The sequence below is a fragment of the Lytechinus variegatus genome, chromosome 13 (genome assembly GCF_018143015.1).
Source record: "Lytechinus variegatus isolate NC3 chromosome 13, Lvar_3.0, whole genome shotgun sequence".
NCBI lineage: Eukaryota > Metazoa > Echinodermata > Echinoidea > Temnopleuroida > Toxopneustidae > Lytechinus > Lytechinus variegatus.
In genome coordinates this window covers 2,035,658-2,153,383 of record NC_054752.1, presented here as the reverse complement: position 1 = coordinate 2,153,383, position 117,726 = coordinate 2,035,658, and the positions used below count along the sequence as shown (strand labels likewise).

At 36.8% G+C, this 117,726-nt stretch overlaps 4 protein-coding genes across 6 annotated transcripts; 2 read left to right on the top strand and 2 right to left on the bottom strand.

Annotated features, from left to right (window-relative positions):
• Nucleotides 1-6,988: 6,988 nt before the first annotated feature.
• LOC121426855 (UDP-glucuronosyltransferase 2B1-like) lies at nt 6,989-21,627 on the bottom strand. 2 transcript variants are annotated; one of them, XM_041623258.1, is made up of 4 exons: nt 20,693-21,627; nt 13,206-13,437; nt 12,585-12,804; nt 6,989-8,031 (listed from the first exon to the last, which is right to left on the bottom strand). In XM_041623258.1, exons 1-4 carry the CDS (start codon nt 21,578-21,580, stop codon nt 7,743-7,745), a joined length of 1,629 nt encoding a protein of 542 aa, XP_041479192.1. In that variant the 5' UTR covers nt 21,581-21,627; the 3' UTR covers nt 6,989-7,742. The 2 variants fall into 2 exon arrangements, with proteins under 2 accessions (XP_041479192.1, XP_041479191.1); XM_041623257.1 differs by lacking the exon at nt 20,693-21,627 and adding an exon at nt 17,178-18,135.
• A 6,902-nt stretch (nt 21,628-28,529) lies between these two features.
• LOC121426563 (UDP-glucuronosyltransferase 2B1-like) lies at nt 28,530-35,475 on the top strand. The gene is made up of 4 exons (XM_041622912.1): nt 28,530-29,601; nt 32,801-33,032; nt 33,637-33,856; nt 35,144-35,475. The coding sequence occupies exons 1-4, from the start codon at nt 28,714-28,716 to the stop codon at nt 35,430-35,432; spliced, it is 1,629 nt and encodes a 542-aa protein (XP_041478846.1). The 5' UTR covers nt 28,530-28,713; the 3' UTR covers nt 35,433-35,475.
• A 7,984-nt stretch (nt 35,476-43,459) lies between these two features.
• On the top strand, nt 43,460-66,753 carry LOC121426840 (indole-3-acetic acid-amido synthetase GH3.17-like). 2 transcript variants are annotated; one of them, XM_041623234.1, is made up of 8 exons: nt 43,460-43,648; nt 45,275-45,942; nt 47,862-48,219; nt 52,631-52,766; nt 61,050-61,223; nt 61,729-61,877; nt 63,749-63,846; nt 66,043-66,753. In XM_041623234.1, exons 1-8 carry the CDS (start codon nt 43,528-43,530, stop codon nt 66,262-66,264), a joined length of 1,926 nt encoding a protein of 641 aa, XP_041479168.1. In that variant the 5' UTR covers nt 43,460-43,527; the 3' UTR covers nt 66,265-66,753. The 2 variants fall into 2 exon arrangements, with proteins under 2 accessions (XP_041479168.1, XP_041479169.1); XM_041623235.1 differs by lacking the exon at nt 43,460-43,648 and adding an exon at nt 44,804-44,856.
• A 3,591-nt stretch (nt 66,754-70,344) lies between these two features.
• LOC121426374 lies at nt 70,345-113,406 on the bottom strand. The gene is made up of 18 exons (XM_041622660.1): nt 113,214-113,406; nt 107,068-107,403; nt 102,479-102,757; nt 101,045-101,338; nt 97,915-97,944; nt 95,724-95,861; nt 93,494-93,796; nt 92,174-92,281; nt 91,029-91,075; nt 83,406-83,573; nt 82,282-82,442; nt 80,291-80,472; nt 77,555-77,784; nt 76,596-76,766; nt 75,363-75,472; nt 73,949-74,211; nt 72,800-72,866; nt 70,345-72,003 (listed from the first exon to the last, which is right to left on the bottom strand). Exons 1-18 carry the CDS (start codon nt 113,278-113,280, stop codon nt 71,418-71,420), a joined length of 3,540 nt encoding a protein of 1,179 aa, XP_041478594.1. The 5' UTR covers nt 113,281-113,406; the 3' UTR covers nt 70,345-71,417.
• Between the last annotated feature and the right edge of the window lie 4,320 nt (nt 113,407-117,726).

Here is a 117,726-nt window from a genome sequence, read left to right as displayed (position 1 = left end):
GCATTACGCGCGCGTCAATGCGAGCAATTACTCTAGTGTCAATATACATCTCTATGGATTTTGTGCAGAGTTTACCCTCGGCCTATAGGCAATATATTTTTTTCCAGGCGGGGGTGAGGCGAAACATTTTTGGAATAAAATTGAAAGCAATATAGAGAGCAAATTTAGCGACCAAGCTTACATTGGGCATTTTATTTTTTTAATATCGAAATTCAAAGGCTATAGCTGGGGAACTGAATCCCGAGCATTCAAGGAATTTCTTCCTACCGGGCAGTGGCGGACCGTGACCCTGAGGAGACAAAGCATTGTTCACAGACAATGCAGTGCCCCCCATGCTTTGTCTCGTCCGGGTCACGGTCCGCTACTGCTACCGGGTACCCATTGACTACACCTGGGTCGAGAGTGGCAAATGTAGATAAACGCCTTGCCAAAGGACGCTAGTGCTGCGGTGGGATTTGAGCCTCGGACCTTGTGGTTCACAGTCCACAAGGACTATAATTATGAATATACATTAAACAAAAAAATTAATAAAGCGTGCGGTCGTTCCAAGAGAAACCTCTGTATTTTATTATTATTATGCATTATGAAAGATTTCTGCCTAAATGAGACAGAAAATCGTGTACAACTCTTGAACGCACACACAGGTCACGGAGTGACCCTGAGTGCAAACAGCTGACTGTGTTACAACTTAGGGGTGATACATTTTCACAATAGGGGTGATCAAACTCACTGGAGGGACTTTAATTCACTTATAACAAAGAAATGTGTACTACAGTACTCCTGTTGAATGTTCTGATGAAAATTATATGAGTTTCATATTCATTTGAACGGGAGGACAAGATTATTGTATATATCGAGTGCATTATGCATAAATCATACTATTGCGCCATTGCGCCTGCCTGGCCGATGGTTCAGGCATGACGATCCTGAGTGACGTCACCGATAGAGACCTCAAATGCCAGGAGAGCCTATTCGACAACTAACTTCATCTAAAAAACACGTAGTGAAGATAACATCCAATGGGGAAATGGCTTTCATTTTCATGAAATATACATTCCATTCTTCAATAAATCTTTCACCCCGTCGTTAACTGCCCATTCATTCTTGAGCAATGGGGGAATGAATACAGAGTGTCTCAAAGTTTGTGTGAATAAAGGTGCCTTTTCCATAGAACTTCTGCCAAAAAGCAATGCGTAAGGGAAAGATTAGCCCCAAAACACGAATAGATGGGATGAATCATGAAAATCAGTGAAATATATGTTTATCTTGTAGTCATTACTAAATACCCCGACTTGATACGATTAATTTCCCCCTCTCCATCAACTTTTAAGAAAAAGGGTGCATATTTTCATAAAAATATCATGTGTTATATCGACGGACGCCCGTGCGTACGAGCAGGAGGAAGTCAAATGTCTCGTATTTTTCATAATGTTTAAAACTTCATATCACAGTGTGCACACACACACACCCACGCACAGACGTATCATCTCTAACCTTCCACTCTCACACATAATTATAAAGAGCTCACTTGCAAAAGAATCAAGGTACATGCGGATAATTCGTTTTTCTGTTTCACTTTTTAATAGGAATTTCAACTTTTCTTTGGTATTATCTTATAGAGCTACTAAAAATCTATACATAGAGACATCAAAATCAAATTTGATGAAAAATGAATATAACCCCTTTTGAATCAAGGTACATGCGGATAATTCGTTTTTTCTGTTTCCGAAACGGAAAAAAGCAAAAACAGAATATTGAGTGAAAACCGTTTCTATATTTCATTGTTAAACAGAAAAACGGTCGGTTTTTGATAATTTGGGTCAGAAATGAAAATATAAAAATAAAAAATATTGAGAAACAAACTGTTTTTTCATTTTACTGTTTTCTTAAAATTGTTTTTCCAGTTTTTTTCCTGCAAATTGAAAAAATAAGTAACTTTTATCAATTCAATTTATCGTTTTGTCATGTGAAAATTAAGAAATTAAATTAAACATTTTAAAATTTTGTTTTGTGTTTCACAAATTGAGAATTAAACATCTTTTCTGAATTCGTTTTTCCGTTTTATGTTTTGGAAATCGAAAATTGAACACGTTTTCTGATTTCGTTTTTCCGTGTTTGCTTATAAAAATTGAAAATTGAACAAGCTCTCTGATTTCGTTTTTCCGTTTTGGCTTTTGTCAATTGGAAATCAGAAAATTGGAGACTGCCCCAACGTTAAAAAAGCGTGGCAGTCTCACGCGGTTCCTTTGAGCGCGCGCTAAGTTACATGTGACTAGCACACAGAGTTAAATACATTAGGTTTATATAACTCTATGCTAGCACACCACCCGGCGCGCGAGCGCGGCGGCTGCCCATCCCTGCCCGGCCGCGCCGGCCCGGCCCCGCTAGCTAACTGTAGGTGCCAGCTATAGTATTGCTATGCATGGCATGGCTAGTGATGAGCGCTCAGCTCAAAGAAACCGCGCCTTTTTAAATGTTGAGGACATTCTTCAATTTTCTGATTTTCAATTGGCAAAAGCAAAAACGGAAAAACGAAATCAGAAAGCGCATTCAATTTTCAATTTGTGAAAGCGAAAACGAAAAAACTAAATCAGAAAATGTGTTCAATTTTCGATTTCCAAAGCATAAAACGGAAAAACGAATTCAGAAAAGGTGTTTAATTCTCAATTTGTGAAACACAAAACAAAATTTTAAAATGTTTAATTTAATTTCTTAATTTTCACATGACAAAACGATAAATTGAATTGATAAAAGTTACTTATTTTTTCAATTTGCAGGAAAAAAACTGGAAAAACAATTTTAAGAAAACAGTAAAATGAAAAAACAGTTTGTTTCTCAATATTTTTTTATTTTTATATTTCCATTTCTGACCCAAATTATCAAAAACGACCGTTTTTCTGTTTGTAACAATGAAAATAGAAACGGTTTTCACTCAATATTCTGTTTTTGCTTTTTTCCGTTTCGGAAACAGAAAAACGAATTATCCGCATGTACCTTGATTCAAAAGGGGTTATGTTCATTTTTCATCAAATTTGATTTTGATGTCTCTATGTATAGATTTTTAGTAGCTCTATAAGATAATACCAAAGAAAAGTTGAAATTCCTATTAAAAAGTGACTTAAAATGGCAAAAAAACTTTTTTTCCAAAAGGGCTTAGGACCAATTCAGTTTATAGTTGCGAAAGGGGTTACGTCCGCACAAATTCTTTTTTAGAAAAGAATATATTGAAAAATAAGAAAAGAGGTATAGATTTCTCTTATACCCAATTTTATGTTCTCATGGTAGGTATACATCATGAAAATCCAGTTTCGCATGAGAATATTGGAATATGGGAGGATTAAAAAAACAAAATTCTTGGAGTGGACCTAACCCCTTTTGCAACTAAACTCTCCATATACAAAGCATACGAAAATAACCAATAAAACTTGAATAATGAAACGATTTATTAAATTAATACCGGAATGCGGAACGGAATCATCTATCAGCAATGAACTACTAGGCCTATGTAAAGGTGGTGTCACACCTTGGCGTTTTAGACAGCGTATGCCCGACGTATCAAAATTTCTCTAAAACGTCGGCATACGCTGAACTTTGATTTTTTTTTCAACTCTGGGCGTATACTTAGCGTATTCATAACGAGTTGGACGTATACATAACGTATTAGTAACTTATATCGAACGCTTCGTTAACTTATAAGTAACGTATTCCAACGAATGCTTAGCGTATTGCTGGCGTGCACAACTTATGCCCTATACGATAGACTAACTTACGCATAGCGCGCGGCAGCGTATTGCTGACGAACACGTGTCGTAGCCTATAAAAAGGCTGCCGCTCGACTATTCAAATCATAACCGCACGATACATCACCTATCAACACCACCGCCATGCCGAAGAAAACTCCTGTGAACCCCACCTTTATATACCAATTTCTATAAACATGATAAACGTTGTCAATACGCCATTATACGGTAGCTGTAACCTGTAAGTTATAAACACGTTCAGTAAGTTTTGTGGTCGTCCGGAGCACGTCTTCATACGTCAATATACGTTGGAGTTAAGTTACACATACGTTCAAAGCACGTTACTCATAGGTTAGAAGTAAGTTTTAGGGTACGCCGGACATTATCTCGACGTACATCGACTTATGAGTAACTTACGAGTAACGTGTGTCAACGTGTATCAACGATCGCGTAACTTGCCTACAACTTATGGCCCGCGTATGCGGAACGTATGAGCAATACGCTGGCATACGTCAAAAAAATTTGCCAAGAGATGCATCGGGTGGGTGCGACCATACAGACACAAAAACACCGTCAATGAATCAATCTAATTGTCATTTTTTAAAGGACAAGTCCACCCAACAAAAATTGATTTTAATACAAGAGAAAATATTAACAAGCACAACAATGAAAACTTCATCAAAATCCGATGTAAATAAGACAATTATGAAATTTTTTATTGTCGCTTAATTTCACAAAACAGCTATATGCACATCCCGGTCGGTATGCAAATGAGGGAACGATGACATCACTTGCTCACTATTTCTTTTGTATTTTATTATATGAAATATTCTAATTTCTCCTCATTGTCCTGTGGAACAAAGTTTTATTTCTCCCTGAACTTGTGGAATTACTATTGTTTAACATTTTATGGTTCAGTCAAGTTAGTCCCTTTTGTCATATCTGTAAAAATAGAAAAATTGTATGATTCAAATCATGAAAACAAAAGAAAAAGTGAGTAATGGATATCATCAACTCTCTCATTTGCTTTCTTACTGAGTTGTGCATAATTATAACTGCTTTGTGAAAAATAGCGAAAATTTGAAATATCATAACTTTCTTATTTTACGTCCGATTTTGATGAAATTTTCAGCATTATTCTTGTCTGATTTTTTTCTATTGATTTACAACAACATTCCTGAGGTGGACTTGACCTTTATCAAAACGTTATAATACACGATTTCAAAACAAGTGGCGACTTAACCCCTCGCCCTTCCTTCCCGGTTCTGTACCCCTGGAGTTTGTAATAATAAACTTTCCTTATCTTTTGATCACGTACTTAAAGGTCAAGTCCACCTCAGAAAAATGTTGATTCGAATCAATAGAGAAAAATCAGACAAGCACAATACTGAAAATTTCATCAAAATCGGATGTAAAATAAGAAAGTTATGACATTTCAAAGTTTCGCTTATTTTCAACAAAATAGTTATATGAACGAGCCAGTTACATCCAAATGAGAGAGTCGATGATGTCACTCACTCACTATTTCTTTTGTTTTTATTGTTTGAATTATACAATATTTCAATTTTTACGAATTTGACGATTAGGACCTCCTTGCCTGAAGCACAAAATGTTAAAATAATGGAATTCCATGTGTTCAGGGAGGAATGAAACTTCATTTCACATGACAATAGCGAGAAAATAAAAATATTTCATATTTCATATGATAAATTACAAAAGAAATAGTGAGTGAGTGATGTAACTGGCTCGTTCATATAACTATTTTGTTGAGAATAAGCGAAACTTTAAAATGCCATAACTTTCTTATTTTACATCCGATTTTGATGAAATTTTCAGTGTTATGTTTGTTGAATTTTTCTCTTTTTATTCAAGTCAAGTTTTTGTTGGGGTGGACTTGTCCTTTAATTTCAATATAATGATACAAATGTGACTGGAGCGTGTGATCAAAGTGTGCCAAACTTTGGCTTCCTGTTTAGTTTAGTAAGGATAACAGCAGTTTCTATTTAAACACGTGTATAATCAATTAAATCAAGTTAAAATACCAAGACACCCAGGTGCAAAAGATATCACGGATATAATGTAGCAAAACAAAACACAAATCACAGGGACACTATGCAGAATGAAAACGTAAACAATAAACAGGCATTTTTTCCGGGGGCATTGTACTTTTCACAACTTACTAAATCTGCGACATTGGTTAATTTCAGAGGCGGATCCAAGATTTGATTTTCAAAAGAGGGGGGTGGGGCACATTTTCCCCAGGAAAAATTTGACAAGGAAAAAAAAATAAAAAGAAAAAAGGTTTCCAGCCCTAAAATTAAGGGTATTTCGTCCACGATTTTGTTTTGACGATATAGATAAAAAAAGGCATTCACATTCGGGGGGGGGGGCACACTTTTGTACTAACAGCACTTTTTTAATGAATTTATTTTATGTATTTTAATTGAAGAGCTCACTTGCAAAAGGGGTTAGGTCCTTTTTTCATCAAAATTGATTTTTTGGTCTCAATGTATAGATTTTTAGGAGCTCTATAAGATGATACCAAAGAAAAGTTGAAATTCCCATTAAAAGTGATCTAAAATTGCAAAGAAAAACCACCTTTTTTTCAAAAGAGGTTAGGTCCATTTCAGTTTAGTTGCAAAATGGGTTAGGTCCACACAGAATTTTTTTTAAAAGAATATTTAAACAAATATGAAGACAGGTGGATTTCTTTTATTCCAAATTTTGTGTTCTCATGGTAGGGTATCACGAACATTTAGTTTCGCATAAGAATATTGCAATATGGGACAATAAAAATATTTTTTTTTGGAGTGGACCTAACCCCTTTTGCAAACAAACTATTCTGAAGAGCTCATTTGTCAAAAGGGGTTAGGTCCATTGTTCATAATTTTTATTGTTTTCTGTCTCAAATCCTCTAAATTTTTAGTCGTTCTGATGAAAACGACGAAAATTTGAAATTCACATGAAAACGTGAATAAAAGTGGCAAAAACAAATCACCTTTTTAATCAAAATAGATTGGATTCATTCCAGTTTAGTTGCAAAAGGGGTTAGGTCCACGATGATAATATTCAAAAGAATATATAAAAACAAAATTGAAGACAGGTAGATTTATTTTATACCCAATTTTATGTTCTCATGATAGGGTAGTACATCACGACAATTTAGTTTCTCATGAGAGTATAAAAACATGGTTTTTCTCGGAATGGTAAAAAGTGGACTGAAACCCTTTTGCAACTAAACTCTTCAATTGTAAGTCTACCTCTCAGAGGGGGGGGGGGGTTCTTGCTTTGCTCCCCGGGATCCGCCAGTGGATAACATTTATCATTGCGATGAATGGGGATTTCCAGGTGAGTGCTCCTTTTTTTTAGATTCCGGGGTTCTTTTGAGCAATTTTGGGGCCCTAATTGTCCGGACCCTCTTGTAATTTTTCCCTGATTAGAAGTTTTGCCTCACCTGCTAAGAATCGTTGAACAAATTTAGGGAATGGTCTCACAACGTAAGAAACAATACATTTAAAAATCAAATTATATAGTGGTTGAAGACTTTAAGGTTGGTAACATATGACGTTTTCAATTATCTGTATTGTTATCTAATGTTGGAGGCCAAGGAGGAGGAGGTGCAGGTATAATTTACCATTTTCATGGGTATACTGTACTTCTTAGGGGTAGTCGATCCTTTTTTTGTGGGGCAGAAGGGAATTAAAAGAAAAAACAACAACAAAACAACAAAATTTTGGGCGAGCTCTGTAGGCCAAAGTACAATGTTGAATTACAATGTTGAAAACTGACATTATTTGTTTGTTTAATAGTATTTTATTGCTTTCCAATACTATTTAAGCATGCAGGGCCTATTTGCATTGTATATTCACAAATAAACGGGGGGTTGGAGTGTTACCTCCCCTGCCCCCAGGAAAGATGCTTCTGAATTACTTCTAATAATCACGATGGTTCACGGTGTTCAAACTATTAAAAAAAAAAAACTAGCTTTCAATTCAAATGCATTCAATCACCCTTTTCTTTATTATTGGTGTTAAAAACAATTCTACGACAGCTTCTTAAACACAAAAGCAAAGTATAGCTAATGAATGCTAGAAGTAGACAAATGATTGAGAAAATGAACGCGACCACATCAAGGCTGTGGTAAACTACAAATGGTAGTTCTCCGGCAGGCGATCTCAGGTAATCTCCGCCATATTTGATCACGTGATCTATCCAGAATGCTGCCCTTTCTCGAGCTGTCATTGGGTTGTTCCTGTTGACTGCCGAGACATGTTTTGCGACGTTTCTATACCTAGAGAGATGAAGGGAGAATGGAACAGCTTGGTGAAGTATATATGCAGTCGTAAATATTATACAATAATGATAATAAAATTGGAAACAAAGATAATCATCATTAATAAGAGTGAACAGATAATAAAGGATAATCAGAACACTGTACTCGTAAACATGATCGATGAACCTAACACTGAAAAAATAATTTATTATAACTTTGCATTCATATTGACGACATTGTTGTTCCATCGTAAACTACGGTACCTATCATCATATAGAAACAATTTCTAAGGAGGCCTGTTAGAAATTAGAATATTGATGTAGTGTTTGATTCACTATATGAATGTATACAGTTTTATTGGTCTGCGAGCACTGAATATTTTTCGAGTGACTGCGGGGATTTGGATTACTACAGTGCGTATAAAAAAAGTTTACACTTAGAAAATGCCCTGAGAATTAAAAAATATACAACACGTGGATAATTTTTCACATATAATCTTGGGTTTGGTTCTCATCTATCCAATAAAAATAAAAGTTTTGACAGAATGTTACACTTGAGTGAGCACTTGAGTGAGCATAGTGTCGAAAATTTTGGAGAAATGCGTGTATTCTCAAATTGAGAAATACTTTAAAGAATACAAAATCATTTATGAATTTCAGTCTGGTTTTAGGAATGGTTATTCTACTGAAACATGTTTAATTCACTTGTTGGATTTTGTTAGGAATGAAATTTCCTAAGGCCGTTATGTTGGAATGGTTCTTCTTGACTTACAAAAAGCATTCGATACGGTTAATCATGAAATACTCTTAAAGAAATTAGAAGTGATGGGTTTGAATTTAGCATGTTTAAATTGGTTTAGGTCTTACTTGACAAATCGCCGCCAAGTGGTATCCATGCAAAATGTACTCTCATATTTTTATGCCTATAAAGTGTGGAGTTCCTCAGGGGAGCATATTAGGTCCCATTCTTTTTATGTGCTATATCAATGATATGTGTATTTGTGTTAATGAAAGTAAATTACTTTTATATGCAGACGACAGTGTTTTACTCTATTCTGATACAAGTCCTAAGCTGATCGGTGAAAAACTTAGCTTAGAATTATCAAATTGTGTTAAATGGATGACAGATAATAAGCTTAGCTTACATGTTGGTAAGACCGAAAGTATTTTGTTTTGTTCGCGGGCTAGGTCTAAGCATACAGATGATTTCAATATATACTATAACAATCAATTAATTAAGAGACAGAATTCCGTGAAGTATTTAGGACTGATATTAAATAGTGATCTCTCATGTACATCTATGGTTGACTCTATTGTCAAAAAAGCTAATGCTCGCTTGAAATTTCTATACCGGTATCAAAATTGCATGAATACGAAATCCAGACGCATTTTAAGCTTTTCATCAATACAGTGTTTATTTCATTATGCTAATGCAGCAAGGTCCTGCAGTCTTGGAAAGGTTGATCAAAAAAAGTTTAGAATTATTCAAAATAAGATTGTTAGATTTATTACTTGCTTACACCCAAGAACACATGTTGGGAAGAATGAAATCGAAAAAGCTGGCCTTCTTCGCATAGACTTGAGGTCGCAACAACTTATACTTCACCATGTTCATAAAATTTTCTATTCAAACGAATATCATTACATCTCAAAAAACTTTACACGGTCATCTAATATTCACGGGCATGAAACAAGAAATAGTCTGTTTAACTTTGTTGTACCTATGAGAAAAGGTCAAATTGGCAACACATTTTATTATAATGGTATACATTTTTGGAATTCTCTCCCTAATCATGTTAAATCGGTTAAGACTTTTACACAATTTAAAAGAGTATTGAAACAACACTTAAAAAATGTCCCCACTCTGTAATGTTAAATATTCTTTCTAATTTCATGTGTATCATGTGGTCTTATATATAACTATTTAGTTATGATTTATTTTAATAATCAACTTGTTTCACATTTTTTTCATCATCTTTTGTTGTTTGCGTGAAAATTTGATGTCAAAATTATTTGTACTTTTTCATATCTTAGGTTTTACGATTCATGAATCTTGTATTAGTTACGATGCATTTAGCGCTATTTAAAAACTGATTATAGTATAATTTTCATATGTAACCTAGAAGTAATGATCGTTTACTCAACCTGTTTTACAATTATTTTAATCATATTTTGCGTAAATGGTTTTCATGGCAAATTTATTTGTTTTTGTCTTTTTATATATTAAATTTTACAATTCTTCGTGTAATTTTAGTGGTCTAGACTTAATTGATGTAGTTTGTAGATTTCTATAGGTGTTTTTCATAGATGTACATTGTTGTCAATTACTGATGTAAGGACCCCATTGGAAATAAGCCATCTCGGCTTTCATGGGCAATCCTGTCAAGGTATACACTACTGTTCATGTTTTCATGTACTTGTTCACAGTTACCTGACAAATAAAATCAATCAATCAATCAATCAATCCATTGTTGAAAAGCTCGCAGAAATCTGTTTGCGCAGAAATGTTCGTTTTCACGTTGTGTCAAGGGAAAGAGCGAAATCACACTTAACCTGGGAAACATTTCTTATACATTTCCCTTGCACTTTTAGTCAGTTAAAATAAGACGAATACATTCAAGCATTTTGTAACAATTTTGCCACCCAAATTGAAATTTCAACACTTAGTAAGCACAACCTTAACCATTTTTTGTGCCAGCTGGATCTGAGGACATAACTGAATCTGGACAAAAGTTTATATGTGACATCTCAACCATTTTTTCACTAAGTTTTTATCAGTTAAAGTGGCTTTACATTTCATGTTTCTTTCAATACTCGTTTCTCCACACTTTTCCCAATCTTAGCAATAATTAACAAAATGAAAATAAAGCCTAAGCAATTTCATGTAAATCACAGCCCAGTGTAAAGCAAATATACCGTCACGATGGCCTCGGTGTGTGGGGGAGTGGGGTGGAGCGCATTGCACTCTGCGAAGTGTTTTGGACAAGGAAACAAGTTAAATAAGGTAAAATATTTCTTCAAATCAATTTTACTTGCTAAATTCCACGTGTTTTTTCGTAAGGTCGACTTTTATTCGCATAACTATTTCAAAGTTCTGCGCAAAGCATTTTCACTAACTTTTTTAAAAGTAAGTGGTGCTCACCCAAGCGGAAATATTTTTTCGACAGTTATATCGTCATTGGCTTAAGTGGATCTGTTGAATGTTAAAATGTGGAAAAATATTCAGGATATCACAAATGTATAATTTTACAGGAGTTTTTTTAATAAGTGTAAACTTTCTTTTTTGGTACGCACTGTATTATAACGTTGTCCACAAAAAATTCTGTGCAAATGGTACAGCCCATCTCGCGTTTGATAGAACGCAGTATGTGTTCGCAGTGTGTGCATATAGCGGACTATGTCAAGGTGTGATTCATAATGCCAATATTTACCAGTGTGACAAAGATTTACACCGGTAGCGTTCGCAGGATTTTTGAGAGGGGGGGGGGGGGTTCAAGCTGAATGAAATATTGGCAAGCAAACCACATATTTTACGTCGTTTCGTACCCCGAAAAAATTCACAAACCCCCAAAGGTCTTTAAATAATTTTCAAGGGGGGGGGGGGTTCTTAATTCTTCGGGGTCGGGGTGCTTGGATATCAAACATATTTCAGGAGGGGAGGGTTGAACACCTGCGTACGCTACTGTTTTACACTGTGAATACCTGGGAAGTGTGAGTGTTGACTATAAGAGTGTGCTAATTATCATTAGAACTGTAGAACTCTACATTGTAAAAGTGCTCAACCCTACACCTGTGTGGAGATGAGTCCATAGTGTGGATACTTCGATAGTGTGAGTGTCAGCAGTGTGTGCACATAGTGTACTATGTGGAAATGTGATTCACATTTTAAAGGTGATCAAACTAATACCAGTAGTGTGGAGATAATTCCACAGTGAGCAAACGTGAACGATGTGAGAGTTCACAGTGTGTGCACACAGGGGACTATATGACGATGGGAACTGTGCTCAAACTCATACCAGTGTGTGGACATAATTTTAGAGTGAGTAAACGTGAACGATGTGAGAGTTCACAGTCCGTTCACAGTATGTGCTCACAGAGGACTATAGGAAGATGTGATTCACATTATAACTGTGCTCAAACTCATTCCGGTGATGTGAAGATAATTCCACAGTGAGTAAACGTGAACGATGTGAGTGTTCACAGTGTCTGCCACACTAGGGGGCCATATGAAGATGTGAACTGTGCTCAAACTCATACCGGTGGTGTGGAGATAATTCCACAGTGAGTAAACGTGAACGATGTGAGAGTTCACAGTATGTGCTCACAGAGGACTATATGAAGATGTGATTCACATCGTAAAAGTGTAAAAGGGCATTTTTTGCCCAACTATTTTAAGAGTGAAACAATGATTATTCATGTTGACAATAGTGGACTATATATTTGAATGTGATTCAAATGCTCAAATCAAACAGTGCAAACGTAATTTCACACTGCGAACACACTGTGGGGCTAACTGTGACACTGCTTTTCCAGCACATTTCCATATGGACCATATGCTGCGATACAACTTACTTTGGGTCATTGATGAGGTCCTTTAGAATCCCATATATAACTTCGGCGTTCAGGTTGTTTTTATCCAGCTTTCTTCCCATCCCTCTTCCTACTACTCTGGCTGCTACGTCATACTGATCACCATACAGGGGAATGATGGCGATAGGAACACCGTGGTAACAGGCTTCTTGGAAACCATTGTTGCCTCCTTGATACATGAACACTCGTGTCTTTGGATGACCTACAATAAATGGTGGCGCCATAACATTTTGTTAGGGTAGAGGGAAGGAGGTAGGGGTGTAAAACGACTTTATGGTGACGTCAAGTGTTCTCAATTGAATGATAATTGTAAAGTTACACGGCCTAACGATACTAGCTCTCTTATTTTATACTCTTCGTTCGCCCCTCTCGAGGGGGAGGGGCTTGAAATCGCATTTTTTCCCATTTCTCACTATTTTTATTCTCCTCATTTTTTAAAGGAGTACCTTTCGGATGCCTATATTTACTTTGTTACACTTCAATATCGATATAGTCATTAAAATCGATTGATATATTTTGTTATCATAAACATTGGAGCAATGCTTTAAAAAAACCTTTAAAAGTGAAGACAAAAAAATAAGAAAAAGGGGAGAAATAGCTCACCTAGTAAGTCATTTTGTGGTACCCACGGCATTAACTTAATGTTTGACGGCAGTTCAAGGTCATTAGGTGGGTCCACCAACTGCCAGATAACCTTTTGTGGTAACCTTCCAAAAGCGTCTGCAAACATTTCGACAAAACCCGGTGTGAGTTTAGCAACTGCGGAGAAGTAGGTCCCCAGAGTAAAAAGGATGACGCCATCATCTCCTGAGCTCTGCATAAAATCTTCCAATTCCTTTAACAAATATAAAATGAAGTGGTTCATTGGGAAAGATTTGCCCGAATGGAATTTACCTGAATGACGAAATTCTGAGAAATAAATTTAAGGTTTGGACTTTGGAATAATAGTATAAATATATATCAATTGATTTTTATAAGATTGCTATCGCCTTTTGCTTGAATAGGTATTGATGAAATTAGAAATAAAAATGTTGCAAAAAAAGATTTGTTATTTAAGATTTGTTACATAAAGAAGCCTTTTGAGTTCGCGTCAGGTTGACTGCTAAACAGATCCTGTAACGCCAGTTGGGAACGGTGATACAGTGAAAATAAACAACGAAAGGGGTAGAAGAGAGATATATGGCATGTATATTAAGAGTTATAAATACCAAACATATACATTGTAATAAGACTCCATGCAACAGATACTTGTCAAGTATCTGTTGCATGGAGTCTTATTAGATAGATTTGAAAAACAGAAATAGTTACCTAATATTCCAGTGAAAGAGTGTGTCGAAGGTGTGAATGTATGAGGTCAAGTGAAGTGAGTGTGGGTGTGTGTGTGTGTCGGAGGGGGGGGGGGTATGTGATGGATGTATCACCCGTCCCAATTGGCGTTACAGGCCACAGCACCTATATAGCTTAGCTACGTCACTTTACCCCTACACAGTTTAGTATGATTCATTAGTATCTTGATTACTTGATTACCTAATTATCTGATTATTTGTAATTTCCTTGCTATTTATAATGAAAATATTAGCTCGTGCTTTACACTCGCATAATTTATCAAGTGCTATCCATTACCACTTCACAATTTCCCTATACACAGTGCCTTAGATAGTGCGTAAATTCACCCTTTTCATACCGGAATATAAAATATTTTCCGCTCGCGCTTCGCGCTCGCATTATTGATTTTCGTGATAAGAAATGAAATGTATTCAGAAGGCCCAGATTCTTTCTAACTCTAAAACACGCGCACAATTGTTTATTGAGATACGCAGCTTCATCTTTATTCAAAACGTGCTGAAATTATCCAGTTTCATATTAGAATTATATCAAAAATTTTCCGCTCGCGCTTTGCGCTCGCATTATGAATGTAGGAAGATACCAAATTACCCATCCTTTTCATGAGTTTCAAAAACCTGACTAGAGTGTCCCATTGTTAGGTCTGAAATCTCAATTTTTTCCACTCGCGCTCGCATCAATTGTTTGGTTTTATACCTATACCGTTAATGATTATATACACAAAATGCTGAGAATGTCAGTTTTTTTAGGTCGGAATGTCAAAAAAAATTTAGCTCGCGCGTCGCGCTCGCATTATTTAATAATTGAAATACGTATCGTCTTAATGGCTAATTGCAAAACGTCCTTAACAGGTCCCTTTTCGATCAAGCCAGAACCCATATTAAAAATTTTCTGCTCGCGCTTCGCGCTCGCAGTAATTATCTAGTTACATAAGCATCTTGTTCAAGTTCACAAACATTGCCCAGAATATTCAATTTTCAGAATAAAATACATAAAATTCCAAAAAATTTCAGCTCGCGCTTCGCGCTCGCACTGTTTAAATAGAGCTTACGAGATTATTACACCTTTTTATGTTTTGCCCCTCCCCCCTATTTTTTCACGACCAAGAAAAAAGAAAAAGGAAAGGGATATAGGTGAAATATAAGCCTATCATTTTCCAAAAATGCTATGTCAAAATTTATCAAAAACTTTGATGTTTTGTAATAAAAATTTCGAAATTTTTGCTCTTCGCTCGCTCGCAACTTCTTACTGATTTTACGCGATACGCCGTATTGAGCCCCCTCAAAATTTTTGGCTCATTATGCCACTGGGACAACCCCTTCAAAGAAACATACAAAAATCAACTTTAAGCGTCCGATCGGGGAAAATGTGGTTGAAAAAAAAATTCGGCTACCCCCCTATTGGCGGGAGCTGATCCGCCCCTGTTGGTCGTACAAGATATAGTTTAGGAACTTGACATTCAATGTACACTCTAAAAAAATACGAAGAGCTAATTTAGCTGATGGAGTGCTGATTTTTCTGGTTCATATTTGAACTAGACAAATCAGCACTCTGAAGTGCAGTCACTATACATGCTCTTCAAGACCTAAATTAGCTCTTCGTTTTTTAGAGTGTATAAATATGAAAATATGAAGAAAAAAATTGTCATGCGCAGGGAAATAAATTCGTATAATTCATATTATAGTATTTGTGCGGTAAGCAACAAAATCCGGAAGAGTCTGTAATCTCAGTCCTACGTCATTAAAGGCTATGTTTAAAACCTTGGCTATTTGTTTTGTAATTATCTGTTCATTTCCCCATTGTAATTTTGTTATCGTTATTTCATTTTTTATTTTTCCTTGGTATAAGTTTTGAAAGAAATCTCCAATTCTTCTGAATAATACCAAAGTTTTGAAATTCATTCTGAAAGTAGTTCTTTTTCAAAAGCTTATTCAAATTGTTTGCTCTAATTCAAAAATGCTGAAATGTTTTGCCACTAAGGTATTAGTTTGGTTTTTCGGAATTGTTTTCGACAGTTATCCCTTTATCGGGCTAGATTCAGACAGCCATCATGGTACACCTCTTTGCTTAAGGCGCACTGATATAAATGGGGCATGTCTATAACAAATTTCCAACAGTATTTCTTAAACAACTCCATAATTTTTCTACATCCTGACCAGACAGCCAGATGAATAAAATTCTTTCCAGTCAATGTAGCTCATATCTTCTTTAAATTTGTCAAAATCAAACTGTTTGAACGAGCGAAATTTGCTTATCGTTGGAGAAAGAGGATGATATTTACCTTTAATGACAGAAAATATTACATAGTGAACACTTAAACCTGTATTGAGTCAGAAATGCAAATTAAATCAATGAGTGGTTAACTGTTAGGCGTAACTCTCGTGGGTTCAGATATAACCTATGTCATCTGCTCAGTCATACATAGATTAAAAAAAAACTTTTTTGACAGATAATTATCAGTTAACATGTTACAGTTAAAACCCCCAAGTATGATAACTTTGCGAATACTTTCTCGAGATTTTGTTCTAAGCCTTAAAGAATTGTAAGTGACCTTCAGGTTTCCTATGCAATATACCAATGAACAGTGAGCTGCCATTAGCACGCATCAATTCGAGCCTGCTAATGTTACAGGTTCAAGATGTTTTCTTCTCACGTATATAGGCATGGCAGATATATAACACCCACTCCTCCTCCATGGGTGCGCCTATCTCTTCTCTCAAACCTATATTCTTTTACAGAAAATAAACTCTCAGAATATCTGTCAACCATGTTTCACATAAACTAAATACATCATACTGATTATTATCAAGCAAGTTTTGTACATCAGCAACCTTATTTAGTAGACTCCTTACATTGAGATGAGCAAGCTTGATGCCTTTAATTGTGTTTAATTTAAATTGCTATTTGACTCATATTAGATATATATATATACATATATATATATATATATATATATATATATATATATATATATATAGATATATATATATATATATATATATATATATATATATATATATATATATATATACATACATACATACATATTTGTATTTGTAAGAATTACAATATGATGCCCGACCAAAATGATGTGCATTATTTCTCAGATGATGATGATGATCCTTGTTATTTGCTAAGCAATTTTGATTTAAAAAACTATAACAAGGAGCCCTAGAGAATGCTATATTTCGAATATAGGGATGCGCTGAAAAATATATTTTCTTTTGTTACCTGGTCTAGTTCCTTCGCGGGAGAGGCAGTTAGTCCTCCGACTGGAATAAAATTTGGAGCTAAAGGAAATGGAAATTCAGACGAAAAATCCATGCTCAAGAGAGACAAATCAATTCTTTTATGCCAATTGTAAAAGTCTGCACTGTCAGGATTGAGTCCAACATTCTTCGCAAGTTCGGAATAGAAAGGTCCTGTGAAGAAATGGCCAAGGATCAAGAACTGTGCGGTTTGTAGAAAGTTAGACACCCTCTGAAAGAAAGTCATTTTGTTGGTAATCCCTGACATGGACTCTGGCTGATAGGAAGGGTTGTAAGCTGAACCCATGAGGTAAAGGAAGATTGCTTGTGGAGGAGTCGGACTAACAGATACCATCGTTAAGTTCCTGGTCCAGTTCAGGTTCTGTTCGATCATTTCCTTGATCATGAGTCCACATGGCCAGGTGATGTCCATGACAATGGCGTCCATCTTCTCAAGGCGTTTCATCAATATGCCATTTTTCAATATCGCTTCGCAGTCTTTGGTAAGTGTCCGCATGAAACGTGAAACAATATCCATCATCTGGTCTTGGGCCCCTTCCATTGCCTTTGTGTTAAACCGGTAGAACATGTCTCGTACATCTTCAAGGGATCGGTCATGATGGTCAAATACCTCGAAGGAAAGATTCGTGTATTTTGGATCGGATGTACGGTGTTCGAATGCTCTACTAATAAGACATGTCACATTGTGGCCATTGTCTACGAGCCCTTGTCCAATAGAGGCACCCAACAAGAAATGACTGCCCTCCCCGTATAGTGAGGATATCAAGATATTGGAAGCACCAACACTTGATACTTTCCCCAAGAAGATTAGGCCCGCCCAACTCCACATCCAAACTGGAACCAGCACCATGCTTAACGACTGAAACCTGTGAACTGAATTAAACTACGGTGATATCTCCTTGATTAAACTGTCTACTGTATTTGGTCCCAATACCTAATGCATATTCACATCAGGGCATTGGAAGGGATTTAGTATTAAAGGGAAACTCAAAGGATGATAGGGCCTATGAAATATTCATCCGGTTAAGAAAATGTCAAATATAACACTTAATAGACAGATACGAGCGTAAATAAAATCACCTTCCCACCCACACCCCCACATACAAACACACTTACACACAGAAACACTCCTTCACTCCTATACCCCCATGTCCACACACACATGCACAAAACAAATAAAATATACATGCAGGTGCAAATTTGTCTTCAATATAAAAGTATTCCAAATTTTGGCTCTTCATGATTGTCGATCTTAAGTGAATATTGGCAGGCAGGGAAGGCGAGAGATGGCGGGGGTAGGGGTAGGGTTGACCGCCCCTTTGATATTTCATGTAGAAAAAAAGTCGGGAAAGGGGGAGAAGAAAGATAAACATAATGCACGTCTCGTGTAGTTAAGTTCTACTATACCTCTATCATTTAATTTAGAAAAATGATCGTCATGTTTTAATTCTTATCTCCGCACCCCGATCAGAAAATACTGGTACCAACCACTGATCAGTGATGGCGATCCTGAAATTTAGCCGCCATATTTTCTTTTGGACATCCTTTGTCATCATTGGTTCATTGAGGAAACAAAGTTAAGAGTTTTGAATCCGGTTAACATGGTGAACTATCTAGAAAAAATAATAGTCCTATTTCACTTTCATTCAGGAAAGAATTATTAAGGGTGGGGTCGAAATGTATAATACGCTCTGCATTTGAAGTTCAATAGGTATTCTGAAGTACAGTGCCCGAAAAAAGAAAACGCAACGTTAGTGCAGGGATCAATAAAAATGGTCTGACTTCCGTGTCATAAAGTGATGTTCAAATTTATACTGCTTATTTTGTTTTTTAAATCGAGAAAAATGATCTGTATAGCTCTGCCATCATCTTATCGAGCCTGATTTCAATAAAGGATTCGAATGTCCTTTAAACTGAATACTGATCAATCGCATGATGATCAAAGGTTATATTTGACAGCTTAGCCGGCGAATGTAATCTAGTCTGCAGGCGCACACCCTGATTGAAATTTTGATCAGCAAGTGTGTCTTCATGCAAAGACTACCATATACAAAACGTGCCGTTTCAATTCGAGAGGGCCTTCAGTGAAGGCATGAGTAGACTGCACATTCAGACCCTTAACTCGAGGGAAGAGTTTGAACAGCAGACTAAATGTAATCAGTGTAGTCTTTCACCGGTCTTTTTCATTTTGTTTATGGCATTCTTTGCCAGTCATGTTATTCACTTTTTACAAAGAAGTACCTCAATATCTTTTCTTTCATTCAAACTGCAATCATTAGTGTTCGGATCATGTTTTTTACGCCGTTTTGTAGCTTGTCCCTGCTGGAAAGAACAAAGTCGGTGGCGCATCAGGGAGGGGGGGGGGGGTTGGGGTTTAAAACCCCACCTAAGGCTCCATAAAAATGATTTTAAAAGGAGTGTGGGATCAAATTCCACAACCCTTCCCTATTTACGATAGTCGCGTAAGCAGAACAGTGGTGGATCTACAAGAGGGCATGGAGGGAGGTTGGGGGATATACGTCGCAGCTCCCTGTTATGGGGTCAAACCCCCCTCTAAGCATAAAAACTACACAACAAAAATTGTGGTGTTAACCGGTGTACATAGAGGACCACACCAGTTATTTTACACCGGTGTTAAATTGGTGGTGTTAGTTTTACATCTATAGGTGTTATTACAACACCTATGGTTTTTACATTTACACTCTTTGGTGTTCAATCTTTAGGGTGTTATTTTAACACCTCAGGGTGTGGTCCTCTATAAACACAAATTGGTGTCAGTTTTAACACCACAGTTTTTACAGTGTGGATCCGCCAATGACAGTGTCACAGAGTGTGAGTATCGCAATTATTCACAATGATCAAATTCAACAGTGTGAAGATACAATATTTTGTTAAAGCTATTTTAAATTGGTTTGGATTTGTAGTTGATTTGTAATCATTGTAACCATATTTCATTTGTATTTGTATTTCGATGTATGTCTGATTTGTATTTTTTTGTAATGTTATTGATGGAAATGAAGATAAAACTTGAGCTTAAATTTGAACTTGAAGATATCTTCATACTTTGGACAGTATGACTCTTTGTAGCGTGTTTACATGGTCGACCATAACTTGTGTATATGTAAATGACGCTGTTGAAATGCTCATATTTAACAGTGTGAAGGTGATTTCACATTGTCTTTCACACTGTGAACACACTATGACATCATTGGGAGTTCTTGGACTGTACACACAATATAAACAATTGTATGAAGAATGTTTCATTGTGATTACAATTTGTAATAGAGAGAAGTTATCTTGGAAATCCCAACCATATATAACAAAAGATCCTAAATTATTGATAAAGCGTAAAAATAAGATCTTGAAGAAATAAGTAGTAAAAAAATCCTTCACCCGACCTGCATGAAAAGGAGGCCTAGTGAATGCTATGTTTCGAACATGGATGTGCGTAAAGATGATATATATATATTTTGTTACCTGGTCCAGTTCCCTCCCGGGCGAGGCAGTTAGTCCTCCTACTGGAATAATATTTGGAGCTAAAGGAAATGGAAATTCAGACGAAAAATCCATGCTCAAGAGAGACAAATCAATTCTTTTATGCCAATTGTAAAAATCTGCACTGTCAGGATTGAGTCCAACGTTCTTGGCAACGTCAGAATAGAAAGGTCCTGTAAACAAATGAGCAAGGATCATGAACTGTGCGGTTTGCAGAAAGTTAGACACCCTCTGAAAGAAAGTCATTTTGTTGGTAATCCCTGACATGAGCTCTGGCTGATAGGAAGGGTTGTAAGCTGAACCAATGAGGTAAAGGAAGATTGCTTGTGGGGGAGTCGGACTAACAGATACCATCGTTAAGTTCCTGGTCCAGTTCAGGTTCTGTTCAATCATTTCCTTGATCATGAGTCCACATGGCCAGGTGATGTCCATGACAATGGCGTCCATCTTCTCAAGGCGTTTCATCAATATGCCATTTTTCAATATCGCCTCGCAATCTTTGGTAAGTGTACGTACGAAACGTGTAACAGTATCCATCAACTGGTCCTGCACCCCTTCCATTGCCTTTGTGTTAAACTGGTAGAACATGTCTCGTACTTCTTTAAGGGATCTGTCATGATGGTCAAATACTTCGAAGGATAGATTCGTGTATTTTGGATCGGATGTACGGTGTTCGAATGCTCTACTAATAAGACATGTCACATTGTGGCCATTGTCTACGAGGCCTTGTCCAATAGAGGCACCCAACAAGAAATGACTGCCCTCCCCGTATAGTGAGGATATCAAGATATTGGAAGCACCAACACTTGATATTTTCCCCAAGAAGAATAGGCCCACCCAACTCCACATCCAAACTGGAACCAGCACCATGCTTAACGACTGAACCCTGTGAACTGAATTAAACTAAGGTGATATCTCCTTGATTAAACTGACTACTGTATTTGGTCTCAATACCTGATGCAAATTCACATCAGGGGATTAGATGGGATTTAGTATTAAAGGGAACTCTAAGGTTGGTAGGGCCTATGAAATATTTATCCCGTTAAGAAAACCCCCAAAACCCCACATACACACATGCTTACACACAGAAACACCCCTTCACTGTTATACCCCATCCCCACACACATACACAAAAGTAGAAAAGATATACATGTAGGTGCAAATTTGTCTTCGATAAAAAGGTATCCCAAATTTTGGCTCTTCATGATTATCTATCTTAAGTGAATCTTGGCAGACAGGGAAGGTGAGAGAGGAGAGAAAAAAAGGGAAGAAAAAGGGGGGAGAAAAAGATAAACATAAATGGTCGTCTTATGTCGTTAAGTTCTATTATACCTCTATCAGTTAATCTATATATATAGAAAAATGATCGTCTCCTTTTAATTCTCATCTCCGCGCCCCGATCAGAAAATACTAGTAGCGACCACTGATCAGTGGTGCCGACCTTGGAATTTGGCCGCCATATTTTCTTTGGAATGTCCTTGGTCATCAGTGGTGCATTGAGGAAACAAAGTTAAGAGTTTTGAATCCGGTGAACATGGTGAACTATCTAGAAAAAAATAATAGCCCTATTTCACTTTCATTCAGGAAAGATTTATTAGGTGTAGGGTCGAAATGTATAGTACGCTTTGAACTTGAAGTTCAATAGGTATTATGATGTACAGTGCCCGAACAACCCCTCAACGTTAGTGCAGAGATTAATAAAATGGTCTGACTACCGTGCCATAAAGTGATGTTCAAATTTATGCTGCTTATTTTTTTTAAATCGAGAAGAAACCGTTTATATTGAGCTGAATAGCTCTGCCCTCATCTTATCAAGCCTGATTTCAATAAGGATTCAAATGTCCTTTAAACTGAATACTGATCAATTGCATGATGATCAAAGGTTATATTTGATAGCTAAGCCGGCGAATGTAATCTAGTCTGTAGGCACAAGCCCTGATAAAAACTTTGATCAGCAAGTGTGTCTCCATGCAAAGACTACCATATACAAAACTTGCTGTTTCAGTTCGAGAGGGCCTTCAGTGAAGGCATGAGTAGACTGCACATTCAGACCCTTAACTCGAGAGAAAGGCTTGCACAGCAGACTAAATGTAATCAGTGTAGTCTTTCACCGGTCTTTTTCATTTTGTTTATGGCATTCTTTGCCAGTCATGTTATTCACTTTTTACAGAGAAGTACCTCAGTATCTTTTTTTTATTCAAACTGCAATCATTTTTCATCTAAGTGTTCGGATCATGTTTTGATGCCGTTTTGTTGCTTGTCCCTGGTGGAAAGAACAAAGTCAGTTGCACATCAGGAGGGGGAGGGGGGGGGGGGAGGTAGGGGTTTAAACCCCAACCTCAGGCTCCCTAAAAATAATTTAAAATAAAGGAGTGTGGGATCAAATTCCACAACTATTTCCCTATTTACGAGAGTAATTCTGATATTGCTATGAAATCTGGAATTATTATAACTGATCTCAGCGATCATATTACGCCCTTCATGGTCATTGAATTTGATAGTGTACCAATGACACACCAGGCCTAATCTTAGTGATTTTGGAATTCTTGAACTTTATACAAGATGTACACACGGTATGAACAAGTTTTATGAAGAACGTTTTATTAGTCGTAAGAGATAGATGTTATCTGTGAAATCTTAATCATGGATAACAACAGATCCTGAATTATTGGTAAAGTGTAAAAATACGATTTTTTAAAAAGTAGGTAGTAAAAAAATCCTCCATCCGACCTGCATGAAAAACATAAATGTTGTAGATATTGTTTTTGAACACCACAATCAGAAATGAAAAGCGCACTTACTATATTACCATACTAAGTTCGCCACATCTAAGCGTGATTTGAAGCAAATTGTGAAATAGCCGTATAAACGGACATACTAAAAACTTTTCGAAATGCATTCATTGCATGACGGAAAATCGCATGGAATCTTGAGAGACTGCCGAAAGATCATTGAAAGACTATGAAGACGTTTGAACGATCATCGAAAGACCGTTGGAAGACCACTGAAAGACCATTTTCCTGTAAGACCGTTGTAAGACTGTTTTGAACCGTTTCAAAAAGTTTTGGAGCACATGAAGACCACGAAGACCACTGAAAGATTGGTCAGGACTCGTGTCAGACCTGGAAGACCATTCATTGAGAGACCTCTGAAAGATAAACCAAAATTCATGGTCTTTCAAAGGTCTTTCAGCGGTCTTGTTCTCTGTGGAATGGGGGTTTTAAAGAGACAGTGGACGCGAAAGGGCAGATTGGAAATAGTCGACGCGTTTTGAACAAAGGAGAATCAAAGAAGATTAGTATACAAGAAGTAGAAATTAATGGCAGTAATATTTCAGACAGATTTTACATTACTAATGCTTTTAATAACTTTGTATTTGTTAAAGTTGGACAAACTGTTCAAGATAAACTCACTACGTGCAAAAATACTGGAAATGATATGAGGGCCATTTCATAAAGCTCTTCGTAAGTTAAAAAAAGTTAGAAAAATCGTATTTTTACGGTATAAGGGGTATTGCAAGAATGAATACAGATCAAACATGAAATTGCCGTTCTCAACTTCAAAAGCCACTGGAGGATTTCCCCGAATAATTAAAACGATAAAAATAGGACACAGTTTCTAAACAATATTTATCAAGCCACATTCAATAAGATTTTAATGGGAAAATCGGGTCACGTGACCTCCCAGAAGCAAACGCGTAGCCTGGGGTGGTATTCTGGAACACTCATAACTTTTGTCATAAATTTTGTCATTTCTTTCCGAGATGTGACACCGCTATGATTGTCACAAATCGGTATTCTTAACATTGTCTTTTCCCTGTCACATCTCTCAAAGTTCCCACCCATCTTTTCGGAAGCAATCCAATCAAAATCATCGTTAGTTCCCAGTGGGAGCCCTTCTAGCCAATAGGAAGGGGATATCCCCAATTCTGTTTCTGGCATCGCGCAACTACGCGAATATTGATGCGCTTAATTACAAAGAGAGACAGGGAGCTGTGAAGGATTTTAGAGGAGAAGTAGAAAAATAAGGAAAACAGAGAAAAAAAGGAGAAATTAATATGTAGGGCCTAACTAATTGTAGCATGACAAAATAATTCTAAAAATTGTCGTGGATGATGAGTGAAACTTATGCCACAATCTAATCTAAATGATATCGTTATATGCTTGACATTCAGTCGGCAGGGTATCGGGATATTTGGTACTAAAAGATATGACAAAATTTATCATGTTTATGACTGCTACCCCCTGTCATAACTTTTGTCATATCTTTTGCTTGTATAAAAGGATTACGCGCATTAATGCCGCGTATTTTTGGTGCGCGCCAAAGAGATAAGACAAAATTTATGACAATTTTTGTGACAAAAGTTATGACATCCACCAGAATACCGATTTTGTCATATCTCTGAGATAAGATAAAATATGGAGATAAGACAATGTTCAGAATACCGCCCCTGGATTTCATTTTGGAGGGGGCGCCTTAAAATAATTGAAAATAAAGGAGTGTGGGATCAAATTCCACAACTATTTCCCTTTTTACGAGAGTAATTCTGATATTGGTGTGAAATCTGGAATTATTATAACTGATCTCAGCGATCATTTTACGCCCTTCATGGTCATTGAATTTGATAGTGTAACAATGACACACCAGGCCTAATCTTAGTGATTTTGGAATTCTTGAACTTTATACAACATGTACACACAGTATAAACAAGTTTTATGAAGAACGTTTTATTAGTCGTAAGAGATAGATGTTATCTGTGAAATCTTAATCATGGATAACAACAGATCCTGAATTATTGATAAAGTGTAAAAATACGATTTTTTAAAAAGTAGGTAGTAAAAAATCCTCCATCCGACCTGCATGAAAAACATAAATGTTGTAGATATTGTTTTTGAACACCACAATCAGAAATGAAAAGCGCACTTACTATATTACTATACTAAGTTCGCCACATCTAAGCGTGATTTGAAGCAAATTGTAAAATAGCCGTATAAACGGACATACTGAAACTTTTCGAGATGCATTCATTGCATGACGGAAAATCGCATGGAATCTTGAGAGACTGCCGAAAGATCATTGAAAGACTATGAAGACGTTTGAAAAATCATCGAAGACCGCTCCCTAGTGGGTGGGTGCAGGGAGGGGGAGTTTCCTCCTCCCGCGCGAAGCTTTCGATGTTTCATAAAATAAAATGAAAAGGAGCCGTCTCTCTTGTCTCTAGTATATCAGCTCCAATTCAGTCGACTATATTGTGATCTTGAACCTTGTTTTGAAAGTGATTTTGAACGCACAAAAAAGGAATACAATGGAGGAAATTAAAATGATAATAACTTCGCGCGAGGCGTGGAAGCTAGAGCGTTTTGTCAAATTTTTTGCCATGAAAATGATCCCGAGAAAAGGGTGTTCTCAATGACATATTGAATACTTCCCTGGGAAAGATCAGATTTTATTACAAACAATTTAGCGACAGTGCATATCTGTATACTCGCAAAACAGGGGAGAAGAAATGCATATGCTGGGCGGGAGATATTCCTCCCCGCGCAGAGCAATTCAATTATGAAATTTCAAAGGGTGGACGTTTCATCAAATGCAGATATCTCCATTACCCCCATCGGCTCTAATTCAATTGATTTTCTAATATTATTGAACTTCATTACAAGGAAAATGGTGCGCAAAAAGTTGAAACTTCTGTGATTTATTGAAATTAAATAAGAAAGGATGCCTTATTTCTTTGACTTATCCTGAAGCGCTTCATTTTGAATTATATAGAAACTTAAGTGTCATTCAAAATTTCAAACTGAGGGCGCAAAACAGGACAGGAGATGAACGTGCAGGGAAATGACATGAAGTTTAATAGAATTTGATAAAAAGATATTGTACTTCCTTTTTTTATCCCTTTTTTCTCTTCTTTTTTTTTTCTTTTTGGTGACTTTTTTGAGATGGGGGGGGGGGGGGTGGGGGCGACCACCCCCACCGCCCCTCTGGCTACACGCCTGCCCAGAAGAAAGAGATCCAAACGGGACAGATTTTCCCAGGTTGCGGATTCCCTCTTTACATTCATCATCTATTCAATACAAGATTATCTCAAGTGCGAAATAAAATCGAGGGAGAGGCTTTAAGACCAGAAGGTGAATTCTTGGAAGGGGAACCTGCCGGTAGACATCCAGCCAGACTTCCAAACCAGGAGACTTTGGAAAGTTGGGTTCCCCAGTCCCGATTTTCTTGACACAATTAGTATTCATTGCCTCTCCTGGTGTCGAAATTTGACCGATACAAGAAATCAGACTCAGTAATCATGTCAAATCCCAAAACAAGCCCATCCGACCAACAAAAAATAAGCCCATACAACCAACAAACCAAACAAGCCTAGACAACCAACCGACCGACCAACCAACCAACCAACCGACCGACCGACCGACAAAACCGACCAACCGACCGACCGACCAACCCTAACCCAACCAACCAACCAACCAACCATAACAAGCCCATCCAGGAACCAGAACAAACCCAGCCAACCAACCAGTTATGAAGGACCTAACATCTGGAAGTGTTTGCCATCAGAAATGAAAACCTGTCACACACCGTTGACTTTACACATAAATATTAATTATATCTTGCCGATTTTCCATCAACTTCAAAATAAAATGGAGCCTAAGTTTGTTTTTATTTTTGTTTTAATGTTTTTCTTGTATTTACTCATGTTAATGTTTTTGCTGCTTATGTGAATTATCACCGTGCAGAAGTAATGGGATTGGCGCATACATTCGTAATTCCGAAGCTTCGTTATTCCGAAGGTTCGGATATTCCGAAGGCTCGTCATTCCGAAGGTTCGTATTTTCGAAGGTTCGTAATTCCGAAGGTTCGTTAGTCCGAAACGAAGTGAGGTTCGTAATTCCGAAGGTGCGTTAGTCCGAAAACGAAATGATTAACAAACCTAATTTCGTTTTCGGACTAACGAACCTTCGAAACAACGAACCTTATTTCGTTTTCGGACTAACGAACCTTCGGAACAACGAACCTTATTTCGTTTTCGGATTAACGAACCTTCGGAACATCGAACCTTATTTCGTTTTCGTATTATCGAACCTTCGGAATAACGCCACAAAAGTTCGAATTAAGGAACCCTTTTACGTTTTCGGATTAACGAAGATCGAGATATTGGCAATTTACGTGTGTCGGAATTACGAACCTTCGGAAGGCCTCGATATGTCTCTGGCCTTTGCCAACCAGTACATCCACTACTTGTTTGGTTTTTACTTTTTTTCTTTTGTATGGTTTTATTTTCGGAACGGCGTAACGTAAAATATGCAAAGCTTTGGAGCGGATTTCTTTCTTCTCTTTTTCTCGATTAGAAGAAAATGCTATGCTTTGGAGCGGCTTTCTTTGTTCTTTTTCTCAATAAGACAAAAATGGTATTCCTCGGAACGGAAATTTGAGTGTAAAAATGGGGGTCCCCTCCGCGGCACATACCCACTATGCTTTATATACTGAGTGCCCCCCCCCGGAACGTAAGTAGGATAGACATAATGGATATGCCGTGTTTGATCTAGGTGACACACGCAAACATAGGCGAATCTGACTCGTCTCACGGGTTGAAACGTATGATTTTGGCGGACCAAAATAGCAGTGTTCGACACGGCTTGAAGATCAAACTGATCGCGTTTACACAGCAAAAAATCGCCGTTCTGAGTACGACTTGCGTGTCGAACCTTCGAGCCGAGTCACTATGTAAACACGGTGTATATGATAAAAGATTAACACCATGTTCTGCATGATTTCTTCTCTAAATTGATAAATAACATATTTTTTGATTGGGTTTGAAGTTTTGGTTATTGTGAGGTAAAGCATTGTGTTTACTCTCTACAATGCGATGAACACATTATTATTGTGTACGTGTAAAATGACAACAGACTAATGCACTCTGTGTGTATGGTGAATGAAATGTGACAGTTGACAGTCTGCTGTATGCTACTCTAGTCAAACAAACCTGGCAAAGAGTTAAAATGGAGTCTGTTTCAATTCAGATGTGGATTTTGGTAGTCCTACTCTCCTTTGGTAAAGTTTCAAATGTTGTTGCTTCCAATATCTTGATATCCTCACTCTACGGGGAGGGCAGTCATTTCTTGTTGGGTGCCTCTATTGGACAAGGACTCGTAGACAATGGCCACAATGTGACATGTCTTATTAGTAGAGCATTCGAACACCGTACATCCGATCCAAAATACACGAATCTTTCCTTCGAGGTATTTGACCATCATGACAGATCTCTTGAAGATGTACGAGACATGTTCTACCAGTTTAACACAAAGGCAATGGAAGGGGTCCATAACCAGTTGATAAATGCGTTTACAGGTTTCGTGCGAACCATTGCCAACGACTGTGAGGCGATATTGAAAGACGATGCATTAATGAGGCGGCTTGGAAAGATGGATGCAATTGTCATGGACCTCACCTGGCCATGTGGGGTCATGATCAAGGAAATTATCGAACAAAATATGAACTGGACCAGCAATTTAACGGCGATATCTGTGACACCGTCTCCTCCACAAGCGATCACCCTTGCCCTCATGGGTTCAGCTTACAACCCTTCCTATCAGCCAGAGTTTTTGTCCGGGTTGTCAACCCGAATGACTTTCTTCCAGAGAGTGGCTAACATTCTTCAAAGCGTAATGTTCGTGTGCCTAGGTCATTTATTTATAGGACCTATCTATTCTGAAATTGCCAAGAACGTTGGACTCAATCCTGAGAGTGCGAATTTCTACACTTGGCATAGAAAATTTGATTTGCATCTCTTGAGCATGGATTTTTCGTCTGAGTTTCCATTTCCTTTAGCTCCAAATTTCATTCCGGTCGGAGGACTCACCGCCTCGCCCGCCAAGGATCTAGACCAGGTAAAGCTGTTGCTCTCTTTTCGCCCTGCTGGCAAGAATTTTCAATACATTTACCATGTTTACCATTTTCACTGTTTTCCTGAATCCGTCGTGAGGTGCGGAAAGAAAACCCCTTATATGTTTGTCTTGCTAGTGTGAACTTAATCATCAGGGGCTTCTGCCTTTGATTTATAATAATTTATAAACCATGGATCACTCAAGGCATAGTTAAATCAATACTGACTCGTAATAGATTATATAAAATATCACTAAAATCACCTACTCAAGAACATAAAAACAAATACAAAAAATATCGTAATAAATTAACGTCCATAATCCGTTTGGCACGCAAATCGTACTTTTCGAACAAAATAGAAAACAATAAAGATCAAAATCAAACATTATGGCACACAGTAAACGAAATGTTAGGAAAACAAGTGGAATGCCTCTGGCCGTCTCACCTGCATCACGCGGTTCAATATAGCAGCAGTGCTGACTTTGCATACTACTCTAACTCGCACAAGATGTTCAGTGATACATGGTTACTCTTATGTCCTCTTTTTATGAACTAGACCAATAAACTTACAGAGATATGATGGTTATTCAACAAAAACCCCAACATGGCCAAAGTTCATTGACCTTACATGACCTTTGACCTTGATCATGTGACCTGAAACTGGAACAGGATGTTCAGTGATACTTGATTACTCTTATGTACAAGTTTCATGAATCAGATCCATAAACTTTCAAAGTTATGATGGTAATTCAACAGATACACCCGATTCGGCTAAAGTTCATTGACCTTTGACCTTGGACATGTGACCTGAAACACGCACAGGATGTTCAGTGATACTTGATTACTCTAATGTCCAAGTTTAATGAACTAGACCAATAAACTTTCAAAGTTATGATGGTAATTCAACAGATACCCCCGATTCGGCCAAAGTTCATTGACCCTAAATGACCTTTGACCTTAATCATGAGACCTGAAACTTGCACAAAATGTTCAGTGATGCTTGATTACTATTATGTCCAAGTTTCATGAATCAGATCCATAAACTTTCAAAGTTATGATGGGAATTCAACAGATATCCCCAATTCAGCCACAGTTCATTGACCCTAAATGACCTTTGACCTTGATCATGTGACCTGAAACTTGCACAAAATGTTCAGTGATGCTTGATTACTATTATGTCCAAGTTTCATGAATCAGATCCATAAACTTTCAAAGTTATGATGGGAATTCAACAGATATCCCCAATTCGGCCAAAGTTCATTGACCCTAAATGACCTTTGACCTTGGTCATGTGACGTGAAACTCATGCAGGATGTTCAGTGATACTTGATTAACCTTATGTCCAAGTTTCATGAACTAGGTCCATATATTTTCTAAGTTATGATGACATTTCAAAAACTTAACCTCAGGTTAAGATTTCGATGTTGATTCCTCCAACATGGTCTAAGTTCATTGACCCTAAATGACCTTTGACCTTGGTCATGTGACATGAAACTCTAATAGGATGTTCAGTAATACTTGATTAACCTTAAGGCCAAGTTTTATTAACTAGGTTCATATACTTTCTAAGTTATGATGTCATTTCAAAAACTTAACCTCAGGTTAAGATTTGATGTTGACGCCGCCGCCGCCGCCGCCGTCGGAAAAGCGGCGCCTATAGTCTCACTTTGCTTCGCAGATGAGACAAAAACCGCATGATCTTAACAATGTTGATTTCCTTCTAAACGGACACACAACGAAAAACCCTTCCAAAATTGCTGAAGCATTTAATTCTTTTTTCGCCAGTGTTGGTCCTAATCTTGCATCTAGCATTGTGACTAATACCAACAACTTTTCTACATATTTACATAACAATGCCGAACATTCTTTATTTTTTAATCCTACTAATCTTCATGAAATTTTAGAAATCGTCCGATCCTTGAAATCTACTAAATCGTGTGGCCTTGATGGTATCAGTGTATATTTACGAAAACAAATAATTCATTTTATGGCTTCTCCCCTTGTACATATTTTCAATTTATCTCTCATAAAGGGGATTTTCCCGGATCAGCTTAAACTTGCAAAAATAATCCCCATATACAAAAAAGAAGACCCTTGCCAAATTGCTAACTACCGCCCTATTTCATTACTACCAAGCATATCCAAAATACTTGAAAAAATTGTTTATAAACGACTATATTCTTTTCTGGACACAAATCAGTTATCAATTCCCAACCAATACGGCTTTAGCAGTTTAGGAAAAATCACTTAACTGACTATGTAATCTTACAATTATATGATAAAATTACATATTCACTTTCCAAAAAAGAGCACTCCATTGGGGTTTTCATGGATCTATCGAAGGCATTCGATACCATGTATCATCATATTTTGTTGTTTAAATTAAAGAAATATGGAAAAAGAGGTAGTGTACATTCTTGGTTTAAAGATGATTTAAATAATAGACGTCGATTTGTTAATTTTAAATTCAAATCATCCCATACATGTCCCGTTGAATGTGGAGTACCTCAGGGTTCAATTCTAGGCCCCTTATTATCTTTAATTTATATGAATGATATTGTTAGAGCATCACCTTTACTTACATACGTTTTATTCGCAGACGACACTAACATATTTTATTCACATCAGAACTTAAACATATCCTAACAACTCTAAACAACTCTAAATCAAGAATTAAAGAAATTATCATTATGGTTTAAATCAAATAGACTCTCCCTTAACATAAATAAAACAAACTTCATGTACTTTAAACATATTAATTCGAAACAAGTATTTCGCGATATCATTTATATCAATGATATGCCCATTAACGAAAAACAGGAAACAAAATTTTTAGGTGTATTGATCGATTCTAACGTAACATGGAGTAGTCATATTCGTAATATAAGCATGATGAATGCAAGGGCCATAGGCATCTTGTACAAATTGAAATATTATATATCTCAAAGATCATTACTAATGCTTTACAACTCCTTTATTTTGTCACACATTTCTTACTGTAACATAGCATGGGGAAATAGTAACAAAATAAAAATAAACTCAATATTACGTCTTCAAAAGAAAGCTCTTCGTATTTGCTATCACTCTCATTATCTCGCCCATACTGATCCAATATTTCATTATTTTAAGACAGTGAAAATTTACGATATTCACACTTATCAAACTGAGTATGTGTCAATACACTACTTTCGTTTTTGTTAAAAGGAATTGGAGGATTTCATGCAGAGCTCTGGAGATGATGGTGTCATCCTTTTTACTCTGGGGACCTACTTCTCCCAAGTTGCTAAACGCCTACCGGGATTTGTCGAAATGTTTGCAGACGCTTTTGGAAGATTACCACAAAAGGTTATCTGGCAGTTGATGGACCCACCTAATGACCTTGAACTGCCGTCAAACATTAAGTTAATGCCGTGGGTACCACAAAATGACTTACTAGGTAAGTTATCTGTTCTTGCAAGCGTTTACCTGTTGAACGTCTTTTTTTTAATACACATTCAAGTGTCAGATTCTGTAAATTAAATCAAACAAAGGGTAACCTCTCTGTCACATCACAAACTAACGAATTTTTTTTTTAAATAAAAAACCCAAACTTTTTAGCCACTTTCCAATGAAGTCATGGTAGTTGTTGCCATTAATTGGCATCACTTTGCTCTTGCTTGACTCCACACATCATTTATATACAATCAATTTATGTCGTACAGATCCATAGGCACTATATTGCATCCAATATCGCAAGTACACAAATCACATGAAATAATCATGTATTCCTCATAATTGGGAATTAGATTAGAATTAGAATGAGATTTCGATCGATTTCTGTATCGTGCGTATTTATCATCATTTATTTCTCTCTCATATTCTTTCCTCTCTCTTCGAACTTTATCAGCTGTCATGAGTTGGACCACAGTCGAGAGTTGTTTTTTGTTGAAACAGGCCCTAGCAATGACTGATTAATGTATTAGTGTCAATGACATCCAATTGGTTGGTTTGGAGTGGAATTAATTAATGTGACTGATGTCTTTATATATTTGCAATAACAGGTCATCCAAAGACACGAGTGTTCATGTATCAAGGAGGCAACAATGGTTTCCAAGAAGCCTGTTACCACGGTGTTCCTATCGCCATCATACCCCTGTATGGTGATCAGTATGACGTAGCAGCCAGAGTAGTAGGAAGGGGGATGGGACGAAAGCTGGATAAAAACACCATGAACGCCGAAGTTATATATGAGACACTAAAGGACCTGACCACTGACACAAAGTAGGTTCTTACAGCATCTGGTCTGGCCCCGAGAAAATGGCACGGGCTTTAAGAGAAATATTGCCATCATATTATAGTAGTTCCAGACACTGACATTATCATAGATCAAACACTATAGACCATCTGCTTTGAAATATATGCAATTTTACATGCAAACTCAATTTTTTGATACTTAGAAATCGCCATTTTTAGACCCCCATTGCACTCAGAAAGTGATGTATCTGAGTCTAGTCAGTCCGAGTCCGAGTCTGGCGTGTCTGAGACTGGCACATGTTCTTTTCTTATTTCAAAGGCCTGCTTTTCAATTCTTTCTAGTTTCTGAATGTGCTCTTTCCTACTTGCATTTATCCAAACAATAATATTGAATTAAAGAAAAGTGCACTTTACACCATTGCTTAATTTCCTTCTTGACAGAAAGACATTTCCCTGAATATTCATTGTGTATAGGCAAGCTTGCCTTATTCAATGGATATAATGATACAGCTCAGACTGAGAAAACGGGCAGACATTTTTCGTGAGTGTACACCACTGAATGTCGCAGGGGCCTATTAACATCAGAAAGGCAACAGATATTCATTTGAGCCAATCCATTTTCAATTTTTAATCTTCATATGGCTAATTTACAAAGATGATTGTCCACCTAAAACTGATTCCTTTTTTACTAGGATAATTACTGAAACTTCTTTGTTCCAAGTAGGAATAAATATCACCAACTTTTGGAACTATATTTTGACCGGCGGAAGGGTAAGGGCTAGTTTACTCTTTTAGGTGATGAAGTCGACTCCTCAGGAGATTCCTTTATGAATGCCGATTTGTTTTTAAAATGAGCCTGTCAAGGGACCATTTTCTGGACAGATATGGATTGTCAGATTATATCCTATCCGCTGGTAGTATACATTTGACCCCCGAATTTCATTCTTATTTTCTATGAATTTTTAAAAGTGTCATTTTAACACACGAGTCTACGGAAAATGTTTTAGCCTGTGATACCATGGTGTACACATTTAGTTTATCACGCGCAACAAACTGCGCATAGGCATTTCATATGCATTGCCGACTACCAGTAACGTTAGTACACCGTGATCCGATTTGGCTGAAATGTGAGTGTGAGTTTTGAAAATATTGTATGAAATTTTGGGAAAACTTCGGGGTATGTGAACTGTGTGCATGAGCGCGAAAAATGGAGCAGTAGCAATCAAAATAGCGCTCAAACATGTCAAAGGCTTGTTCTGTGTTATTGGTCTCCATAGTTCACCGACCTGTTCTATTCTCCCTTTATCTCTCCAGGTATAAAAACGTCGCAAAACATGTCTCGGCAGTCAACAGGAACAACCCAATGACAGCTCGAGAAAGGGCAGCATTCTGGATAGATCACGTGATCAAATATGGCGGAGATTACCTGAGATCGCCTGCAGGAGAATTATCATTTATAGTTTACCACAGCCTTGATGTGGTCGCGTTCCTTTTCTCGATCAGTTGTCTACTTGTGGCAATCATTATCTCTACTCTTCTTTTTTGTTTAAGATATTGTCGTAGAATTATAATTGGGACCAATGGTAAAGAAAAAGGTGATTGATACGTTATTTCAATGAAAAGCGTGCTCCCATATTTGAAATAGTAGGTACCAGGGGCGGATCCAGCTTTCGCCAATAGGGGGGGGGGGGGGCCGAAAAATATTTTGATCAACATTTTTTTGATTGGCCTCTACAATCTGGCTTTTTTGGCGGGGGGGGGGGGTTCAGGGGGTAGTCTTAACTAAATACTGACGTTTTAAGTATATGTTAGTATTTATTGCTATAAACAATATAAGGTATCTCATGTGGTCTTAATATATAATGCGAGCGCGAAGCGCGAGCTAAAAATCTTTGATATTTTATGTCCTTAGAACTGAAGATTCAGCGCAGTTTTTATAATCATGAACAAAGATAAGTATCCGACTAAACAATGCGAGCGCGAAGCGCGAGCCGAAATTTTATCATATAGTAACGTGAAAAGTGACTCAATTAGGACTGTTTTTAGTGATTAATGAAGAGGATACAAGAATCACCAATTAAATAATGAGAGTGCGAAGCGCGAGTTCAAATTTTCTGATATTCCGACCTGAAAAAAAATGAACAGTCTAAGCGTGTTTTTATTTAAATAAACAAGCTGTGTGTCTCAAACAATTAAATGCGAGCACGAAGCATGAGCTTAATTTTTTGATATACTGACATGATAAAGGAGCATTTTGACAAATTTTGGTAAGAATTTCCAAAGAGCATAGGTTTCTCACAAATCAAACAATGCGAGCGCGCAGCGCGAGCTGAACATTTTGATACACATTAACAATGTGTGTAAATCAAACAAAATAATGAAAGCTTGATGTGCGAGCTAAAAAATTGTGTGCAAATTGGTATCAGAACTGGATATATTGTATATATATTTTGGTTATATATTAGTATCATTTAACCCTCTTGAATGGGATTCATTACACAGGCAATGCGAGCGCGAAGCGCGAGCGAACAATTTTATATAAAGTCTATTTTCCAATTCTTCCCCTCACCTTTTTTGGGGGTATCCTTTTCGGGGTCGGGCCGGTCGTTACGAAGCTGTAAATTACCCATCATGGGTAAAATACCTCTTTCTTACCTTTCTTTCTGTTTTTCGTAGTTTCTATCAAGGTAAAGAGTACACTTTTTTCTGCAGGTTGTCAAAAAATAGGGGGGGGGGGGGGCCGGGGCCGGCTCGGCCCCCTCCTGGATCCACGCCTGGGTACACTCATCGTGGTTGTAAGAAACAATTACGAGGCGTCTATCATGGAGTTAGGAGGCGAGCACTCCGTTTTGAAAACAACTCCACAATATGCTACCTTTTTTCCCTTATGACACGTTTTCTTAATGTACAAGAAGTATATACCGGTAAATGATAATCTGGACCACTATACCAATATGTTTTAAGAATAATATTTTACTTTCAAATTCTTCTAACTTTGTTTAGTCTAACGTAAAAAATTTCAGCCTTACAACTTCATGTTTTTACCTCTTTCATAATGCTTGCACCTTCTTTTCTTCTGACTTTCTGCTACACTCCTCTTCACCCCTCCCGTTCTCTCTATCCCTTTCCACCCACCCTCTCTCTATCTGCCTCTCGAGTCCTCATCCTCAGCTCTCTCTCTTTCCTTTCTAGAATTCCACAACAAAAGTAGGTTCAATACCATACTTTATCCGTATTATTTATTTTGTAATTATCTGTGTTATTGTTTGAATATTTATATCTATCTATCTATCTATCATTTGGCTTGTGTTTATTCAACCGTGAAATTTAGCAGAACAAGTTGCATCGTGTTTTGAAAGTACCTTTTACTAGCCTTTTGACGATTTTTAATGATGAGATTGTGGAATTCGTTCCAATAGAATGGAATCAAAGTCATGATATTGGGCTTGTGACTTATAAAAAATGACAATTTTGCCTTCTGGCGGTGCTCAATGAAGATGACAAAAAATGCGTCCGTAACATTCACTGAGCGGGTAGCTTATAAAACTACCTACACGCTCATGTAAACATATATTCAAAACTCCCAGTGGTTCGGAAATCATGGATGTTTGTTTAAGGGACTTACTTTTGTTATTGTGTATATATACAGAATGTATATACATGTATATATTATATGCATACATTCGTAATTCCGAAGCTTCGTTATTTCGAAGGTTCGGATTTTCCGAAGGTTCGTTATTTCGAAGGTTCGTTATTTCGAAGGTTCGTATTTCCAAAGGTTCGTAATTCCGAAGGTTCGTAAGTCCGGAAACGAAATGAGGTTCGTATAAATTCCGAAGGTTCGTTAGTCTGAGAACAAAGTGAGGTTCGTAATTCCGAAGGTTCGTTAATCCGAAAACGAAATGAGGTTCGTAATTCCGAAGGTTCGTTCGTCCGAAATTGTAATGATTAACGAACCTTATTTCGCTTTCGGACTAACGAACCTTCGGAACATCGAACTTTATTTTGTTTTCGGATTATCGAACCTTCGGAATAATGCCACAAATGTTCGGATTAACGAACCTTTTTACGTCTTTGGATTAACGAACATCGAGGTATAGGCAATTTACTTGTTTCGGAATTACGAACCGTCGGAATAAAGAACCTTCGGAATTACGATCCTTCGGAATTACGAAGTGTAACCATATATATATGTGTGTGAATTTGAAAGGAAAAGGCTGCGGGACGTAACAATATTTTTGTCCAAATCCTTAATCAGGCCAAAAATAGGAAATTTTGATGATGATATGTAAATGACTTATTTCATCTATTTTAGACTATGAAAGTGAAATGTATGATTCTGTCTGTGCATCTATTAAGAAAAAACCTGGTTTGATTCAATCTTGCGCTTTGAAAATCATTACTGGGGAAAAATAAAATGCTTAGGGTTTTTTTTTAGAGTTTTTACAAGTTTTGACCAGTAAATTACCTCTTTATCTCCTGATCTCCAGTAGACATGTTCAAATTATGTAAAAAAGTATTCATTTTATTCAGACTTACTTACTTCATGGGCTGAACCTCACTATCTTAATATATTCGAAGTAACTCAATTTGAAAATGAAATCATATGGGATAATTCAAATATAAATCACGAAAACAAGTTATTGTATTCCAGAAAATGGTACGATAAGGGTATAGTAAAAGTACGCCATTTAATGTAATTGAAAATGGATCATGGAAAAACTCTGAAAGTATTACAGACCTACTGTCGATGAGTTCTCTTTGCATCTTACTCAATATGCTAAAATTAAAACCGCTTTTCCAAAATATTGGTTCGATAAGTTGAACACTGCTCAGCTTGAGAATCACGGTGATCAACGAATGCAAAACGATAAATTTATTCAAATTAAAACCGGTGACTCAATTGACATTACAATATCATAAACAAAACAATCCTACACATATTTTATAGTTTTAAAAAAAAATTCACACCCAAAAGTGTTATAATTTTTTTGGCAAGATAGACTATCACTTGCAGATGATTATGATTGGAATAAATTGCTGAAAGTTAAGTTTAGAAAATCATTTAGAAACAGAGCTATACAATATAATTTCAAATTGCTGCATCGGATTTTGCCGTATAAATAAAATTTAGTTCGGTGGAATATCACATCAGATATGGCTTGTAACCATTGTAAACAAATTGGAACTCTAGATGTGGAGCGTTGTGGCCCAGTGGATTAGTCTCCGGACTTTGAAACAGGGGTTGTGGGTTCGAATCCAAGCCATGGCGTAATTTCCTTCAGCAAGAAATTTATCCACATTATGCTTCACTCAACCCAGGTGAAGTGAATGGGTACCTGGCAGGAATTTATTCCTTGAAATGCGTGTGCGCTGTAATCATAGTAATTACGGCAGCCAAGCTACAGCTGGGGTGATAATATCCAAGTCCTTTGGAAGCGCATAGAGACATTATTCATAATTGTGATATGCGCTATACAAGAACTGTTTATTATTATTATTATCAATAGCAGCAGTACTAAGGTCACATTGCGCACCGAAATCGGTAGACCTGCTTAGCCGGGGGTAATTTAGGAGCGTCTTGAGCACGTCGGAATGTGGATACGTGCGCTATACGAATCCTACATTATTTATTATAGTAAAACAGACAGTGCATTGTAGAATAAACAAGATGATAAGACGAACTGATTTACGGTGACACAACATATGTTTCTAATTCTACCAGGTCTACACTAATTGCTCCTGGCTTTCTTTCATCTCCGACGTAGTGGCAGTATAGGGTTTTATGTTAGGTTTAGCGTAGGGTATACCAAGGACCGGCTAGGTCCATGGCTATACGTACAGGCCCGTATTCTGAAGTCATGTTTAAACTTATGGGCAGCCAAAAACTCAACATATTCTGATAACATTTCAGTTATCATTCTGAGACAGTTATAAATTATTTGAGTGTCATGAGAGGTAATGAATTAAACATGACACTCATAGAGATTTTTGCCCCAATCGGCCCTTCATACGGGCCATAGTGTTCAATCCATGGTAACGTTGAAGTTGGTCATTGAATTAGTGTGTGGTATTTACAGTGGAGCAAATGTCACAGAATCAAATTTTATGCAACGCTGCTCTTACCAAAGTATTTATATCGAACCCTTTTAATGTTCTCTGAAAATGCTTATCTTGATAAATGTGCGCTGAAAATGTTTACGTGATTCCATCAAGTGTTCTCCAATCGGTCAAACTCCACATTACATAACAGAGTTTCGCAAAATTAAAACCCAAGCACACAGTCGAGAGCCTGCACAGCTCCACGGAAAAATAATGGTTTCAGATCTCCTTTGGCAAAACAAATGTCACACTTGGCGATGGTGCATATTCACTTGTTGCCCTAAATATTGCTTGCCAATTGACATTTCTGATTATGTCAAATACACATTTAAACAACTCTTCTCTTTAGTTAAGAAAAATATTGTGTACACGTAGAATTAAGTAAAAAAATATCTATATAAAAACTGCACTAAACAAATAATAATAACAACAACAACAACAATAATAATGATATTATTGATAATAAAAGTAACAACAACAAAAATAATAGTAATAATTGTATTATAAGTAGTATCATATTTATATCATAAAGAGCGAAAAATATCAAACAGTCGAGATTTGTTCAGTGATTGGAAAAAAAATGGGCTCATGATTTTCGGGAATAAGGGTCATTGTCTTATGATTATAGGCCATGACAGGCCACACTATAAACTTCCAAAACGTGGAAATGTCACAGTGGTGCAAATAAAAAGGAAAAAAAATCGCAGAAAGGAAATATTTTGAATAATTTTAAGATTGTATTTGGAGATGATGCAATATTCAAAATGTTCATCAAAATTCACATTCAAAATATTGATTAGAATATTTTGGTAATTAGTGTGATTTAAATTCTTATAAATATTGATAAAATTGCAAAGATATATGGGAAGTTTTGTTGTCCTAACATGCCTAAGTATTCCATTAACGGCAATTATTTCATCATCAGTAACACATCGTACACTTGAAGTTTATATAGGGTAGGTAAATATTATGTATATTTTACCCCCGCCTCCACCATTTCCACAGAGGCGCCAGTATATGAACAATTCACGCCAGTGTAGGCCTATTTAAATGACATTTCGATTCGTTTATCATATTTATGATCAAAGTTATAACCATATTTAAAAGTTATTGGAATCATACAATTTATTGCCGTCAGGATCAAACCTGGGTTTTTGTTTACCTAAAGATTTGGTCAATGTCAGGAAAGAAATTTAAATTGTAATGTTTCAATTGAGTTCAAACATGTTCTTAGCATTTACTGTTTAATGTTTCAATTGATGTTTCAATGTACATATGTTTTGAATGTTTCAAAGGCAAGCGTTGGAAACGTTTGATCCCCTAGTACAAGATCAGGTGGATGCAATATTTTGTTCAAGTGTTAAAAATATTTCGTACTAGCTAAGCATCTTCATACAGGTGTCGTAAATAGTTAATACTGTGCTTTAGCATGGATGAATATAGGTATACAAATGCACAGGAAGTCCCTTGTTATTAAGAATGTGTTGCTTTATGTATTCATCTGTTGTTAAAATTCTCTGAATTAATTTATAGAATTTCTACAGTTAGTCCTAGCAACAGTAGGGTATATTAGGAGGTTAATTTCGGTAATTCAAGGAGAACCACCTAACCTAGAATAGACTACAGATGTTCGTGTAGGCAGTCTACGTTAAAACTGAGGGACTACGTCGGTGACGAGATAACGACCCTAGCTGCCGCCGGTTCTCCACCGACATGACTGGTAAAATTCATGTCATCATTGGGGGCTCGATCTCGTCCACTTATTCCCACATCTCTCTTATCTGGGGGCTACTCATCGAGGGGTAACACAGCCTGCGGAGGCCGAGGCAGAGTGGAAGAGACATCGCAACCTGCGGAGGCCAGGAACTGGACCGACCACCAGGGCCAAGTGGGGCGTGTCAGACCAGATAGGATGAGGGGGCTCACATCAACGATTACCGTTTAAGTTAAGTTATATTTTGTTATCCATAATCCACATCTAATGTATATTTTCATGTAAATCATTGTAAAAGAAATCAAAGGAGACCACATAATGATTTAAGAGCTTTGATTAAATCTAACTGTAATCCTCAGTTTTTACCTATTCCTTATTTGGTGTCAAGCAGCAGTAGATAAATAATAAAAAAAAGTCACTTCCCACGTGACAATTTGGAGGTCCCACCGAGATACTGCTGCTTGAAATAATTCAAAATTATTTAGGAAAGAAATGCATCTGTGGTCATCTTTCCAATTGGGTACTTTATTGATGGTCTATTGGTAATAGCTCTTAAAGTACTTCTCCCCAAGGTGTGCATTGAAGCCTTGGTACTAATCGTATATATATACTTGCTATGCTTGAATTTACATTTGGATAGTACGGTGAATTATTGTGGGAAATTTTCAGTAGGAAAATATATTTCTTACCTTTTTTTCGGCCGGGTAAACAGTATTTATGGAAAGCAGACCCTGTTTTCATGCTATGGTATATAGTGGGCTGCTGGTCGTTAGGATAAAGGATATGTCGGGAAGAACTGTTTGTTCTTATTTCACATAATTACTGTCTATTACTTACGGATTTCTTTAATAGATATAATTAAGGTTCCCTTAATTTCATCTTAAGATGGGGGATATTGTCAGGAAAGAAATTTAATACAATTGTAATGTTTCAATTGAGTTCAAGCATGTGCTTACCATTTATTGTTTAATGTTTCAATTGATGTTTCAATGTCCATATGTTTTGAATGTTTCAAAAGCAAGCGTTGGTTGGAAACGTTTGAATCCCCCTAGTACAAAATCAGAGGACTCAACAACTCAACCAATAATACTGCCATCACAAGGCCAAAATGAGTACTTTACCAATACCTTTTTAAAATAAGATTATTTTCTTTATACAAAACTTTCAGGATTACACAATTTATCAATATTCCTGTAAACAATTTCTTTGTTTAATAAACAAATTTTAGAATTTGGCTTGAGTGCAAAAATAAAAAGAATTGCTTGTGACAATTGCCTTATTATACTGATGTAGCGGATATAACCATAGAGCTGTAATAGCTCTATGATATAACGTTTGCAATATGCTAAACGTTCGGATTTGTCATGACAAAATTCATGTAAGAATAGATGTAGATTAAGCGATAAATTTTGCGTTTTTAGAATGCAAAATAATGAGGCCACAGTGTAAAGCAATTTGAATTGACTGCATTGAAAGATGAACCCACGCATTATTAGTCATTTTATGATTGAAAAAAAAACATCGTTTCTGTCTTGAAAATAGTGTGTGTGTGTGTGTGTGTGTGGGGGTTGATTGTACATGACATCCACCTGTATGAATTGTGGGGGGGGTATACCCCTACTGTCCCCGGGATTTACGCCCCTGTGATGTTCCATGTGTTTTTATGACTTTGGCACGACTCCCAATTCTTATCTAATGTTCAAAATGTAAGTTAACACTTCCCCTCTGATAAAGAAATGCAAAAATCAGTCTACTCTGTTAGACAATAGAGCTAACCTTTGGATGGACTCACGTATGCCTTTATTATTAACGATACAATATAACCATGACTTTGTAAGCAGTCAGGTAGCTTTAATATTTTGAAAACTGTGCTGAACTGAGAATGGCATCTGGAATACTTCTCCTCAAGCTTGCTACCCTATCCATAGCTTTCTTCTCCCTGGCACTGGTCCTCTTCGATGGATCGTGGAATGCAGAAGGATGGATGAACAGGATGATATGCGGTATAAACCTTGTTTTCTATCTACAATCGATCAATATAAATATCACTTTGTTATCCTTATTTTATTTTGTATAATGTCGCTGGGCTGATATAACCTCGCATCTAAAAAAATAATTTTGTTATTGCCGGTTAAAAAAAGCCGTAGTTTACATTAATAACACGGGAAGCAACATTCTTTTGCCCCGAAGGAGTTTTCTTCACGGATATCAGGAAACTGTTTTCAGACAATATGAGACTGCCACAACTGCTGCAGTTATAAAATACAGCCTCTTCTAAGCTGCCATCAAAAAGTTGAACATTTTGAGATACGAGCATTCATCAGATTAGCCATGTCAAGAGGTGAAGTTATGTCAAAACTTGAAGTTATTATATCAAAAATTCGCAATACACAAGAAATCACTAATTATATCATAAATCACGGCCTTCAAAGAAAAAGGCCTATAACACGGTTGTAAGGTAAATGGTTTGCTGTAATTGTGCTGATTTGATTGATATAAAATACGTGAATGCTTTAATGTAGGTTAACCAGTTGGAAAACCACGTTTGCTTAGTTAATTGGCTTCATTAAACATTGATTTATTATTAAGCAGTCTGTGACATCAAAATTTATATTCTACCAAACAACTTTTTATATGTAACACGCGCATGCCTTTTATTTGCTGTATGAAGTTAATATTTTCATAATTTTATTTATGACATTGTTGGATACCGCACATTCAAATAAACAACGGATCAAAAAGAAGTGGAAAGAGATTTTTTAAATCATTAAACTATGAATTAAAGACGGGGTAGGGGAATATAAGAATGGAAGAAACTAATAAAAAAAAACATATCGAATTGAAATGATAGGGCTAGTCATTTAAAAAAAAAGAAAAAAAAGTGCATTGCAAGCTTTAAGTAGGAAAAGTATAATGGATTAGAGCAAGAATTGTGATATAATTTATTCACATTATCGACCAGTATCTAGGGAGGTGGGGGGGGGTGTAAGAGATTCATAATTATTTTAAAAAAAACATGGAATTTGTGTCATTAGCGTAAGTTATTTTGTAGCCATTCATTTTCCTGTATTTGGGAACCTTTTTCGGTTCTTCAGAGAAACGAAAAAATGTTTCTAAAGGATTCTTTTAAATGTATTTTGGTTGTTCTACAGGAACTCCTTAAGGTAACCTATGGGGTTCTTGAAGGTGAGCCTAGACCTGTATAGAAATGGTAAGGTCCTTTACACAGCCAGGAACACCATAGGTTGTATAAAGAACCTTAATCGTTCCTTGTAGAACTCAACACGGTTCTAAAGAATATAGTTTAGAATCTTTTCCTGATAATTCGAAGAACCTTTAAATGTTCTAAATGCGGGAGAAAGATAAGTCCTAATTACCACCCTTTGATTTAAAGAGTGCACGATAAAAAATATTTTGTAATATATTTTCAATGTGTCATTGACACGGTTGTAAACAAGCCGTTCAATAAAATGCCAAGTTGATCTCTAGCTTTGGCTTTTGTTTATGATTGTAAAAGTTGCTAATACGTGCTATATCTTAAATGATTTCTATTGTTGTACTGGTGTTAACGTTGATTAGGCCTATCTTCATCCAACACAATAATTTCAACTTGACTTTTTGTTTTGAAGGTATTTCTGGTCTAGGATCGATTTTCATTGCTGGGCTATTTGCAGTGTTAGCTCGCATGAGAATATCCCCCTACTATGATGTCGCCACCACCCTACGACACCTCCTTGAAGTATGGGCTGTTTATTCAACCGGTAAACAGCAATTGAAAAAGTTACGCGAAATATGGAGCCACTTCCGTTCTTCTCAAGAAAACCACCTCGTAAGAATCCTCAAAGAGAACTCTCATACCGCCTATGGCAAGGAGTACAAGTTCACAGATATCCGTACAATGGAGCAGTTCCGACAACGTCATCCGGTGGTCACATACGAGCACTACCGGAAGTACATAGAGCGAGCGAAAGAAGGGGAAACCAACGTGATGACTCCGCAACCTCCATCGAGCTTCGTCCGGACAAGTGGTACGACTGGCCACTCCAAGTTCATACCACTGATAAATCGGTTAGATCTTCTAAAAACTATGTTTGGAAGATGCAGTGCTAGTGCCTTTGAGAACTGTCAAGGTTTGGGGCTTCTGCAGAAGCAGTTCCTGTTCTATGTGGCCCCCAAGATCACAAAGGCGAAGAGCGGCGCCAACATCGAACCGTTTTTAGCTCTCTCCAGAGAGCAAGAGGATAGGTTGATTCCTTACACTACACCGACTGCTGGCTACCACATCAGCACTTTGAAGGTAGGCAATCATTAGTTTTCTAATAAAAACTTTATTTCATTTTTGGTCCCATCACACCTTTTCTCATCGTAGGTCCCTTGCGTGATAGAATGGTTTGCTTTGCTGATATTCTCCAACTTGAAAGACGTATCCACGCACCCCTTTACGGATGGAGGGTCTTTTTTTGAGTAAAAATCTACCCAGTATTAGTTAATAGGAAAAACATGTATAAATGTTGAAGAATATTTTGTTTGATATTTAGCAAAATGTAGTGTGGGTGAAATTCACACGGGTTTTTATTTATATACCTTTACCCAACAAACATGTATATTTCCCCTTGTTCCCCCCTTTTTAGCCAGAACACTTTAAAAATTCGAATGTTATAAATCAGCATTTGAAAGGTTAGGGGAGTGACAACCTTTTCCAAATCTTACATCCAACCTTGTATAAAGCTGAATTCCACATTTTAAGTATTGGGTAGAACCATTTAAATTGGTAAATGCAACATTTAGAAAATGTTGTCACTCTTCAACCTTTCAATTGTTGATTTAACATTTTTTTAGAGTGTATGGGGTATAGTTTTATAAAAGAGTGCCCCATTCTCTATATTTCTTCCATGAATTACAGTAGTAATGCAGGCCCTACATTGTAATTAGTATATGAAAGATAATACTTCGATATTCTTTTTGGTTATTATATATAATGACAACATGCATAATTAGATGAACATTGTAAATTATTTGATCAGACTGCAGAATTAGAAATGATTGAAAGGTTGCCAAATAAAACGATTAGCTCCTCTTAAAAGATCCAATGATAAATCCAACCCGAACGTCAACTTGCTCTCAAAGAAGGTTGGCTAAAGAGCAGCACATAATGAAGCTCGAAAACCTAGTTGTCAAGACAAGAACATCACTACACCTGTATAACATCTAATAGACCAAATGTCAATGTCGTTGTGATTGTGAAGGGCTATACATGGGTAAAAATGGTCCAAATCACAAATGTTATTGGCATAATTGTTTCCCCCAGATAGAAATATATATCTACCTCCTTTTCATCTTAACCGAGACCTATGCGTTCATAATAAAATACATTCAAGTCGGCATACATGGAAATCAATTGAATTCAATGATAAGAATTGATTGATAATTATTCCACATACTAAGTTAAATGTCCTGCAGCCTGTTGCATAAAAATTTTTACCTCAGGAAACTCCGGTAAAAACTGAAAAACTAAGATTAGTCTGATTTCTCCCATTGACTTTAACACAGGGCAAAAAGGTAAAAAGTTTTATGCAACAGGTCCCTGATATTCATAGGAGTCCATTGTAGCTCAAGTGAAGTTACGTTGAATAACTTTAGAGGTATTAAAGACTTTGTATTTTACTGTGTTTTACTGTGTTTTACGTGGAGCGTTGTGGCCCAGTGGATCAGTCTCCGGACTTTGAAACAGAGGGTCGTGGGTTCGAATCCCAGCCATGGCGTAATTTACGTCTGCAAGAAACTGATCCACAATGTGCTGCATTCAACCCAGGTGAGGTAAATGGGTATAACCTTAAGAGGCTTTGTGCGCTCTGAACGCCTAGCTTATTTGGGTAATATAGGAGCGCCTTTTGAGCACCTAACCATGTGGACATGTGCGCAATTATATGAATCAATGAGTTTTAACCTGGGGTTGTCAGTTTTCAAGCAATCTGCTTATGATGACAATCCTTCTCCTGCAAATTGTAAATGTTAACTAATTTGGTATGAGATCAGTTTTGTTTGTAATGATAATTTTAGTACACTTAGTTATGATTCATGCCAAAAAACTTTTCAATATACTATGTTTGTTATGTTATGGAAAATGTATTATACGAATGATGTAATTGCAGAAGAAAACAATCAAATCAAATCAATATAAATACGCTATATTATTATTACTTAATTTGACTCCAGGAAGCCTGTTACATTCACAGTCTCTTTGCCCTACGCGAACCGACAATCGGCGTGGTCTTCACCTTCTTCATACACTACATCGAAAGCATGATGAAACTTATGGAACGTCGATGGTCTGACCTTGTCGACGATATCGCTCACGGAACCATCCACGACGACATCGAGCTCGATGCCGGTATCAGATCGGCATTGACAACTGCACTAGGAAGCGGCAACCCTGAGAGGGCCTGCTTTCTTAGAGGTGAATTCGAGAAGGGGATGACCAACATTCTTAAGAGAGTTTGGCCGGATTTTGCCCTGGTGATTGGAATCGATAATACTGGTAGCTGGCAAAATATCGAAAGGAAATTTGCCAAAGGTATTTTTTTTCTTTTTTATTCACAACAGGCATAAGTATATCTTAACATTAGAATAGCTTATGATGTTCTGAAATAAAGGTATTGTGAATAGACGATTTTTGATTCCAAAGGCGAAATCGAATCGCAGAATTGCTTGGTAGAGAAATCATTTTACAACGATTAATGTCTTCACATTAATCAAATCCTGGTAAACAACTAAAAGTCTTCACTGATATAATATTTCACTAATCCATTACATGACAGACATTCACAATAAACAACCTGTGGGAGTTTGAAATTTTGATCATGACACTTTATTGTATTTTCAATTGTAACCAATGATGTGAAAGCATATGCAGTATGCCTAGCAATTAAAACTTGTAAATCTTGTTGGAATGCTCCCCAGGGGGTGGAGAAAGTGCATATATTGTATGCGGGCAGGCCAGGATCTGATAACATTTTATATCTGGAAAGCGCTTAGAGACGTCGTTATATGTATATAAAAACTGCTTATTATCATTAATCATTATTACTATAAATCTAAGTAAGTGAGTCTAAATCACTGACAGTATATATTTTGTACATTATCCTGAAGATGAAACAAACATGCTTGTCGAAACATCAAACTTAAATATCGTGGTTCTTTTCTCGATAACATGGTGTAACGTGAACCCTCTATCATACATGCTGTTGCACATTATGCTTCCCGATATGTTTGATATTTTAAAATGTATCATACATGTATGCCCATTTACTCGATGGGGGCAAATCTCTTAAAAAGCAAAAAAAAAAAAAAAGGAAGAGAGCAGTTTTTTACAATTGACAACATTTTGTGCATTTCAAAGAAATTCTATTGATAAAGAATCATATAAGCCATAAAAAAGCTAAACCAAGTACACTTAATGTTATTGTTTAAATTGAACTACACTACATCGAATGCAATGAGATTAAAATTAATCATAAGGTATGAAAATCTAAGACAAAGTACGAGAATCTTAACTTTATTCAGAAATTAATGATTTGCGATTAGGGTTAGGTTAGGGGGGGGGGCAGGTCGAGGCGATCGCCCCCTTGGATTATTCTACACTGTTAAAAAAACCCTGATTTTACAGAAAAATACAAGAAGATTTTGCAGAAAGCAATACCAGAATCATTCTTTAAATTCATGAAACAGGAATTTTTCTGCATTTTAACAGAACAGGTCTGTTAGAAAAAGGGGAAAAGAGTGTTTTATTTAAGGAAATTTGTAAGATTACACACACCAAATACCAATTTCCTGTAAGATTAAAGGTGTTCTCGAGACTCTGCTGCAGGAACTTCTTTTAGTTTAAGGATAAATTTTCTAACAGTGTAGTTCTCATAATCATATTTACAAAAAGGGAAAAAGATGATTGATAGAAAGGTGAAGATTATTCAGGAAGCGGTGATGAAAAATGAAATTTCCCAAATGGGGGGGGGGGGGGGGGAGGATGGGCTGAAAAGAGTGTACCGAGTCTTGTAATACTAATTTTCCATTATTAACAGAAGACCACACTGAACTGACATCTTGTTCAACCTTTCCCTCTATCAAATTACCGTTGTATCGACTATATAGTAAATCAAAGTTCATTCCTCTTTGTTCATAAAATACCGTATGTTCAAGGCCTTGGTTTGAAAGACCGAGCAATCCAGATTTATTGTTTATTTACTTAAGAAGATTACAAAAATGACATTTAAAAGATGGGTCATGAGGTATACATAATCATATATATATTTCTTAGTTTTGTTAGCTTCCAGGATATGGATAATGATTAGGGATTTTGCTCCACTTATGCATATTATTGTTGCTTATACAAAACTGAACGCTTATTTAACACTGTGTCGATGGACCCTGGTTAGATGAATATATTATTGTGAAATGTCATGGACACTCCATAAAAACCGTTCTTTTTCATTAAACCCTTCAAACCCTTTAAACCTTACTAAGTAACTTGGATCTTCACTAAGATGCCTGCACTCCTTTTAATAATTGTTGTGATCAGTTTTGTAATAATTTATTTTGCAAAAAATCCCAAATTAGTTCAATGGTCAATAACAAAAGCACCATTAATAATATACTGTATTCAAGGAATATATCAATATCCCCTAGCCACATCTCACCAGGGCTTGCAACAGTGCGTACCTAGGATTTTCCAGGGGGGGGGCAAAAAAGGTCTTCCAAGCTCGTCAGGGGGGGGGGGCAGGGAAACGTCCTTTGCATGGGTTGTGGCTCGTCAGGGGGAGGGGGGAGACTGCCCCCCGTAGGTAGACTAGTGGCTTGCAACGTTTAATTATGTAATCAAATCAAGGAGTCCTATCAGGATTTGAGTACTTTTGTAAAAAGGCGTCCCCTAAATCTACAAAGTGTACGGTCTAAACTGTACAAGCCAGTAAATCACGAAAAGTCAGTTTTGAACATACGTGACATGAGTCTTTACGCACTTTACCCAACAGTTTCTCAAGATTTTTAACATTGCAAGCGCGTGTTAATAAGACCAACCATGACGTCACACTCCAACATGAACCGCAAAAGATCGCAAGTATGTGTGCAACACAATATGCAAGTCCGAAAATCTCGCCTTTAAATTAAACTTTCCTGTATTCATTTCAACTTGTAAAAAGTGGTTACTGGTAACCTATGAAGCAGTTAAATCTCCGATTGTAACCTGCCATTTGAGTTTCGGTAAATTTCGGAATTTTCGTAAATCAATAGAAATTCCGGCAGTATGCCATAAAACCCTTGTGGTTTTCAGAGGCTCATTGCATCAAACTTTTGCCATAAGAGCACTCTAGCATATCAACAAAAACTCTGGCAAACAAAATTCTGCCTTCTAAAATTACACATTTAAAAACTCAGGCAAAAATTAACTAGTTCTTTTATGGCAAAAGTTTTGTGCAATTGGCCAAAGATTCGATTCACAAAAATACCTGTGCCCAGCGGTCGGCCGTTTACCGTGCGAGGGTGTTAATCTGTTCCCGATGACAAGTTACATTTATTTTGTTGACGTTACAAGATGATTGCTATTTTTCTTGTAGTATTTCGCCGAATATCGTGTCACATTACCTTACATTACGGGGATTGTTTTTAAGAATGTACGCAAAATTTGATAGCACGCCGAGACGAGATTACGTGAATCTCACTAGTGTGTTTTGAAGATTTAAGCTTATGTAATGTAAAATGGTAATGTAAAATGGTATTTATTGGCAAAAACAACATATCGCAGCCCAAAGGCTGAATTACATGAAGTTTACAATTGTAATGTTAAAAAATATGATTACACATCATTTTCACAATTTAATTACATAATAATATGAAATAACTACATCTTAAGACTAAATACAACTTTTAACAGACTAAAGGTTGAAAGGATGGCATAGAAAAAGAGAACAAGAGAGAAAGAAACATAGAAAGGAAGGAGAGGATGACATATGGGATAAGAGAAAGGAAAATTGGGAGAGAGGGAGAGATGTTTAGAAAAGGATAAATCATGGGGTGGAGAAGTGGGAATGAAAAGGCTTGAATGAGTTGGCAGAAGGTAAGGGAAATGAAAGAAAGAAACGAAGAAGAAACTGAATCATACATGTGTATATGTAGGAAAATGAAATATACCGAAAAATGTAATAATTGCAATTCATATATGTAAAACGTTTGCGTTATAATTCGAATTCACAATATCGAAATAACATAATGTCTCGCAAAGTAACATTAGAAGCACAGATAATATAATGGAGAACAGTTACAGATAAAAAATGAGTGTAAAGATAAAGAGATTGAGAGAGAGAGAGGGGGGAGAGACAGAGAGAGAAAAGGACAAAGCATAAGAATACAATTATAAATCAAGAAACAAAAGTGGACTTGGAATTTATAATTCGTTTTGGTATTCAATTCATTAGTTATTGGATAAATTTACAAATTTTATTATGAGAATCGATTCGAACTGGTGCCCACGATCGAAATAAAATGTCCAATTATTTTCGTCTTGTTTCTATCAAATACCTGTACCTTAACCCAAGCATAGAATGGACTTTAAAAGTAGGATGGGATATCATCTTTGTTAGTGGCTTTGAAACATGAAATTACCAAATATGTGAAGAAGTTGCTCAAATGATAATTTAGAAAATGAATAAAGGAAAAAATACAGATAAAGGGCATTTGATTTAAATTGATACCCTAACAGGCGGAAAAAACGCCCTATTTAATTCTTTATAGGAAAAAAAATGCATTCAGCGACTTCTAAGTTTTCGTTTTAATGTTTGATAATACTCGAGTATAATTCACATAACTGGTCCTTTACCAAGACAAACTGTAACGTTGAAAGGACATATACATCATAAAACACGTAGAATTAATGGGATCAACAGGATATGTCGGCATACCTTACATTTTTATTTATATTTATATGATTTACACAGGCATCCCGCTGCTACCATTCGTATACGGTTCCTCTGAAGGGATCATTGGTCATGCGCTTTTGACTTTGGACCAGCGGAAAGGATACAGCCTTTTGCCACATGAGCTTGTTTATGAGTTCATCAAGTTCGAGGACACGTAATTATACTAAAAACATCTTTTAAAGTCATTTTCCATCTCATAACAAAATTAACCTAACGTTTGTAAGGAAATCAATGCGATATTCAATGAATTAACTCTAAAACGACCGGGGCTAGGGGGGGGTGGAGGGGATAGGGTTGAATATTTAAAGCCCCTCTCAACATTTTCGACGTTCATTCTACCCCGCGAATCTTATTGTACGCGCCGATCGCTCTCTTTTATACTTTCATACTTTTATACTTTCTTGCGCATCTCTTGAGACCAAATTTGTGACACTCAAGTTTGGGGCTCAAAGTTAGGCAACATTATGTTAAGGTCACACCACCATTACTTTGCTGGAGCGTTCATTGAACATTAGGGAGAGGGGACCGAATTTTGACAACGCTCGTCACCGCGCCCAAGATGGGGTAAAATGAGAACACGGGCGTTGCCTTAGCGGTGCACCGCTGAAGCTGGCTTTGCTTTAGCGTTTGTTTAACGGTAACGAGCAGTAGCAAGTTTAGCGGTGACACGGGCGTTGATAGAGCGGCGTTCTTGCGCATGCGGGCGTTGGCTCTGCGGGGATGTCAAGTTGGCTGAGCGGCATACCGCTTTCACTACGGAGCTGAACGGCCCTCTTTGATAAAAGTTCTGATAGATTCCAAATAAGTTCCTGGTCCATTCCTATCAGTATTTATAGCCAGAGTCTGGTCCGTTCCGACACCTCCATACCAACGCCAAACGAAAGTTCATCACCGCAATGGTTCACTGCTACAACGCCAGACACCGTTCCAGCAATTAAGTGTCCCCTCGTAAAGCTGACAACCGCTCCACCAAAGTTTGTGCAACGTTTAATCATCTCCCGAGCAAAGCTGGCAAAGCAGCAGTGGTCCAGCGTTCAAGATATCTGCGTTGGCCTAGCGGATCGACCCAAGCGTCCACGAACTTTGGGCGTTGTTGGAGCGGTGGTGTATTTTGCCTGGGCGGAAAATTGCCCGCTCCTCACCGCTCGCAATATTTTGTGCAGCTAAAAACTTTCGGAGCGGTAGGAGGGACCATCAGCGGTGGCCAACCGTATACGGCGTTGCCTTAAAGGGGAAGTTCACCCTGAACAAAACTTTGTTGTAAAAATAGCAGAAAAAATAGTAAAAATATTGGTGAAGGTTTGAGGAAAATCCGTCAAAGAGGAAGAAAGATTTGGATTTGTGACGTCATAAACGAGCAGCTGCCCCATGTGTTATGTAATATAAAATGCATGAATTTCAAATTTTGTATGGTTCCTGATGGCTTAATTTAGTTTTCTATTCATTATCGGGTGTGAAATGATTTGTCCATTGATATACAAAAGGTACAGTGAAAACTATTTTCATTTTTCTGAGAAAATGACATTTCATTGATTTTTTACCATTCGCTATGTAGGAATACTGCTCGCATATGACGTCACAAATCATATAATTGAAATTCTAATAACTTTAATTATTAGATGATTTTTTCTCAAACCTTCGGCAATATTTTTTATTATTTTTCTGCTATTTTTACAATAAACTTTTGGTCAGAGTGAACTTCCCTTTAACGAGGGCCAACTTAATTCCTTTAAACGGTAGTGGACGGTAACGAGCGATGACGATTTTTTTTCACCGCTCCAAGAACGCTCCAGCAAAGTTCTGCAGCCTGTTGCATAAAACTTTTACCTGAGAAAACTGTGGTAAAAATTGAAAAGGTTAGTCTGATTTCTGCCTTTGACTTTAACACAGGGCAAAAATTCGGGTAAAATACCTGAGTTTTCTCAGGTCAAAAGTTTTTTGCAACAGGCCCCTGGTGGTGTGACCATAGGCGGATCCAGCTTTTGGCGAAAGGGGGTGCGCACTGCCGAGCGGCGCACATATTTTTGCACTTCACCGGCGCCATAAAAGAAAATATTGAAAAAGGGGTAAAGTCTGACCCTGTCAAATATTCCTTTCAAAGTGTAGGATAATATCTCCGGGGGGGGGGAGTGCAAGACTCAAACATATTTTTGAAAAAAAAATAACGGACCAAGCTATAAAAGTATTTGGTGCACATCTCACATTTGCACATTTTTCATAGTTTTCATGAAATGTTAAGGAAAAAATGTGTTTTCACAACAGCTGATCGGGAATTTGCCCCCCCCTTCCTGTATACAACCATTCCCTGAAGTCCACTTATACAACAAAAAATATACATCAATCTTTCTAAAACATATACAATGTATATAGAGAGATTGAAAAACTTATTCAAGAAAGAAAGTCAAGCAAATATAACACAAATTATGCATGTTATGTGCGATTTCAAAATCGTGTACAAACCCTTTTATTGCGATGAGGCCATATCTTTTGCAGCGGCGGATCCAGAGGGGGGCGCCCCGGGCGCGCGCCCCCCCTATTTTCGCCGGATTTTTTTTTTTTTTTTTTTTTTGATGGTTATATTTACTGGATTGGTACAATGTAGTCAATTTCAAGGGCTAGATCTAGTCAAAACTGTATTTTAACTTACGCTCATGGCCTTTGTGTTCGCACAAATGCACCTCTGTCATACTGTATTGCAATATGTAAATTCCGGAATTCCAGGGCGCGCAAGTCGATTGGTTGGAAAGTTGCACCACTTGTAATCGGGAGCTGTAGTGCAGTGACCAGTGTGAAGATGTTGGATTGGATATCATTTTTTTCCGAAATTTTGTGTTTTTTGTAACATGCGTTTGTCCGTCTTTATGGCAAATACATGTAAATTGTAAGTAACAGATCGCGAGAGAAAGTGTCAACGATGCGAATGATAATGTCTATCCCCGAGATTATTCTTCACTCAAAGATGAAGCCCTATATCGGGCGCCACGTGCGCAGCATTATCATTCTGCCTTGGTCATGTACGTTTTCACTGAAATGTATAGGTCAGACATATTTGTATTTAATGTAAACTAACTTTTACACTTTCTGGTAGATTCAGAGGCATATTATCCAGGGCGCCCCAACTAAGTTTCGCCGAAGCAATCATTCCAACGAATTATCAAGGAGCAAAATTGTATATTCTCAATCACCAGTCGACCCCACTCCGCGTTTGCTGTGTATAGGCAGCTATATGTCAGCGTAAGGAGCGAAGATTTTATGTGACGGGGGGGGGGGGGTGGTGGTGGGGGGGGGGGGAGAATAAAAAATACTTTCGTGCTGGGGAAAAACGTCCCGAGGACACATTGTGTATTGTTAAAAAGTAGAAATTGTGACATTAACCCCCCCCCCACCCCATTTTTAATGTTTGATAATCTATAGGTTTGCTGATTACAATATATCTTTAAAAAAAAATTGCCAGCAAAATCGAAAACGTAAACAATAAAAATGCTGAGAATCCCCTTAAGAAGCATTATATTACTTTGAGGTTGTGCAGAATGACTGGATTATTGAAGATGATTTGAAAATAATACGAGGGAAAAGGTTGATTACCAGAAGATGATGTCGTTTTTTCTGTAGTTTGTAACAATTTACTGTGCATTTTGGGGAAAAAAGAACCAAATTTTATGCATGTTGCCATACGACTAAACAATTCTCGTTTGAAACACACAATGTAAATACACAAATGACAATAAACAGAATGGATTATTCGGAACTTATCGATTACAAGTCTCAGTTTCGTATCATTTAAATTTGACGTTTCAATCACACGATGCAAGCAAGTGAAGAGCCTTTGCCAAATGTATGTTTTGAATGACCGCTTATACGGTGTGTGACTGGAAACCAGCTCCTAAATGAGTCAGTATGTGTCTTTTATTCATGAAGTTACAGTGATTTAAGTGTGCATTTTCTTCTCAAGGTGCTCTCAAAATACGACTTTTGGACATGATTTTTTGAAAAAGTCCTTGCCGTGGGAGGGGGGTATCCTCCCACACCCTCCCCCCGCTCGGTCGCTTCGCTCCCTCGCCGCTGGCGCCCCCCCTATTTCAAAATCCTGGATCCGCCCCTGTTTTGTATATTAATTTAGATACTATTTTGTTACTATATATATATATATACACACAAAGGGGCGTCGATCCTTTTTTCAGATTGGGGGGCGAGCTTAATATTTTGATATTTCGATCTGAAAAAATGACAGTTTAACTTGGGCGTTTTAAAAAAAGAACAAGATTATATCCAACAAAAGATTATTGCAAATCGAAGCGGGAGTTCTTTTGAGGTTCAGAACTGAAAACGGGACATTCTATTCACCTATTTAATCATGAAAAGTATGGGGTTTTGCTACAGAAATGATGCGTGCGCGAAGCGCGAGCTGAAAATTTTTATATTCCAATCTGAAAAGCGGGCAATTCGAGCAAATAAAGAACGAGTAGTGTAGCTCAATCTCGCTTGCTGATTTCTGCGTAACATTACCATCTTATTGTATTTTTGCACATGCGGAATTATTGGGGGAGGGCAAAACGATATGTTTGCCCCCCAATATTTTCATTGGTGGGGCGATCGCCCCCCCCCCCCGGATCGACGCCTCTGCATATACAATGATACTACATCATGAATCATTTGGAATACATCACCAATCCAGGTTTATATGTCATCATTCAAATTTCATGTACATGAGGTATAGGCCTTTATACAGAATTTGGTATTTATATATATTATTTACTTTTTTGCATTAGATTTACTAAATCTAATGCAATTTGTAATGATGATTAATTTTTATCTAATCATTTGATGAAACTGGATATAATGCTTATGACCTGAATTCAGAAAGAGATCCTTCAAGACAGAGCTTTGTAAATATTTCTCCAGTTTTACAGGTATCGTTATCTTTGTTTTAAACTTCTTCCAGAGTGATCAGATGAATAACCCGGATCTCATCATGTCAACATCGTTTAGAAGAGATGATGAGATGACAAGATCCCGGATCTCATCATGTCAACATCTTGTAGAAGAGATGATGAGATGACAAGATCCCGGATCTCGTCATGTCGTCATCTTTTAGAAGAGATGATGAGATGACAAGATCCCGGATCTCATCATGTCAACATCTTGTAGAATAGATGATCAGATGACAAGATCCAGGATCTCATCATGTCAACATCTTTTAGAAGAGATGATGAGATGACAAGATCCCGGATCTCGTCATGTCGACATCTTTTAGAAGAAATGGTCAGATGACAAGATCTTCGATCCATGATCATGTCATCTAATCATCTCTTCTTAAAGATGTAGACATGACGAGTTACGAGATCATGACATCTGATCATCTCTTCTACAAGATGTCAACATGATGAGATCCGAGATCTTGTCATCTCATCATCTCTTCTAAAAGATGTTGACATGATGAGATCCGGGATCTTGTCATCTCATCATCTCTTCTAAAAGATGTTGACATGAGGAGATCCGGGATCTTGTCATCTCATCATCTCTTCTAAAAGATGTTGACATGATGAGATCCGGGATCTTGTCATCTCATCATCTCTTCTTAAAGATGTCAACATGATGAGATCCGGGATCTTGTCATCTCATCATCTCTTCTTAAAGATGTTGACACAATGAGATCCAGGATCTTGTCATCTCATCATCTCTTCTTAAAAATGTTGACATGATGAGATCCGGGATCTTGTCATCTCATCATCTCTTCTAAAAGATGTCGACATGATGAGATCTGGGATCTCGTCATCTTATCTTTTGCTATCAAGATGTCGACTTCCCGAGATAATTATCTCAACATCTCGGTGGCACTTTAAGCTTCCATAGTTTATGGCCTGTTGCATGCTGTGTACATGTCAACGCATGGGAAATGATTCGGCTTGAGAGGTGATCTGACTCATGGAATCAATTGCCAGTGATCCACAAATAATGCACATTAAATGCAATATCGATTCGATGGACTGTAATGATCTATATCTAAGCCTTAATTCATGTTAATTCGGTAAGTTTTTCCTTACTCAATATGTACTCGATTTGTTTGAAAAACCACTTTTTTATCCATGTCATGATCTACATTTCGCATGTCTCCAGCCAGCTGGAGTCATAGCCATGATACTATTACAGTCCCGCCGCGAGCTTACGCAGGCAAATGGCATGGCATGGCATGCTGATATCGTATGAAAGAGCTTTGCACACGAAAAGCAAGATCTATAGGGCCTGTAACACAAAGCTTGGCAATGATCGTAAAACAATTTTCTACGTTTGATTGTATTGACTGTAATGTATAATCAATCTAGAAAATCGAGTCTATGATTAATCGTTAACTTTTGAGTTACCCGACTCTAATCTCGCGTTGTAGAGATTTGCGAAAGGTGCCTATTGGTGATGCTGCAGTACAACCTTCCCCTCCGGTTAGATGCCTGGATGTTGTGTTGTGATTGACTCCTACTTGAAGATAAATTGCCATGTTTATTTAGGGGGCACTCTAATTACATTTTGATGGGGTTCAAGCGTCACGAAACCCTAAATTGGGGGTCTAGAAGTGACCACAAGGGTATCATATGAATACGTGTTTTGGGGAACTATAACGGGTGGTGTGAAAAACGGTGTCTACGGAACAGTATCGCGGTACTGTAGGTACGATGCACGCTAGCATGTATATGTGGGCGCTGGAAGTGCTTGGAGCTGCTAGCGGTTATTTTAATAGGAGGGAGTTTATTATTTTAAATCAATGAGCTTGGTAGCCTTAGCTTAATAGGTCTAGTCCGTATATTGTAACACAATTACCTATTTCGAGCACGGGAAATTAAAAACTTAATAATTTGTAAAGAAAGTGCATATCAATCAATTACATTTTTGTTGATCAAGGGAGTCCACTAGGCGATTGCAATGACTATGCAGAGCTGCGCGCTTACAAGTACATGTTCTGTGCACTGAGATCAAAATAGCAGAGGCTAGACTAGATCTAAACTAAATTTATTAAGGTCTAAGACTAGTTTTATATACGGACTAGACCTATAAAACAAAGGCTACCAAAGTCATTTGTCTAACATCAGTAAATTAATGTAAAGTTCAGAATTAACAAGTTCATAGTTAACCATTAGTCGGCCGCAGGCATTATACATTTTGGACAGGTCCAGATTTGAGATAAAGTTAAGACCATAACGTTATGCTAGCCATAGCATAGCCTAACATTTAGTATAGTGGCAATTTGATAAGTGTTTAAGAATTGGATATAGATCTAAGCCTAAGGCCAATAAGGGAACCGTCAATTTGAGAGTGCTTATTTATTCATGACAACACCTAGGAAGCGCATGCGTACTCTTATTCCGTAGACGCAAGTCATAGATATTCATATTGGGGTCCGGAACTACGGTGGGAAAAATAATTTCGCGTACCGGATGCTGTGTAAACGGGCCTTAACGCCATTGTTTACTTCATTAGAATTGGTTAATTCCAAACTTTACGTTTACTTACGTTAGTCCAATGAGCTTGGTCTCCTTGGTTTACAGAACTAGACCTAATAACACAATTGCCGATTTGGAGGACGCGGGCAATTAAAAACTTAATAACTGGTAAAAGAAAAAGCAATTCGATCTATTATATTTTGTTGATAAAGACGGGGATCAAGATCGAGAGTTTAGTCTGCGATTGCAATGCAGAGCCGTGCGTTAAACTTAGATCTAAACAGTTTACGGGCAGGTTCTGCTTACTGTGCCTTACGATTTTGCTGTAATCCTTGCAGTGTATGGCAGTGAGTTCAAACTTCGCGCGTGTCCATCCTTCGTTATCTCAAAAACTAGCCAATATCCTTAAAATCTGACATCATCAATGTGAAAAGCGACCTAAAATTACCCTTTGGTGAAAGTTTTTTTTAGGATGAGTTCAGTATTTATGAAAATATATGCAAAAGATAGGCAAATTTGTCACCGCTAGTGCCCGTTTTGAAGAAATCAACATGCATCACGATATCACCCTTTTGCAAGCAGAAATCATCAAAAATGTGAATTAAATGTGGTACTAACCGATTCTATAGCATTTTGCCATCAATCTGATGTAAATATTTCACTTTTTGAGCTTGAGTTTTTGTTTAAATCTCCACAAAAGCTTTGGTGCGCGAAGTTAGGTCACACTTTTTCTGAAAGGTTTTCCAGCACAGCCAGCATTCACCGATTGGAATAGAATTTTGAGATCGCGATACCGGCGAAACCCCTTGACCTACTTTACATTTTCGTCTGTGATTTTATAGTTTACGATCTTGCCTTCAATGTGGTTTCTTGAATTGGTTTTGTATAAATTATGAATTTTTTGTGAAAAAAAATTGCCTGATGAGTATTTTTAAAAAGTGCGCGAAGTTTGGACACCCCATCATACTTTTATGCATGGATCTTCTTATTCTTTCCCGAAAAAGAGACGAGAAACAACCCAAGACTTACTTGGCAGATGAAGTCGAGATTGGTCAGCGGTATGAGTTGGTCATAACTCAAATAAATGGATTCTATCGATATAGGATGGGTGACATCATCCGTGTCATCGGCTTTGAAGACGGCAGCAAAGAAGCCCCTATCATAGAATTCCAATACCGGTAAGCAGTCGGTTACGTATGGTGAAGGGGGGTTCGGGGGCCATGTAAATCTATCTCTGAAAGTTTGACGGCAAATAAAAAAAGAACAAGAGGGGAACAGAAAGAAAGAGAAAGGAAAAGTTGTGAAGTATATAATTTTAATAGGTTTGTTTCCATTATGTACTTTGAAATAAAAGGAAGAGACATACTTCACAGTGTGTAATCTAGGCAATTCAGTAGCCCCCTTGCAAATGTTCAAAATGAAAGGTATCGCTACAATAAATTTCGCCTTTTCTAGTGTGGGTTGAACTTTAATACTAGACGTAAATTATCAAAAAGAAAAGAAAATAATATAATCATTCAACTTCATATTGCCCTAGAGAAAAAGGAGAGGGGCAGTTAAAAATAAATCCATGTATAACAATCTAGTATGAGATACAAGAACAAGAAGGCGAGGGGTTGCCGGTTTCTTAAATCTTTAGAACTATTTGATTGTTTGGGACACTTTGATTTTCTTTTTATCCAGGATTGGATTGATGCTAAACGTAAGGTACGAAAAACTCAATCAGATGGATGTCAAAGAAACTGTCAAGTCTTGTGTTGGTACATGGTCCGGAGTGAAACTCGTCGATTATGCAGTGTCTGAGAGCAATCTGATCAACGAAGAAAGTCCAGGTAACTGCATGATCATGAAATCTTCATTTCTAAAAATATACCATGCAAGTAATCAAAAGATCGTTCTATAAATCCCGTTTGGCCAGTTGTCTGTGTATAGGGAATAGAACGACGCGCCGCGACCATGGCGGAGATATTTGGCTTAATATCGATTCGGAGATATCGCCCATTGTTAGGTATTTTCGAAGTTTTTTGTTGACAAGCACCATAACCGGTTATGTTTAAAGATTTAAGGAGAGTAAATGCATGCTATCTACCGTAGATAGCACATGTCTAACGAAACCTCAGTGGCATAGATCTAACATTGAACTGTTGCTATTCTTGCTACATACAACGACGAAAAACATTGCCCCCATTTAAAAGCAAGGGCCCCCAGTGCCCCGCAGGAGAAAAAATAAAATCGTATTTACGTCATTGCTAGTAACACACACAATTATACCGGAAAACGCGGTATTGTTGCCGCTTCGTAGTTTCCCCGCATTTGGGCTGCATTAAACATTAAAATAAACTACTGAACCCATATATTTTCTGAAAGTATTTTGATTTTATTTTTAAGGGGGGGGGGGGAGCTTTAAAGCGTCTTCGGTGACTTTCGGCAACTTTGATCTAGCTACATCGGTACAAGTATTAACATATACCCATGCTATATTACATAATTTTAGTTTTAACTAATGTGAAAAAATGTGACCTACCCAAAACCAACAATAAGTTGCCCGAAACTACTTTTGAGATCATTAAAGGTAAATGCCAGTTGTGGTAACGATATCAAAATGAGTTCATACAGAATCCAATGAAAAGACTACCAAAGTGTCTGTTTGCCAAATACAACATAATTTATGTGCCAAACGATTCTGGAAGAAATTGTGTAATTGCCGAGAAATCAGCAAATAAGCACAGGATTCGGGTCAAGCGTCGGGCCCGAGATTCAAAGCAATGCACTGTCCCACGTGCGCTTATCTGTGTTGGTGATCTTCAGTGTAAACATTTTTCAGCGTAGGTTTCAAGATTTCACAAATTTCAGATTATGTAACTTTACCAGATCTAGATCCTCGATGATAGACTGATAATTAAGCTTGTTTTACAGACTTTCTCATGAAATCACTGTTTACTGCAACTACTGGCATTTCTCTTTAAGCTAAAAACTCACATTCTAAAGCTTTTGGTGACCATCAATCAGGACTGCATATATCATTTTCAATAACTTCAATATATATCCTGTTGATAGACAATATAATTATTTTAGTGTAACAACGTGATCGTCGCGAATTTCAAAACATAAAAAATATCTTCAAAGAATTTTTGATAGATTTTTCGAAAGGAAATAATTATGATGGAAACATATCAGAGCTCTTGTACTTGAGGGGCAAAATCACTTTTTCGTTTGTGTGCCACAGTTTGGTGGCAGCACCAATAATGCTTCTGTCTCCTCGTTTCATAAATAATTTCGCTGTTATGTATATTCCTATATCAATATGTTTTGTAAATGTTATTTTTAATATACGAACGAAATAAATGCATATGAATGAATGAGATTAATGACGTAATTGTACACTAAACGGTTTGGTTGCGAAGCTTGGACTTCAGTCCTTAGTCAAGACCCCGTTTCTTATGACGTGCATAAAATTCGATACCAATCAATTGCCCAGACACGGTTGACACGCTCGAGACTGAGAGCATTTCCGGGTCATCGCTAGTCTCGTCTCAGCCCCTTCATGGCATACGAAGAATCCAACTCACGAGGATTTCTAAGAAAGCTTTCATTATCAGACGTACCTTCATACCCTATTTTGAGTAGTTTATTCTAGAAATTAGTTTTTTGTGTTCTGAAACGGATAGGAAAACAACTTGAATCTTTAATGTTTGTTTTACAGCCTATGAGAAGGATGAGATCATGCCCTACTACCTTATCTTCTTAGAATTAGAGTTTGGAGATAGGAAGGAACCAATATCATCGGATGAAAAACGAATGGTAAGACTGACAAATAAAATAAAACCTAGATGTAATATGTTGCAAATTGCTTTGTGTCAAAAGACATCAATTCTAAGTACCCTCCGTAGTTTACGATAAAAATAACGTGTTTTAATTTGCTGACTTAAGAAAAAGAAACAGTATGCATTTATACAAGCCATCCTTTATTTTGCTATCAATGTTCCCTATTCTCCAAAATCTACCAGTTTTGAAAAAAGGGAAAATATTGTTGGTGCCCGTGAGATTTAAGTCTTCAAAAATCCTCTCGTAATTGAGTTAGGTCGCTATTTCAATAAACATTACTTTTTTATCACCTACAATATGAAAAAAAAGAGAGGAAATAATGATAAGGGGGGGGGGGCAGTAATCACTCTGATAAGGTGATATCTCCTACCCTCTTAGAAAAAAGTTTGGAAATTAGCCCTTAAATGGGCCAGGGTGCATGCATTTTAAATGTGGTAGTCACTATCACTCCTCTGCCGTTCTCAGCCATTTTTTTCAGAGTGTGAAATCCAAGAAGTATGAAAAAAGTAATTATTCAAAATGGATATTAAACACCTCCAAACCAGTTTAAAATTCGCACCGAGTACTCGGCAGAGTAGTCACTTAAAAATAAAAAAATAAAAACCCCGATGAATCATATCTACTATTTTTATCGATATCATTTAAGCAAATTCTCATAAAACGAATGCATTTGGCATAGGCCCTAACTATATTTACCTTGATTATTTACAGACGGACTACAGTTTCATTTTCGATTTTTTTTTACAGAATTTATAGATGAACACATATGGCTCAAGTAGCGATGGTTTGAGTAGTAGCGGGATGAACTGAAGGGAGGTTACTCGACGTTTCGGCCAGGTTGACTAAGAGTTCTTTCGAAAAATGAACATGTAGTCCGTATGCAAATAATCATTGTAAATGTTATTAGGGCCTATGTCAAAGGTGTTTGTTTTATGAGAATTTGCTCAAATGATATTGATAGTCTTCAGGACTCTCCCGAAGACGGACAGTCAACCTGCCCGAAACGTCGAGTAACCTTTCTTCACTTCATCCTGCTACGACTCAAACCGTCGCTACTCAAGCTATATTCAGCTCATTCAGCAGGTTTACAGCCTTTTTCAGGACCTCACTCACTTGAATGAAAATAATACATGTAATTTCCTCTTTTCATCCTTTCTCGTCTCTCCATTTCAATTTTTCTGCCTGTATTTCCTTTCCCTTCCTCATATTCCGCATGGTGAACCGTAAACCTTCTCCACGTTCCTCGTATATTGTGCATCAAAGACAGAAATGACCTTTACAATGATGTAATACGATGCATCCTTCACAAAGAAAGCCCGTTTCCAAAGACAGATTTCACACTTATTAGATAGTGTATTTAGTACAAATATGACACTTATGGTAAGAGTGAAATTTCCTCTTTAATTTTAGAAAAAAATGTTCACGCATAGCAGGTTACAAACAATACATATCTAAGACGATTTGTGCAGAAATTCACGTCTGAATGTGTAGTAACTCTTATTTAGAGATCCGCGAGAAGTTTAAAAGAGAATACAAAATAAATGCTAATGAGCCAATCGTCGAATAAGCATGATCGTTATATTTTTCTCCAAGACTTGTCTAATTTTTCTATTAAACCTGATCATTTGACATTTTAAAAATTAAAATGCGTATTGCTAATTATTGTGTTGTGTTCGTCTCATATAGGTGTTAAATATAGAGGAATAACTCAATTTAATAATGATGTAAATGAGATATGATTCATTTGCTTTGCAAAAACTCCCGGTTTCCGTTATTCTGGGAGGCACTGCAGAATTAATCATGAATATTATAATACAATAACTTTGTTGGGAAAAATATATTTGAGATTTTTTTCTGAGATACTCTGCATACAAAATTTTAAAGATTAATTTTGCCCCCTCGCCTTACCAGAACTGTATTATCCGCAACATGATCAGGTTGATAAGGTCTGAAGGATTAATCTAAATCTAAAATTAATTTCCAAACATTTTTTATGAAACGGAAAATTATAAGAATAAAGAAAGGAGGGCCTGCTACATTATTATTATTGTTATTACAGAAACTTAAGAGTGATTTAAGTTAACGATTCATCCAAAGGTCGTGGAGATTGATAAAAAAAGTTTTTCGTCACCCCTTGAAAACCTTTAATCTTTTCTTAATGTCTCATTTCAGATTGATGTTAAATTTCGTGATGTTAACAGCGACTATGCTAGACTTCGTCGTGAAGGCTCTATTTCACAGCCCAGGGTCCATATTGTGAAACCCGGTACATTTGATGACCTCAAAAGCTACATCCTACTGCATACCGATGCAAGCGCCAATCAGTATAAGGTACCGCGTAAAATGCGTACGTATGGTATGCTGGAGTTGATGCTCAATCACATTCAAGGTTGAAAGTGATGTGTTATCATTCTCATCGTCAGTTACATGAGCAAGAAAATGAATACTATGAAGCGTATTGGGTAGGGAACACGAAATTACTTCGAAAAATGTGTGTGTATTGGGTGGGAGTGCTGAACAAGTCTAGAATCACACTTTAATGGTAGTTTTCGGGTTTTTGGACATGGTTACTGAAGGGGGAGTTGGCCACCCGGTGGTTCTGCAGCCTTTCTCTCTTTTATCAGTAATGCATATGAACATCGAAAAGCTTTATGATTATTGTGTTGATAAAAAATGGTACAAATAATTTTAAAAGCATTATTGATTAGTTAAATACTGTTCACACCTGAAGGAAACAAATTCAACACGGCCATACCGAAGCATGTCGACGAGCTTTTAATAAGCTGTTTGTAAACACTTGAGCATAAACACGATCTTATATAAGACTCACGATCAATCTCCAACGTTGGGAGTGTTTTGTAGGTTTCATATTCTCAAGCATATCTTTTCAATCCAAAAATGGGGTTTCTTTTTGGAAAAACAAACGCCATCAGCGTTTTTCAAAATAGATGTTTTTTTTTAAATATATTAAGCCCATGCACATTTGTAGGCTCTATTTGTGTTTTAGGCTGTGTGTATGCACGTGTGTATTGTTGTAATGATAAAATAATCAAATAATGTATGCAGACCAGTGAAAACATTAGCAATGGACGATATTGTTCCGTAGTCTATGTAGACATTTGAATTTGTATATTTTATTCTTGAAAAAAGATTTTCATTCCTATGTTTAAAACTAAATCCGACCGACCGACCTGTTATGAAAAAATGCCCTTTGGAGGACAATATTTTTTGCCCAAAGCGTCCTTTAGTGATGTAACACTTAAGGAGATATAAACATATTGTGAATTATTTTGATGTACCTTAATCGCATTTTGTAGGTGACTCATAGATAACGCAACTAAAAAATCAACACCCGTAACTTGGTTTCCAAAATGCGTATTTCGAGCTGGCGCTTGATTTTTTTTAAAAGGTTTTTCTTTCGTTCTGGAACAGACTCCAATAAAAGCAAGACCTTAGACTACAGAGTAGAAATGTATGACTAATGGGGCATTGCAAGAAACTTGCGATCAATTGCAAGTATATTTTTGTTCCCGATATGAAGCATATGTCATGCAATTAATTGCAAATTTGCGATTGATTGCTAATTTGCTCAATTAAACAAGGAGTGTAATTTGATTTGCTGTAGTTAAAAGTGATCAATCAACTGTAAAATTGCAACAGGATATTTGCGATTGATTGCAAATATTTTCTTTCAACGCCCACTTAATCAATCATTGGCTTGAGAAAATCTAAAGAAGTGAAAGAAAACTCGTCTTTGATAGAATCTTTTACTTTATTAAAATACAACAAATAGAAAAAATAGTCAATGTAAACAATCATTTTGCTAAACATTTCTTGAATTAAAAGAAAACATGAATAAAGATTAAAGATTGTAAATAATCATATGTTTTTATTTCATATTGCCCCGTATTTTATTAAACTATTTGAAAAAAAATGAATATCGATTTTTTTTTCAAGATTCAAGAAGTTTATTTTTATTTCCATGACAAATATAAATCACATGCAGATACAAATCAAAGTATGAGAAAAAGATCAATTTTATCTCAGCAAAATAATAACATAAAAGCTTGTAATATTCATATAATTTAGCATTGTTAGAATTCTATGGAATGTGAAGTAAAAAAATATTTACATCAATAAATGAAAGTAAAAAATCGTATTGTTGATATTTTTTTTGAAAAATTACAGTCATTCAAATGACTTTAAATCAAATCCTAGTTCAGGCATATATACAGTCATGGTAATTCAATAGTGTATAATTACAAAGGAGAAGAGCGTAAGCTTTTAAAAAGTATATTGTACTTAGCCTGTGAATCTTATATACATGTATGCACAAATTATGGACACGATGCATGGTTAATAAATGGTTGCACAATGGTTAAATGTTTTATTTTTCAATTGCTTCATTATTTTATTACCACGTATGACCTATATTTACTCTACCATGTATATCAGCTTTATTACTGAGTTCAACAATATTAACACAATTATGTGTATTCTATGCAATGGAAACAACTGGAGTAACAAAGGATGCGTTTATTTATGTACACCATTTGAAAATTTTCTTCTTAAAAAAGCAAACACTTTAAAAAATGAAGTGCTAATTTAGCACCAAATGTCATTGTATCGTGACTGCACTTTGAGTGCTGATATTCTAGTTCAAAATTGAATGAATAAATCGGCACTCAAAATGCACGCACTATACAATAACATTAAGAGCTAAATTAGCACTTCGTTTTTTAAAGTGAAAGTTCCTGCGGCAGAGTTTCGACAAAACCTGCAATCTTGTGTAATCTAACAAGCATTGTGCAAAATTAAGAAATAAATATCTTGTGTATTAAACCTTAAAAATTTCATGTACTAAAACCTCCCTTGCTTGAAATAGACCTGTTCTGATAAAATTGCAGATAAAGTCCTGTTATAACAATTTAAAAAATGATTTGGTTATTTTTGTCTGTAAAAACGTATGCTTTAGCCCTTTTCTGAAAACAATTATTATAGGCCTACTGTTTATTAAAAAGTAGGCCTATAATAGATCTTCATCGGTGGCGTTGGCTTAAAAAAAAGATTGGTTACACACAGAGATTGAAGAAAATGATCTAAAAACACGATACAAGTGTCAGTTTCATGATTATCAACGAATTTAACAACAATACTGTACGACCTGTAAAAGAAGTCAAATATAACATTTTCATTAAATAGATATTACTAACATAAGGAAGTAAAGGAACAATACATGAATTCCCGTATTCTCAAAAGAGGTTTCAATGTACCATGTTACAAAACCATGGACTATGCAGATTTGTTTTAACATAAAAAGTAACGCTTATTTCATCGCGTAAACAAAGTTAAATCCAATCAAATGCGCACTTTCGGCAAAGTGCGAAAAAATGAAGCGCGTTAATGAAATAAAACTAAATAGTTTAGTACCTTGGTACAATTTAAACCTCTTTTGAAAATACGGGCAAATAGTAACAACAATGAAACCACCCTAAATTACAAAAAAAAATGATAGGCTCTTTACGGGTATTTCAAAACGCATGGTCATTTGAAAACCTGTCACAGATAGTCTCATTAATCAAAAGAAGATCAAAAGAAAATTCAATAATTCAATTCATTTAAATTAAGTTTTATTGCAAAATACATGAGTGTCAGTCACAGACTGAACTGTACATGTTTACACAATGCCAATATAATCAAAATTACTAACTGTTGGAAGTGATAATTCTTTCAATTTAGATTGTTAAGTAGTCATGGTTCCTTTCTTAATTTACATTAGGGGTGAAGGTATGTATTATTCTATAATGATCACCCGACCATAAGAAAATGATTGTCTGCCCATTGGTACTGGATCTCTTCCTACGTGTAAAAATTTCTAGTAGCTGACTTAACACGTAATCTACGTATCCAGTTGTGGGCAGTCAGTAACGTAACGAAAAGCTTTATGAAAATATCTGCCGGGATACACCCTTTGAAGGTATATTGAGCGACCAAGGTAACGTCAGGGTAGCTATCATCGGAAAGTTTTATCTCATCCAAATGCTAGGTCCAATTATTCTGCATCTGATGTTACGAATCACAATCATCAAAGATATGCATCGGGTCCTGGACCTGGTTTGACACACAAATCTGGTCCATCAACAAAAGCACTCTGTTCAATAAATGATATTCCGCATTTATATAGCGCGCAAAACATCGGAACGACGCCTCTACTGGCTTTTACATATATACTATTACTCCGGTCATCGGGTCCTTGCATGTCCGCATACAATGCATGCACCTTCTCCACTCCCTGGGGAGCATTTTAACGAGAGTTCCAAGATTCAGTTGCTAGGCATACTACAAAGGCTTTCGCATCCTACCGGGTACCCATTTAACACCTGCGTGGTGAATGGCAAATTGTGGATTGACGCCTTTTCAAAGGACGCTAGGCCATGGAGGGATTCGAACACACGACCCTCTGACATGTCTGATATATTGCTAGGCCGCCATCGAATCCTGTTTTATCTTATCTTGAAGATTTAAGCCTGGTGTTCCAACTCAGCCTCAATCAATTGATCTAGCGGACAAGACACTAGATGAAGAGCTGGAATTCCAGAGAAATCGACAGTACCGGACTCAGTCTTCGCCTCAAGGTCAAACTGTTTGAGTCAAACAAACTTGATCGTGCAACATTACCTTCATAACTGATCAGAAAACATCATTAACAGGTACACAAAACCATTTCGTATCTTGTTGACTACCTTGAGTTCGTGTTTGTTGATTTTATAGAACAGCTGAGTTCGAATTTAAACCGATGTTGCCTGTTGTACTATTTTGCTTAGAAGGTATATGACACCAAATTTAATTGTTGGAATCTGTAATCATTTTGGAATTCTGCCCCCGAAAAAATGTAATCTATATTTCTGCTTGCTTAATGATTGAATCCAGATCTTAATATATGCATCAGACTTTCATGACAATGTTGATTTAAGAAATAACATGTAACATGCCAACATGAAAAATTCATCAAGGATTTCTACTCAAGTAGATATTGTGTAGACCAGCTTTTACCTCGTGGCCATGTTTTTCCTCAGCGCTTTCCGCTCCGAGAAAATAAGAATTCGACGGTCCAATTTTTTTGTTTCTTAATTCACACCCCGTTCTTCAATAATGTACGTATAACTTTGATACAGCTTCAATTTTCATTCAGTTCATGGACAGAACTTGTAATTGACTTTGACTTGGATTGTTCTAATGAGTAAACAATTCTAAGACGCGCAAAATTAGGCGTATTTCTTAAAAGTTGCGAGCAAACCAAAGGTGAAAATGTCGATTTTGTAAACAAAATCTAACATCTGGATAAGTTTTGACATAACACACATTACGTGTAAAAAAATGTGACATTGTTAACTTTTCCCTCCCCCTTCTCGTTGTTTTTTTAATATGAAAAAGAGTAGCTTTGTGGATTGTGTAGAGAGAAATTAAAAAATGCGCAATATTACACTTATAGATCAAATTTGATGAGTCATACATGTACTTCACCCATCAATGATGGGCATCGTACTCTACAAAAAAGTATCCGATGACTCAGAATTTGCAGCAGGTTCTTGTTCTGAGCGTATCGCATGCTGTGGTTCATTGGTAGATTTGGGAGCCTGGGAGACGATGGAAATGACAGATGGCCGAGAGGTAGTGGGCCCGTCAAAAGATGAGCTCCAGAAATCAGAACCTCTACGCGCAGATCTAACACCATGCAGCAAACGTCTCCGAGTTGCCCTCAGTTTGTCTTTCACTTCCGGTTGTCTGATTCCAAATAGAAAGAAGACAAAGACTCCTTGAAGAGAATTGAATATGGCGAACAGGGCATTGAATGCCACGCGACCATTACCTACAGCCAGGAAGCCAAATGACCATGTGAGACCAAGCAGTGTTCCGATTGCAACAACGTTTTGAGCCCGACGGATGGCTTCTTCCCTGGTCTTCGCCATGGTTTCTTTCTTCGACATCCGGGTGTTTGTAGCAGCGAAGGTCTTTCTGCCACAGGTAAGCTTGTAGATGACGATAGTAAAGATGATGCTATTGAAGGCCAGGATCGCACCGATTGGAAGAATCATCCCAAAGTATAACGAGGGTCCAGGTGAAATGAAGCAACTGGAAGTACAATGATAACATGATTGTTTTTTTATTTAACATAACAAGTAACAGTTTTTAAGATAGGTACTCTACTCAGAGTGCGCCTTTCAAATAAATGTATTCGTTAAACACTGTACTGTTTTAAATGCTGTGGAATATAGGGTGCACGGTTATTTATCCACGTGGTCAAGTCATCCGGGAAAGTTTTGCTTGTTTAACGATCATGGTTAATCATTAGGAAAAAAACATTCTGCGCATCATAAAACGAAATACTATTCTACAATCTCCATCTAGGATGCCATACTATTTTTAAAAAAAAACCCAGAACATAATGAGAAAAGATGTTGAAGAACACGAGTAATTAACCTTATCTGGAATATTAGGGCCAGATTACTGTGTAACCTGTCCCCCCCCAAAAAAAAAAAATATTTAGTCGACGTGCATCTTTATTTTCAACAATCATTATGCATCGTTATCAATCAGTATTGAGACTGAACGCTTGTAAAATGATGGTGATTTTAAGCCTGACAATTCAACATAAATATTTTGTTACTTGTTTACAGCATACGCACAAAAAGTGAAAAAAAAACCTGCATTTATTTTTGTTCAGTATCTCTTTAAGACAAGAAAATCAATATATTTTTTCTGAGAATAATCACAGGTAACCGCATCTTAACCATTCTTCTCAACTCCACTTTTTATTACGTTATTGTACATTTATCAGAATACAAATATTTTTTTTATTAATGTAACATCAAAATTGCTGTAAAGAAATGTGATGCTCTTTGACAGACAGTTAAAAATGTTATCTTACTACTCAAGGTTTTGGTAAGCAGTCCATTTGCCGGCAACTGTTGCTATGACGACTACGAAGGGGAAACCTGTATTCATTGATATAAAGATAATTTAGAAAAATAGGTGAACGTAAAAGAGATTTCAAACTAGTGCCTAGAGACAAGGAGAAATTACCAGAATATGAAACGGGAGGTAAGCTAAACAAATCTAATAAATAGATAAATAAATATTCCTAAACGATTACGGCGGTGATAATTCAAGCAGATTCTCAAAAGATAATAATAAATAAAATAAATTAGATTCTCTATAAGACTTCAATAGTAAAGTCACAGAGAAGAAAAGAAAACAATAAATTCTTACACTAAATTGAAAAATAAAAATTCTTACACTAAAGAAAACAAGGATTTCCTTATAATGTATGGGGTAAAAATCAGCATGTAAATTCGTTATTTAAAGTCTTTCACTTGCTAATTCTCTATAACTACATGTACTAACATCCTCTATAAAGTAAAAGAATTGTAATGTGAATTTTTTCTTTCTGCCTGCATATCGATGGCTTTTTAAGGTTTATTTGTTTTATAATCATTACCGTAAGAATTCCCAAGGCCCAATTTGCTTCATGTTGGCTGGCTCAACTTACCTTACATCTACACATTTCTTGTGCATACAACATGTAAAAGACTATGACAATAATGAGGACCCATAAATGGACTAACATTGTTGTTCTTATGTCTTTATTGTATTTAAGGACTTGTGTGGGTAAACAAACACTTATCTATTTCACACCCTTTTTACTTTTTGGCTGAAATTTTTATTTTCCCATCTAAAAAATTGTTTTGTTTCAATGTTGAAAACTAAAAAAAATGTTTTGTTTCAATGTTGAAAACAACGTTGTGGTGTTAAAGTTATGCAATGGGTAATCAATACATGACACCACTACAATGCTTGACTCATTCATCATATTTATTATTGACCTGAGTGTGGTGGCTCAACTTACCCCGCCTTCACTTACAAATGTTGTGTTTCATAACATTTGTCTTTTGATAGTTGTCAGTGTTGACTAAAGTCAAGATTGCTGATTGCCTGAGAAGCACTAGTATCTAAATGTTACTGGTAACCCGCCAGGGAATAGTGCTGGCAACCATCATACAACAATACCCAGACTTACCCCACCCGACGAGACAGCACTTTAAGATTAGCTTTGGGATGTAGGTGTCCATAACCCTGACGAAGGACATGTACATACTGAATGCTTCTACACCCATCCAAGAGAGGGATGCAAGGCAGAAGTAGTGAAGCAGGATAGCAACAACTGTGCACCCTATGTTCCAGCTAGGACGATCAATACCAATGACGAATGTGACGTAAAGGGCCAGAAGGGCAAACGTCAGATTAATGAGGATCTGTTGTGGTTGTTTTCTCCGCAGTTTTCTGACAACGTAAAAGAGGTCAATGATTACATTATGGTACTGTCTCAACGGTGAAATAGACTTCAAACCGAAAGTTGGTATCTCTGGCGAAAACCCTTGCGTCACTCATATTGAATTTCAGGGGGTGGAATAATGATAATAATCCGCTTTTATATAGCGTTTAATACATCGGAACCAAGTGTCTAACAGATATCGGATTCTATTTTTCCCCGCACACAGTACATGTGTGCACATCCTCCACTCCCTTGGGAGCATTCCAGTCAGTCGCCTGTGAGGCACACACAGTACTGGACAAGCCACGATGACTTTCACATCCTACCGGTATACCCATTTTAACACCTGGGTCGAGAATGGCAAAGTATGGATTAAACGCTTGCCAAAGGACTCCAGACCGCGGTTGGATTCGAACACACGACCTTCTGTTTACAAGGCGACGGTCAGAACCACTACTCCACGGTTCATCCCCCTGAACAATAGGTGTGACTCAAAGATTTACGCCAGTGGCTGATATGCATTGTAAAAAAACTGTAATATTGTCGACGTTGACTGCAGCAAAGCCCAGGGAACCACCGAAGTTGAACTGCCACCTACGTCTCTATGGGCCCTTTCAGACGTGAATCTTGAATCATCATTGTACATGTATGATTGCAGGCGTTATTGATTCTAATCATATTCTAGTTTGGTTTTACTCGTGCTAGGAATTTGTCATCAGCCTTTTTTTTCACTGGAATCATCAGCCAAATTCCGATTTTGTTTACCTTGTGAAAGGGCGTATACTCCTATTCAATAGTCAGATTCTCAATTTTCCAAACAATATGATACTTCAGCTATGTGTGTGTGCCCAAGATAACCTCGAAACATGTAAACTGAGATGCATAATTTCACATTTTGTGTATATTGCGAATTATGCCACTTGTCACTTGGTCTAATATGTCTATAACCTCTTTCATATGGAAATTAGTATACAATATGTGGTTAAGACTAAACCTGCATAGGTCCTTAACAACCTAATCCTTGATATGAATGCAGAGTAAGTACCCTTTAACGATCGGGTAAAAATAAGTGATGGATATTTCTTTATATCGATACAGTTCAAAGTGATAGTATAAATAAGATACCGTTAAAATTTTGGTTAACTTGATCAACACTTACCTAAAACCTAGAAGAATACAGAGAGTGAGAATAAGACAGATTATAGAAGCAATGCAACCAATGCGACTGATCAGATCAATGACTCGAGATTCAACACTTCCCTTGATATCCTGTAAAAGAACAAGTAATCGATACGTCTAATTACCTCGAACAGATTTTATGAACTACCTTAAGTGTTTTTATTGAATTTGGTGTTTAAATTATGCATGAAATATCAGAATTACTGCACGATGCGCCGAAATCTATTAAAGGCTTTTAATATATAAAAACTTGCCTGCTAATACCGTGCCTTATCTCATTCGTAATGCCTCTACATGTATATGAACAAATATGTGTGCCAGAACGTTATTTTTTTCATTTTTATAGGCGTCCTGGCATCGGGGCTCGGTGGTAGAGTGCCTGCCTCATGGACAGCATGTCATGGGTTAGCTCCTCGGTCGAGTAGTACCGGGCTTGAAAAACAAGACCCGCCTTTTCGTCAGGAACACGATTCAGAAAATGAGAAGGGTAATTGGTAATTACAGAGCAATGTTTTATACATAGCAATGTTTTCCCGGCTTTTAGCCAGGAGCCCCGCATTTAGCGGGGAACCCTCCTTTACCTGACATGTTATCATAGTTATGCAAAACCCGGTGTAAATTAAACTAAAGTGTAGCCTGAGATGATAAGAGCTATTAATATCATTTTTATCATAATATTATGATTATTATAATTGACGAAACAAGATGACGTATCAAATGCAACTTCATATCACTTTTTCAAATAAATTATCAAATTGAACTGAAATATATGGTAGTCTATTATTGAATGATTGATTGAATTTATTCTTCTACATTTCAAACAAGGTAGACCTACAGTCAAATTACATTACATGGAAAATCTTAAAAACACAATATTAATCGTATATCGGAACATATTTGGAAAAAAGTAAAAAAATGAATGACTTACAAGGCATTCAGAAAGGCAAAATTTGGAAACTGAAAAATTGACAAAACTAAAAAGACGGATAGCGACAATTGAAAGAAAATGATAACGAAATAATTACAAATAATACCGATAAATACTTACAAGGGGGGGGGGGGTTAACCCCGACTTCATTTTATTTTCCTCCTTTTTCTTATTTCTTTGTTTTTTTCTCCCCTTTATACACTATTTGAAAAAAAATCCCTTGTCACGGCGCTTGTGTGACACATATGAGACAATAATCATAATTAAATTTTGTCATGAGCATACCAATAGAACAGCGAAGCTTGTGAGATGATTACACCGACATGTCACCATGCTTGTAAAGGTAGTATCAGTGTTGTCAGTTCTACACCCTTCTTCCGACCATTCATTTAATTCGACGTTCCAATACACACAGTTTTCTCTAATCTTGGTGTCGTTGAACTCTCCAGCAAAACTCTACATGTATTATGGAGAAAAGTATGTATTAAAAATTAAAGAAAAAACATTACAAACAAATGTCAAATGATCTAAGCTCCTCCGACCTTATACTGTAGTAAGCCCGAGTGCAGAAGCGTTTTTTTTCTTCTATTTATCCTCAATTGAGGTACTTTATTATTCATAAAATATCAAAAGATATAGGTTTTTACTTTAACAAAATTCACACAACAATATTTTACAAGAAATACAATAAAATATGTTACTTATACTACCATTCACAATTTCTCGGCCCGCTGTCACCCGTCGAGAACCAGAGAACAATAGATTCAGTGGACTGAATCCATTGTTCTCCGGCTCCAATAGGCAAAAGCATAACAATCAATTTGTGTAATGTTCAATAATTTCCTTTGACGCGTCCTTTAGTGACTCACATTTAAAGCTACTCGAGCGTTCCAAATAAAAAACGGAAATTTACGAATACTTTTAAACAAAATAATCAAATGGCGAGAACTGTAATAGAAAATAATAACAAGGCTTCAAAAATATATACAAAAAACTGCTGTGCATTACTTATAGAACAGGTATTTTTGAAAATATGATTTATTACTCTCCTGTTAAAACAGTTATACTTTATCAGAAATGAAGGTCCAATATCATTTAGAAATATCATTTAGAGACACACATAGTTGGGAGTGAGAATATTTCTTATAAAGCGTTCCTTTCCTTTAATATCAAACGAACATTTTTGTTTTACAGAACATTGTACAAAATTTTACTCGATCCGTTTAGAGGGCCTAATCGCATACCATGTTAACGGGAAATTCAAAAACAATTGCTTCACTGTCAGGAAGTTCTTTGATATCAGCGCCCTCAACGGTCACACTCAGGATAGGGGAAGCAACGACTGTTATTGTCTCAGGCTGCAGATTATCCGTGCCTCCAACCACCGGAGAACTTGATGAAGAAGTGCCCTCACCCTGAAACAGTTTTGGAGACTTCATAAGAAAGACGCTAACGGATACCGCCTCGCTTTCACCTGGATTTTAAACACAGAGTCGGATTCATTTAAGAAACAATGATAAATGTGTGTTGTGTGCAGAAGAAAAAGGTGAGGTGTATACACCCACACTCTTGATGCATACAATTAGTTTATTCATGAAGATGTTTGAAGTACTTACACACCCGAACTCTCACACACGCCACATACACACACACCAACTCTATCAGTCCTCCCACACACCAACACCCTTACACTCACACATTAAAACAGACAATGACGCTTCTATGAGCTTGACATTGATAAATGCTTGATATAAAAATGACGCACAGATGTGAGTCGATCAGTAGCTTCTTTGAGCATAAGGTAACTATGGAACTGTCAAAACGAGGCGCAGTCGAGTGGGTTTAGTCTAGATCCCATAGTTATCTCATGCTCACTAATAGGCCTTCTACCGATGCACAAACAAACCTGTGTATAATATATTTTTTTTTAAGAATGTTGGAATTTTTGACCAACCATTTAAAAAAAAACACCGTTCATAAGTAATAATGGTCGCATGGCTAGCCATACATCCGGTAAATTTGCCATGCATAAGTAATTACCAGGCGTATGGCAAATTCACCGGATGTATGGCTGGCCGTGCGTTGGTATACAAATAATGCATGGGTAAGAGTGGGTCGGGAGGAACTGTTTGCACAAGGTAACTTTGGCATGGTTTAGACTACAATACCAAAGTCACCGCGTGCTTTTAGGATTATAAAGGGTCTGCATTACATTTGAGATTTCCCATGCATCTGGTAAAAAAAAAAAAAAAATTACCGGACGAGCAATTTTTTTACCGGATGCATGAAAATTCTAAAATGCAATGCAGACCGTTTATACAGCAATATTAATTGCTATACTTTTTTATAGAAAAGAAACCACAAGAATTTTTGATTTACCAGATGCATGAACATTTCATGCGTCCGGTAAATTCGATTTACCTGACCCATGATTTTTTACCACATGCACGAAAGAAAATTCTAAAATGTAATGCAGACCGTTTATAACCCTCGAAACATTAATATGTATGCCTAACTTGAATTATGTAAGCTTAAAGGCAAAAAATGGCAGATACAGCTTTGAATTGACTAATGCAGGCAGCCTTAGACCTCCAGTAGCTGTGTGTGTGGGTGTGTGTGCATGCCCGGTCTGCGCCGGGCCAGTGCTTACAGCTGTCTGTGCCTGCAGAGCGCAGTGACCAGAGTCTAGCTAGCTTTGGCTTTGCCTGTGCACCAATTCCCCCGGGTCAGGGCAGTGATCGTATTTCTAGAGTAACGAGTGTAAAGCCGGCATTTCACCAGTACCAGGTAATCATTTTTATCATAGATCATTTAGCATCCTTTATTTGATTCCTTCGGATTTGATCGCAAATTCAAAATTTTGACGTAAAATTTAGAAAGCATAATAGTACATGCGCGAAGCCATCACAATGACCCCCTTTTTGTTTGGGGGGGGGGGGATGATAGCTTGTTTACGATGGATATCGTTAAATTTAAATTGCAGCCCACGGGACCGGTGGGGGCGGAGTTCCCGTGGCCGAGTGGTCTAAGGCGCCTGGCTATACATGGAAAGTCCGGGATTCGAGATCCCCGGCCGCGGCACCTAGGCCCGTGAGCAAGGTATACAATCTACAATGCTCTTTTATCATGTTTATCCTGCTTTCAAATGAAGGGAAATGCTATATGAATTGTTAACTAGGTGTGAACTTAAAAAAAGTTAAAATTAAATGCTAACCAATGAAATTACAGGAATTTTCTCAATTCTATGATAACTAGGGGGCGTACTTGTGCATGGTATCAATTCTATAAAGTTGAAGTGAGCTTGTGTGACTGTCTGGGGAGAGAGATGAGGGGGAGGGGGCATGGGGGTTATGTGAGTGTGTAGGGATATTTTAGGATAATAATCTTCCTCTAATCAACCTTTGAAATAATCTTTTATCCCTTTTTAAAATTTATTCCTTGTACAATTATTATGTGCAAAAGAGATTATTTCTATTCTATTCAGGGAAAAAAGTAATCTTTTACAAATTATTTTTTTTTATTTTGTCGATTGATATGTTTTTGTTCTCTGCTTTCACATTGTTATAGAAGATAAATTTGGCAGTTTAATTTCATTTGTAATCATTTAAAAAAATATTTGTAATCTCATTGATATAATAATAATAATACCAACATGCTTATATAGCGCATATCATTGCCAAATGCGTCTCTATGCGCTCCATTGGATATTATTACCCTGGCCTTAGCCCCGCAGCCTTTTACAGCGCGGTGGCATTTCAAGGAATAAATAGATATATTTATTTGTCTGATTGTTTATTGATTGTATACATGCAAAGAATCTTTATTTATATGAATTGTGATTGTAAACGTATTGATTTGAAAGAGGAAGAATATAAAATATTATTCAAAACAAAAAATATAATGATTACTGTTAAAGACTGCTAAGTCAACTTCTATTGGTCAACACAGAAACCCAACATCCTATGACAAAGGTCACACACCTTGTAGGCCTACTGAATGTAGAATTGCTTCTGGCAGTAGAACTGACGCTACGCCGGCCACATCAGGATTCTGATCATTGGATGAAATATCGACTACGTCATCCCCGTCTCCACCTATGGCTGTCCTCAGTGGAAAACTGGTCCTGTCTACTTTGACGGCAGCTAGCACAATGTTTGATCCGCTTTATGTCAAAAGGGAGAAATAAGTAATTTAAAATGACAGAAGAGCATAAGGAATAGTGCAATTGACTTACTAATGGTAAGTTCGAAAAAGGAAGAACCAAATTATCAATAAGTTATTAAACCTAGGTATCATCCAGACTCGATCTCTATCTGCGTCACATAATATTATCATTTTTCCTACTGTTTAAAAAACAAACAAACAATGTTATCATCATTCACGAGGTTCATTTGTTGTACATATTTAAGTATCACTACCTACGGAAATTTTGCCATTAACATTATTACTTGCAAGGAAAAAAAAGAGCCCTTTCCAGCAAAAAGTGTAATGAAGATTTTAATTTGAATTTTAATGAGATGTGACTAGTTACATATTAAAGGGATGGTCCAGGCTGGATATATTTATATCTCAATGAATAGAGTAACATTCACAAAGCAAAATGCTGAAAATATGATCGAAATCGGATAACAAATAACGAATTTATTGAATTATAAGAAATTTGCATTATTCCATTGAAAAAGTTCTAGGCATGTCTCATGAAGATTCATAAGGTGGGATGATGATGTCATATCCCCACTTTTTCTTTTGTATCTTATTATATGAAATTAGGTTTATTCAAACATTTTTTACCAAGAACTAACACAATTGGATTGGCAGCTGATTAAGTGCAATGGGTATTTATTGCCGCAATAAAAGAGACACATAATTTACACATGTAAATTAGGATTGCATGTAATAACAAAAGCAAAATGGGATGTGACATCATGAGCCCACCTAATGAATATTCATGATGATGTGTGCATATAACTGTTTTTTACAAAACATTGATAACATTTAAAATTCAATAATATCGTTATTTGTTATCCGATTTTTATGAAATTTTGAGCATTTTGCTCTGTGAATTTGACTCTTTTTATTTAGATTAAAATATTTTCAGCCTGGACCATCCCTTTAACATAATTATTAACAAGGAAAAAGAGCCTCTTCCCACAAAATGGTGTGAAGAAGAATTTGAATTTCGAAGTCTTTACAAGTATTTTTTACAAGGACTGATAATATGATAACAATCATAATATTAATGATAATACATGTAAATGAGCAATAGTAATAATATTTGCAACAATAATAGTGAATTTGTGTTTATGGCTATCATTCGGCATACAACTGGAAATTTCAAGTCCGACTCTAAGCCATAATAGAGGAATTTTCGAAGTTACGACGCGGCCGCTCTCTACAAAGCACCATTTCCTTTGAAAATGCAAATCAAATCACCACGGAGAGCTGAGAGGCTTTTACTAAAAGTAGGTGGACCAAGACAGCAGATCATCCGAAGATTTGGAACGGACGAACAGTTGTAAATATGCCGTTATCCAGAGTCACGAGATGAAGCTGCTGTCCCAGTCCACCAATTTTGACAAAAATATTCTGTTAGGTTTCCATTGTGATTTGACGTGCGTTTCCAAAGGTATTTAGAACTGCGTCCTGTTCACAAAAACTCTCCTGTGACTCTTTGCATTTGTGACCCCCCCCCCAGGTTGCCAACCCACAGGTAGCGGGAAAGGCCGGATTAACAAATATGACTTATTTCAAATTGGGTTATTACGGTATTTTCTTTTTCATCCGATGTTAAAGAATTCCACTGGTTGGGGATCAAAATGCTCTTGTAGGTATATGCCAATGAACTAATTTTGCCTAGGGGAAGTTACACTTTTTTTGACAAAATGAAAGACCACAGAGAAGGAAGACTTCCTCTTAGGTGCAGCCAGGGGCTTTGACTAGAACTTTTCAAGCTTTCGGTCGGCTGCTATACCTGTACGTGAAGTTGTTGGTGGATGTTCTTTGAATTGCTTCGGTAATTGTAGATATTGTCGACAGTATATTCTTTGAAGTCTCTTGGGAGCCAGTTGTCTCGAAGGTACCATCTTCCAGATTTAAGATGTTGTCCACTGTTTCTATCACACTTTCTGATACCTGGAGGAGATTACACAGGATTATCTGACCTGTAACACTAATTGCCACTCCTTGCTTACATTCATTATTCCACTGGAAATAATGTACGATTGCTATGATTGGTTTTAACCATTGAATTCAATTTCCACAATAATTGCATATAGAATGAATGGTCACAACATTGACAGCAAAAAAAGTAAAAATGATAATGGTAATAATAATAATGTACTATAACGTAAATAATAGTGATGATGATGGTGATGATAATGATAACACCATCAATAATAAAAATGGCAATAAATGTTAAAACTACTGATACAGGTACAACTCATGTTAAACGTAACCATGGTAACACATACACATATCGCCTCATTATCTAGCATCTGTACCCGATTAAAAAAAAAACATTTTTATTAACCTACATTATTTGCCGAGCAGCCTTTTGGTGAGAACACGAATTTGAACGGATTCATTCCTGTCATGGTAAGCGATCAAAGCCACCATTACCAAAAGTTTGACAGAAACAAGTCTGCTCCTTCATTTAGCACCTGGCAAACCTTTAAAAAACAAATGCTGCGATAATATGACGCAGTGTTGTACTTAGATAGCATTGGCCTAAAATCAAAATGTTATTCAAATCATTTTCATTCCTTATCTGATTACCACAGCCTCTTTATTTCACAAGGGTGTATGCAGCACGACGGAGGAATCTGATAAAAACGAGCATACAACTGACACTTGAAGTCGTGTCCTTATAATCCCTTATATACTTTGCATAATGCCAAAGGCTCTCTATTTAAAACTTTTGTAATGATCTGCCGTAAGTTAGAACTGTACTGTGGTTCATAAAGAAATCAGTTCGACTAGATGCTAAAACGAATTCTACGATTTGCCCTTATCACGAAATCTTAAAACAGTAGTTCCTAATATCAAGTGTCAAAATTTGCAGTTTTGCATCAATGTTTTTGTTGTTTAAAAACTTACTTGCACAACGGCATCTTCAGTTAAGTTCTGGTCTGATGCAAATCCAGCGATACTAGTCAATTTGTCAGAGACTGACTGCAAAGCTTCTTCATCGAATCCAGCTGACGTTTCTGTGATATCTGCCAACTCTTCCGATATTCCTTCTATATTTTCAGTCGTGATTGTTTTCTAAGAATAAATTTTGAAGAAATAAAAGTACATTCTGGAAACAAAGATATTTATGTCAAATAAAATGCATATATGTTATGAATTCTGACATAAAGCTTTATTCAACGGATTTATGTAAATATTTATGTTTATGTAACATCGCCTGGAGTTGAAGAATAAAGTAATTGTATGTGAAAAAATATTATTTGATAAAATCACTAAAATACATTTTGCTTTATTCTTTTGAAGTCTAGCATCATTCCACCGGCCTTCATCTACCCGACCGGCGAAATTATTTTTCTCACATGAGTTCCGGACCGTAAATGGCCTAGCGTCCTTTGGCAAGGCGTTAATCCACACTTTGCCACTCTCCACCCAGGTGTTAAATGGGTATCCGGTAGGATGTGAAAGTATGCCTAGCAATTGAGTCTTGGAGTGGAGAAGGTGCATACGTTGTATGCGGGCATGCAAGGATCCGATGACCGGGGTAATAATATGTCTGTAAAGCGCTTAGAGACGTCGTTCCGATGTATTAAGCGCTATATAAATGCGGATTATTATTATTATTATTAATATGAATATTCATGACTTGCGTCTTCCGAATAAAGAGTACGCATGCGCGTGGATTTCATCTTTACAAAATTGAAGTCGTTTACATTGCGTGCCATGAATAAATCAGCACCCAAAAATTTCTGGTACCATTTAGGCCCTAGCCTAGATCTCTATCTAGATCCATTTATTAAACACTTATCAAATAAATGAATAAATGAACAGATAAAATGCTCGGCTAGTCTATAGCTAGCGTAGGTGAGGGCATTAACTTAATCTCATTGGTTTAACTTAAGTAAACGTAAAATTCTGAATTAAAGAAAAACACCAGCGAGCTCGAACAGAATCCATTGAAATTACACTAAGTGTTTGTATGTATATAAAAGATGGCGAATAGCTCTGAAAGAAAATGCGTAATAGTGGAGCGGTTATGTGACAAAATATGGCCAAGATGCCCGAATCTGGCAGAAAGTGTGAAATTTGGCATTCAGGAGTATTTTTGGACGCTGATTTCGAAAATTGCCGGTTCCAAGCGATTTGACCATCGGATCGGCCGCCATGAAAAAAATCATTAAATGTCATTTTCTTGAGTTTTACATGGCATGTGACAATGAAATTTGGAATATAGGAGTATCTTGAGCCACTGATTTTAAATATTGCCGGCCCCCAACAATTTGAACACTTGGTCGGCGCCAAAACGGCTGCCATGGTATATTATTGCAATCATTTTCTCGAGTTTTATATGAACTGCCGTATTGAAATTTGGCATGTAGGTTTAATTTTGGGCGCTGAATGCAAATATTGCCGGCCTCACGCGATTTGACCATCGGATTAGCCGCCATTTTAAATCCAAGATGGCTGCCACGAAAAATCATTGAACTCATTTTCTTAAAATTTTCATAATATGTGCCACTGAAATTTGTAGTATATCAGTATCTGGGTGAGTTCATTTAAAAAATTGCTGGCTCCATGCAATCTGACAATTGGTCGGCGGAAAAATGGCCGTCATCTTGAATTCCAAGCTGGCTGCCATAGAAATATTGCAATCATTTCGTTGAGTTTTATATGATTTGCAGTATTGCACTTTAACATATGGAATTAGTGTTGGGAGCTTATTTCAAGTATTGCTGGCCCTCGGCGATCTGATACCCTGAGTCAGGGTTATACGGGCGTAATTACAACTGGCAGGCCAAAGATATTCATTTGAGCAAACCCATTAACTCTCAATTTTTAATTTTGATATTGCTGATTGACAATAATGAATGAATATGAGTGATAATCTAACACTGATTCTAGGCAGGGTAACTTTACTGAACTTCCTTATTTCAAATTGGGAAGATATATCACTACTTTCCTTGGAACTATTTTTATACTGGCGGAAGAAGTGCTACCATTTTACCGTCTCAAGTGATGAATTTGAGGTAAGCGATGAATTCCAATAACCGGAGTTAGAAATGAATATTCATTATAAATGACGTATCCTATCATTTTTCTATCATATTGGGTTCGTATATCGGTCGTATACTAGACGGTGGGATATTGACGTGAAGATCTGAGCTAATCAGGTGCACTGGCTATAGGAAGGGGGGTGGGGGCTGTTACCCCAAATATTTTTAAACCCGGATGGCTTGGGGTGGAGGGGAGGGGGCTCCACCCCTAGGTTTTTATATAGGCTAATCCCATATAAAAGTGTGCATTCAACCCTAGTTAGGGGCTCACGGTGCCCCCTCCCCCAGGGTTCAATGACCCGTATCCGGGACCCATAACAAGTTGTGGACCCATAGGCCCTATTATATACCCCACAACACAGTAAACCTAAAGCTTCGTTGGGCTTTTTAATATCCCCATCGACCCAATGGAGCCTCAAGGCTCCCTTATGCTGTAAAAAACCCGGCTATCTAGCATGTGGGGAGGGGCTCCCTCTAACTCGACCGCCAGGCTTTCATATAGGCATACCCCACAAAAAAGTAAATGCAGTAAAACCTTAGTTTTTTTTGGGGGGGGGAGGAGGATCAGGGCTTTACCACTGGACCCACTAGTCAATGCCAATGGGTATTTAAAAAAAGGATTTTGCCCCCGGCAATGGCCTCTCTTTCAAAGTGTGTAGAAGCCCTCTGGCGAATCCTTGACTCCAACTGTTCCAAGTTTTGCCCCTGCACCACCGGCCGTGGGGGGGGGGGGGGTGAGCCCTGTTTGTTTCGCTTACTTTGCAGATTTGTTCCCCCACCTAATGTTAAAAATCTTCCTAAGCCTGTGCATGTGCAGTGTAGTGGCCTGGGGAGGGGAGGTAAACCGTTCTCCAAACGAGTTCTCTTTGGCACCACATAATAGTTTGTACGTCTCTACAACGCTATCAAATTACGCGCGCTATGACACTGCTACGACTCTTCAATTCCCGAAATTCAACAGAATACGTCATTCATAATGAATATTCATTTCTAACTCCGGTTATTGGGATTCATCGCTTACCTGAATTTGATCCTGTCAGGCGTAGTCTTCATAAATGCCGATTTATTTTTAAAATGAGCTGGTCGAGATACCCTTTTCTGGTCAGATATGTAATGTCAGACATTTTTTATATCCACTGGTAGTAAACATTCAATTCTCGAATTTCATCATTTTTTAGAGCGCCTCTTTAACACACGAGTCGAGGGAAATGTTTTAGGCCCGTGATACCTCAGCTGCAAAATGTCAGCCATCTCGGATAAATAAGTGCAATATGATAGCACGAATCAACATTGATGTATGGTATAACTGATGGCAATCCATTTATTATTGCTATCAATCATTTATATGCTAGACGGTTGACAGTGAATCTTACAGATCTACAGGAATTACTTTGAAACAATTCAACTGATATCCATCGTGTGTTCGACAATAGGAGCATGTTCGCCTCACAATCGGGAGATCGGGAGTTGAAGCTCCGACAGCATCAGACCAAAAGATATTAAAAAAGGGGGAGTTGGTTCTACCCTGTTTGGCGGTAAACGAATGAAAGGAGTAGTTCACCCTGACAAAAAGTTTATTGAAATGATAACAGAATAAATAATGAAAAAATATTGAAGGTTTGAGGAAATTCCATCAAATATTTAAAAAGCTATTGGAATTTCATTTGGTGTATTTGTGACGTCAGATGCAAGCAGTTCCCCCATGTTTCTTATAGTACAAAAATCAATGAAATGTAGCCTCCTAAAAAAATGAAAATATTTTTTATTGATACCCTCCAACAAATGATTTCACACCTGCTCAAGAAAGAAAGAAAATACCCATGATGAACCATTTATGCATTTTATATTACACAACATAATGGGGCAGCTGCTCGTACAGTACATGACGTCACAAATCAAAATAAAAAATTATAATATCTTTGATGGATCCACCAATATCTTTTTTATATCATGTTTTCTTGTGTTTTTACAACAAACTTTTCTACCCCCCTTTTAAGGGATAGAGCAACGTCCGATGTGGCGCTGCTAAGTTGCTCCGGGCTCACGATCTGCAGGGTATGGACAGAATACATTTTCAGAGCATTTCTGTAACTGAATTCTATTCTGAACAATAAAATATGTATTATTATCATCCATCATTAATATTAATTTCATCATCATCATCATCATCATACCACTATATAACCATCAGTACTAAAGTCTGGAGCAGTTTTCTTCATGTCGATTCGTAATAAAATATTGCAATTATTGGAGCAATATTCTAAAACCAGCAAGCCAAAAACCTGCCTGTATGTCTAACATGCAGTGCCTCAAATTATTTAAAATCAAGAAAATGATTTTAATCAGTTTTCATGACAATCGATCCTCTCTAAATTTCAAGATGGTGGCCATTTTGCAGTGTATCTATTGGACAGATTACTGGGGGCAATTTCAATATCCCTAGATGCCAAATTTTAAAATACTACGTTACGTGATACTAGATAAAGTGATTTTTTTCAATGATCTTTTTTCATGGCAGCCATCTTGGATTTCAAGATGGCTGACATTTTGCTTCTGACTCAGGGGATCAGATCGCTGATGGGCCAGCAATATTTGAAATAAGCACCCCGCACTTCGATTTTTAAAGTGACCTTGATCATGTGATCTAAAATTCAGGCAAACTGTTCAGTGATACATGACTATCCTAATGTCCTAGTGTCCTGAGAGAGAAGTTAGCTCAGTCGGTTAAGCGTCTGCCCGTCGAACCAAAGATCATTGGTTCGAGTCCACCCGGGCAGATGACTGAATCCATTGGGTTGTGTGTAAACGTCTCTCACCTGTTTCATAGATGCAACCTATGTTACAGTGGACAACACTCTGTCCCTCGAATAGAACGTTAAATGGAGGCCACGTGTAGAGGAGAGTCACCACCTTTGCTCCTTAAGAACCAACTGCACTATTCATGCTATTCGAAAAAGAGTAGGGGAAAACCCCAGTGTAGTGGTCTACCTGCATTCCCGAACCAGTTATATCGGGAAGAGAGACCAGCGGGTCAGCGTTCTGTGTGCGCGCAATTCTAGGCGACCCGGATTGGCTGGCTCCTCTAATGATGCTCATTTGAATGTCTTTGACAGATCTATACAAATGCTGTGCATCATCATTATCATGAACTAGGTCCATCATTGGCGTATATCCGAACCGTCGTCAATTTGTTAAAAAGAAAATTATTTTGAGATTTTTGCATAAAATGAAAGTACATGTCCTGTTCTATTCATAACTAAATTTCTAGGCAGAAATTCATTTTTTGAGATATGAGAGGATTTTCACGGCGATGCAATACAGATTTTTAATAAAATGCGCAAATCCCATTGGAACGCGTATTGTAACAGAGCGATACGATTTGATTGACCGCGATTTCAATGCGCGCGGTCAGCCAACCGTCGTATCGGCACTGGGCACGCGAAAAGCAATACGACGTTTTGACTGATCGCGCGCACTGAAATCGCAATCAGTCAAAACGCCGTATTGCTTTTCCTCTATGGCCTTTTTGTACAGGGAAAATCTAAACCGCTCAAACCGAAATTACAAGCAGGTAGCTCGTTTTCTCGGATCCTTAGTTTTGTGCAAAAATTAAGATGCCAAATTCAAGCAATTTTCTCGGTCTTTCCGTTCATGTACTTTTCTAGCAATGAATATGTTGTAAGGATAGTAGTGTGAACATCATAGCAAACTTTAAAGTCGTTTTTTTTTCTGAAATTGGTTTGTACCGTTCTATGTGTGATACGACGACCTGGTACGACGGTTCGGATGACCGTCGACGAAAGTGGGGGTGGAACAATAGGTCATCCCCCTAAACAATAAGTTTACCGGCTGGATTTACGCCAGCGAGGTCCATTATACTTCTTCCAAAGTTACGATGGCATTTACTTAACCTCAAGATTTTCAATGTCGCCACGCCGTCGTCGGCGTTGGAAGAGCGGCGCGTGTATAAAGGCTCGCTCTGATATGCAGGCGAGACCAAAGTATAATACGACGGTTACAGCCCGATAGTCTGCGGGTCCGATAGTCCGCGGTGTGTGTAAAATTATGATCAGAATATTGTGAGATATTTTTTATTACACATGTGGGAAAAACTGCTCGGAAATGACGTCACCATTAAAATTTAAAATTTTTATAGCTTCTTTAATCTTTGATGGATTCCCTAAAACCATCACTAATATCATTTGAATTATTTTCTGATATTTCTACAATAAACTTTATATTATGTCAGTGTGAATTTCCCCTGTAATGAATTAAGTATAATACTTGGGATCCAAAGTGTGCTTCAAATTTGACATGAGTGAGAAGGTCGTGAATATTAGTCCAGGAAAAAATACGAAATACCAGCTCAAGTGTTATCAATTTGGTGCAGAAGATCCAAAGTATCTAAAATGTTACCCTTTCCATTTATAGTCAAACATAATTCCAATTTTCTTCTCAGAACCTTTCTTATTTAATCTACCGTATGCATAGATTGACCATGTATACCTCTGTCATTATTACCTCTGTCATTTTTACCTCTGCCATTATTACCTCTGCCATTTTTACCTCTGCCATTTTTACCTCTGCCGTTATTACCTCTGTCATTATTACCTCTGTCATTTATACCTCTGCCATTTTTACCTCTGCCATTTTTACCTCTGTCATTATTACCTCTGTCATTTACACCTCTGCCATTTTTACCTCTGCAATTTTTACCTCTGCCATTTTTACCTTTGCCATTTTATGGATCCACGCCTGATAGAACCCCATGGTCTCTTATCATTTGACCTTTTGACCTCTCGATGACATTTGATCTCACTATATCCTGATCATAATTTTACACACACTGCGGACTATCGGACTCGCGGACTAACGGACCCGCGGACTATCGCACCAGCGGATTATCGGCCCGTGGACTATAGGACCCGCGGACTATCGGACCTGAAGACTAACGAACCCGCGGACTCTCGGGATGTCCCCAATACGACATCGCTGTAGGATTTTTTTTTCTTCTAGCGTCTAATAGCTTGGGGAGGTGAAAACCTGTCTCAAAGAACTAGTACTATATAGTGAGCATGGCACAGCAGAGATTCGTTGCCAGGTTGGGGTTTATTAAAGTGGCCTACTTGTAACTCCTGGATGGCAATAACTGTCCCGACGAATTGTTGTCTATTGGTTCTAATTCGGGTGAAGGCCTACTTGTCTTGGATGGTGATTGCTTTACAGAAGTATTTGAATGGCGTTGACTCATTCGGTGCTTATGAATTGTATGAGCGTGGTAAATTGTTTTAGTGATTCAAGTACTAGTAGTTCGGGGAGGGCAATTACTTTACTGTATAGGGCTATAGGCTAATCATCATATAGTATGAGATGATGTCAGAGGGATTGGCTATAAGATATTAAGAATAAAGAGGAGGTGGAACAGTTGGGACGTTAAAATCAATCGAAATGTGTTTGATAAATAACCATGGTAACTTACATTCACTATCTCATTAATTGCTTCGTTGACGGGTTCCTTGGTTGTGGCTGGAATAGACAAATGTGACCAATAATTCACATTAAAACTTTCTGTCAGTGGCCTTTAAAGTTCTTTCCAATTTAATAAACTTTAATTATCATGATGAATCATTTGGCACACCGCAGTAGTCTGGTAGTATCATAGAATTACTGAACATGCAGAAGTATAGGACAAAATATATATGGAAATGTTGAAAGCCTTCCCCCTTTTCATCTGCGGTAAACAAAACGTCCTTCCTTACAGAGAAAAAAATACTGAAAAACGTGGAAGCAAAGGAATTTACCCAACAACCGCTTTGACCGTATTTGCGAAACTGTTTTAAAATAAAGATTTCTCCGACCCAATCGGACGTTGCTTTCAACACACTATTTTTCTTTTCAACACACTATTTTTTCTGTCCCTAGTTTGCAGTCTCCTTGCTTATGTCTAACTAATATCCTAATTCAAAATACGAAAAGGGGCTGGTATTTGATAAAGAAAACTTCGTACAAGGAACGCGAGAAGAAACGGAATAAGGCTGTTATAAATTGTATCCGTTTTTGCCCGGGGGGGGGGGCAGTCATATGTATTGCTGTACACAGTCATGCGTGATAAAATTATGTCTTAACACTCCCTAAATGAGTTCTTTTTTCTTCTGTGTGCAAATAACCCCCTAAACAATTTTTTTGCGGGCTGTATTGTCACAATTTGGCCCCAATAGTTGTCGCTAGAATATGACCTCGGGGAAAAGCTTGGGGGTCAAAACATACTATAAATACGTTTCGCTAGTCTTTCATAAAAATCTTTTGAAAAAAATACCCTAAATACGTTTAACACCGCGATTGACCAGTCAAAACCATCTTTTTTTTTTCGTGCACGGCCCGCGGCACGCACAACCCGCGTCCAAACCTGAAAAAACCTCACCCCTTACACACTCTTTTTTGTCACGCGTTTGTACAACAATACATTTGACTGCCCCCCGGGCCTTTTTTGTTGGAAGGGTGTTGGGGGCTGAATGGCATTGAAACGCCGATATTTACGGTTGAAATCTTAGAAACGAAACAGTCATGGTCATACCGTTATAAAGATAGATAAGACTTCCGAATTTTAATATAGGGCATACTCACCACTAGAAGTGCGTGCTTGGGTAGTGTAAAGTGTTGATAACTCTGGTTGAGTATGGAAATCCATTGTAGGACTATAATAGAAGCTTGACATTTCTTGATAATCTTCGTCTGTAGGAAAAGAAAATGACTGTCTTAGTCAACATTATTATGTTTACATCCTGCCTATTCACTTGAGATTCATTTAAAATAACTTTTTATTCATCATTTTACCAAGGGAATAGTGTAATGTGTGTTTTTTTTTACCGTATCTCAACCGTATCTCTTAACCTTTTTTTCTCGGGTCCGACAAAAAAGTGTGCCGGCCCTAAAACCAAGATGGCCTCCATTTTCCAACAAAATCACATATTTTACTATAGATGTGTCAATTTGTGAAATTTTCACAAGCTTTTGGAGTATTTACCTATGCCATAGGGGCCTGTAGATCCACTAATGCATAACATAAGAATACAGCCAATTGGAAATTGGCTCAGAATACATTTTTTTAAAACCCAATTAACCAAAATTATGTGAAATTAAAAATTTGTATGGCATCGTCGTGAAAATCGCGTCATATCTCAAAAACCAAAATAAATTGCTTCCTAGAAATTCACTTATGAATAGAATATGACGTTTTTGACCAAAGTTGACTGATACGACGGTTCGGATGAACGCCGACGATGCAATCTAGCATATTGTACAATACATTGTGCACTATTTAGACATGCATAGCGCGACCGCAGTGCCGTAAACGCGTGAACGCAAATTGCAAGGAACTGCATGTTTAATTGAGGTCGGATTGTCTATTTAATCAGCTCGTGCTTCGCGCTCGAATTATTCGTCTTTTAAAATCAAGACATTGATTTAAAACAGAAATTACTGCTGGCACTTCGTGCTCGCAGTAATTGTCTTGTTAAAAACGCATCTTGGTTAGGATCACAAACATTACACGGAATGTTCAATCTTTAGAACAAAATACATGAAATTTCTAAAAAAATTAGCTCGCGCTTCGCGGTCGCAATATTTAATTAGGGCTTATGAGATTAAACAAATTTATGTTGCTTTAAACGAATAAAGCTAAAAATTGACTGTTAGAAATACCCTTTCAAATAAACAAATAAAAATAAACTTTGAGAGAACGATGGGGGTGGGGGGATATTGGTGAACTTTTGTTCCGCCCCCCACCCCTTGGCGAAAGCTTGATAAGCGTTAACAGAGATTCACTTTACCAAAATTATAAAGGATTATTTTCTATCAAGAATAGAATATCGAGAAGCATTTTAAACCGATCAAGTTATAGACGATGAAATCGTATCACCCTAACAGCTTGTAAAATGTTAATACCTGATGAGCAGACTACTCCCGCATCCTCAGAGTGTGAACAGTCATGAACGCCGATTCCACCATTAGAACAATCGAGCAGATTAGTTTCATTTCCAACACATGATACCTCAGATAGAAGGATATCACCTGAACCTTGTCCGAAGTGAGCGTTTCCTCGTGCTATACCAGGACTAAATCCCAGACTTTGACAGACAACTGTAGCATCAGTATCATCCCATGAGTCATCACACACAGTACCCCATCTTCCATTGATGTAGACCTCAACTCTCCCTTCTTCTGAAGTACTTCCGTTGACTAGTCGTACTAAGTGAATAATGAAACATATTAGATGCATTTGAAAATGAAAAAGAATAAAGACAAATATTGCAGGAAAAGTGCCAAAGCTTAAAGCAGTCGCTCCCTGCCATTAGAAAAAAAATGTATATATGTTTGTGTGTGTGTGTGTGAGGGTGTGTGTGTGTGGGAGTGTGTTTTAGGGAAGAAAAAACATTTTGCATAATACCAATGACATCTCCCTCCTGATGTACATGTACTATTCTGATAATGTGACTGTTTAAGGACACTTTTTATTCATGCATGAACACAGACCTGTAACCAAGTGGAATGATTAAAAGTAAGTAGTGAACATGGAATATTGATACCGTTTCCATGAAAATGGTGCCCAATTTAAAATTCATCAGGACAAACCGTAGTAGAGAGTGTTTTACAGCTGATTAAGGGCTTTGATGAACAAACATGTATTTATTGTGAACTCAAATGTCCATATTTACAAGGCGCGTCACAGAAGCCTTATCCACCAACCATTTGCACGAACAAAAACTGCTTTGAATTCTATTTATGTTTATTTTTGTTAATTTTCATTTTGTATTTATTCATTATTTTTTGGGTGGGGGCGGGGGTAGTTACCAAGAAGCATCAGGCAGGCCGGGGCCGCGGAACGGTTTTCAAAATGGGGGGGGGGGCTGACCATGCAAACAATCACAATCATATGGTCATTTTACATTTTTGTACATGGATTTTGAAAAAGGTCTGATGCAGTCCAGCATTGCCTATATTTAAAAATTCGTGTCGAAAATAGGTATTTGGGAGATTAAAGAAAACCTTAAATTAATTCTTGAATAACCATGTGTGTGCCTGTGGTAGGGGATGTGTATGAGAGTGCGGGTGTGCTTTTTGTGTGCAGATTTATCTCTGTATTTTCTTATTTACTTTCTAACATATCATTGTATTTTTTCAATATTCTTCTTGTAATGTCGTATATAACTTACTTTGTTTTATTATGTTTCTTTTTCATGAAAGGGCTACTTTCACAAGCTCTGCTTCTAAGGGGTTCAAAACGTATCATGTCTTGAGTAATTCTAGTCCAACTGTATGCTACAATATGTCTCTTGAATGATTGGAGTAAATAAAATCTTACTTGAACTTGTTTATATATATAAATCGACCGTATGAATTTAATGGGCATATGCCATGGCAGTGTTACCTAAAGAACAAGATATGTGTCTCAATATATACAATAACTGCAAGCACGAAGCCCGAGCTGAAATTTCTTCAGATTTTAGACCTATTAACGGTATATCTTATGCACTTTTTTTTAATCATGAAATGGATTCTTATCAACCTGAATATTTATATTTTCTTTAAACGAATTATAGGACTATTAATGATTTTAATAATCCATATCTCTTACTTTCATAATCTTGTTTATTTCAATTTTTCTTCCTTTCTTTTCCTCTTGAAAATTATGGGACGCCACCCCTGATAATTTGGTAGACTTCTTGTGAAATTGAAGCCTGTAGTTCGACCTAATTGTAATATGTAACAGTGATCTATACAATTATTTCTCTCATCAAAAGTTGTTTAACAAATAAATTAGTGATTTTGGAAAGGGGGCCTATTTGATAACTCTTATTTTTTTCCTTTTGATTCTGATTTTACACCTCTAAATGGATTCCTAAAAAAGGTGCTTATAAACACATAAAATGCAGACTCATGTTTGTGACTAACTAAAATCAAACTGCGAAGAATGGGGTTGGTAAAGCAAACGTGTACTAGGGAATAAGGATGTAAGTATTGTATCCCGTTACGCTATAATGGTGGGGAGGGAGGCTAAAATGACCTTGAGACACTGGTAAATTCAGATCCAAATCTTCAAAAGGGAATAGTAATGGTCATACCGGTGAATATATAAAGAGAAACAGATACAATTTTTGAATGTCAATATACTCACCCGTAAGATTGCTTGCTTGAGTAATTTGTGATTCCATAGACGGTATTAACTGAGATCTAAGAGTAGTGGAAGGTTCCGGTGACTGGTCTGGAGAACCTAAATCCCAACTAGATGTCCAGGAAAATGTAGAGTCTAGGTCTATACGAAAAAAGACGGTCTTAATAAATATAAAAGATCCATTTAACATTTTCACAACCGTGAGGTGGGAATTCTCAGTTTGTCCGGCATAGGAATGTTTGTTAATACCAAGTTCCCACAGATTGTAGCGATTTGCGACACGATTCAAACGTCGTACTTAATCGTCGAGTAATCGTAATGATTATCTCAGATCGTAATAGATTTTATCAGATTAGTCTTGGCAATCGTATTGATACTAGCTATAATCTTTGAATGGTTAAAAAATTTCCGCGATCTGTTAAGAAAGTCAATCGTGGATTTCGTAAAGGAATGTACGACAGTGAAAATTAGGTATTAGGAAGATCGATCGGAACAGGGATGTGAGAGGTACTCCAACTTCCCTGATCAAAAGGTAAAACAAGTAAATCAAGTAGATTTAGCAGCTTTTAACATTTCTCCTCGCTATATAAGAGAGTGAGTGGAGTTCAAGCCCCGGTCGCCTCAGACCAAAAAAAGTTAAAAGATGGGAGTTGCTGCCACCCTGTTTGGCATTCAACGGTTAAAGAGATAGAGCCTCGTTGATATGGCGCTACACAGCGGCTGCCGGGCCCACGATCAAGTGGTCAAACCCATTTTTCAGTATTTTATTTCATGTTTATTTCGAACCATAAAATATCAATTTTCGTTTTCACTTGTTAAAGTGGAGAAATAAACAATTTTACACTGTAAAACACGAAGTGCTGTTTTACCGCTTAAAGTATAGTGAGTGCACTATGAGCGCCGATTTTCTAGTTTAAATTTGAACTAAAAAATCAGCACTCGTGGTGCAGTCACTATACAAGGCACTGTAAGTGCTAAATTAGCACTCCATTTTTTACAGTGTATAACAAATCTACTTTCAGCAACTTTAAATGTTATGGCAAATTTATAAGTATAGGCCTAATAAGTTCTATATGAAACGGGACCCTAAACTGGAAGGTCTGTCGAATCCACGTAATTTTTGTTGATAAAAACAAGTAAAACCTAATTTAAAAACAAAAATGTCTGAAAGATAAAACTTTAAAAAAAAGTATGGAGCCCGCAAAGTTATAAGGAAGAAAATTGTTCTCCGTGGGTAATTCCCTTCACTCAAAAATATTGTTTCGAACCCACGAAATAATTATTTTGTTACTTATGATAATATTCACTTATAATAATATTTCGTGGGAACAAAATATTTCATGGGAACGAAATAACATTTTGTGGAAACGAAATGATATGTCGAGGGAACGAAATAATCCACGAAGAATTTGTTCTTCATTTTATTAAAATCTGAATTTAACATTCCACACTAAAATATTTTGAAGATCAGTGTTCCGAATAGTTGAAAAATTATACAAAGCGAATACCTGACATGCCTAAACGAATAAAATCAAAAGCAATTCGGGTCGTGTAGTCTGCGGTGCATGGGCTTCGGCACGGCAAATTTACGATGTACTGTCCACACTGCAAAAACTCCGGTGTTGATTCAACACCTGCCCGGAATCTATATTATTATGTCCACACCAGAGCAGTATTGAAACAACACCAGTTTGGAATCAAACGGATGCTGTGTTAATACTAATTGGTGTTGCATAAACACCTATCTGGTGTGACCAAAACGAAACCGGTGTTGTTTAAAACTTTTCTGGGGTGGACATATGTAGATTCCGGGCTGGTGTGAAATCAACACCAGAGCTTTTGCAGTGCATGGTATGGATATAAACCTTTTTGTGAAGAACTAAAACGGTATCTAGTCACTCTGAATGTGTTTGAATCAATTAAAGATGGTCTACAGAAAATACACTCGATACTGATTTGTGGCATAGAATAATAACAACAACAGCAACAACAACAACAACAGCAGCAATAATAAGAATAAGAATAATAAAACAGACAATTATTGTTACTAGCCGGTGCGTGAAGAAAGCAGAATAATATTTATCAAGAGCATAATAATGATAATTTGTATGATTACGGCCTATAATTGTTTGGATTATGTCCTTAGTATTATATTTTCCTTCCTGATAAAACGTTATTTACAGGTAGAACTTACTTGGATCCGATGGACATTCATTCAGAGGATCTGCAAAATAAGGAAACACACATAATGAATGTCTAAAACGATAATCTCAATGCATACCTTAATAAAAAGAAGTACAGCTCATAGCTAGACATATAAAAAATGATCAAAACCACGCACTTGAAAACAAGCGCTCCTACTACATGTATAATACTTTTATGTAGACTTTGCAATAGATAACATTATACTATCACGGGCATGATGAATGACAAACATCTAAGGTAAATTAGACATTTTCAAAAATTAAGAAGAAAATGCTAGAGCAAGTACCGCGGAGGGGCACTTACCCCCATATTATTTCCAATAAGGAAACAATCATGCCTCTTTTTCAAACGAAATGTACTCTTTGTGAAGTAAAGCTCTTCTGCTTAATCTGCCCCTTTTAATCCATTCAGTGAATTTTACTATTTCATACAGTGAAACACTGTTTTGAAAGCTTGTATATAAATGTGTTTGTTGTTGCATGTTTTTTAACCCAATATCATTCGTCCGTCTTCCTATTCCTCCTCTTTCTTTTCACTCTACCTCTCTTTACCCCTCACCACTTTCCTTCTCTATCTCACAGCAAATTTCCCTTGTTGTATACATTTCTGCATTTTTCTGTGTTTTATATACTCTTTCATTCGTACATACTGCTTTTTTAATGCAATGTCGAAGTGCTTGGTTATGTATTATTCAAATGCTGTTTTGTAAAGTTTTCCAAATCGACTCTTATACCCAGAATGAATCGTTGAGTAAATGAAAAAAATAAAACTTTCAAATTCAGCTACATGTATGTCTAGTCAATGGAAGGTATTATTAACTACTTATTGTTGCCTGGGAAGAGTTGAAACATTTCAACACCTCTCAGTTTAAAGAGTTTCTTAGACTGTGTCATTGTCACAAATCCACCAACTTGCCAACGAAACAACGTTTGAGACCAGCCACCCCAAAACAAAAACCAGTCGCCCAAGCTAAACTTTGAATTCAAATAGCAAGCACTAAGCTTTAAAATAGAAAAAAATAGGGATAATGAATTAGTTGGGGATAATAAATTAAAATATTTTAAGCTTCAACCAACCTTAATGATTATTTGGGGCGAACTTTCGTCCACTTCAATCTATTCAGTACTGGATTAATCTTTTCTTTTGATCCAAAGTGATTCTTTCACCTTTTATTTACAGAATTTACTTTTAAAGTCAATTACTTGGGCATCATTCCATCCGAAATTGCGTCTGATCAATCGGCTTGAGAAAATTCACGGGAGATGGACGAAAGCTCGATTTCAGATAATCATTAAGTTTGGTCGAAGCTTAAAGTTTATTTCGCTTTAAAAATATATCTTATATAATTTGATCAACAATAACTCACCCAAGAGCTTTAAAGAGTAAAGAGTAAATAAATGTAGAAAAAATGAAAAAGCACAACACTGAAGATTTCATCGAAGTCGGATGTTTTATATACAAGAAAGTTATGACATTTTATTTTTTGCATATTTTTCACGAAATTGTTATATGCACAACCCAGTGATGTGCAAATGAGAGAGTCGATGATATACCTCACTATTTCTTTCGTTTTTTATCGTTTGACTTAAACAATATTTTAATTTTACCGATGTGACAATAAGGACAAACTTGAATGAGCCACAAAATGTTAAAACAATGATAATTCCACATGCTCAGGGAGGAATAAAACTTTGTTTTGCAAGCCAATGAGGAGAAAATTTGAATATTTCATTCTTCATGTAAAAAATAAAAAAAGAAATAGAGAGTGATTGACATCATCAGTCACGTCATTTGCATACTGACCTGTATATGCATAGAGCATTTTTGTGAAATTAAGCGAAACTTCAAAATATCACAACTTTCTTTATTTTACATCAGATTTTAATGAAGCTTTCATTGTTATACTTGTTTTGTTTTCTTTTAATTCAAATCAACTTTATGTTGGGGAGAACTTGTATTTTAATGGAACTATTTCTGCAAAATAGGGTGTCAAAGGAACTATATCCTTTAATAAAAATTTATTAAACTTACCACTACAAATTTTGGCAGAATAGAGAAAGGGAATATTTTTTTTTCATACACTCCTTTTTATTTGGCTTTTTGAACACCTAATCAATAATATTTTGACTGTGAACACAAAATATTCCTTGGCGATTAAAGCCAGCCTGACACTTGCACGATTTTGTGTCATGCATTGGTACGACTCAAGTCGTGCCAGTGCGCAAACTAGTCGTGAACCGGCGTGAAGTGTGCGTAAACACGTCGTGACACGTCGTGACTGCGTGCCATGTCGGGACGAGAATTTTGAAATGTTCAAAATTTTGGTCACGACAAAATTTAGCGACCGGGTCGTGAACTATGCGCAAACTGTTCGTGAACTCGTCAGGACGATGCGGGAGGATGCGTGGCAGTGCGCGCCATGCCACGACTGTCACGAATAGTTCACGAACAGCTCACGTCGTGTTCACGAATAGTTCAGCACGACACCGTCCGAATTGCGCAAACTCGTCGTGCCGATGCGGGAAGTGCGTAAACTATGTGCAAACTATGCGTGAACTCGTCGTGCCAGTTCGTGTCAATATGGACACTGACGGGCACGCATTCGTGAACTACTCTTGTACTCGACGTGAACTATGCGTGAACAAGTCGTAAGCAGTGCGGGAGCGCCTCCCAGTTCGTGCCCAAAAATGGCACGACTTGCCACGACAAAATCGTGGCCAAAAGTCGTGCAAGTGTCAGCCTGGCTTTAGTGTTGGTTTTGCGGTAGCTGGTCACATTGTTCAGCCTTGCAAACGTCGCATAATATTTCAACTACTCATATAACCAGTTTCCATGGATGAAACAACTTAACCTGTGTCCATCAATGTTTACTCCGGTCTAAGCTTGAGATTGTATTATGATTATGGGGACGCATAGTAGACGCGATAAGCACAATTTGTCAGACAAGTTCTTTTTAATATGAAAGTTAACATAGTTATCAGAGATATTATGTCATTAATAATCACAGAAAGTTGTCAGATCTGACAAGTCGGACAAAAATGCTGATGAAATTCTCCCAAGAAGGTCCTTTATGGCGTTTAAAATTACGGAATTAATCAGTTACAAATCGAAAATCGAACCTGTGCATCTGACTGCGGCATATGTACTGCACGTTGCATGTTCATCTTGAAGGCAGCTCCTGATATCTGTATCCATAAATGTGCAACGTGGATTAATCAATTTCGAGGGATGAGGAGATCCTAAGGACACAGACTGGTCCAAGGATAGGAAATCTTCAAAGTCTAATCCGAGCATTTGGCAGACGAGGGTTGCATCTTCCATTGTAAAATCCTCATCACAAACGGGTCCCCAAGAGCCATTGCTATAGACTTCCACTCTTCCTCTTGATGAACAGTCATCTTCAACCAACCGAACTGAAAAGAAGATCACGAGTATTTGCAGTCATTTTATTTATTCGTAACCCTTAATACAGACATGACAGAGTAGCCATATCGGTATCAATTTTTTTTTCGCTGAAGGGACCCTATCTCTACACATAAATTAATAAAAATAATGGTAAAACCTAACCACTAAAAGACGTAAATATAAAAAAGGAAAAAAAAGAGCCATTGTTCCATACACATGTTGATATTCCAAACACTCTTCTGATATTACTGCCTAGGTGCGGTAAACAGGCATGGTGACTCAAAATGTATAAGTAATGACGTGTAAGTTGAAGACTTTGTAGAAATAAGGGCGTTTGATCCTGGGGTCACCAACCTTACAGAACCCTTTACAAACGAATAGCTCTTAAAAAGCTGGGCAAAAGATGTCCAACTTGTAACCAACCCTGGGCAACATACTGTCCACACTACTAGTGGTTAAAATCTGCCCAAATGGGTATTAAAAAATTTGGGATATAAACTTGCTCAATTTGGTAACAAGTGCCCAGAATAATTTTTTACCAACATACATTACCCAACACAGTGGACAGTATGTTGCAAAAAATGTTAAGTGTGTATATGCTTAAGACTCTTTAATGACGTATAGCCCTTTCCAACCTTAGTAATGATCTACGGAATTGTTTGAATAGAAATGGGAGGGCTCATAGAAAAGTCAAGTAATCAAGTACGATCTATTAAGATTACTATTTTTAATTATACCTCCCATTCTTCCGTTGCTATGAATTAATTGAATTTAATGAAAAATCGTTAGTATTTGCCAATACTCTATTCGAAACAGGTCATACACATTATAAACATACAAATAATACAAAACAACATACAGTTTGAGGGACATTTTAGGAGAAACAAAAAAAAAACAAGTTAAAACACGGCATAACAGAATATTCAATACAAGTCATTTTGAAAGCATAGACTTTTAGAAATAGATGATACTATTTTTTTGTACTATCGATAAATGTAATGATTGTCATTACTATTACTATCTGTATATTTACTATTTTTATTTTTCCTAGTGGAAGACTCCTAAACCCTTATGTTATAGCTACTACGTACTCAGCTACTCGTATTATAAAATCATTTTAGTAATTATAAAAAAGTGAAAGCACACACCTGCAGGCTGGCAACGAATATATAAAACACTCCTACAACGTATATAATGCACACTGTATGTGCTGCAGTCATCGATGCTATTCTCGGAGCCGTTGCAAGTCAACATAACCCTGGAGGTGTTACGCGAATAAGCAAGTCCTGGATAATCTATCGTCCTGCACAGGACATGTCCACCGCTTTCCGATCTTCGACCTGAATAGCAGAGAGAACTCCAACGACCACCAGAATAGACTTCTACCACTCCCTGCGGAATCATTTCATTGATCCTGTTTATTCTCACTGAAATATATTGAAAGTGAAAACATATGCATAAAAACACGATAAAATCTAGAACAGAAACATACATATTCACAATTATCTTATCGCCATCCGAGAGCGCTCCATAGATCTTGCGGTATGGCAAGATGTCCGTGATTTAGTTCACGACAAAGCGTCCAATTTTCAGCGGTGTTCGAAAAAAGTGATTCGAGAGCTTCCGCAGGGTTAAACTTTATATTATCCTCAAGTATGTCGACCAATCGAGATTCCAGGAAACATCCTCTTTCGCCGGAGAAAACACCTCAAAGTTCGAAGATTGCCCGTAAGAAGCCCAATCAATCTACACCTTCTACCTCCCCCGGAGATCAGGGTACTGTCGAAATGGATTCTCCGTTGAGTGCGAAACCGGGTACACAAGAGAGTATGAAGCGCTCCCTGTTCACTAGTGATTTGGCCCCTGGGCCTGGTCAATCACCTCCACAGTGGTTCGTTGATTTCTTCAAAGGATTTGAGGCTCGTCTAGAAAACTACATTGAAAACATTACTCTGGCCAAATTCAGCGAGCTCTCTTCCACGCTAGATCAGCAAAATGAAAAACTATCTGCATGCTCTATGCAGATAGAAGACTTAGAAAAGCAGGTCAAGAAGTTGAAGCTGGATAACACCCAGCTCGTTAACAAGATAGATGACTTAGAGAATAGGGGTCGGAGGAACAATTTAATATTCCATGGGATACCAGAGCAAGCTCATGGTCCAGGCTCACGAGAAGACGTAGCTGTCACTCTACAGAAAGTGCTGCAGGATTTTGTGGGGCTGTCTGCTTCCGAGTACAAGATTGAAAGGTGCCACCGTACACCTACAGGACCTCCCATCCAGCCTCGCGATCAAGCCGGTGACCAGGATCTAAAACCTAGGATCATTCATGCGTGCTTCTCATCATTCGCAGATAAAGAGCAAGTCAGAAAAGCATGCATTCAGAAGTTCAAAGTCAAAGATGCCAAGTTTCATGGAAGGAAATTATTTGTCGCCGAAGATTTCTCCAAAAGGGTAATGATGCAGAGGAAGGAAAAGATGGATGAATTAAAAAAACTAAAGGAAAATGGGAAAAGGCCATTCTTTTTATATCCGGACAAGTTGGCCTACAGAGATACCTCAGGAAAGCTTGTTATTGTAAAATAACTCTCTAGCTTGTTCCATTATATCTTATGATGCCATACTTTGCCAAGTTCTTGTTTTTTATTTTGTTCATGAACATATTTTGTTGAACTTTTTCGGTGAACTTTTTTTAGAGGTGTGTTTTCTCTTGTATACTTAATGTTACGTTGATCTGAATGGTGGAACTTAAATGTCAGTTCATTTTCCTTTTTTAGTATCATGCCATGCCAAAGTCTTATATCACCTTGTTTGGCACAGCTTTACTAGCATAGTTGGACTTTTTATACTTGTTTGTTTAGCATAGTTGGACTTTTTATACTTGTTTGTTTAGCATAGTTGGACTTTTTATACTTGTTTGTTTAGCATAGTTGAACTCTTTATACTTGTATGTTCATTTTTATTATTATTTCATATGGTCATAAGATTGTTTGTATTAGTGTATGCATAATCATACACATAAAAGGTGCATTTTTGTAACTTACTTGTGATTAAATATGCATGCATAATGTATATGTATACTTGCAAGTGTTATATGTCCTTTTTAAATTTTAATGCTGAAGCTTGTAAATTTATTTTACCCTCTTTTAAACATCGTTGAATTTTGGATGCTTTTTGTTGTATTGCTGATTTTTGGATTTGTGCTGAATGCAGAGCTGTTACTTAATTTGTGGCTCTGCATTTCATCTTGCACTTTTGCTCCCTTTAAGCTATTGTAATGATATTTTTTACTTTTTTCTTTTTTTGTTTTTTGTTTATTCTTGGTAATGATTGTTTTTTTCTTTTTTCTCTTTTTGGTGACCAAACTGATTTTTATGTAAATGTGAACTCGTGTATAATCTTATTAGACTTCACTTGTTCTCTGCATAGTTTTCTTAGTCTAATTTGCAAGCATCTATTCAATCAAAGTTTAGAACAAAACCTAATATGTTGATCAAACTTAGCTCCTTTAATTGTCGGGGAATGCAGGATTATACAAAACGAAAGAAAATTTTCCACTACATGAGAAACCTTAACAGTGATATTATATTTTTACAAGAAACACATTCTAACAAAGAGGATGAAGTTTTTGGAAATCCCAATGGGGTGAATCTGCATGGTTTACTAGTTTTTCCTCTAATAGTAGAGATTTATTTAAAAGTTTTGTGAAGAAACAAAAGGAAATTGAGCATCACCTAGCCAAGAAAAGAAACAAACTCACTGTACACTTTAAGAAGTGGCGATTTGATATATGATTTTTATTTTAGATACAGGTAGTTCCCCCTTTTCCATTCTATTTGTTTTTGTATCTTAAATTGAGACTTGTACAATGCACAGAGTAATATGCTACAAATGATTATACATGTAAATTCATCTCGATGTGTATTCCCTTTAGAGTAACCTGTATCGTCCAATGTTTTATTTTGATTTATGTCACCCTTTTTATTTTTTTCCATTTATTTTTATTTCATCTTTGTTTTGTGATTTTACTGCTTTTGAACTGTTTTGAATCATTCCAATTACCTGTAAATATTGAGATTATATGTGATTTTGAATACCAATAAAACACATAATTAAAAAAAAAAAAAAAATTAAAAAAAAAAAATCTTATCGCCATCCGTTAAATACACTTAAACATGACTGAAGACTTAATTAAGAAAGCTTATTGCAATGTGTCCAATTAGCTTATGAACAAAAAATTCTGTCACGTACGTAACATATTCAATGAAAAAGTTTCAAGGCATCAATGAACTACAATTTGTTTGAAGTGTTCGTTTCATAATTTGCATGATGATGTACATGTAAATGAAACATCACAATTCACTTGCATTTAAAGAAAACAGACACCGGAAATCCGGTTTCCTTTTTTTTCTGAGACGCACTGTAAATTAGAATAAACCTTTCAAACAATGTGCGTCAAATTTGAGAACCAGACGATTTTTGTGATATAAAATGTGTTATCGATTCTCAAACCTTGACACATAATGAACTCAGTAACATAGACCCTTTCGCGTTATGGCATATATCTTTGGAATATTCTGTGAAAGTTTTGAAAATGAAATTATAAATTATCTCTGAATCACAACATTGCCTGAATCCTAAATTTTGCATACATTTTCCCAAAAGACCCATGGAACTTAATTTGCCCATTATAGTAAAAAAAACTGCACATTGATTTCCCAGGACTTAAGTTATTTTTTAGTCTTCTGCGCATACAGCTTGTGTCTCTGCACTAACTGCTTCTTTAAGACAAACCTCTAAACCATCTTTTATTTTAACTGGGTCTTTATTTTGGAGAATCCGTAATTTATTTCTTTAAATAACTGGTCTGGTGAAAGACTATGCAGAATACCCGTGTCCTTCGACAGGAATAAAAGATAATGGGGTCTTGGTTTGATTTTTTTTTTAATTATTATTTGAAATGATTGGGTGGGTTTATATTACAGATGTTGGTAAAGTGCTATAATTACATTTATTGGCATTATTATATTTGCAAATATTACACCCCCGGATCGACGCGTTTTTTCACACCTAACCAGAAAATCCAATTTGTCGGGAAAACATGAAACGCTCTTTGGATGATCACCAACTCGGTTTTATCGATCTGTTCCGTCTCGTCCAATCCATCCAAAATGTATATGTATATACACACATACATACACACACACGCACACACATACACATACATACACACACATACATACATACATATAACATATATGCAACAATAGAAATGGACACCTGAGAGTTGACCTCAAGTCGGGACACTTCAAGTCACCTGGCCTGAAGTAATGTTCGCCGACTTAGATTTTTTTTCGACTCTGGAGAGTACTACAGTGCGTCTTAAAAAACTATACACTTTTGAAATGGCTGCTAAATAAAAAATATATCACTTTTTGGGAAAACACCTACAGATATGGAAGTCAATAAAGTCAACTTTCAAATGACACCAACTAAAGTTGGAAAATTATTCATGCTTGAGTGAGCACTGCCCACTGAAACAAAGGGTATGAAAATTAGGGTGGGCAGGAATTAGCCTTCCAGTTTTTGAGATGCGAGTCCATTGGAAATTGCAAAGTTTAGGGTGTTTTGACAAATCAGTGATCAAGCATTATCAGAGCAAATTTCAAGAATTATTGAATTGAAATTTAATGCATGAGTGAACATGAAATACAACTTTTAACCATGCTTGAACTCACCTGTATTGTTCGTACACACAACCCACGCCGCACTGCTGCAATTCGATGTTTCAGGCACTGATACGCACCTGGCTAGGGTATCCTCAGATCCATTACATACATATCTCTCACGAAGAGAAGGCTCCGGATAGAAATTTGACGGAAAAAAATCTGGACCGTAGTAGTCGATCCCAAACATGCCAGTGAAACCAAGTGTACGGCAAATAACATCAGCACTTTGGCGATCCACAAAATCTCCGCAAACTAGCCCCCTGCTTGTTCCATTGTCTATGTGAATGAAACCTTCCCGCGGCAAATGACTATAGAGCAAAGAAACGTTTGGTGCCGCTTTCAGGCCTAGATTAATGAAAAAAATGGTCATGAAGTTTATACTTAAGAGATAGATAGGCTCCTAAAATTTCAGAGTAAATAAGGTACATGTCTTTAAATTGAAATAATGTTCGTGTTTTGGATATAAATTTCCCCAAGGAAATTATGGGTCAAGGGACAAACGGGAAAAACCCCAAATGACTTGTTTTTTTCAACCTGGTTGTCATTTACGCGGCAACCGGCACATTGTCACATTTTTCGATTTTAAGTAGGAAATTATGAACCTTAATCCACGTTGCCGAATGGTGTATTTTAGAAAAGTATTGTTCAAAGTTTCTTTCAGCTGGGCATAACAAAAATAAATCTGAAATTTCCCAAGATGACTTTTGGCACACTGGTCCCCCCCCCCCCTCCCGACCTACGGCGATGTGTCCGATGCCACAAGACTAACAGTGGGTGCTAAGCACATGCTAGTAAACAAATATATCAGGCTTTGTAAAAGTGTAGTTTAATTATTATCCGAGGTTGGTCTGGCATTTACTATTTTCCCGAGGGGTGAACCCCCGAGGGAAATATAGTGTTATTGCCAGTCCAAGAATTAATAATTTACACTGTTCGAATGAAATATTTGTTTTATATCCTACTTTTAATAATTTATAACCAAAATCTATGCGTTGAGCCTGTAAAGTCCGGTTACTTATTACCTACTTTTCATCGAGCCAGCGGAACGCATATTAGTGCCTGCGCCGACGCATCACGGGACTTGCCCGGGAGAGAGAGAGCTCGCCGGTGCGCCCGAGAGTTTAGCTAAATATCCAGTTTTCTGAAATAATGACGTCAGAATATTGGTACAGCGGAAGATATATCGAGGTCTGACGTCACGCAACATCATAGTTGAAATATATTTGGTCACATGATGCTATTTCAACGAATATCTATACAGGATTCAATCTATGTAGGATAATAGCCAATGTTTGTAACCTTGTTGCATGAGACCTGTATAGGCTTCGTTTAAAGTTATAACATCAGATTCATAAAAGCAAAAGGAACAGTTGCAGATCATAGGCTATTAAAGTCCGGATCGAAAGTGGTTGATATCCAATGGTGCTATTTGGGTCTAGTGTAGTTGTTTTAGATATCTAGACTCTGGAAATTTGAGTTTTATGCTTCATCCTTCGTAATTTGGAAATTAAGTATAGGAGTCTGAAAGAATTTCTGAGTTTCTTTGGTTAGAGAGAAGCTTTCTTTTATAAAGCTAACGTAGAGGGCCAGACAATTAAATTCGCGGCAGATCTAGTGCTAATCCTCTTAGCTCACTGAGCAGTGGGACAGTCCCCATGTTCGGAGTGTCTTGATAGGATACGTAGAGTAGACATGCTTTGATAATATTATGACTATAGTTATTGAGATGAACGGAAAATGGCATGTAGAAGCAAAAATAACAGATGAAACGCTGCAAAACTATGTTTTCGAAATTGATAGTTAAAAAAAATGTCATTCTGATTACGGGAAGAATATATTGGTTGTACAACTACGTCACTTCTGGTGACGTCACACGAGGCAGGCTCATCGTGCTTGGAAACTGGCATTGATGTGCAAAGGCTATGGCCCTGTCACACATGTCTGGAATGCAAATTGAGGCCTACTGCGAAAGCCGCTTGACATATCCTTAAACATCACCCCTAATAATAATAATAATGATAACCGGGCTGATGCCGGCTAGGACTAAGTCCACCTGTGGGTGTGCTATTAAGCCGGTGTGAGTTTGGCCTCAGTCCCGCCATTGGTATGTGCAACACCCCAAGTGGGCTCGGGCTGGCTCAAATAAATATAGTACTAAACAATCCATAGTCATTATGCTGCGAACTGTGCGAAAACAATGTTTTTTTTAAATGAAAAGTTAATATAGATAGAACCCTCTCTGTTAAAAAGGAAGGATGGATCTGAAAGTCGTGGACTTCCTTTTCCATTTCCTTTAAATGTTTATCCCCTGAAATATATTTCTATCCCATAATAGTACTCACATTTGTGAAATAAATTGGGAACACAAATGAAATTAGACATGTTAAAACTAAACAGAAGTTGTTATACGCAGGGTTTCGTTGGCGGTTTTAATAAAGATTCAACGATTGAACAATTTAGACTGGCATTCAAACATTCGAAGGTAACGGAAATGCAACAACCTATTGGTGCATTCTTTATTGATTGATTGGTTGAGACAAAATAAAATACACATTTCTTTCAAGATTTTATCACAGTTTCGAATTTCACAGTATTTGATAGGCTCTGTCGGTTGAAACAATGTCTTCTATTAATGTCTTCTTGGTCATTTGGAAACGCTTCCTGTAACCATTACCATGACCTACTTGTAGGGTCCATACAGTAACTTATAACCCGTCTCTGTGGCATTACATGGTAAAGGCGTTCTAAGCTAGTGTCCAGGGGTTCGATTCTCGACTTGGACATTTTCCTCGGCATCACCAACAAAAAAAAGGGAGGATAACTCTAGGAAACTTTGATTAAAGCAACGCCTACCATTATTCTCTTTTGTATGAAAGGTGCACGGTAAAAATGAAGTGCTATTTTAGAACTTAAAGTGCTTGTATAGTGACTGCACTACGAGTGCTGATTTTCTAGTTTAAATTTGAACTAAAAAAAATGAGCACTCTTGGTGCAGTCACTATACAAGCTCTGTAAATGCTGAATTAGCACTTCATTGTTTACAGTGTGAAAATGGTAAGATATTTAATATGGATTTCTTTATGCATTAAGAGGCATTTTCAAATATTATAATCACTCAAGAACACTGTAAAAAATGAAGTGAGTGCTGATTTTCTAGTTCAAATTTAAACTAGAAAAACAACGGTCGTAGTGCAGTCACTATACAAGCACTGTAAGTGCTAAATTAGCACTTCATTTTTACAGTGTAACAATATCAAAGATCTCCCATAGGCGTGTATAAAATGGTGTAATCATAAACAAACATAACATAAATCTTAAACCATAAATCTAAAATAAGATTGCTGCCTGCTCTTATGAAATACATAGAAAATAAGAATATTCCCCCAAAATATCAAAATTAAAACAAAATAGTAGAAACATAAAGTTGTTATCGCGATATCAAATACACTGTAAAAATGAAGTGATAATTTAGCACTCACAGTGCTTGTATAGTGACTGCACTATACGAGTGCTGATTTTCTAGTTAAAATTTGAATTAGGACTCGTAGTGCAGTCACTATACAAGCACTGTAAGTGCTAACACTTCATATTTTACAGTTTTAGAAGCAAAAAGTATATTAGCATAATACATATGTAATGCGCATAGATTTACCAAAGCTAGTCGGTCGATAATATACCATTAACACGATATGTCCTTCATGACAATAAACAATTAAGAAATATTTGTCAAAAATTAGGAAAGTCCTTGAACATAAATCTGCTGCTATGCTTATACGCTCATTTGTAATACATGTATATCATTTAGATATTTGGAATGCTCTTCTTTTTAACATAAACTTACGTAATGTCAATAAACTTCAATGTGCTCAGAATACATGCAGCTGCCAGGGTTCTGACTGAAACGCCACAATATCAACAAATTTCTAAAATTCTCCAAAAGTTACATCGGTTGCCAATCCTGAAGTGTATAGAATTTGAAATATTTTTTTTCACTTGGAAAGTTTTAAATGGTATGGGACGAAAATATTTACAAGCCTTGTCAGTTTTCATGCTTTATACACCAGCTCGTAGCCTGAGATCATCACACTATCTTCTTGTTAAAGCTCCCAAAACACATGGAGCCTATGGTGAGCGAGTTTTCTTTGTCGCAGCACCTTCTCATTGGAATAATTTCTCATTTACGAATTCAGTTTTCTTTTTCATTTTAACTCAAGTCAATTTAACAGTAAAAGAAATCATTACAATGATATAAATGAATATACAAGTATAAACAATATGACATAGATAGATAAATATTTATAATAGACACAAAACAATATGATAATCATATGAATAATGATGTTAACAATGAACTAGATAAATAACTGTAGACTATTCATGATAAAGCATTTTGCATATAATTTATTTTATTCATCTTTACTATTTAAATAAATGTTGAGGAAATGAAGGGATCCACTAAAAAGCATGGCTTGTTGAGTGTGGATTCCTCAATCATATAATCATTAGAGGCTTTCATATCTACACTGAAGTCTTATTGGCAATTGAAACTTATCCAAACTCTCTTATTATTTATTTTTCTTATGCTAGAATATCCCTATATTGGTGGCGCCATATAAATACATATCAACAATGATGATAATAGTGATTCTTTAAAATATAAATGATAGTTATGAGAATAATGCCAAGAACATAAAACTTATGATGATCATGAAGTATTTTCTAGTGCAGGTTCCTGCTGACATGAAAGAAATTTTGGTTACAAATAACCCTTTAACATGATTTTATGCGATTCCCCCTACCATGCCTACTTGAATCATGGACCTATTACGGACCGTATTAGGTCCATGCTTGAATGAAATATACATTCTAAATAATAAATACTTTATAATTTATCTATTATCGATCATCCCACTAAAACAATGTAAACAGAAAGTATCTTGTTATGATGTGCTTATGATTAAAAAATGTATTATGTATTTCTATATATTTGCATTATAAAATAAGTTTTTTTCTATTGATACCAAACATGAAACCAAAACATATTGAAACGAAATGCTCACGACTGCATTAAACTCGGTCTACTTTTCAAAAGTTGCACTTAAATGTATATCCTAAATGTATAATATCATTCGGCATGAGTGCTTCCATGTAAATTAAAGGGGGTTTACCCTAATATAAGTTGGTGTTAATAAAATCATAAAATCGGAGATAAATATTGGTGAAGGTCTTATGAAAACTCCTCCATGTATATTAAATATCACTTCCACAAAAAGCCATTTTCTCAAAGAAAATAAGACAGTGACTTCATTTGTCTTGTGTACATGGTGTATATACATGCATTGGCGTACCTAAGGAAGGGGGAGGACAGGGGGCAGACTGCCCCCCCCCCCTGACGAGACACAACTGATCCCTGACGAGCCTCCCCCTCCTCTTTGAACGCGAAGACCATTTTTTTTGCTTGTCAAATTTTTTGGCGAACGAATTTGCTCCCCCTGGAAAATGGTAGGTACGCCACTGTATACATGTATTACATATATTCAGACACGTCATTTCATATGCCCCTTTTATTACTTTCATGTTCCGAAAGGTTAAAAAAATGTGGAATGTATGGAATATACATGACATGGGAGAGCTGGTTGCACACTGTATGACGTCACAAATTAAAACAATTCCATGACATCATGTATTCTTCGGAGAATTTTCAAGAAACCTTGAACAATATTTGTTTCTGACCACTCTGTTTTTATTAAACCAACTCATTACCAGGCTTAACTTTCCCTTTAAAGCCTTGCAGGTAGGATCTACACTGTTAAACAATTTCTTTTTAAAAAAAAATCCAGCAGCAGAGTCTCGAGAATACCTGTAATCTTACTGCACTGTGTAACCTTAAAAGCATTGGTGTGTGTAACTATACAAATTTATTGCAACTCCCCCCCCCCGTTGAAAACAGAACTGTTCTGTAAAAATGTAGAACATTTGTAGAAAATCTTTTCTGTTGCAACAATTTGCAAAATGAATTGATTATTTAATTCTATAAAATCTATTTTTTAATTGATCTTTTGTAATATCTTCGTGTTTTTTTTTCTAAAAGTGTAGCTTATTAAAAAACTTACAACCAACACAATATACCCTAACTGTGATGACAATATACTTACACATGCAGAAATGTAAAAGTAAACACACAAGGACACCTGCTGACAAAATAATCTGTTGGCAGGCCATCTCCTCTGCTTTGGATAAATTCACTAAATGCGAAAGAAATTATAATGGTACTTGGTTTACTTCGAGAAGCAACTAGTTAAAACAATGATATGTGGGCACGGTGAGTGTGACGAATGATGGTTGGAGTCAATTAGATATATATACGAGCGCTGAGAAAAGTGTTTATTTCATAAGAGGAAGAAGGATGTACCGGGATGTTTTACCGTCATGTCTTTCCTGTCACTATAAGTGGAGGAAACGTTGGTACCGTTTTTGAACTCTAATTTTGAAGAAGATCCAATGAATACAAAAATCATATTTTGTGAAAAAAGGGATTCTTCCTGAACAGTGTTTCTGTTAACTATTACTTTATTTTTAATTATTGCGCAGCATTTCCACTTTTCCATCGAGGATTTGTATATATCAGATTTCTACCAGGCAGATTCCTACCAACAGAGTTCATTGTTTCTTTTGCTGACGAGATGATGATCGCCAGCCAATATATGAAGAGCTCAGTTGCAAAAGGGGTGAGGTCCATTTGTCATTTTTCCTTGTCTGAATGTATAGATTTTTAATAGCTCTTTAAGATGATATCAAAGAAAAGTTTAAATTCTCAGAGTGAACAAAAATGGCAAAGATTTTTTTTTTTCGAAAGGGGTAAGGGTGCAATTCAAAAAAGGAGTTAGGTCCACAATGATTTTTTAAAAAATATTTCAAAATATATGAAGACAGGTAGATTTCTTTGATACCCGATTTTATGTTCATATGGTAGGGTATCATGAAAATTCAGTTTGGCATAAGAATATTGCAATATAAGGCGAATAAAAAAATGATTTTCTTGGAGTGGGCCTAACCCTTTTGCAACCATACTCTACTGAAGAACTCATTTGTCAAAAGGGGCTAGGTCAATTTTTCATTAATTTTATTGTTTTCTGCCACAAAACCTATAGATTTTTAGTCGCTCTGATGATACCAAAGGAAATTTGAAATTCCCATTAAACGGGAACAAAAGTGGTGAAGAAAAATCACAATTTTATTCAAAAGAGAATTTATTCATTTCACTTTGCTTGCAAAAGAGGTTAGGTCCACAATGATAATTTTTGAAAAGAAAAATACATAGCAAAAATTTGAAGACTGGTAGACTTATTTTATACCCAATTATATGTTTACATGATAGTGTAGTACATGGCAATTTAGTTTAACATAAGAATATTGCAATAAGTGAGAATAAAAAAAACATGATTTTTCTCCGAATGGTCCAAAGTGGACCTAACCCCTTTATCAACCAAACGTTTTACATATATATGTAATATACATGTATATGCATGCATGTTTTTGTTGTCGTTTTCATCTACTTGTATTCTATATATTTTTTTTATTCACGCCATTCAAGGAGGGGGGGGGGAGATAATATTAAAGTAAAAGGATGTCCAAACAATAAATAATGAGTTATAATATGAGTATATATTTCGCCCGGAAAAGGCGTGTTAAAAGTTCGATTTGCAATGGTATGTGGAAGACTAAAATACTTTATAAGTGATATACGTTTTTGCCCCAGTTTTTGCCCCAGCATAACGCGTGTTTAGGGTCCGATTTGAGTGAGGTGTGTGGGGTGGTACAATAGCTGACGTCCATGATCACGTCTGTGACATTAAATTTAAGATATCGTTCTACTTGCTTAGGGGTCCATTTCAAGGAATACTTGTTAAGGGTAACGTTTGTTTCCCCTTCTTGTTGAGGGTAGGGTTTCACACGCCAATAGGCGTGCATTATCAGAACATGGAAAATACTTGTTTAGGGTGCTTTTCGATACCCCATGGTCGCGCATGGTAACCAAATGTGGAGTGTTGTGTCCCTGTGGATTAGTCTCCGGACTTTGAAACAGAGGGTCGTGGGATTAAATCCCAGCCATGGCTTAGTTTTCTTCAGCTAGAAATATATCCACATTGTGCTGCACTAAACCCAGGTGAGGTGAATGGGTACCTGGCAGGAATTATTCCTTGAAATGTTCTGATCACTGGAAGGCTGTTTGAGCTACAGCTGGGGTGATAATATTCCAAGTCCTTTGGAAGCGATATTATAGAGATATTATTCATAATGTGTTTTGCGCTATACAAAAACTGTCTATTATTATCATTTTCATCATTCATCGATGTAGTGCCCCCTACCCCCCTCCTCGGGCTTCTTACACATACGTGGGCATGCCAATTTTCTTACCCATCTAATGTTAGTGATAATAATAATCATAATGATAATAATAATAATAATAATAATAATAATAATAGTAACGATAATAATCGGTTTTTATATTGCGCTATATCAACATGATCAATCTACGATTTCTCAAGGCGTTTCGCAATATTATTATCCGGTTACTGGATGCATGTATTTTTAAAAATAATTTTTGGCAGCCTGTTAGGCGCTTTCTTGCAAAACCAACCAAAATGACGGTTGTTTCCTACAGGTTCCTAATTAGCACCTAGGTGAGAGTGGCAAAGTGTGGATTGACGCCTTGCCAAATGACGCTAGGCCTTGGTGGGATTCGAACACACAACTCTCTGATGTGACAACTACATAGCTATCACCAATTAAACCACAGCTTCAGAATAGGACCCACAGTGTTCTGAACAGGGATATTAGTCCATGTACACCAGGGGACTCGGTGTGTTCAGTGTAAAACGCCCCCATAATGATGACTTTCCCCTATCTGAATATTCCTTGATGTTCTATTAAATTCAGGAAATGGCAAAAGGGAAACCGCGTCGCTCGATTACCTTTATTTTTTTTTAATTAGTAAAAAAAAACGGAATCTCGTGGCGCATTTCATGTATTCACAAGCATTATGTGCAACATTTTCATATCTATATAAAGGCCTATGTAAAGGGTATTAGATGTAATTTGAAGAAACACTGCTACGGGTACTTCCGCCATATCCTTCATCTCAGTTACAACGCGACCCGAGTAACCGGGTCAAATCCAAAGTCAGGAGGAAAAAGGGACATACACAATGTCAATGTATTGTACAGACTTCCTTGAAAGCTCAAAGTCAATGATACTGTGATAACAAAAAAATTACCACTGCTTCCTTTAATCTCCCGGTAAGAAGCCTAAAACAAACCTTGAAAAAGGTACAATTATACATTTTCTAGGTCGTTCGTTGTGATTCGGTTTCAAAATTCACATTGGTTGCTACCGCAGACCACATTTTAAGGGAGTAGAACATGGTATTTAGTCGCACAAAATCGGAAAAAGTGCGAGCGTTCGAAGTTAGTGTGCAAGCAAATGAAATATTTTTTAAACGTTAAAATGTTAGTTTTATAACACACTCAGGAGGAAACTATCTTTGTTCTCTTTATTTTCCAATGGGTATGGTAATCAGACAAATGTAACGCTTCAGTGCTGGCTTTGATAACAGATGTTGAATAATTATTCACAAGAGAAAATACTCATATGATAATAAAATAATATGTCCATTGACCCAACATGACCTTTGACCATGATCATGTGACCTACAATTTGGATTGTGGTGATTTTTTCCCTGATTGCTAAGAAAGCATGAATGCTTGTAAGCAAGCAACCAGAGGACCGACGGCTTAAGGTCCTCTCCGAAGGACCTGGTACTGAGGATCAAATGCCTTACCAAAGGGCACTAGCGCACCAAGTGGGATTCGAACCCGGGTCACCGGAATACGAATCCCCCGCTCTACCGACTGAGCTATCGCGGTTCCCTGTTGCACATGTAAGACATGTGCAAAACAATCATTCATACTTGATGAACTACATGTGCAGATCCATAAACTTTCTAGGTTTTGATGCCAATTCAACAAATACCCCCAAAACGGCCAAAGTTAACTGACCTTAAATGACCTTTGATCTTGGTCATGTGACCTGAAACGCGCACAGGATATTCAGGGTTACTTAAGTTTCATGAACTAAATCCATAAATCTTCCAAAGTTATGATGACAATGGAATAAATACCCCAAAATGGTCAAAATTTGTTGACCCTAAGTGACCTTTGACCGAGGTCATGTGACCTGAAACTAAGACAGGAAGTTTAGTGGTAAACTGTTACCCTTATGTATGAGTTTCATGAACTAGGTCTATATACTTTCTAAGTTATGACAACATTTCAAAACTTAACCTTGGTTAAGATTTCGATATAGATTCCCAATCATGGTCCAAGTTCATTGACCCAAAATGACCTTTGACCTCGGTCATGTGACTTAAAACTCAGGCAGGATGTTCAGTGTTTGATTATCCCCTTCTACAAGTTTCATGAATTAGGTTTACGCACTTTCAAAATTATAATGACATTTTAGATAAAATTTCAATGTTGACGACGCCGTTAGTCGTCGCCACCATCGGAAATGGGGCGCCTATAGTCATGATAGTATCACTCTGCTATGCAGGCGAGACAATAAAATCATTTGACAGTTTTTTGCCCTTATAGTTTCAATCGCATTTAT

Excerpts from the sequence above, each read along its gene's own strand:
- LOC121426855 (XM_041623258.1), bottom strand. The coding sequence starts at position 21,580 with ATGGTGCTGGTTCCAGTTTGGATGTGGAGTTGGGTGGGCCTATTCTTC. Across the intron at positions 12,805-13,205 it reads ACCACAAAATGACTTACTAG|GTCATCCAAAGACACGAGTG; the intron begins GTGAGCTATTTC and ends CATTTATTGTAG. Across the intron at positions 8,032-12,584 it reads GACCTCATCAATGACCCAAA|GTATAGAAACGTCGCAAAAC; the intron begins GTAAGTTGTATC and ends TCATCTCTCTAG.
- LOC121426563 (XM_041622912.1), top strand. The coding sequence starts at position 28,714 with ATGGAGTCTGTTTCAATTCAGATGTGGATTTTGGTAGTCCTACTCTCC. Across the intron at positions 33,033-33,636 it reads ACCACAAAATGACTTACTAG|GTCATCCAAAGACACGAGTG; the intron begins GTAAGTTATCTG and ends TTGCAATAACAG. Across the intron at positions 33,857-35,143 it reads GACCTGACCACTGACACAAA|GTATAAAAACGTCGCAAAAC; the intron begins GTAGGTTCTTAC and ends TTATCTCTCCAG.
- LOC121426840 (XM_041623234.1), top strand. The coding sequence starts at position 43,528 with ATGGCATCTGGAATACTTCTCCTCAAGCTTGCTACCCTATCCATAGCT. Across the intron at positions 43,649-45,274 it reads GATGAACAGGATGATATGCG|GTATTTCTGGTCTAGGATCG; the intron begins GTATAAACCTTG and ends TTTGTTTTGAAG. Across the intron at positions 61,878-63,748 it reads GATCAACGAAGAAAGTCCAG|CCTATGAGAAGGATGAGATC; the intron begins GTAACTGCATGA and ends TTTGTTTTACAG.
- LOC121426374 (XM_041622660.1), bottom strand. The coding sequence starts at position 113,280 with ATGGCCTGCCAACAGATTATTTTGTCAGCAGGTGTCCTTGTGTGTTTA. Across the intron at positions 93,797-95,723 it reads TCAAGCAAGCAATCTTACGG|TACGACTAGTCAACGGAAGT; the intron begins GTGAGTATATTG and ends TTATTCACTTAG. Across the intron at positions 77,785-80,290 it reads ACATTCAGTAGGCCTACAAG|GTGAAAGCGAGGCGGTATCC; the intron begins GTGTGTGACCTT and ends TTTAAAATCCAG.